The sequence below is a fragment of the Aquarana catesbeiana genome, linkage group LG12, assembly GCF_042186555.1.
Source record: "Aquarana catesbeiana isolate 2022-GZ linkage group LG12, ASM4218655v1, whole genome shotgun sequence".
NCBI lineage: Eukaryota > Metazoa > Chordata > Amphibia > Anura > Ranidae > Aquarana > Aquarana catesbeiana.
The window spans coordinates 206,738,129-206,882,307 of record NC_133335.1 but is presented as its reverse complement, the minus strand read 5'-3'; the positions used below and the strand labels follow the sequence as shown (position 1 = coordinate 206,882,307).

At 43.4% G+C, this 144,179-nt stretch overlaps 1 protein-coding gene across 1 annotated transcript; it reads right to left on the bottom strand.

Moving 5' to 3' along the window:
* Nucleotides 1–30,841: 30,841 nt before the first annotated feature.
* On the bottom strand, nucleotides 30,842–139,677 carry LOC141113456 (protein-glutamine gamma-glutamyltransferase 5-like). The gene is made up of 13 exons (XM_073606556.1): nucleotides 139,408–139,677; nucleotides 133,630–133,812; nucleotides 120,015–120,257; nucleotides 97,532–97,650; nucleotides 90,663–90,791; nucleotides 90,392–90,569; nucleotides 84,533–84,671; nucleotides 70,784–70,887; nucleotides 68,007–68,246; nucleotides 65,891–66,181; nucleotides 52,554–52,714; nucleotides 35,170–35,306; nucleotides 30,842–31,218 (listed from the first exon to the last, which is right to left on the bottom strand). The coding sequence occupies exons 1-13, from the start codon at nucleotides 139,415–139,417 to the stop codon at nucleotides 31,068–31,070; spliced, it is 2,085 nt and encodes a 694-aa protein (XP_073462657.1). The 5' UTR covers nucleotides 139,418–139,677; the 3' UTR covers nucleotides 30,842–31,067.
* Nucleotides 139,678–144,179: the final 4,502 nt, after the last annotated feature.

Genomic DNA, 144,179 nt, shown 5'->3' with positions numbered 1-144,179 from the left:
TGTGGGTGCATGTGTCGCCATCAGGCATATTGTTGCTAACATTATTATGCTCTACTACCTTTCTTATTTATACTAGATCATGTGCTGCTATGTGTATATAATTTTTACTATGCCTATGTTATTTGTACCTTTCCTATACATTTATACAATGAATGGTTTACTGCATATGAAATGAATACTCCTTTTATTGTCTGTTACTCTGTACAATCAATAAACATTTTATATTGCATTTTAAATACGGTTTATTTTACCTCCACTACCCAAATGCTTCATTTTAAAGTCCCAACTTCCCTTTTGTATTGTACCAAATACCGGGATGGAGGCACTTAATTGTGCCTCATATAAAGTCCCAATTCCCCCCTATATATTTTTACAGTTACCGGGATGGAAGCATTCGGTTATATTGGGATCGGCAGTGTTCCCCTGCCCTCCCTGTGCGAGGTTTTGCCCTCACTTATAGGGTAGTACCATGTATAGGTTAGTGTCCTCCCTATGTACATACATCTTGTAGCTATGGACATACCAATATACTATTTATTCCATTTAATTTATTATTTTTTCAAGTTTTTGATCGGCAGCATCTTGGTTACTGACTTCATGCCCCATTTGGCTTTTTTCTTTAACCAATGCCCCAGACACACTCTCCACCTGGCAAGCAATCATGCTTAGTGTGCGTTGATTGGACGCTTGGGCGGCTATGGGTTTTTGTCTCTGCGGGAGCCGCGATGCGCCAGTGGGTCCTCCCCTTCTCCCCATCTATCACGTGATCGGGGGATCGGGCGGACGCCCCTCTGCGCATCGGCGCCACGTACCCGACGCCATGCGCGTGACGTCACTTCCCGGCGTCGCTGCGCTGACGTCTAGTGTTTTCCATACTTGGTGTCTCCAGGGAGGAACCTTCTCGCGCTGACAGCTGAGTGTCAACTCAGTTCAGATGCAGCGGTTTCTCCTTTACGTCACCCACGTGGCGTTGGCGGTATACTTATATTCCCCACTCAGAGCTGGCTGTTCACATGACCAGTCTCTCTTTGGGGTCTCTGCACACCAGCCCTACCCTCGTTCGGCTGCTAGTGCCTTTTGATGCTTCATACGGGTAGGTTCTCTTCTTCCCCCCTTTTCGTTCCTTTTCTTCACCTATTGTCTTTCTCCTTGGTTTAGGCATACTTTTTTGGTGAACTTCTCTTCCTCATACTCTCCTACTATCTTACACTTGCAATTTTCCATGCACTGGTTACTATCACACTCCCACCCATTTGGTCTATTCCTATATTCACCCATTTGGTTTATCCTTATATTTACCCCTATGTCGCCTTTCTTTAGGCATAGATTCTCTTACACATCTATTTACTCAGACCATCACCTACTTCGGAACTCACTGGGCTCACTATTTAATGAATAAAACACTTACTGTATACTCTATATATATCTAACATAATACTACCATTTTGTTCCCAGATTCGTTTGTTCCCATGCTAATACACTCTTTTTCGTGAACACACTCTGCCTCATTCCATCCCTTTCATCCTGTCCGATGTCGCATCATTATATATGCTGCCTCGGCTCCCGTGGAGAGTTTACATCCGTGGCCTACCGTGCGCCCATCTCTGCGCATTTGCACTTGCTGCCTGAGTTGGTGAGTGTGTTCGGCAAAAACAACTATATATACTTTATGTTCATCTACTATTATTTTTTATTTTTTATTTCTCTATATGGACTATGTGGTTCATTATACTTTTTATATATACATCCCATAGGAAACACATTTGCATCAGCTCCTGATGAGTGGGGAATACCCACGAAACGCGTCGAGCTCTGTTTTTTGATGCTTCAGCTATCTTACATGGAACCACAGTGATCTGCACCATCTGTTCCCCCTTTATACATCGTAAATTAATACATTGTTTCCTACTTACTAAATACATACTTACTATGTGGGTGCATGTGTCGACATCAGGCATATTGTTGCTAACATTATTATGCTTTACTACCTTTCTTATTTATACTAGATCATGTGCTGCTATGTGTATATAATTTTTACTATGCCTATGTTATTTGTACCTTTCCTATACATTTATACAATGAATGGTTTACTGCATATGAAATGAATACTCCTTTTATTGTCTGTTACTCTGTACAATCAATAAACATTTTATATTGCATTTTAAATATGGTTTATTTTACCTCCACTACCCAAATGCTTCATTTTAAAGTCCCAACTTCCCTTTTGTATTGTATTAATATCAATATTGAACACTTTTTTACATATTACTTAATTTACGCAAGCAACGCTCATTACTAAAAGTATATTGGTTCATGCATCTAGGATTAGCGCAGCACCACCCATTTACAGATTACTCATACATATTCATGAAGTATTATGGGATTACAGTAGCTTTTTGTGCAAGTATCTAGGCAAACAAGGAAGGAATGTTAAAGCTGTTTATGCCTAATTTAACAAGCTACCGTGTATAGTTGAAAAGTCAACTTTAAAATGAGGAAATGTATTTATCTTACTGTGGGAAGTTTTAATTAGCATTTGAATTAGTTTGTCTTTATAAAAACTAGCATGCTTGCTGGGAAGATACTGTTTAATAGACAGGCGGCCAGAAAGCGTAATCAGGGACTCTTCAAGGCAGACAACTTGATCAGGAGTAAACAAGGCTGCAAACTGTTGGTTGAAGTGGTTTACGAGGGGCCGAATTTTGTGGAACCGATCACATCCAAGGTCACCCCAAGGACGACAGAGGTCATTGAAATGCTTGAACCGCAAGATCTGCTCGTATCGCATCCTGGTCATGCAAGCAGAGAACACGGGCATATGGTGAATTGGGTCAGTGGACCAATATGACCGTCCGCAGCTCACTTTTTTAAACTATGCCCATGAGGAGGGATAAGCCCAGAAAGGTCTTAAATTCCAAAACCGTAATTGGTTTCCAATCTCTAGCAAGGGTCAACTAGGGATTAGCAGCGATGAATTGACCAGCATACAAATTGCTTTAGTCCACAATAGATCTATAGAGATCTTCCGTGAAAAACAGTGAATAAAAATCAAGTGGCTTAAAATCAAATGTTTCCACCTGAATTCCGGGTTGGCCAGTGAATGGGGGAAGTACGGGTGCTGCAGAAGTGGTGGGCTCCCAATTCGGATTGGCAAATGCAGCAGGAAGGGCACTATGCGCTCGACGGGCCTGTGTTTGTCTTCTTCTTGGTGGCAGCGGGACACTACTCGTGCTAGCCACCTCACCAGCTTGAACTGCACTTAAAGGACTCGCCACATCACCAAGCGTTACTGCAGTTCTGGATGTATGACCAGGATGTACTAGGCCTCTGGTGCTTGCCAGTTCACCAGAAGGATGAGCGGCACTAGTGCTGGCTCTCTGCTCTATTCGAGAGCCCTTCGGTTCTTGCACATCAACAACAGCAGAACGGGGTCGTGTACGCCTGACCTTGGCAGGGACCACTACTTGGTCATCAGAGCTATCTGACAGGGTGCCGCTGCTGTCTACTGGTTCGTATTCTGATTCAGAATCGGACAGATGGGTGTCTTCCTCTTCACTCTCACCTGTCAGGCTCAGAAACGTGTAGGCCTCTTCACTAGTGTACTTCGATTGGACATTTTGGCCTCTAAATTTACTGGTACACTAGTGAGACTCAAAAGGAAAAATGAGCACCTGACTGTCAGTGACTGTCAAAACTGTTAGCGTTCACAGGGATCAGGCCTGCCTCTGTGATTGCTGCAGTTGTGTTTTGTAAGTGACGGTGATCGATTGATACTGCACTTGGGAGGGCTGGCCGGAGGGGCTAAACGCAGTTGGTAGCAGGTATCTGGGCTGATCCCACTAACGCTGTGTTTTTGGGATTCCTAAACTACTGGGGACGCTAGTATAGATCTGATCAGATATTGTTCCATTCAGACACTATACTACTAAGGGAGGTGTATGGTGCATGCGTGGGTGTTAGTGCTACTGGTACTAATCTGACGCTTCCTGGGGCGACGCAGACCCAGACTGATGCTAAAACCTAAGTGATATCACCAGCCGGGTGATCAGGGGGTAAAACTTTATTTAGGTAATATACGGCAGGTGCCCTGATGCTATAAAAAAATTACTAGCTAACCAGCATCACCCGTGACACTAATACGGTGATCACTGGTGACAGGGGATGATCAAGGGGTTAAACCGTTATTAGGGGGGTCCCTAGAACTATCTAGGCATACTGCTAAGTACCTTAACACAGATTATTGTCACAAATGACACCAGTACAGTGATCAAAAAAAAATATGAACACTGCACTGGGTGACACAGTGACAGGGAGCGAAGGGGTTAACAGGGGGGCGATTGGGTGGTGACAAATGTGCCTACGTGTACTGTGTCAGTGTAGTGTTGGTGCAACTTACTCTGAGATGTCTTCTCTCCTCTCTCTGAAATGGAAAAGAGTTCCACGAGGGGAGATGACATCACTTCATTCGCCAGAACCGATCACCAGGTAAGATGACATCTTTGGGTTGATTGTAGTTCATCTCAACCTTACTAGCACACCAACACTGCTATAAGTCCAGTTAAAGTGGAAGTAAACCCTCCTATCTTTTTCAGCCAAGGAAGCTGCCATCTTGGCCTCTGTTTGATCTACAACTGCCATGATGCTGCACATGTGATCCGTTATGACACCAGCCATTGGATGGTTTGGCAGTTTGGTTGAGAGCACAACCAGTGGGAGTGTTACATTCCTGGCATGTGCCGGAAATATAACTTTTTTTGAAATGGTTAAATGGATGGGTTTACTTCCGCTTTAAGCAAACTTATTGAAACGTAGGCAGGAGCTAAAATGAGGAGTGATATAGGGTTAGAGATGAGACATTGATAAGCAATCCTTAAAGCATATTTCCACTCTGGCAGCCAAAATGGGATACCACATACATTATATATTGGTTATATGCTCCCATTTACATAGCATAAAACTTAAAAATTAGAAAATTGCCGGTTAACTGCTTTGTGTGATTGGGGGGGGGGGCTGTGGAGCCCCAGCTTTGAGAACATGGTTTAAGGAAGCGGTGGTTAACTTTTTTGATACCGGCGGCCTTAAGTGCAGCCCCCCCACAGCAAAGAAATGCACATACAAGCCTAAGTTCAGCTTAGAGGGATACAAAAAACAAATAACTTAAAATGCACATATTTTTGCAGGAAAAAGTGTTCCCTTCACTTACATCCCATGATCCTCCTAAGTTTCCTGGAAATCTCAAATCAAATGTTAAATATTCTAGTAACTAAATAGGATGCTTACCAATTTACCAAACAAACAGCAATGTCTAGCCAGAGCCCAATCACCCTGCTCATTCTGATGATCTGCAATGAGATATAGGTAACATTAAGAAACACAAGAAGGATGATATGGGGCTTTAAGCCCCCCAAGTATCAACTTAAAACAAATCATCAACTCAAATATCAACTAATAAGGCATTGTAAAACAAAATGCTTTCATGGCTTACAAAAAAACTAATTTAAAGCATTCAGCAGTAAACATTTACATCATTTTAATATGAAATAACATACTTGAAAAAAATAAATTGTTTTATATGAAATGCAAGTGGTATGTTGCGCAAAAACACAGCTCCAGTAAAGCCGCTAATCACCATATGCATTGCCTATGAACTCTGCTCTGTTGGGACCACAAAGAGCATATGCATAAGGGAAAATCATTTGCAACCACATTCTACACTGCTCCAAGGTGGGCATTAATGAGCAGCAAATGGGGAATTACACGCTTTGTATACAAACAAAGCTACAGTGGGCTTAGGGAGGGGGTCCTATCTAAATTAAGCTCTAGCAATAAAAGACCAGTTAGGAATTTCTATGAATAAGGAATAGTTTTCATTGAAAACGTATTCCAATAAAAATAATTCAGTCCCCTACCACCAGAATCTGTCTCCTTTCCCTTCGCTCCCCCCCACTCTCACTGGAGGAGTTCTTCCCCTGGCAGCGTACCAATGTCACTCAATGGAGCATACTTATTGGGATGCTCTAGCTCTGGATCGAACTCCCTGGCACTTCCCCCTCTATCCTTCCTGTCACCCATCTACTCTTTTCTAGTGCCTGCACCTCTTTGTCACCACCCGCCGGGTACGTTCGCGGCTCTCCTTTAGTATGGAGGGTCTTCCCAGTGCTGACAGTTGCTTCCCTAGATTCAGAACCTGGGCTTCCAGGGAAACAATGTGCTTACATTTTGCACAGCAGTATTTGCCCTCAAGGAATGCATACATGCCGAAAGATGTACACCGAGTCACATCTCCACACCCGCCGGGCATCGTACCTACCAATTTAATGAGGATTGGGGATTATACCCTGTCCAAATTACCCAACTAGCTTCCTGACACTAATACTCAATAGACCAGCATGAACTCGCAGACCAGTGTGCCCTCGCAGACCAGCATGCCCTCGCAGACCAGCGTGCCCTCACAGACCTATTCCAATAAGTAAATTCGGGAAGATTAAACCTATTGTGTGGCAATGACATGTGTCATACCTTTTCCCCTTAGGGGATAAGGCATCCTGACTCCATACCTAAAGACTGACCCAAGAATAGAGAGCGTTGATTTTGACCTGGCCGAAGAGTTTGTGGACTAATATGGTGCCCTCATACTCCAACCAAGAAAAACTAAGAACCATTCCAAGATCAACACTCCGTATTCCTAGGAAGAAAGGATGAACAGTTATAAGAGAATCCGCCATTCCCATTGTAAGCCATAATTAAGCTTCTAGACCAACTGCCAGGATGCACCGGGGCAGCGGACAAGGAGACTGAATCCAAACTAGCCCCGGCCTTCTTGGAGGAGTGGACACTCCTCCCCCAAACCAGCAAGGACTGAAATTGACCCAGTCCCCAAGCCTGCTACTACAGAACAGCCGGGCAAGCAGTCCAGATGTCCAAATACAGCTCACAATAAGAATTTAAGACTGTCTTGCAACAGTTGACCCTTTACTTTCAGAGAGCGGGGGCTCCCTGTAGACTTTCCCAAGAAGGATCAGAGTGACATCCCTGCTCAGCCCTGCAGAAACAAACTCCTTGAAACCGGTGAGCTTCAGGGTAAGCACAAGATGCGAGTTAATGAGGCAGAGACTCAGATGAAGCAGTGTTGCATTGCCCTACCCTGCTCAATCAAAGCTCCTGAATGCCACAATAACCCACAATCAAGGAGCAAGAGACTTTAGACTGAACAAAACATCTCTTACCGTATATACTCAAGTATAAGCTGGGTTTTTCAGCACATTTTATGTGCTAAAAAAGCCCCCTTGGCTTATACTCGAGTCTCCCTGCTTCACTGTGCATATCTGCAGCCTCATGCACCTGATCTCCTGGCGCTGTGACATGCAGTCTAGTCGGCAGCCGTCCAGTGTAACAAAGCCCCACCTCCTCCTCGTCCATGACGGAACACTGAATCACTGGGAACCTGAATCAGTGTTCCGTCATGGACAAGGAGGAGGTGGGGCCTTTGTTACACTGGACGGCCGCTGACTAGACTTCATGTCACAGCGCCGGTGTTCTGGAGATCAGGTACATGAGGCTGCAGATGGCACAGCGAGGCATGCAGATGGCACAGTGAGGCATGCAGATGAGCACAGTGAGGCATGCAGATGAGCACAGTGAGGCCGCAAATGGGCACAGTGAGGCTGCAAATGGGCACAGTGAGGCTGCAGATGGGCATTGTTGACCATCTTTTCCACTTACAGTAGCTGCTGCATTTCTCACCCTAAGCTTATACTCGAATCAATAAGTTTTCACAGTTTTTTGTGGTAAAATCAGGTGCCTCGGCTTATGTTCGGGTCGGCTTATATTCGAGTAAATACGGTAAGAGCTACGATAAAATTCATAACTCAGCTATAGATTATAGTGGTGAACTATGTAATAAAGCTTTGGGTCCACAAAACTGAGTGGCTAAACTCAAGCAGCAAGTTATGATGAAAGCTCATAACTCCACTATCGACCATCTCCTTCCTAACTCAGCATAACAAAAAACTAAGTACGTTCATTTTTGGGTCCACAAAATTGAGTGACTAAACACAAGCAATGAGTTATGATGAAAACTCAGACAGATGATTGAGCTATAGATTCTCTCTCTCCTTCCTAACCCTGCATAACCAAGTACATTCATTTTTGGGTCCACAAAATTGTGTGGCTAATCCAAGCCATGGTACCCACCATATGCTAATACTGCAGGAGCAGAAAAGGGATTCCGTCTTGCTTTGAGTGTTCATGCATTCCCATCTTGCTTTGAGAGTTCATGCCTTCCCATCTTGCTTTTGATACTTCAATGGAATAATCTGCATAGATCTGGACCCTCATTCCATCAATTTGGAGAGACCTGGATTGTCTGAATTTCTGTAGTATAAAGACTTTGTCTAAGTAATTCAGTTATTTGGCGATGATCGGTCAGGGAGATTTACGGTCGTGTTAAAGGCTCCCATGCGGTGGGCCCATTTCACTGTGCGGGGGCCTGGGAGGCCTAAAGCTTCTGGGATGCGCTTAGCGCAGAATTCTGTGAGGGCTGATGCTTGTACGGATTCCGGGATGCCCACGAATCGCAGATTCCTCCTTCTGGATTTATTCTCTAAATCGTCCAATTTTTGTATGATGTATTGGTTTGTTTTGTCTTGGGCCTGTTCAGTGGCTTGTGCCTGATATAACTCCTCTTCCTTGTTAGATAGGCGGTGTTCCATGTAATTTAGTCTGGTGGCATGTTCCCCCATTTGGGCCTTGATCTGTTTCATCCCCGCTTTAACTGCCTTTTCCAAAGAGGCAGCTATCATAGGGATTAGGAGAGCTGCTACAGCCTACGCTATGCACTCTGTATTGTGGTCCACACTGTGGGGTGATGGGGAGGCATGCTGAGAGGAGGGGAGGCCAAGCAGCCGCATGCCTCCATGTCAGGCATCAGTGTGTCTGCTGAGGGATCTGGGTAGGCCGAGACCAAGGCCTTGATTTGCGGTTGGGCCGGCTGCGCCGACGGGGTTGTTTGAGATCAGGTGCCGTTTTTTCCAGAAACCGGTCCATGGGTGTGCGGGGGTCACCCGGGGAGGCTGCTGGTGTTTGGGGTATGTTGGGCAGGTTTTTTAGGCAGGTTTTTAGGTTGCGCTGAGGGAGCTGAGGAGAGGGGCAGCTACTGCATGCGGCACCAGAACTGGAAGTTGCCCATCTTGCTTTGAGGGTTTATGCCTTCCCATCTTGCTTTGAGTCTTCATGCCTTCCCATCTTGCTTTGAGTGTTCATGCCTTCCAACAAGTCATGGAAAAGAAAATTTACAATGGAGTCATGCCTACGTATTCAGAGAATGAAATCTGAGGTCTAATCTAAACCATGTCTTGCAATACAGACTTTCACTGTGAACCTAAAATGCTTGCTGCATGGTTGTTATGATTAAGCCTGGCTTCAATGTGTTCCAGGGTCACTTACCCCTGAATCTCTAAAGCTGTGCATGAGTCATTTTTACGTTCAACCAGCGGGTTAAATGCAAAAAAAAAAATAAAGGATCAGAAGCAGGTCCCCTTCCCCTATTCCTCCTATATTGGAGTAAGACTGGGTTGATGAGGTAGAAGAGGTAATGGCCGGTCAGGCAATTGATATCCAGACGGAGGAATCTCCCTCAAATGACTCAGAGCCTGAAGAGGCTCAGATTATATCAGCCTCTCAATCAAAAAAGCTACTCGTCCGTTCTCTTGTACAGATGGTTCATACAGCTTTTAAGTTACCTCCAGTGGAGGTCCCTGAAACACCTTGTTCCTCCCTGGGTTCTTTGAAACCACACCAGGTTACACAGGTGTTCAGTGTGCCCCTGTACCTTTAAGAAGGGGTGGCTCCCCTTCAGTCTACCTGCTCTAACCTATCCATCAGAATGCATGTACCTCCACTGTGGGGACACTTATAAATTAGTGTTAGGTACCACAGATACCAGGGTGCCTTGACGAGGCTCTGTGGCTTACACATGCATTTGCAAATGTGTGCAGACTAAACCCCTGTTTTTAACGCATACTGTTAGACAGGTTATTTGGTTGTCGGCGGACTGGTGGTAAGTTAAGCTTGGTTTTTCCTTTGGATTTATTCTTGGCCTTGTCTGTACCTTGTGCACATGTGTTTCCCTTTCACCCACTTTTGAAGCAGATGGTATATTCTGACTGGGAGCACCCAGACAGGATATTTGTGCCTACTAGGAGGTTTTCTCTGTTATAGCCTATAGAGGAAAGCTTTACCAAGAAGTGGAGCGTACTGGCTGTGGATGCAGCGGTTTCCTCCCTGAGCAAGACCTTAACTTGTCCAGTGGATCATGCACAGGTCTTTAAGCATCCTGCGAATAAGACGCTGGAAGCCTTGTTAAAGGCATCCTTCGCCCTGGCAGGTTCCGCTATTCAACCCACAGTAGCAGCAATTGGGGTCTGTCAAGCCTTGAAGGATCAGGCTAGACGGCCCAATAGACAGGAGGATTCTGTTCAGGATAAAGCAGATCTGCCTCAGGCTCTTTGCTATGCTGTAGATGCCCTTAAAGACTCCATGCAGCAGATCTCCCGCATGGCTCTTTGTCTGTGCACATGAGCAGAATTTTATGGCAGAGCAGAGCTTCCTTGTAAGAGGATGCTAGCTGGTTTTCCTTTTCATGGAGAACGCTTATTTGGGGATGATCTTGATAAGTACATCCAAAAGATATCTAGAGAAAAGAGTTCCCTCCTTCCTGAAAAAAAAGGTACACGGCCCTCTTTTAAGGTGCCATGCACTAATTCCTCAGGTTTTTCAGGGCCTAGGCAGTTCTGACAGCACCAGGGATCTGCTGCCAAAGGTAAACAGCAGGGCCAGGGCCAAAAGAGATTGTGGGTCCAAAAATCCGCTAATGCTGGCACCAAACCTTCCTTGTGAAGGGACGCCCCCACTCCTGCGGGTGAGGGGAAGGTTGCTGCAGTTTACAGGATTGTGGGAAACGCTAATTCAGGACAGATGGGTCATCGCCACAGTGTCTCAGGGGTACAGGCCGGAATTACACTGTTATCCTCCTCAAAGATTTGTGAAGTCCAGCGTTCCCATGGACCTTTCAAGAAAGGGCTTATTACTCTAAGCACTAGGCCAGTGATGGCGAACCTTGGCACCCCAGATGTTTTGGAACTACATTTCCCATGATGCTCATGCACTCTGCAGTGTGGTGGAGCATCATGGAAAATGTAGTTCCAAAACATCTGGGTTGCCAAGGTTAGCCATCACTGCACTAGGCTGTTTAAGGTGGCAGGGGGTGATCATGGAGGTCCCAGTTCCCGAAAGGGGAACAGGGTTTTATTCGAATCTGTTGATGGTTCCAAAGCCAAATGGCGACATAAAACCAATTCTGGATCTAAGAGCACCGAACTGTTATCTCTCAGCGCGGCCCTTTGGAAAGGAATCAGTCCGCTCTGTCGTGACCTCTTTGTCATAGAGGAACAACATTTTCAGTTTGTGGCTCCGCCCTTTGGGCTCGCATCCCCACCCCGGGTCTTCACAATGATCCTGGCACCCATACTGGGTCTGCTAAGATCTCAAGGGATCTTGATTGCAGGCTACTTATACGATCTCCTACTCAGGGATCAATCACTGCAAGTTTTGATAAGAAATGTGACCTTTACGTTCCAATTCCTGGAACATCTAGGATGGATCATAAATTCAGAGAAATTGGCCCTAAAACTGGTTCAAAGTCTGGAATACTGATGCCCCATACACACGGTAGGATTTTCCGACGGAAAATGTTCGATGGGGGCTTGTTGTCGAAAATTCCGACCGTGTGTAGGCTCCATTGGACATTTTCTGACACACAAAATTTGAGATCTAGATCTCAAATTTTCCGACAACAAAATCCGTTGTCGGAAATTCCAATCGTGTGTACACAATTTCGACGCACAAAATTCCACGCATGCTCGGATCTCAAGAGCCGCACTGGCTATTGAACTTAATTTTTCTCGGCTCGTCCTCTGTGTTGTACGTCAGGTATATAATGCGCATGCGCGGACGTGTGGGCGTGCCCCTGATGATGTCATTTCTGATGAAATGGCCGTAGGGTAAACACGTATGTTCATACTGCGCATGCGCGGACTTTCGATATCTGTTGGAGCCGGTTTTTAAATTCCTTGCAAGGAACATGTTTTATGGTTGCCTGTTTGGCAAATTTTAATAAAGGAGAGTTAAACCTCATTACACTATTGGAGTGTTTTCTCTCTTTTTAACATTTACCACCGCTGTGAGCGACCTCTCCCTATCGGAGGCATTGGATGACTGTCTGCTGCCGCCTGTTTATCGTTTCCGGACGGGACCCACACACCGACAGGATAAAACCCAGTTGAGGTCTTCATGCCTTTTATTAAGGGCTGTCTGGTAAGCCTTTAATCTTTCTATGGTGACGGGTGTCTATTGCGGTGAAAGTCACGGATTCATCTACACAGCGTATTCACCAAATTACATTTATGGACACTATATGATTTGTATTTATGGACACTATATGATTTTTTGAAGCACATCAATATCTAGTGTGATATGAGTTTGCGGAGGTGACAGTTGTGTATATATCCTCACAGGAATTTTTTATCACCCAGCTTGTTACCACATTACACTATGTAAGAACAATATGTATGATTCTGATTTATTTTACCACTAGTGGACCACTATGCACTGTGGTCTCTTTTACTAATGTTTGTTGTACATCCAGCGCTGCACTTTTCTTTATATATGCTCAGTGGTGCCCCCTATCAGGGTTATAGTGTCTAGCTGCAGGATACTTTTTCACAAGTTTCTCATTTATATATTATTCAATATATCATTTAATTTTGCACACCAAGCGCAAATTTTTTCTTTAGAATTAAGCCGAAAGAGACGCCTGTCTGTCCGACTGTGTATGAGTCTCCTGGGAAGGATGGTTTCCTCATTTGAGGCAATTCCGTATGCCCAGTTCCATTCCAGGGCATTGCAGCAGAACATTCTGTCTCATGGAGCAGGAAGATGCAGGCTTTGGATTCCTGCATGATCATAACCCCCAAGGCTCGAGGAAGTCTTGTCTGGTGGTTAGTAGACCAGAATCTGATACAGGGAAGGTAGTGACCACAGATGCCAGTCTTTCCGGCTGGGGCGCAGTCAAGGAAAGTTCCACAGTCATGGGGAAATGGACTCTGAAGGAACAGGAATTTCCCATCAATGTACTACAGCTGTGGGCAATACGCCTCGCGCTGAATTATTGGACGTCAAAGTTACAGGGTTACGCAGTAAGGGTGCAAACCGACAATGCCATGGCTGTGGCCTATGTCAACCATCAGGGTGGCACCAAGAGTCGTCTGGCCCACATGGAGGTCAGTCTTGTGTTATCATAGGCAGAAAGGCATGTCCCAGTGCTGTCTGCTGTCCACATTCCGGGGGTAGAGAACTGGAAAGCTGACTATCTCAGCTGCCAACAGATACATCAAGGAGAATGGTCTCTGCACCCACAGGTGTTTGCCAGCCGTGGGGTACACCGGATGTAGACCTGCTGGCATCCAGGTTCAACTGCAAGATTCAGCAGTTTGTATCCAGAGTAAGGGATCCAATTGCAATCAGGATAGATGCTCTGGTAGCTCCCTGGACTCAGTTCTCTTTGATTTATGCATTCCTCCCGATTCCTCTTCTGTCACATCTTTTGTGCAGGATCTGAGAAGAGATGACACCAGTCATTCTGGTAGCTCCAGCCTGGACCAGGAGTATTGGTATCCGGAGGTAGTGAGATTAGCAGTAGGCAAACCTTGGACGCTTCCGCTTCGGCTCGATCTAACGTCACAGGGGCCTATATTCCACCCGAATTTACTCTCACTGAATTTGACGGAGTGGCTATTGAAGCCAGGGTGCTAGGAGATTGTGGTGTCTCAGGACCAATGGTAACTACATTGGTGAATGCCAGAAAGGTGGTCACCAGGAAGGTTTATCTCAGGGTTTGGAAGGATTACATTGCGTGGTGTGAGGCCAGAAGTTGGCATCCTCGCAAATATTTGGTAGAGAGAATTCTCTCTTTTCTTCAGTCGTGTCACTGGAAGGTTTGGGACTTTAAATGAGGCGCGGGGCAGCGCCTCCATCCCGGATTCAGAGAAAACAAGAAAGGGCGGTGGGACTTTAAATGAGACAGCTGACAGGTTGGGGTTGGGAATGAAATGCAATTTATTGCGTATAATTCGTACTGATATGTCTTACATATGGAAGGGTACCTGTGCATGTGCACCAAGTCTATCCTATATACATACATGCATAAAAACAAAAACAATACAGAATTCCAGCAATGAGTGACTGACACATAAATCATGTGGAAATTATACATGTTGAAACTGGGAACCACACAGTATCATAATATAAAAGTGAGTCTAAAAATTGATGCATAAATAATTCATAAAAGTAGAATCCTAAAGAGCGCACAGTGGCTGCATCCAAACTGCCCGACGCGTTTCTGTGAAATACACTTCTTCAGGGGCGGATGCTCTAGGATTTCTGAAATAACAAAGTATAGTGAACATCAGAAAGTAGACTAGCTGGTAACCAGAAAGGACAGCACGTCAATTTCTGGATATTAACATACGTGGCCAAGCTATGGTGAAGTACAGGTACTGGGTCAGAGGCATTGTCCCCCTCCGGAGCTGAGGCGACAAAGGATCCAACACACGACAGACGCAAAACAGGCAACCTCCACTCAGTGCTAATCAACTCCTCCATAAGGTGACCAATGATCCTCAATAGATGGGGAGTATATCTGAAATGGATAAATAAATCCACTAAGATGAACCAAAATAGTTATGCACAAAAGGTGGAAAAAATGGGAACTTCAAAAAAATGGTCATGGTGTAATACCTTAAGGTGCTGGAGACATGACTTGTCCAGAAAGTGCGGCGTCTGCATATGAATGGAGAGGAGGACTGCACGGAAGGAGATGCCTGATATGCAGCCCATCTGCGTCGGCGATTGCCGCCAACGTCACGCCAAGCCGACGAGGCATGGGGCGTGGCCCCTGCCTGGGCAGTGAAAGTCCGCCCATGACAGGCGCCCTCACGTCCAGCCATGCCGGCATGATGGAAAAATCTGCTCCCGCACAACGGCGCCGACCAGTGACGTCACGTGCGGGAGTGATGCGTGGCGCCGATGCGATGTGCGGCACCCACCCAACCCCCTACACCAAACCAACCCCCCCCTGGGGTGGACGTGGAGGGGGTGGGGGAGGCCCGCAGAGCGCATCGCAGCTCCGGATGTGGAAACAAGAACATGGCCAAGAACTGGCCACCATGCTGGAAGATGTGTGTAGTAACCCAGGATGGAAAGCAACATGTTGTTGCAAAAAATGTGTGTAGACCAAAAGGTTCACTAACACACATAGAAACCCCACACTGAAGCTAGACAGGGGATAACTGCCTACTACTGTCAACTGTCTCCATCCCAAGTATCAAGTGTCACTGGAAGGTTTGGGACTTTAAATGAGGCGCGGGGCAGCGCCTCCATCCCGGATTCAGAGAAAACAAGAAAGGGCGGTGGGACTTTAAATGAGACAGCTGACAGGTTGGGGTTGGGAATGAAATGCAATTTATTGCGTATAATTCGTACTGATATGTCTTACATATGGAAGGGTACCTGTGCATGTGCACCAAGTCTATCCTATATACATACATGCATAAAAACAAAAACAATACAGAATTCCAGCAATGAGTGACTGACACATAAATCATGTGGAAATTATACATGTTGAAACTGGGAACCACACAGTATCATAATATAAAAGTGAGTCTAAAAATTGATGCATAAATAATTCATAAAAGTAGAATCCTAAAGAGCGCACAGTGGCTGCATCCAAACTGCCCGACGCGTTTCTGTGAAATACACTTCTTCAGGGGCGGATGCTCTAGGATTTCTGAAATAACAAAGTATAGTGAACATCAGAAAGTAGACTAGCTGGTAACCAGAAAGGACAGCACGTCAATTTCTGGATATTAACATACGTGGCCAAGCTATGGTGAAGTACAGGTACTGGGTCAGAGGCATTGTCCCCCTCCGGAGCTGAGGCGACAAAGGATCCAACACACGACAGACGCAAAACAGGCAACCTCCACTCAGTGCTAATCAACTCCTCCATAAGGTGACCAATGATCCTCAATAGATGGGGAGTATATCTGAAATGGATAAATAAATCCACTAAGATGAACCAAAATAGTTATGCACAAAAGGTGGAAAAAATGGGAACTTCAAAAAAATGGTCATGGTGTAATACCTTAAGGTGCTGGAGACATGACTTGTCCAGAAAGTGCGGCGTCTGCATATGAATGGAGAGGAGGACTGCACGGAAGGAGATGCCTGATATGCAGCCCATCTGCGTCGGCGATTGCCGCCAACGTCACGCCAAGCCGACGAGGCATGGGGCGTGGCCCCTGCCTGGGCAGTGAAAGGCCGCCCATGACAGGCGCCCTAACGTCCAGCCATGCCGGCATGATGGAAAAATCTGCTCCCGCACAACGGCGCCGACCAGTGACGTCACGTGCGGGAGTGATGCGTGGCGCCGATGCGATGTGCGGCACCCACCCAACCCCCCACACCAAACTAACCCCCCCCTGGGGTGGACGTGGAGGGGGTGGGGGAGGCCCGCAGAGCGCATCGCAGCTCCGGATGTGGAAACAAGAACATGGCCAAGAACTGGCCACCATGCTGGAAGATGTGTGTAGTAACCCAGGATGGAAAGCAACATGTTGTTGCAAAAAATGTGTGTAGACCAAAAGGTTCACTAACACACATAGAAACCCCACACTGAAGCTAGACAGGGGATAACTGCCTACTACTGTCAACTGTCTCCATCCCAAGTATCAAGTGTCACTGGAAGGTTTGGGACTTTAAATGAGGCGCGGGGCAGCGCCTCCATCCCGGATTCAGAGAAAACAAGAAAGGGCGGTGGGACTTTAAATGAGACAGCTGACAGGTTGGGGTTGGGAATGAAATGCAATTTATTGCGTATAATTCGTACTGATATGTCTTACATATGGAAGGGTACCTGTGCATGTGCACCAAGTCTATCCTATATACATACATGCATAAAAACAAAAACAATACAGAATTCCAGCAATGAGTGACTGACACATAAATCATGTGGAAATTATACATGTTGAAACTGGGAACCACACAGTATCATAATATAAAAGTGAGTCTAAAAATTGATGCATAAATAATTCATAAAAGTAGAATCCTAAAGAGCGCACAGTGGCTGCATCCAAACTGTCCGACGCGTTTCTGTGAAATACACTTCTTCAGGGGCGGATGCTCTAGGATTTCTGAAATAACAAAGTATAGTGAACATCAGAAAGTAGACTAGCTGGTAACCAGAAAGGACAGCACGTCAATTTCTGGATATTAACATACGTGGCCAAGCTATGGTGAAGTACAGGTACTGGGTCAGAGGCATTGTCCCCCTCCGGAGCTGAGGCGACAAAGGATCCAACACACGACAGACGCAAAACAGGCAACCTCCACTCAGTGCTAATCAACTCCTCCATAAGGTGACCAATGATCCTCAATAGATGGGGAGTATATCTGAAATGGATAAATAAATCCACTAAGATGAACCAAAATAGTTATGCACAAAAGGTGGAAAAAATGGGAACTTCAAAAAAATGGTCATGGTGTAATACCTTAAGGTGCTGGAGACATGACTTGTCCAGAAAGTGCGGCGTCTGCATATGAATGGAGAGGAGGACTGCACGGAAGGAGATGCCTGATATGCAGCCCATCTGCGTCGGCGATTGCCGCCAACGTCACGCCAAGCCGACGAGGCATGGGGCGTGGCCCCTGCCTGGGCAGTGAAAGTCCGCCCATGACAGGCGCCCTCACGTCCAGCCATGCCGGCATGATGGAAAAATCTGCTCCCGCACAACGGCGCCGACCAGTGACGTCACGTGCGGGAGTGATGCGTGGCGCCGATGCGATGTGCGGCACCCACCCAACCCCCCACACCAAACCAACCCCCCCCTGGGGTGGACGTGGAGGGGGTGGGGGAGGCCCGCAGAGCGCATCGCAGCTCCGGATGTGGAAACAAGAACATGGCCAAGAACTGGCCACCATGCTGGAAGATGTGTGTAGTAACCCAGGATGGAAAGCAACATGTTGTTGCAAAAAATGTGTGTAGACCAAAAGGTTCACTAACACACATAGAAACCCCACACTGAAGCTAGACAGGGGATAACTGCCTACTACTGTCAACTGTCTCCATCCCAAGTATCAAGTGTCACTGGAAGGTTTGGGACTTTAAATGAGGCGCGGGGCAGCGCCTGTCAGCTGTCTCATTTAAAGTCCCACCGCCCTTTCTTGTTTTCTCTGAATCCGGGATGGAGGCGCTGCCCCGCGCCTCATTTAAAGTCCCAAACCTTCCAGTGACACTTGATACTTGGGATGGAGACAGTTGACAGTAGTAGGCAGTTATCCCCTGTCTAGCTTCAGTGTGGGGTTTCTATGTGTGTTAGTCAATCGCCGACGCAGATGGGCTGCATATCAGGCATCTCCTTCCGTGCAGTCCTCCTCTCCATTCATATGCAGACGCCGCACTTTCTGGACAAGTCATGTCTCCAGCACCTTAAGGTATTACACCATGACCATTTTTTTGAAGTTCCCATTTTTTCCACCTTTTGTGCATAACTATTTTGGTTCATCTTAGTGGATTTATTTATCCATTTCAGATATACTCCCCATCTATTGAGGATCATTGGTCACCTTATGGAGGAGTTGATTAGCACTGAGTGGAGGTTGCCTGTTTTGCGTCTGTCGTGTGTTGGATCCTTTGTCGCCTCAGCTCCGGAGGGGGACAATGCCTCTGACCCAGTACCTGTACTTCACCATAGCTTGGCCACGTATGTTAATATCCAGAAATTGACGTGCTGTCCTTTCTGGTTACCAGCTAGTCTACTTTCTGATGTTCACTATACTTTGTTATTTCAGAAATCCTAGAGCATCCGCCCCTGAAGAAGTGTATTTCACAGAAACGCGTCGGACAGTTTGGATGCAGCCACTGTGCGCTCTTTAGGATTCTACTTTTATGAATTATTTATGCATCAATTTTTTGACTCACTTTTATATTATGATACTGTGTGGTTCCCAGTTTCAACATGTATAATTTCCACATGATTTATGTGTCAGTCACTCATTGCTGGAATTCTGTATTGTTTTTGTTTTTATGCATGTATGTATATAGGATAGACTTGGTGCACATGCACAGGTACCCTTCCATATGTAAGACATATCAGTACGAATTATACGCAATAAATTGCATTTCATTCCCAACCCCAACCTGTCAGCTGTCTCATTTAAAGTCCCACCGCCCTTTCTTGTTTTCTCTGAATCCGGGATGGAGGCGCTGCCCCGCGCCTCATTTAAAGTCCCAAACCTTCCAGTGACACTTGATACTTGGGATGGAGACAGTTGACAGTAGTAGGCAGTTATCCCCTGTCTAGCTTCAGTGTGGGGTTTCTATGTGTGTTAGTGAACCTTTTGGTCTACACACATTTTTTGCAACAACATGTTGCTTTCCATCCTGGGTTACTACACACATCTTCCAGCATGGTGGCCAGTTCTTGGCCATGTTCTTGTTTCCACATCCGGAGCTGCGATGCGCTCTGCGGGCCTCCCCCACCCCCTCCACGTCCACCCCAGGGGGGGGTTGGTTTGGTGTGGGGGGTTGGGTGGGTGCCGCACATCGCATCGGCGCCACGCATCACTCCCGCACGTGACGTCACTGGTCGGCGCCGTTGTGCGGGAGCAGATTTTTCCATCATGCCGGCATGGCTGGACGTGAGGGCGCCTGTCATGGGCGGACTTTCACTGCCCAGGCAGGGGCCACGCCCCATGCCTCGTCGGCTTGGCGTGACGTTGGCGGCAATCGCCGACGCAGATGGGCTGCATATCAGGCATCTCCTTCCGTGCAGTCCTCCTCTCCATTCATATGCAGACGCCGCACTTTCTGGACAAGTCATGTCTCCAGCACCTTAAGGTATTACACCATGACCATTTTTTTGAAGTTCCCATTTTTTCCACCTTTTGTGCATAACTATTTTGGTTCATCTTAGTGGATTTATTTATCCATTTCAGATATACTCCCCATCTATTGAGGATCATTGGTCACCTTATGGAGGAGTTGATTAGCACTGAGTGGAGGTTGCCTGTTTTGCGTCTGTCGTGTGTTGGATCCTTTGTCGCCTCAGCTCCGGAGGGGGACAATGCCTCTGACCCAGTACCTGTACTTCACCATAGCTTGGCCACGTATGTTAATATCCAGAAATTGACGTGCTGTCCTTTCTGGTTACCAGCTAGTCTACTTTCTGATGTTCACTATACTTTGTTATTTCAGAAATCCTAGAGCATCCGCCCCTGAAGAAGTGTATTTCACAGAAACGCGTCGGGCAGTTTGGATGCAGCCACTGTGCGCTCTTTAGGATTCTACTTTTATGAATTATTTATGCATCAATTTTTAGACTCACTTTTATATTATGATACTGTGTGGTTCCCAGTTTCAACATGTATAATTTCCACATGATTTATGTGTCAGTCACTCATTGCTGGAATTCTGTATTGTTTTTGTTTTTATGCATGTATGTATATAGGATAGACTTGGTGCACATGCACAGGTACCCTTCCATATGTAAGACATATCAGTACGAATTATACGCAATAAATTGCATTTCATTCCCAACCCCAACCTGTCAGCTGTCTCATTTAAAGTCCCACCGCCCTTTCTTGTTTTCTCTTTTCTTCAGTCAGGCATAGATAAAAGATTAGTCTTGACAACAATTAAAGGAAAGGTTTCAGCCTTATCAGTGTACTTCCAGAAGCCTTTGGCTTAACATTCCCTGGTCCGGACTTTTCTTCAGGGAGTGACTCACTTATTGCCTCCCATTAAATCACCTCTTTGCCCTTGGGATTTAAATTTGGTTTTGTCGGTGCTTTTGATCCAATCAACGAAATTCCGATATTTCTTTTGACACAGAAGTTGGCTTTTCTTTTTGCAATTACTTCGGCTAGATGGGTCTCCGAATTGGCGGCCCTTTCCTGTAAGGAGCTGTATTTTTTTTTGTAATTCCTGTTATTAGTCACAGAAAGTTACTTGTAACAGTCAAAAGAAACAGTATGCACAGTATCTCAAGTAAATAACCGGTAGGAAGGTAATCGGAGGTCGGGACTGAAGACAATCTGCTCAAAGTTGTACAGAGTATGTGGCCATATCAGCATATACTTTTGTGCGTAAAGTGCTCAAAGCACCACATAAGGGTGTCTAACAAACATTTATATCAATGGACAAGGCATATATGCTTCGATAAGTGAAAAATTGAGACAAACTACAATAAAATGTGTAATATACGGTAGAATAAGGTAACTTGATTTGGAATTTTCCAGGTAACGTAACGAGGGATAGTACTCCCCTGAGGCCAAAATCAGCCCAGAGATGGGGCAACATGGGAGCAAAATATAAACCAGGATATACAGCATATCTGAAAAGCATATCCCATCACTGGGTTTCCAAATGGTACCTAAAAAGAGGGGGGTATAGGGCGGGGGAACAGCCGCAGTGGGGGGTAGAGGTTGAGAGTAGAAGTCCCAGAGCGGAGAAGACTGGGTATGAGAGGATGTAGGGAGAGAAAGAAAAAGCTTAGGAGGCCTCTCGCCCAGGAAGTAGGACAGGTTCGGAGTGGCTAACTCGTATGTGCCATCTCCTGTAAAAGGAGCCGTATTTGATTTTGCACCATGATAAGGTGGTGCTACGACCTGTTCCATCCTTTTTGCCTAAGGTAGTTTCTGAATTTAATTTAAATCAGGACATTGTTCTACCTTCTTTTTTCTCTCAGTCTGGCTCACCAGAAGAGAAGCAGTTGCACCTTTTGGATGTGGTGTGGGCGGTCAGAGTCTACCTGGAAAGGTCGATGAGCATCAGAAGTTCTGATGCGTTTTTTGTTTTGCAGGAAGGCCCCAAGAGGGGTCAGGCAGCTTCTAAGGCATCCATTTCACTTTGGATTTGCCAATTAATCACTCAGGCCTATGGCCTAAAAGGTAAAGCTCCTCCCTTTGGGGTTAGAGCTCATTCTATTAGGGGTGTTGGAACCTCCTGTGCTTTTTGCCATCAGGCGCCAGTGGCACAGATTTGCAAGGCCGCTACTTGGTCTTCGGTACATACGTTCACAAGATTTTATCAGGTGGATGTTAAGATAACAGAGGACTCGGCTTTTAGCCGTAGTGTCTTGCGGGCTGCTGTATAAATCTGATGCTGTTTTCATACAGTGTGTCTCCCTCCCCTAAAGGCTATTGCTCTGGGACATCCTAGGTAGTAATGTATATGGCTGCTCCGTGTCCCGTGATGTACGAGAAAGAAAATTTGATTTTTTCTTCATACTTACCTGTAAAATCCATTTCTTTGAGTACAGCACGGGACACAGAGGCCCCTCCTCTCTTTTTGGGAGTTCATTGCTTGCTACAAAACTGGAATACTTCCTGTATGTGAGGGGTTATATAGGGGATCACTTCCTGTTTTTGGTTATTCTACCAGTGTGCATTCATCTATAGGTGGTGCATAACCCAGGTAGTAATGTATATGGGTGCTCTGTGTCCCGTGATGTACTCGAAGAAATGGATTTTACAGGTAAGTATGAAGAAAAAATCCAATTATTAGACATGTATCCGCTCCCCCCTGAAAGGTGCCAAATGTGACACCGGAGGGGGGGGGGGGACCGGAAAAGCAGAAGTTCCATATTTGAGTGGAACTCCACTTTAACCCTGCTTTAAACTTCTCCACAACTTTATCCCTGACCTGTCTAGTGTGTTCTTTGGCCTTCATGATGCTGTTTGTTCATTAAGGTTCTCTAGGGCTTCACAGAACAGCTGTATTTATACTGAGATTAAATTACACACAGGTGGACTCTGTTTACTAATTAGGTGACTTCTGAAGGCAATTTTTTCAACTAGATTTTAGTTAGGGGTATCAGAGTAAAGGGAGCTGAATATAAATGCACACCACACTTTTCACATATTTATTTGTAAAAAATTTGGAAAAACATTTGTCATTTTCCTTCCACTTCACAATTATGTGCCACTTTCTGTTGGTCTATCACATACAATCCCAATAAAATACATTTACGGTTTTGGTTATAACATGACAAAACGTGGAAAATTTTAGGGGTGTGAATACTTTTTCACTGATTGCCAGAAATTTTTGGAGGGGGTCATGTCCAAGATGTCCAACTGAGCAGACGTGCTTCCCGGAGATCTGCTGGAGATTGCATGAATCCTTCCTCTCTACAGGCCCCTGGCTATCCTACCACAGCCCTACTCTAGCCCTGTATGTCTTATAAAAGCTCCGGCAAACAAAACCTGGGAAAGAAACTCCACTTTCTGGCATGCGCTGACACAGAGGTGAGTCCTGAACCTCTCCTGACAGAAACTCCTACGCACCTTTTCAATATGGCGTCGCAAACAGACCCCGGGGAGGAGCCTGATTCCTCGCCGCCAGGTAATCCTGGAGGTCATGGCAGTTATTACATCCTGCCAAGCAGTGCTGACTAACAAGATAGAGGCTGTCCAGTTGGATGTTGGGCTGATACGCCAAGACCTAGACAAGATCATTCCTCCTTACCCACTCTCTGCGAACCAAGATGACAGCCTTGAAATATCGAGGAGAAGATGTAGAGAATAGGAGCCGTAAGAATAATCTTCGGATTGTGGGGTTGCCGGAAGGTGTTAAAGGCAAGAATCCTACAGTATTCGTGGAGGAGCTGCTACGCTCACTTTTACCTGCGGCCCAGTTCATTACATTACACTGTGGAGCGGGCCCATCGGATCACTCCGAAGCCTGGCCCGGAGGGATCCACTCCTCGTACCCTGATCCTACGACTGATGAATTTCTGGAACCAGGATGAGGCATTGCGGGGGCAGCCCGAGCCACTGGCAACCTAGGCTACCGAAACACCAAGCTGCTACTGTTCCCTGATTACACCCTGGAGACACAGAAAATGCAATGCCCCTGTGAAGCCGAAAGCATCCCTGAGGGCCAAGGGGATAAAGTATAGCGTTTTTTTCCTGCCAAGCTCCATGTCATGGATGGGGAAACAGTTCATTTCTTCACTTCTCCCAAAGATGCATCTACCTGGCTGGAAACCTACCCCCTTATCGCTGAAGCTGGCTAAGTAGGGGAGTTCCTTCTGTGTGTTATAAGCTGAGTTAAATCTTAGTAGGAGATTTATTGTGGCTATTTGAAGATTTTGTTCTATTATTGACTTTTATTACCTGCTTTTTTTTTTTTTAAACACCTGGTTTTATTACTACTCTGGGCCCAAGTATTGTTCAGCTGCATACCATTATCCTCTGACACGTAGCCCATACACACCATTTGCCTTTTTAAGAAATGTGCCCCTGACTAGCTCAGGAGAACTTGCAAATCAATCTTAGAACTATTGCGCCAACATCTCCCTTTGGGATGACAAACTTAAGGACTTCAGTTTTTTCATAAGTTTATGATTGGTTTTTGGATGACTATGATGCCTTTAGCATTTTGAAAAGTTTTCTTTTTGGCTTTACGGTCTCCACTTGTGTTGCGGCTCCTATTGGGCCTGGTTTGGGGATTAAGCGATGGCTAGGGCTCTGGGCACTGCAAGGTGGCAGGATGAGGAGGTCGACTCTGTCACAGTTCCTTATATAGTTTTTAGTTAGTTTTTCATTAATAGCTTCTTTCTTATTAACATTTGCTGCTTATGTTGTATGCGATGCCCTAATATTATACTGTGGAGATTTGGACGGGGTTATACTCTACTCCCCACCAAGCATTTACTAATTCTTCTATTGCATATTCCCCCCTTCCCACATGGCTAACCTCTCCATCCTATCATGGAATGTCCAAGATCTTAACTTGGCTGTAAAAAGGTAACTGGTGATCAACTATCTTAGCCACACCTGTGCATTCTCAAAGAAACACACTTGCTGGAATCCTGCATTCTGAGTCTCAAGAGGGCCTGGGTGGGCACGCATTACCATGCTACCTACTCTGCCAATGTTAGGGGGTGAGTGTCCTCGTCCACAGATCTCTACAGTTCCACCTATTGTAAGTTAAAACTGACTCGGGGGCAGATTTGTAAAATTTCATGCTTCAATAACTGATGTTGAATTTGTCATCGTGGATCTTTACCTTCCACCACCTGTGGATACTACCTTGTTATATTCCATAATGCATACATAATGCATAAGTCATACAATATGGGGTTTCTAATGTGTTAGTCATTGGTGACTTTAATTTAACTCCCACTCGGGATATGTACGGACTCCACCCCTCTGCTGCCTAGACGCCATCTCTTTCCCAATGGGCATCCTCTTTTGCGCTTACTGACATGTGGCTTCCATTCCACCCATCTGACAGAGAGTTTACATGCCACTCTGCAACATATTGCTCATTCTCCTGTATTGATCTATGTTATGCATCCCCAACAGCACTACAACAGGTAGTTTCAACTGACATTCTGTCCAGGGGGATATCTGATTATGCCCAGCTTTTGGTAAGATTACAGCTGGCTACTGTGGGTGGTCAGGGCGTGTGAAGGCTGTCCAGATTCTTGCTTTCAGACCCAACTATACAAGAGGCTATTCTTGAAGTATTGTGCAATTTCTGGTAAGCCATTGTAGACACTACCAACTCCCTCATTGTGTGGGACACCTTTAAATCTTGTTTGCAAAATCTACACTTCAGTTACCAGTTAGATGTGGAGGCCTGGCTTTACCCAATTTTCAGATATATTATGGACTGTCGGCCTAGTGACCGACAGATGGTGGCTTGCTAGATCGAGAGCGAATGCGGCAATCTGTCTAGAGGCCGCAATACTGGGTTCCCTCATGGCCCTGGCAAACCTAGTTTATCACGGGTCTAGAGCCTACGACTTTCACCCACATCCTACTAGAACAACACTTAGAACTTGGGTGGTAGCCAGGAAGCGCTTTATACGTCCTAATCAATGGTCTCCCTATACTCCTCTTTGGGGAAATCCCTCTCTAAGGCACCTTAGATCTATTCCGGACCCACAAGTTTGGGTCCGATATATGGTATCAACACACTTATGCCCCGTACACACGGTCGGATTTTCCGATGGAAAATGTCCGATCGGAGCGTGTTGTCGGAAATTCCGACCGTGTGTGGGCTCCATCGGACATTTTCCATCGGATTTTCCGACACGTTTGAGAGCAGGATATAAAATTTTCCGACAACAAAATCCGTTCTCGGAAATTCCGATCGTGTGTACACAAATCCGACGGACAAAGTGCCACGCATGCTCAGAATAAATAAAGAGATGAAAGCTATTGGCCACTGCCCCATTTATAGTCCCGACATACGTGTTTTACGTCACCACGTTCAGAACGATCGGATTTTCCGACAACTTTGTGTGACCGTGTGTATGCAAGACAAGTTTGAGCCAACATCCGTCGGAAAAAATCCTAGGATTTTGTTGTCGGAATGTCCGAACAAAGTCCGACCGTATGTACGGGGCATTAGAGATGTTATGCCAGGAGGTACCCTGCTGTCCTTTGCAGATCTTTCCCGTCAACATAATATGCCTCGATGGATGCTCTTCTACTAATGGCAATTACGTCATTCAGCTTGATCACAGTTCTTAGACCCACCTTCTTTTGTAACAGACCCGACTGAAGACCTACTTGCACAAGAGAAGCTTACCAAACCCCTCTCTGCACTATACTCAGTTCTGCTGTGTGTGGACTCCCCCAAGATAGGTAAACTCTGGGAACAATGGAGGGTGGAAATTCCTACTCTGAACAGGGAGACTTGGGAGGAATGTTTTGAAGACAACTCTAAATTGGTTAACTCCTCCAGAGATAAGTTACTCCAAACTAAATTTCTGCATAGAGTATATTACACGCCTCAAAGGTTATACCAAATATACCCGTCTAGATCTCCAGATTCTACCCAATGTCATTCATCTGTCAGCTCCTTCTTTTATATGTTTTTTGGACAGGTCCTAGGGTGACATGGTTTTGGACGGATGTATTTGATCTCATCAATACACGTCTTCAGCTGTCCCACCTAGTGAATCCTGAATTAGCTCTATTGGGTATACATGAGGATGAGCAGTGGCCTAGAAATACAAAACTTTTGATTTTGTATCTCTTATATTATGCTAAGAAAGAGATCCTGTGTAAATGGCTCTCTTCCTCCCCCCGCTCACTTGCCTCTTGGGAATCAGCAACCTTCAGTAATAATCTTAAAGCGGACCTTCAGCCTGAGGATGAGCCCGCCTCTTCACCCCTCCTTCAGCCAGAATAGGGCTTTGCTTTTTTTCTGCTTTTGATTGCCTCTTTTTTTTTAATTTAAATGCTTATGCACGTCATTCGACTTAGGCGAATGACACACGTACTTCCCGCTGTGCCTCCCAGGATACGTACGTCACATATCCCTGGAGGCATAGGCTTTCATTGAAGAAAGGAGGAGGGGGTGGGTCTGTCCGTGAGTCATCGAGATTCGTGCTGGTGTGCCGGCGGCACGGAACCGAGCACTGCCAGAAGAGAAGAGTCTCTTAACTGGACAGTGCTAGATCTGCTGGGTGGGTGAGTATCAAGTTAACTCACCACCAGGACGGGTAAAGCCGCGTACACATGAGCGGACTTTTCGACCGGACTGGTCCGACGGATAATTCGACCGTGTGTGGGCTTCATCAGACCTGCAGCGGACTTTTTCGGTCGAAAATCTGACGGACTTTAGATTTGGAACATGCTTCAAATCTTTCCAATGTACTCGAGTCCGGTCAAAAAATCCGCTCGTCTGTATGCTAGTTCGACGGACAAAAACCGACGCTAGGGCAGCTATTGGCTACTGGCTATCAACTTCCTTATTTTAGTCCGGTCGTACGTCATCACGTACAAATTCGTCACACTTTGGTGTGATCGTGTGTAGGCAAGTCCAGTCGTTAGAAAGTCCGTCTAACTCCGTCGAAAGTCCGTTGTTTCTATAGGATGCTGTATTTTTCCCCTAACCCTTATTTGTACTTTACTGAATTAGCTTCTGTATATGATTCCATTACAACAATTGACTAAGCATCCTATTTGACGCATGCTTTCAATTTCTAGCAGGCTTTAGTTCTCTACAGGTGGAGAACAGTAGCCATCTTTTATCCATCTCATTCACATTTATGGAACAGGGAGTCAGTGTCTGTGTGCGGCCACCATTTTGTAGAAGTCTACTGGAGCCTGACAAGCCAATTCTCTCTGTCTTGCACCAATCTTTTCACGTGCGGATCCGACTGACACAGGTTATTAAAATTGTGGCTGCTATGCACAACACATTTTTCATTTGCAGCTTTAAAAAAAAAAAAAAAAATTCAAGGATTGGCCCATCCAAAAGTGTCATTTTAGTTACAGTGTCTTTAATACTGAAACAATGACTTTTGCCTACCAATTCCCAACTCTGCTCATGTCTACCTGGGAGTTTGGGGTGTTCCTGCCCTCTGTGCATGTTATAGAAAACTATAGCATGTTATCGCATGTTCGGTTCCTAATAATATTAACCACTTCAGCCCCGGAAGAATTAGCTGCTCAATGACCCAGCCATTTTTTGCGATACGGCACTGCGTTGCTTTAACTGACAATTGCGCGGTCGTGTGATGCTGTACCCACACAATTTTTTTTCCCCACAAATAGAGCTTTCTTTTGGTGGTATTTGATCACCTCTGCGGTTTTTATTTTTTGCGCTATAAACAAAAAAAGAGCGACAATTTTGAAAAAATCAAAACATAATATTTTGTACTTTTTGCTGTAATAAATAACCCCAATTTTTTTCTAAAAAAGCAAATTTTTTCGTCAGTTTAGGCCGATATGTATTCTTCTACATATTTTTGGTAATAAAAATTGCAAAAAGCGTATATTGATTGGTTTGTGCAAAAGTTATAACGTCTACAAAATAGGGGATAGATTTATGGCATTTTTATCATTATTATTATTTTTATTACTAGTAATGGCGGCGATCTGCGATTTTTATCAAGACTGCAACATTATGGAGGACACTTAGGACACATTTTTGGGTCGATTGACAATTATACAGCGATCAGTCCTATAAAAATGCACGGATTACTGTATAAATGTCACTGGCAGGGAAGGGGTTAACACTAGGGGGCGATCAAGGGGTTAACTGTGTTCCCTAGTTGGTGTTCTAACTGTAGGGGATGGGACTGACTATAGCCACTTACTGCACACCGATGTACATCCCTTTTTTGAGGACGGATATTGTTGTTATGGCAACAGCTAGCTGCAATAACTCCAGTATCTCCGTTTTTGGCCGGCGGTCGGCTACAGGATAAAAGTGGTCTCTGCTGCGGATTCGCCGCAAGATCACTTTTATCGGTGGCGGGAGGGGCCCCCCCCCTCCCGCCACGATCCGGTGCCCTCCGCCGCTTACCGGAGCCGTAGGTAGCGGCGGAAGCGATCGTGTCCATTCCCTAGCTGTGCATGGAGACGAGTGAGGGGAAGATGGCCCCCACCCGTCTCCATGACACTGCAGGGCGGAAGCGACGTCTAAACGTCACTTCTGCCCATATGTCTTAAAGCCACATTTTTTCAATGTCATTTTTTCAAATGACATTTTTTTTTTTTTTTATTGCATTTAAGTCCAAATATGAGATGTGAGGACTTTTTGACCCCAGATCTCATATTTAAGAGGTCCTGTCATGCTTTTTTCTATTACAAGGGATGTTTACATTCCTTGTAATAGGAATAAAAGTGACCCAAATTTTTTTTTTTAAAAAAACAGTGTAAAAATCAATAAAATCAAATAAAATAAATAAGAAAAATTTTTTTTTAAAACGCCCCGTCCCAACGAACGCATACGTGAGTAGCGCCTGCATATGAAAACGGAGGTCAAACCACACATGTGAGGTATCGCCCCGATCATTAGAGTAATAGAGAGCAATAATTCTAGCCCTAGACCTCCTCTGTAACGCAGATTATGCAACCTGTAGAATTTTTTAAACATTGCCTATGGAGATTTTTGAGGGTAAAAGTTTGACGCCATTCCACGAGCAGGCGCAATTTTGAAGCGTGACATGCTGGGTATCAATTTGCTTGGCGTAACATTATCGTTCACAATATAAAAAAGAATTGGGCTAACTTTAGTGTTGTCTTATTTTTTTTATTCAAAAAAGTGCGCTTGTAAGACAGCTGCGCAAATACGGTGTGAAAAAAAGTATTGCAATGACCGCCATTTTATTCTCTAGGGTGTTAGAAGAAAAAAAAACAATATACAATGCTTGGGGGTTCTAAGTAATTTTCTAGCAAAAAGAAACTGTTTTAAACATGTAAACACCTAAATTCCAAAACGAGGCTGGTCCTTAAGTGGATAGGAGATGAGAGATCGTGGTTCCCAGCTCGTAGGAACTCACGATCTCTCTCTCCTCTCCTCACAGAACTGGGATGTGTGTGTTTGCACACACGTCTCTGTTCTGCCTCTCGTGCCCGCAATCTCTCGTGGACGGCGGTCATCGAGACTGCCAGTCACAAGCATCGGCACCCCCGCTGTGCAGCGGGCGCGTGCGCGCCTGCTATTCCGCTTAAAGGGACTGATGTACAGCTACGACGGTTCGCGGGATCATGCCGACCTGCCGCAGTATAATAATAATATGACGGCGGCTGGTCGGCAAGTGGTTAACTAAATGTATGTATAAATATTCAGCAGGGAATGTAGAGCCCCACAACACATCCAAAGCTCAACTATGGCTATCTCACCAATAAAGCCTCCAATAAATATGGGAAAATTCCAATCCCAATAGACAAAAGTCCCTCTATAGCACATGATCTCTTAGTAAAGCTTTAAGGTTTTTTATTAACAATCACATGATATAGGAAGGAAAGTTTACATTAAGTTATAATTACATACAGTATACAAAAATTGACTGCAAATACATAAGAGAAAAATATAGTAAAGTTTGGCATCTTGGTAAAATAAATAGTGAAATTAATTTTTCCAGTCTTCCCAGATAGATAATGAAGTGTCATTTCATATCAGGTCATTTCAAATAAACCAGTTATATCCAGGGAACATTAATCATTACACTTCCTTTCACAAATTTGATCTTATTGCAAGAGAAGCTGGCTTCAAGCTGTAGATTTCCTCTTTTAAATGGAACGCAGTAGATCCTTACAAAGCCATTCCGCCTCGGAAAAATCTGGTCCATGCTGAAGAAAAAGGACAGAAATAATAATAATTTTTAAAAAAATAATACGTTTTCCAATGTTGGAAAGCAACAGATGCATATACATACTTCCAAGTGTTGTGTTAACAAATGATATATTTTGTAGAATGCAGGTTATTCTGTAATTCTTGTTCTGTTATTGTGGAAGGGGTGACACACAATAATATGTGCTGTTTATATGATAGGGTCATTGCATTCAAATCTGATATTTCATGCTTGGGTAGATGCAGATAGACTGAATCACAAGCCAGTTGCTGATATCCAGACTATTAGGAGACCCCCTGCACATGAGTTCTCTGTTCTGGTGAAGTGGTGAGTTATGCCACGTACACACGACCGGTTTTGCCGTCGGAATAAACTCCGAAGGTTTCTCCGATGGAACTCCAACGGAATTCCATTCAAGTGGTCTTGCCTACACACGGTCAACCCAAAGTCCGACCAAAGTCCGACCGTCAAGAACGCGGTGACGTACAACACGTACGACGGGACTAGAAAAAGGAAGTTCAATAGCCAGTAGTCGATAGTTCCCGTCTCGTACTTACTTCAGAGCATGCGTCGTTTTTGGTCCGTCGGAACAGCATACAGACAAGTGGTTTTCCCGATAGGAATTGGTTCCGTCGGAAATATTTAGAACATGTTCCATTTCTAGGTCCGTCAGAATTTTCAAAAAAAAGAAGTTCGATGAGACCTACACACGATCGGAATAGACAATGAAAAGCTTCCGTCTGACTTTTTCTGACGGACATTCCGCTCGTGTGTACGCGGCTTAAGAGGAAGTGCCATTCTTACTGCTGACTTTTGCATTTTTTAAATTTATATCAAATGATAGAAAAGGCAGTAGATATTAAGATATTTCCTGATTTTACAATAGCACTGAGGGCTGGCAGAAGTGCTTCATGGCCAAAGCACCAATCTCCCCCAAGTTTCTAAAATAGTGTCAGGCAGTTTAGAGCATGAATTCAGGTCTAATAACTGACACACTTTAGAAAATTCTTTCATTTGTTTACACCAGAGAACCTTTGATATTTTTTGGGGCCTTGGGAAACCCCTGGTAAAACCAATTCATTGGGGGTCAGTGGTAAAAGCGCCCCTCACATTGGTGGCTGATGGAAGGAACCCCCCCCACCCAGGATGGAGAGGGATTAGAACACCTGTCAGGTTTTTGTTGCTGTCTGTGGTCCTATTAGTAATATCCCACCTCTTTATTTGTCCTGTTTACTGTTATCATTAATAGTGAAATTAAATGAAAAATTCCAAACTTTGTGCTGTCACCAGATCAAGAATAGAGGGGAAATGTGATGGGGACGACCAGGGATTTCCTCTCAATTCCTGTTTTGGCGATGGGACAGAAGGTGAAAGGAAATCTCCCCACTAGGACAACAAAAAAAACTGAGAGGTGTTATAACCCTCTCTTACTCTATTCAAAACGAAAAGAACACGTTTTGCCTTAAAAGTGGTATTAATATTATAGTGACTATGACAAATGACAGCTGGGCGGGACATTCGCCGATCCGGTTAGACATCATATGACGTCCTCCCGGATCATAGTTTGCATGCGTCCGCGCTGCGGCGCAATCTGTCACAGCCGATGACTGATCAGTGTACTCGCCCGCTGCCGGTACCATGTGACTGCTGTAGCCCATTACAGCAGGTCACATGGCAGTTGTAAACAATGGATGGCTTCCTTTCATGCCATCCATTCTGTACAATTGTGTTGCTAGCTGTGATTGGTCACACTGATCACATGGTACAGACAGGGCCAATCACAGCCCATCTGTACCATGTGATTAGCTGTGACCAATCACAGCTAATCACAAAAAAACTAGCTAAATGAATCAGTTTCTTTCAGTAAAAGTGGTTGCTTACACCAGTGAAATTCACTGGTATAAACAATCATAATATGTAAAAAAAAAAAAAAGAAGAAAAATCCTGATCACTTGATTAGAGTAGTACAGTGTTACTATTGTAACACTGTATTGCTCTGGTCACAGTATGCACACAAATATGTAAGAAAAAATATATATTATTAGTTTTTTAGCAAAAAAACCTAAAAAAACCCCCCCAAAAAACAGTGTTGATTAAAAAAGAAGTTCTATTTGTGTGAAAAAAAGACACCAATTTCATATGGTTACATGATTACATTATAGTTATCACTTTTTCCATGGCTCTGAGATGTTTATCATCCTACTTATCACTCCCCGCACTTCCTCACTTTTCCACATACACACACACCCACTTCTCCATCCCCCCCCACTCCCACCTTTTTTCCCCTCCTCTCTTTCCTTTTCCCTTTTCTATTCTTTCCCCCCCCCTTCCCCCTCATTTCTTCCCTTCCCCTGTTCCAATCAAACCCCCCCTTCCCCCCCTCCCTCCCCCTTCTTCTTTCCTTTTTTTCCCCCCTCTTTTTCCTTCCCCCCTGTTTTTCTCCCTATCCCATCCCACCCTACCTTCACCTCCCAACAACCCCCTACCACCCCCAACCCCCCCCCTCTATCCCCCCTCTTCCCCCCTTTCCCTTTCCTCCACTTCCCTTTCACATCCTTCCTGTCTCGGTCACCCCTTTATTTCACTTATATTATTTTTACCATTTTTACTAAATTTTACACAACCCCGTTGGTTAGATTCCAGCCCTAAAGCTTCTTTGGAGCTCCCTTGGCGTCCCTCCATGTGCACTACCCTTTGACGGTTTTTCGTGACCTGACCTTGAGGCGCAGATGAAAGATCCTCATTTGGGTGAGCGATTATTGATGGGTATGGTAGCTGACAGCCTATTCTTCTGTATTACTACTTTTTTAATATGAATTTTCTGTATTGTATTTCCAGTCCATGCAATGGTTTTAATTTTAATTTTGTTTTTGGTTGTATGCAGTGCTACATCTAATTGCTTTTCAAATATCCCCTGATGAGCCCTTAGTTGGCGAAACATGTCGGGACAAATATTCCATCATTTGTTTTGAATTTTAGATGTATTCATGTACATGTGCACATCATTTTTATCAATCTTTTATTATGTCTTGTATGTAACAATAAAAATCTTATTTTTTGTACCGATCATGGATTGAATTTATGTATATTTTTCTCTTGCTGGCACCCTAAAAGTCCCGCCAAATAAATCCCCCTTTCCTACAATTACGTACAGGGATGTTGGTGCCTTTTTCTCTTTCTTGTCACTGTCACCTACCCATATTGCTACTTTCCATATGGGTACAGTGTTGCATGACCGTGCAATTGTTATTCAAAGTGTGACAGCGCTGGGTAAAAGTGCCGGGATTGAAGTAGTTAAACCCAAATGCAAACTTTAATTGTATTTAATAGTATTGCAACTTACTATTTTTTAGATGTGGTGGCTGCATTAGTCTTCTTTTTTTTAGGCTTTCTTTCTTTTATTTTTCACCTGTTGATCTGCCCAGTAAGTCTGTTGTATTTCAACAGAGCAAGCTTTCCTGCAGATGTAGCAGCTTAGAGTGTTAAGACAAACCATTTACCACTGACAGGGGTGCTTACAATGATCAGCTTTTATTTATTTATGTGAAACCCTCATCCCAAAAGAAAAAAACTGTTGCTGTAACTGTTTGTGCAACTGCAGTTTTAGTTGAAGTTTGGCTTTAATTTGTTAGTGTATCTAAATCTGCTAGTACATCTAACACCCAGATTAACAATGCTGCTGTCCAAAGGTGCCCCTGTGCTCCTTCATCCAGAGTGGGGGGCACTCTAATACAGGAGGTGCGTTACTGGCCAGATCACCAGGTGAAAACAGAGGTAAAAATGCCTAAAAAAAAGGAAAAAAATGCAGCCACCACATTTCATGACTGGTAAGCTGCAATATATTACATTACATATTATGGTTTGGGGTTTATTCCAGCTTTAATTCTGCATGAATTACTCTCTCTTTTGCTCTGCTTGATAATAATGATATTTTCAGGATCATACTTACTGTGTTGTGATTGGGCCATCTGGAAATAGCCCTGCCCCTTCTGCAGTCATAGTGCAGTTACTTAGAACTTCATTAAAAGGGTTGGAGAAGGACAGGATTACACTCAGAGGCTGGTTGAGTTTTGGATTACCATAAATCTAAAGATTTAAAAAAAACAAAATGTTAAAGTTGACTTTCAAGCCTGCATGAATACATTGTGTTTTGTCACAATATACTGCAACAGTATAATGCTTCCTAAAAGATCTACCTTTTATTATTGAAAAGCAGTGCTTGAGCTCCAGTCAAGCAAACTTGTCTAGGCTAATGTATTCCGACTACTGCAGGAAGCATATCCCCAGTCTTCCCTTCTCCAGGGATCACTCAGACTGTGCATTGTAACTTTGCTCTAAAGTAAGACACTTCAGCACGGGCTGATCTCTGTTGACTATGAACACAGCCGAAACATGTCCAGCCACCAGGATTTACATAATTGTGTCATTTTCAATCACCATCTCAGTCTACGAAGTAGATGGCTGATCAAAGATGCTCTGTCCTTTTGGAGAAAAAAAGCAGATGTAGGTGTTGTGAGGGGGAATACTGTGTTCTTTGTTGGAGGTAATAGTGTGAGTGCAAGGGGTTGAATAATAGAAAATTTGCATGGCCAATCACCCAGTGATAGTGCATGCATATTTGTTTTGTGCGAATGGGACAAAAAAAATATTTTGTTAATCCTTATCCTGTGCTTTTCAATTCTGAATCATTGCTTTTCAACAGAAAATACTGCACTTGGCCACTAGATGGAGGTATGTATCACTGGAGTTTCTTATAATATTAAGCACCATCTAGTGGCCAAATGCAGTATTTTCTATTTGATATTAATGCTTTACTGTACAATTGAAAAGCACAGGATATACATACCTCCCAACTTTTTGAGATGGGGATGAGGGACACCTATCAGCAAAAGTATGCAGGTTTAGGACACACCCCTTGCCACGCCCCCTTTAAAGGAGAATTGTACAAAAAAACAAGATTGGTTAAACCCACAAGTGCTTTTTTTTACCACTACTATTTCTTTATATTGGCTTTCTAAATTTACAAATGCAGCAATTTAGAAATCAGATGAAATGTTTAGCACTGGGAAACACTTTTTGATAGATAAAAAGTGCATTTTATATACATCTATATAGATCAGACCAAAGTGAGGGACAAATGAGGTGGAATGAGGGACACAGGGACATTGCTCCAAATCAGGGACAGTCCCTCGAAATCAGGGACAGTTGGGAGCTATGGGATATAGCATAATAACACAATCCATTTGTTTGAAACAAACAGTGTACGTTAGTTGTTATCATGCATACTACAGATCCCATAGTCCATCTCACAAGTGACGAAGACAGGGTGTCTATGATTCTTCATTGTTATAAAATTAAAAGTGATCCGCTGATCCATACACCTGTATATAAATACACAGACACTTATATATATGTAAAATGCAAATCCATCAAGTGTGTAAAAAATCAAACATACAATCCCCCTATGTCGGTGGAATAAGATTAACAGTCCAGAAATGAAGTGAAAAAAACGGGAAAACAATAGAATGACAAAAGTCCACATGAATGTGCTGTTCAATTAACAATTGTAATCTTTTAAACAATGCCTATCCTTAAGAGTTCTTCACACCATGTGTAACCACCACCATTGGCCGCTCACCTCTTATATTGACCTATGGTAAGTAGGTCTAAAGTGCTTGTCCCTTTACGGGCAATATCTGGATATTATCATACAGGATTTATATACCAAATGACAGCTACAGCACGGCCGTCCAGTTCTGGGATCGCGCTCCATTCTCGGCGGGGGGCATGCTCTGTGTTCCCAGTGTCCTCCGGGCACTGCCGAACACAGATTGAGGTAAATAGCCAATCAGCGGCTCTTTACCACGTGATCAGCTGTGTCCAATCACAGCTGATCACGATGTCAACAGAAGCCAGTTACCAGCTCTCTTCACCGCTCCTTCTCCCGCTTTCAGCGCGTGGAGGAGAGGAGAAAAGAGCAGAGAATTGGCTTCTGCAAAAGTGCTGCCAATTAGTGCCCACCACTGCTGCCAATCAGTGCCCACCACTGCTGCCAATCACTGCCCACAAGTGTCTCCTCATCAATGTCACCTATCAGTGCCCCCTACCAGTGCCCATCAGTGCCACCCACCAGTGCCCATCAGTGTTGCCTATCAGTGCCCATCAGTGCCACATATTAGTGCCCATAAGTGCCACCTATCAGAGCCTATCAGTGCCACCTATCGGTGCCCATAGTGCTGCCTATCAGTGCAGCCTCATCAGTTCCCATCAGTGCAGCCTATCAGTGCCCATTAATGCCGCCCCATCAGTACCCATCAGTGCAGCCTATCAGTGCCCATCAATGCCACCTCATCAATGCTGCCTATCAGTGCCCATCATTGCTGCCTCATCAGCGCACATCAGTGAAGGAGAAAAAATACCTGTTTACAAAATGTTATAACAAACTATGAAATCATTTTTTTTGGGGTTTTTTTTCAAAATTTTCAGTCTTTATTAGTTTATTTAGCAAAAAATAAAAAACCCAGTGGTGATTAAATACCACCAAAAGAAAGCTCTATTTGTGTGAAAAAAATGATAAAAAGTTTGTTTGGGTACAGTGTTGTATGACCGTGCAATTGTTATTCAAAATGCGACAGCATTGAAAGCTGAAAATTGGCCTGGTCAGGAAAGGGGTTAAAGCGCCCAATGGGCAAGTGCATAATAAACTCACATTTTGGAGTGCACTAGATGCTAGTGCACAACAGACAAGTAAGTAACATGTGTAGAAAACTGCCCAGCGGTACACTACTGCTGAAGGCTGCAGCTTGTGGATGGATAGTCTTGACACATCCCCTTAAGGCTGTAGTCTACCTCTCTGTGTGATGTCAAGTTAGTTCCTCGTTCTATTGCTGTGACACGTAGTGGAATAACCTACCTCAGCAGCTCTGCCCTTTATGCGTTACGCCACTAGCGTGGCTTCACTCTTAAGAACCCACGCTCGTGACGTAACGCGCAGGGGACAGAGCGGGCAAGGTAGGTTGCTCCACTATGTGTCACAGCAATAGAACAAGGAAAGCACTTGACATCAAACGGAGAGGTAAACTACAGCCTTAAGGGGATGGGTCCCGACTATCCATCCACAAGCTACATCCTTCAGCAGTAGTACCACTAGGCAGTTTTCCACATATGTTACTTGTCTGTTGTGCACCAGCATCTAGTGAACTCCACTGCTTGAGTTTATTATATGACGTTTTTAAATGCAGTTGTTTTTATGGTAAACACTATGATGGTCCATATATTTTACTTCTGAGCTTTCAATTGTGATATCTGCTGAGCGTCATTGGGAGAAAATAGACCAGGAGGAGATACGAGGCCGATCAGATCCTATCCAGATATTGCCTATAAAGGGACAAGCGCTTTAGACCTATTGCCATAGGTCAATATAAGAGGTGAGCGGTCAATGGTGGTAGTAACACATGGTGTGAAGATCTCTTAAGGATAGGCATGGTTTAGAAGATTACAATTGTTAATTGAACAGCACATTCACGCGGACGTTTGTCATTTTATGGTTTTTCGGTTTTTTTAACTTAATTTCTGGACTATTAATTTTGTCTCCCCGACACTTTTAAAACCGTAGTTTAGTGTAATGTTAAGATGTGGATATTAGAATAGTACATAGAAAAAGAAAAAACTGCCCTAGACTTAAATTGGTAAATAATAGAACCAGCAAAGGCAACAGCTCAAATGTAGGATACACACAAAATTGGACAAATAAAATGGAGGAGAGCTGTGCCAATAACAATATGTATATTAGTATTGGTAAAAACAATAGTCCATATAATTCAGTCCTTCAATGACACCACAGTGATATTAGAATGCATCCTTCTGTTGTCTGTACACATTAGGTAGTAATTGTAAGTTAGCTGATAATAAAAACCTTTCTCATTATTTACTGTAGATTAGACATTGCCAACTTTTCTGTTTGTGAGCCAAACTCCAGTAATAAAAGCAGCAGTGAGACACACTAAGCATGAATACTATGTAAATGCCTATCAATAAAATAATGTGTTATAATATTACCACACTGTTATTCTTTAATAAGATGTAAGTTATGCATTAATTAGCAATCTGCTTTATTGTATTTGGCAGCATATCCACCATTGTACATCAGTTTGTGATTTCTAAGAAAATATAGTAAAATCTCTTAAAACAAAGGTTACATGCCTACGTCCTTTGAAAATACAAAATTAGCGAAAATTATGCGTACAACTATACACAGTATATTTTATTTAAAAAAAGTAAATAAAATAGCACAACACTAGCCCACTAAAAAATAGATAAATCAGCATATATTTTCTGAATTTACTCCAGTGAGGAATAATTTAAAGTACATTGTAATCCAAAAACAATAATGTAATATATTGCAGCTTACCTGTCCTTATATATATAGTTACATAGTTGGTGAGGTTGAAAAAAGACACAATTCCATCAAGTCCAACCTATGTGTGCGTTTTTTGGTGAATATTACATTGTATATACCTGTATGTTGTGGTCACTTAGGTGCAGATCTAATAGTTTTTTTTAAATGATCTATGCTCCATGCTGAAACTACCGCCTGTGGAAGGGAATTCCACATCCTTGCCGCTCTCACAGTAAAGAACCCTCTAAGCAGTTTAAGGTTAAATTGCGTTTCTTCTCATTTTTGTGAATGCCCGCATTTCTTTTTTAATTCCCTTTTGCGGAAAAGTTTTATCCTTATTGTGGGGTCACCAGTACGGTATTTGTATATTGAAATCCCCTCTCAAGCGTTTCTTCTCCAGAGAGAATAAGTTCAGTGCTTGTAAACTTTCCTCATAACTAATATCCTCTAGACCCTTTATTAGTTTTGTTGCCCTTCTCTGGACTCTCTCCAGTTCCAGTACATCCTTCCTGAGGACTGGTACCCAGAACTGGACAGCATACTCCAGATGCGGCCTACCAGAGTCTTGTAGAGCGGGAGAATTATCGTTTTTTTCTCTGGAGTTAATCCCCTTTTTAATGCATGCCAATATTCTGTTTGCTTTGTTAGCAGCAGCTTGGCATTGCATGCCATTGCTGAGCCTATCATCTACTAGGACCCCAGGTCCTTTTCCATCCTAGATTCCCCAGAGGTTCTCCCCCCAGTGTATAGATTGCATTCATATTTTTGCCACCCAAATGCATTATTTAAAATATTTCTACATTAAACCTCATTTGCCATGTAGTTGCCCACCCCATTAATCTGTGCAGATCTTCTTGCAAGGTTTCCACATCCTAAGGAGACGTTATTGCCCTGCTTAGCTTAGTATCGTCTGCAAATATTGAGATTGAGCTGTTTATCCCATCCTCCAGATCGTTTATGAAGAAATTAAATAGGATTGGTCCCAGAACAGAACCCTGGGGGACCCCACTTTCCACACCGGACCATTCCTAGTACTCCCCATTTATCACTACCCTCTGAACTTGCCCCTGTAGCCAGTGTTCAATCCATGTACTCACCCTATGGTCCATGCTGACAGACCTTAATTTGTACAGTAAACATTTATGGGGGACTGTATCGAATGCCTTTGCAAAATCCAGATACACCACGTCTACTGCCATTCCTTTATCTAGATGGCATCTCACCTCCTCATAGAAGGTTAAAAGATTGGTTTGGCCCTTTCGCCCAGTCTATGCCTGGATCATTAAAATCCCCCATTATAATGACACTTCCCATCCTTGCTGCCAATCCAAACTATGATAGGAGGTCCGCCTCCACCTCCTCCCTCTGGTTTGGGGGTCTATAGCATACTCCCAGTATTAATTTCCCCTTGGTTTCCTCCCTTTGCAGCTCTACCCATAAGGATTCCATCTCCTCCCTTACTCCATTAGTGATGTCGTCCCTCACATTCACCTGTACATCATTATATAGATATACAGATATATGAATTATCTGCATTAATTTCTGTCTCAGTTTTTTTTTCTGATTTTTTTCAGCTGGTGATCCTGTGACTAATATACTTCCTGTCCCTGGGTGACCAGAGGGCTCATTTATACCTGCTTTGACTTTAACACACACTGCACCAACATGCTTTTTTGATGTGTATTTGATGCTTTAATAAAGCTTGGCAAATGCCGCGTGTGTTTTGATTTTCTATTTGTTTAAAGGGGCCCAGTAGATCCTCGGCTCAGCAGTACCCCCACTCAGCAGATCCCCAGCCCATTAGCACCCCTGTTCAGCAAATCCCCAGCTTATTAGTACCCTCATTCTGAAGAGCGCCTGCTCAGTAGTACCCCAAGCTCTTATTGATCCCCACCCAGTAGTAGGGATGGGCTTTATGTTCGGGTCGAACATGAGTTTGACAAATTGGGGTGTTCGCGGCAAATTCGAAAGCCGCAGAACACCCTTTAAAAGTCTATGGGAGAAATCAAAAGTGCTATTTTTAAAGACTAATATGCATGGTATTGTCATAAAAAGTGTTTGGGGACCTGGGTCCTGCCCCAGGGAACATGTATCAATGCAAAAAAAGTTTTAAAAACGGGCGTTTTTTCGGGAGCAGTGATTTTAATAATGCTTAAAGTGAAACAATAAAAGTGTAATATTCCTTGAAATTTTGTACCTGGGGGGTGTCTACAGTATGCCCGTAAAGGGGCGCATGTTTCCCGTGTTTAGAACAGTCTGACAGCAAAATGACATTTCTAAAGGGAAAAAAAAGTCAGAGCTAGTGCCGGATATAATGAATTGTCGGGAAAAAAAAGTCATTTAAAAGTGCTAGAGCTAGTGCCGGGCCGGCTATAATGAATTGTCGGGCCGGCAATACACATAAAAGTTCATTGATAAAAACAGCATGGAATTTTCCCACAGGGGAACCCTGAACCAAAATTTTAAAAAAAATGTGTGGGGGTCCCCCTAAATTCCATACCAGGCCCTTCAGGTCCGGTATGGATATTAAGGGGAACCCCGCACCAAATTTTTTTTAAAAAATGGCGTGGGAGTCCCCCTCAAAATCCATACCAGACCCTTCAGGTCTATTATGGATATTAAGGGGAACCCCGAGCCAAAATTTTTTAAAAATCATCCGTCGGAAAAAATCCATGGATTTTGTTGTCATAATGTCCGATCGTGTGTACGGGGCATTAGTGTAGCGCCAGTCTTATGGGGCAGACTGGAATGGGAGGCAAATTAGTCTAGCGGCCCCATAAAGCTGCCGCCCGCATACCGGAAGCAGTGTGGCCGCTTTATGGCATTCCGCAACTGTGGATCTTCCTCGCTGTGCTATATGTTTTCTGCTGCACCATTGCATTGGTTATATCTTCTTAGTCCTCTCCATCAAATTATCAGAAATTTGTGCTTAAAGTAGAACTATAGGCAACACTTTTTTTTTCATTTTGGATAGAATAAGGGAGGGTTATAGGCCATGTCAGTATATTTTTTTTACCATCCCTGTCCCATTTTAGAGATTCCCCTTCACTTCCTGCCCCATAGCCAAACAGGAAGTGAAAGGAAATCTATGCAAATTAAGGGAATCTATTGCCCCCCCCCCCCTGGCCCTCAGAACTAGTGTCCCCACTCGAAAATTTCAGGGTGGGTCTTAAACAGCAAGGGGTGTGGCTTTGACAGGAAGGGGTGGGTCATATTTTAATTAGAGGGTGCATGAGTTTAGTCAGGCCTAGAGTAGCACAAAACCTAAATACACTACTGGATGGGTTAAATGATGCTGATGACGGAGGACATCTTGTGATGGAACAAGAATATTGTGGGGCAAGGCACCATAGAAGAGATGAGTACTGCATTCAAAGCTGCTTTTTTTATTTTAAATGCTGGCTGCAGTTCCAGTGAAAGGAAAACTGCCTAATCGGGACACAGACAACAATTAAATCCTGACAGAGGTTTACTTTATTTTCCCCTGGAGAGCCAACCAGTAACACATTTCCTGTCCTAAAGGTAACAACACTCCATGTACCATAGGACAGGAAGTGTGTTAGAACTGCAGAAATCCTCCACTCTTCTCATCTTTATAACATAGGGGGGAGATCATAAGAAATTAGGGCACTGGATTTCTGGTGAAATCAGCAAGTGTTTTTACACATATCAATCCGATATAACAGTGTCTCTCAAACTGTGTGCCACGGGAGAATTGCAGGTGTGCCGTGGGATCTTTCATGTTGTGCGCCGGCGCCACACCACGAGGCTCCGTGGCTCCGCCAGCATAGTGCTGACTGTCTGTCACTCACTGAGCAAGTGTGCAGGCCTGACACGGTCATCTGTGCTGCCTGGTCTGTGCGCGAATTGGATTGGTTGATGCTCGCCGCCAACAGACCCCGCCAATCCGAATCGCGAACACGATTAGGCTGCGGCCTGGCTGCCTGCAGTGTGCCAGGACAGGCGCCGTGCCAGATGCTTCCAGCCAATAAGGTGCTGAGCACGGCGTGCCTCAACGTGACGTCATTCTCTCCCACCCACAACAGAGCAGAGGAGCCCTCAGTCCCTGGCTGTCCCACAAGGTGTGGAGCTGAGAAGGTAAGACGAGAAAAGAAATAGGGACAGACTTACTAGTGTGTGATTATATCAGCAGTAAATATAAGCAGCAGTCTTGTGTGATCCGTATTCCCTAATATTATATCAGCAGGAAACTATAATATATACAAAAGCAGCAGTCTTGTGTGATCCCCAATATCATACATCAGTGATATATAATATTGGGGATCATACACAGTGGCACAGTGGTGTAGTGGGTAGCACTCTCACCTAGCAGTAAAAAGGGTCGCTGGTTCAAATCCCAGCCATGTCACTACCTGACTGGAGTTTGCATGTTCTCCCTGTGCCTGCGTGGGTTTCCTCCCACACTCCAAAGACTTGCTGGTAGGTTAATTAGCTTCTGTCCAAAATTGGCCCTGGTACATGAGTGTGAGTTGGGGACCTTGGATTGTGGGCTCCTTGAGGGAAGGGACCAATGTGAGCGTGTGATGTATGTTTGGAGCTCTGCGTAAATTGACGGCACTATATAGGTACCTTAAATAAATAATAATGATAGATAAGCATCCTAATGAGACACGCACCCACACTCACTCAAGATGGACTGGTGTCTATTCAACCTTACTAACTATATACAAGATGGCTGCTTTTGTATATATTATATTTATTGCTGACCACAAAAATTGTTAAATCTTTTCAGGTGTGCCGTGAACATTTTTAGATCTTTTTTGTTGCACCGCAAGACAAAAAAAGTTTGAGAAACACTACTATATAACAAAAGACAATAGTATACCAAGGGGAAGAAAATAAGCAAAGTTCATTTTCAGGGTTTACATACAATGCAATGATATGTTAGAAAGAATAACAAGTTACCTAATCGCTTTTGTTAGTGTTTGTGTAATTGTATCAGATGCATAAAGATAAAAAAGGAGTGGCATGATATGATTACTTCTTTTATGAGCAAGATAATATCTAATGAAGCTTCTTCTGCAAGGTAAATAATATGTTTCTGACACGCTACTGGTCTGTGAGTTCCAACAGCTTTAATCTAAATTTACTGTATAATTATGTATTTTTTTGCAAACTCAGTTAAGCAATGCCTCTTAGAATGTATGTACACTAGGGATGTATTGATACCGATACTAGTATCGGTATCGGTGCCAATACCAGGCATTTGCACGAGTATTGATACTCAGCGGGGGGGGGGCAGGCAGCCTCACAGGTGACCGGTCCGGTGGTGGGGGGCAGTTACAAGCACCGATCTCCCTGTATAGCTTTTCTGACAGCCACTTCTCCTCCTCTCCCTCCCGCGGCTGCATTACTAAAAGTTATACAGGGAGATCGGTGCTTGTAACGGCCCCACCGCCGCACCGATCATCCCCGACTGTCCCGTGTCCTCCTCCAATGTCCTCCTCCCTCTCTCCGGGTCCCCAGCTCCCTGGGTCCTGCTCCCTCCCTCCGGTGTTCTCCTCCCTCTCTCCGGGTCCCCGGCTCCCCGGGTCCTCCTCCCTCTCAGCAGTGTCCTCCTCCCTCTCTGCTCCCCGGGTTCTCTGTGTCCTCCTCCGGTCTCCCCCTGTCCTGGATCTGTCAGGATGGAGAGCGGAGGAAGGAGCGAGTAAATCTGTAATTTAGCAGCTCCTTCCTTTTCTGAATGAATCACTGACTCTGTCCATTTATAACTCAGCATAGTAAACTGTGTTTACAATGTCTCAGTTTATAAATGGAGAGGAGCCTCTGTCTCCTGTCCATTCATTTTCAATGCAGCTGAGGCTGCTGAGAAAGAGACTGGGGGATCTGTGTCCTTAGTAGAGATGAGCTGAACCTCCTGGTTCGGTTTGCACCAGATCATGCGAACAGACAAAAAATTTATGCAAACATACGAACACCGTTAAAGTCTATGGGACACGAACATGAAAAATTAAAAGTGTTCATTTTAAAGGCTTATATGCAAGTTATTACCATAAAAGTGTTGGGGACCCGGGTACAAGGGACATGTATCAATGCAACATAAGTTTTTAAATGGACGTTTTTTCAGGAGCAGTAATTATAATGCTTAAAGTGAAACAATAAAAATTAAATATTCCTTTAAATATCATGGCTGGGGGGTCCCCTTAGTCTGCCTGTAAAGTAGTGCCTCTTTCCCATGTTTATAACAGTACCGCAGCAAAATTACATTTCTAAAGGAAAAAATGTAATTTAAAATTGCTCGCGACTGTGATGTCGGATCCCGGCAATATACATAAAAATCATTGAAAAAAATGGCGTGGGTTCCCCCCCCCAGGCCCTTCAGGTCTGGTATGGATTTTAAGGGGAACCCAGTGCCAAATTTTAAAAAAATGGTGTGGGGGCCCCCCCAAAATCCATACCAGACCCTTAACTGAGCATGCAACCTGGCAGGCTGCAGGAAAAGGGGGAGGGCGAGAGAGCGGCCCCCCTCTCCTGAACCGTACCAGGCCACATGCCCTCAACATGGGGAGGGTGCCTTGTGGTCCCCCCCAAAGCATCTTGCCCTCATGTTGATGGGGACAAGAGCCTCTTCCCCACAACCCATGCCCAGTGGTTGTGGGGGTCTGCGGTCAGGGGGCTTATCTGAATATCTGAAAGCCTTCTTTTTCAAGGGGGGACAGGATCTGGGGAACCCCTTGTTAAAGGGGGGTTCCAGATTCCGATAAGCCCCCCACCCGCAAACCCCCACAAACCTTGCCCGGGACCCCAAAGCACCCTTCCCATGTTGAGGGTCTTTTCCTGCGGCCTGCCAGGTTGCATGCTCGGATAGGGTCTGGTATGGAATTTGGTATTCATGGTTCCTGCAATGAACTGTAGCTCCCCAGTGCCGGCAGCACTCATGCAGCCTCAGTCCATGACACCACCATCATGCTTGACTGTAGGCAAGACACACTTGTCTTTGTACTCCTCACCTGGTTGTCGCTACACACGTTTGACACCATCTGAACCAAATACGTTTATCTTGGTCTCATCAGACCACAGGACATGGTTCCAGTAATCCATGTCCTTAGTCTGCTTGTCTTCAGCAAACTGCGGGCTTTCTTGTGCATCATCTTTAGAAGAGGCTTCCCTTTGGGATGACAGCCATGCAGACCAATTTGATGCAGTGTGCGGCGTATGGTCTGAGAACTGACAGGCTGACCCCCCACCCCTTCAACCTCTGCAGCAATACTGGCAGCACTCATACGTCTATTTCCCAAAGACAATCTCTCAATATGACGTTGAGCACGTGCACTCAACTTTTTTGGAAGACCATGGCGAGGCCTGTTCCCAGTAAAACCTGTCCTGTTAAACCACTGTATGGTCTTAGCCCATGCTGCAGCTCAGTTTCAGGGTCTTGGCAATCTTCTTATAGCCTAGGCCATCTTTATGTAGAGCAACAATTCTTTTTTTCAGATCCTCAGAGAGTTCTTTGCCATCAGGGTGCCATGTAGAACTTCCAGTGACCAGTATGAGAGAGTGAGAGTGATAACACTAAATTTAATACACCTGCTCCCCATTCACACTTAAGACATTGTAACGCTAACGAGTCACATGACACCGGGGAGGGAAATGGCTAATTGGCCCGAATTTGAATATTGTCACTCATTTTTGTTGCCAGCAGTTTAGACATTAATGGCTGTGTGTTGAGTTATTTTGAGGGGACAGCAAATTTACACTGTTATAAGAGCTGTACACTCACTACTTTACATTGTAGCAAAGTGTCATTTCTTCAGTGTTGTCACATGAAAAGATATAATAAAATATTTACAAAAATGTGAGGGGTGTACTCACTTTTGTGAGATACTGTATATACTAGACTTTATATATATATATATATATATATATATATATATATATATATATATATATATATATATATATATATATTCAAATACGCTGCCACTAACTAACCTGCCTGCCTAATCTAGCTCAAACTACCTCTGTCCACACACTATGTAAGCACCCTTATACAGTGTGGGGCGTGGACTTAGTCCCCCTGAGCCATGATTGGCAAAAGGCACCCTGCCTTTGACCAATTATAGCTCTTTCAGCAGAGCGTGCTGTATTGGCCAAAGCATGCAGGTCAGGTGCATGCTTTGGCCAATCATCATACAGCAATGCACTGCAATCTCGCAGTGCATTATGAGGCATTTTGCAGCTCTCGAATTTCCTGCGACTGCCCCATAATATTCGCTGTTCAGCGAATGTTCGACTCGAACTTACATTCGATTCGAACATCGAGCTCAACCCTAGCCCTTAGTCCCTTTCTGTGTCTCAAAGGGGAGATGTCAGGGGTCTAAACTCCTGATATCGCACCAAAGCCCCACCCCCAACAGGGCTGATAAAAAAAAGAATTGTAATAAATAAATATTTAAAAGTGAAAATTGTAAAAATAATAATGTAAAATTAAAAAACAAAACAAAAAAACACTAACACCGTCCACCCCCCCACAAAAAAAATTAAAGCATTGTAAAAAAATAATGACAAAATATAAATTGTAAAAATTAAAATTGTAAAAAATTTAAAAAAAAAATACTGATAGTAGTTCAGTGCCCATCAGTGCTGCATATTAGTGCCACTGTCACACGACATTAAAAAAAGTATCGGCATCGGCAAATACTTGAAAAAAAGTATCAGTACTTGTACTCGGTCTTAAAAAAGTGGTATTGGTGCACCCTAATGTACACCCTAAAAATGAACTTCTATAATGTGTTCCCTTTTGGTCTTTTAAATATACTATTAAAAGCATTTTATTATATCTGGACAATAAGCAATAAGAAAATAAAACCTGCTGACCATTAAATTGTCAGAAATTCAGAGCTGCCCTGTGTCCTGTGTACACTCCCTGTGTTATCTCAAGCAGTCTCTGTGCCCCCTAGTTGTTATCATGACTACAGAATGATGTTAACAGTATGATTGGGGGTGGGTTTGAGGAGTTTGGATAAACAAACCGGAGCAGGTTGTCATCACTAAGTCCACAAAAATGCTGTGTGCTGTCAGCCCGCAATAGGAAATTAAAAGCTGAGTCCATTTTTGGCAGCTCAACAGGTAGTTTGGAGGGTATCTAACCACTTGCATACTGGGCATTTTCACCCCCTTCCTGCCCAGGCCAATTTTTAGCTTTCGGCGCTGTTGCACTTTGAATGACAATTGCGCGGTCATGCAACGCTGTACCCAAACAGAATATTTATCATTTTTTTTAGACAGATAGAGCTTTCATTCGGTGGTATTTAATCACCACTGGTTTTTAATTTTTTTGCTAAACAAACAAAAAAAATGTTTTTTGTTGTTTCTGTTACAAAATTTAGTAAATAAGCAATTTTTCTCCTTTGTTGATGTGCGCTGAAGGGCAACTGATATGTGGGACTGATATGCAGCACTGATAGTTGCACAGTGATGTAGTGGATAGCACTTTTGCCTAGCAGTAAGAAGGGTCGTTGGTTCGAATCCCAGCCACGACACTAACTGCATGGAGTTTGCATGTTCTCCCTGTACCTGCGTGGGTTTCCTCCGGGTACTCCGGTTTCCTCCCACACTCCAAAGACATGCTGGTACGTTAATTGGACCCTGTCTAAATTGTCCCTAGTATGTATGAATGTGAGTTAGGGACCTTTGTAAGCTCCTTGAGGGTAGGGACTGATGTGAATGTACAATGTATGTAAGGTGTAAATCGACGGCACTATATAAGTACCTGAAATAAATAAAAATAGTTGGCACTGATGAGAATTAACAGGCATCACTGGTGGGCACTGGTGGGCACTGTTGGGGCTGCACTGATCACCAGGCAGTGCAGATGTCCCTGCTAAGGAATTCCACTTACATGCTCTCCTCTCCTCACGTGCTGTCAGCATGAGGAGAGTAATGCTGATAACCGGCATTTCCTGCTTACACTGTGATCAGCTGTGATTGGACATGTCATAGGCTCTTTGCCGTGATTGTTGATGCCCTGTGTCCCAGGGACACGACCATAGGCGTGCGCACAGGGTGTGCCAGGTGTGCCTGGGCACACCCTAATCAGTGCGCATTAGAATTATTGCTCTTTTTTTTAGGCAGTGGGGATGGGAACAGTTTCCCCTCTTACTGGCTCTGCCATAAGAGAAGTGCTTACGCACTTTTCTTTTACTGTGGCTGCAGGGAGATCAGTGTGCCTGGACCATATATACTGTACAGTATGTAGACACACACATGCATGTGTGTTTGAGCTTTGGGGTGCACACCCTAATGCAATAGGCTGCGCACACCTATGGACACGACTCACCACTGATCGCCGCAATGTGTGCCGAGAATGGGAGGATGCTGTATGATGTCCTCCCAGAACGAGAGTGCTCCCGCCAGTCCGTCATTTTACTATACAGCAGGCAGGAAGCAGTTAAAAGTATAAAACATGGGGAAATATGTATGCATTGCAGAGGTTTATTGCATGTGTCATATTTAAAGTGACTGTAAATCTTAATTTTTCTAAAAAACATAGCACCCTTGTCCTAAACAGGGGCTACTATGTCAATTTCGTTTTTTAGCTGGGCTTTGGTTAGTTCAGGCTGATTGTATAGTTTTTAACCTGGTTTTCACCCTAAGCTTAAAGTGGATGTAAACCCAATATCATCCTTTCTAAACTACTGCCAGAGGGGTTATCTATAAGGATTTACATGCCTCTTGCATGTATCTTTACCTGTCAAATGTCTCCCCTCTGTCTGTTATGAGAGCTGAAAAACTGCAGATTCTGTGGGCGGGTCTGTTGTCTGGAGCTCGGTGGGTGGAGTCGTGATGTCAGTAGACTCCCCGCCCACCTCTACACTCCCCTTGTCAATATGCATTTTCACTTGTGTATTTCTTCTGCTATGATCTCTAACATCCAATGAAAAGACAGGAAAATGCCAAATCATGCTGAGGTGTTGAACAGCCAATCCTTGGAGAGCTGCTGAAGAAAGGAGTGGGGGAGGGAATTAAAAAATAATGCATCTCTCTTAGGCTAATGCACGAGATGTAAATCACTTGTCACTCACAGCAAGGGGGAGGATTTGACAAAGTTTTTCTCAGTTTGTCAAGATTTATCTCACTGAACAAAAAAAGAGGATTGCTCAGAGCTGGATTAACTCTTTGTGGCAAGACTGGGCTCAAATGATAGGAAATCTTATACTCTACATTGTGATATATATATATATATATATATAAAAAAAAAAAAAAATTTCGGGTTTACATCCACTTTAAGTTGGTTTGTGATTTCTCACTGTCGCCAGTAGTTGTCACTGGTATCGCTGATGTCATAGTATGAGATTTCACAAACAAAATTAGGTTTTGAATATTTATATTTTCTTTAGCCAATCCAGTAGGAGGTTTATGCCACTGGTGCATGCTGGCATACAGGGGCGTTGCTAGGTCTACAAAAGATCTGGGGCTAGAGCCCATAGCAGCGTAGTAAAGAAAGTCATACGCTTGGGCGGGCATACACTTGTATATACAGTAATATCCCCAGAGAGCCGCTCACTTACATCAGGGTCCCCAGAGAGCCCCCTTACATCAGGGTCCCCAGAGAGCCCCCCTTACATCAGGGTCCCCAGAGAGCCCCCCTTACATCAGGGTCCCCAGAGAGCCCCCCCTTACATCAGGGTCCCCAGGGAGCCTCCTCCTTACATCAGAGTCCTCAGAGGGCCCCCCATTTACATCAGGGTTCCCAGAGAGCCCCCCTTACATTAGGGTCCCCAGAGAGCCTCCCCCTTAAATCTGGGTCCTTAGCCTCTGCCTTAAAATCAGAGTCCCCAGAGAGCCTCTCTCTTGCATCAGGGTCCCCAGAGAGCCCCCCACTTACATAAGGGTCCCCAGAGAGCCCCCCTCCCCTTTGGGGACCCCTGCAGAGACTCAGGGCTATTGGCCCCAGATTCGGGGCTATAGCCCCAAAACCCACCCCCTAGCGACGCCCCTGCTGGCATATAATATAAATATTTGGGACAGGCCATGTGCTCTCTTTCTTTTCACTAGCCTGTTTAGGGGCCTAACGTTTGCTGAAATGGTCCTCAAGCCTGGTCCGGAGGAAGCTGTGCCAAAGACCTAGAGGAGGCCCCTTGCTGGAGAGAGTCAGGAAGAAGGCTGGTCTCTCAGAAGGACCTGGTGACTCACTTAGAGGACACACTGAAATTAGGGAATGTGCTAACAGTGTTTCTGGGTTGGCTTTAAGGTTCTATCACTGTGAAGCTGAATATTGATCTGGAAAGTATGTAAGTGATCTGCGACAGTATCTGGGACCCCTAACCCTCACCTCCTTAACCGTTCTGTAATAAAATTTTAAGCCCTGGTTCACACCAGTGCGACTTTGAAATCACGCTACTTCAGCGTGATTTTAAAGCCATAGATCGGTACGATTTGCATTGGCGATTTTATTGCGGATTGCAACTTCATTTAACAGAAGTCAATGCAAGTCGCAATGGAATCACAAAAAAGTAGCGCAGGAACATTTTTCAAAATCCCTGCGACTTAAGTCGCAACAATATGAACGGTAATATACCCGAAAATAGGCTGCAACTTGCCATACGATTTTGAACTGCCAAATCGCATGACAATTTGGATTGGTGTGAATGAGGGCTTAAAAGACAAAAGTGCCTGGAGCCCAATATTCTTTCTTGGGCCAGGGAAAGCTAGAAGCTAGATCCCTCTGGAAGCTGGAAATCAAGGTGATAGGCATCGCAATTCCAGTGATCTCCACTAGCTTCTGGGTCCTGTGCTGAGTGGCTGCCCTGTTGCTCCCAAAACCTTACACATATTTTTTGAAAGTATATGACCTGTAGAAAGGAAAGATGGTAGTTGAAAATGTTTACGTTTCATATTTGCGCACTCGTTTTTCAAATATATATTTTCAGTAAAGAAAATTATAGATAAATGAATTTAGTGTACACACATACCTTGATATCGATACTAGGAAGTTCAAATATTATGTTCTTTGAGGCCAATTTGAGTTTCTGGCTCTTCAGATCTGTAGCTAAAACAGTGACCCTGATGTTATTTCCAGACCTTATATATCTTTCATAATGAAAAGGATGAAGCTGGAAACTTGTTTCCATGTCTAAAAGAAAAAGGAAATGAAATATTATCAAGCGTTTATGCTATTCTGCAGCCTGAAAAGGTTTATAATGCCACATGACCTATTTAATATAACGTTAGCCCAAGTTTCCAAAAAAAAACAAAACACAGCAATGTGTGAACCATTCAGTTAATAGACAACTCCTTGGTGTGTAATTGGTTGACAAAAATTGTGTTCAGGTCTGTCTTCTGGGATGTACAGTAATCATTGCCATCCTGGGCACTGTCATCTTGCCTCGTTCTCAGTAGAGAAAGTCAAGGCTGGCTGTCAATCACAGGTCATACCCAAGCATACCTCCCAACTTTCTGAGATGGGAACCAGGGACACCTTTTAGCAAAATATGTATTCAAAGGACACCCCCCCCGTCACGCCCCCTTTACGAAGAATTATACAAAAAATGATTAGTTAAACCCACAAGTGTTTTTTTTCACCACGACCATTTCTTTATATTGTCTCTATCGAAATCTACAAATTCGTTAATTCAGAAATTGGATGACAGGTTTAGCACTGAGGGGCAGGAGGCGGAGCCTAGAGAAGCAGACATGCATTGTTAGAGCTCCACACCGCTGAGGAGAGAAGAGAAGGACAAAGAGGAGCCTGCAGGCTCAAAAGGTATCCATTTGAACCTTTTTGCCCCAGGGAACAAACTGTGAAAGTTTGGGCAGGAAATATGGTACTGGGAGGAAACCGTGGCAGAAATAAAAATCACCTCACAAAGAGCTCACAGGCACTCACTGCAGCTGAAGCAGCTCCAGTCACCTCACAAGATACAGCATCAGGGCGCTCTCACAGACAGAAAATGTCACAGCAAGACTCTCCATTTGAGTCAGATACAGAACAAATCCTCTCACAAACTTCTCCACAAGCCTCCTCAGTATCCCCAGTAATGTTATTACAATTTGAAAAGATGCTTCATAAGGCTTTAAAACAAACCTCAGACCAAATAACAAAAAGCCTAACCAAAGAAATAAGAGAGCTGGGAAACCGCACCGCAGCCTTAGAAATAAAAATGGATGAAATTGAAATTACAACCCAAGAAAATATAACAGAATTGGAACAATTAAAAAAAGAGAATTTAATACTTCAAACTAAGCTCGAAGATTACGAAAATAGAGCCAGACGTTCAAACTTACGCATAAGGGGAATACCTGAAACTGTGACAGACCTGCAATCTACTATTACTGCTCTATTACAAGAACTAAAGCCAGATATCCCTATTGAACGTTTAGAACTGGACAGAGTACACAGAGCCCTCACAGCCAAAAAGAAAGATGGACCCCCACGTGATATAATCACAAAATTTCATTATTACAGAACGAAAGAACAAATACTAATTGCTGCAAGAGAAAAAAAGGAACTTAATTTTCAAGGACACAATTATCAAATTTTTGCTGACCTATCCCAACTTACTATTACTAAAAGACGATCCATGAAATCCCAACTAATGGAACTGCAACGCCACAACATTATGTATCAATGGGGCTTCCCCTTTTCAGTCAGATTTAACTACCAAGGTACAATTTACAGAAGCAGATCAGCAGATGAACTACAACAAACCCTTTTAAAATTAAATCTGACAGAACCCACAAGCAGCAACACTCCCACACGCAGAAGAATGGCATCATCTTCACCTTCAGGCAGCACCCAGAAAATTTCAGAACAAAATGAGAATCATCATTCTCACAAAAGAGGCCGTTATGCCACATCATCCATGGACCAAGAAGATTCAATGGACTGACATCCTAATTCCTGATATCTCTTCATTTATTATACTAAGAGAGGGTTCTCTATAAAAAACCTATATTTATAACTGAATGTAACTGCATTCTGATAGTCACACACTGTGTGGGATCATGTTACATTCCAGTTATATTTCTTATTACTTCTGATTCATATAGCCTTAGAATATATAAGTGAAATAAGGAAATTCTTGTTCAGTTATATATTATCAGGTAATAACAATAGATTTATTACTTTTTAGGACAAATATGTTCAATAATCCAGAAGTAATGGAAGCTTTTTCTTTCTTTTCTTAAAACAAATATATTATTACCCAACTAGTTCCTAGAATTATGTTTTTGTTTATTCTAATCTGAAGCAATACAACCTCAATTTTATGAGTTAACATATCTAAACAGTTACGTATGAATAAAATATGTAATTGTTTACTCTAAAAGGGTTAAAATCCCAAAATAATTCAAACTATCTTCATCAATACCAAAGTTATTAACAGTACCTTTCTAACTGAATTATTTAGCCTAGGGCAAGACTAACCATATACAACCACCCTGGAATAAATAATTTCAACAAAAACTATATTCTGCACTCCAATTAATGAAACATCATTTTGATGTCTTTTGACATAGCACTTCTCTCCTGTAAGCGGAAGATCCGTGTACCCCCATTAGCCCTCCTCATTCTCCCAACCATATTATGTGGGAGTGTGACGAAGGCACTTATTCCCCTGAGAGAGATATTTATTCTCTTTCACGGGTAAATTGTGATTACTTGCAAAAAATAATTTATACAATGTATCATCTAATCTCGTATGTTTTTTGTTTACTCTTTACTCCAGAATTCACTGGTTTCTTTTCTATCTATTCATCTCTTCAGTCCACACAGGTTGATCTGCGCAGTCAGCTCTGCATAACAAAAAGTAAGTCAAAACTATTTGATCTATTGCCATGGCACCACTGAATATACTTTCCCTGAATGTTCAGGGAATAAATGTCCCTCAAAAAAGGACCAAAGCCTTCAGTACTTTCCATAACAAGAAGGCTCACATAGTATGCCTCCAAGAAACACACTTCACCAAAGATTCTACTCCAAAATATATTTCTCCTTTTTATCAACAAATTTACACGGCTTCTGCCTGTACCAAGCAAAGGGGAACTCTAATTGCATTTCACCGATCCTCACCATTCACCTTATCATCAGAAATTAAAGACCCAGAAGGTAGATACCTGATACTCATGGGTTATATAATGGATACAGCAATCACGGTGATTTCCTACTACGCTCCTAACAAACAACCTACACCATTCCTCTCACATATATTACAAGTGATTAATACACACAAAATAGGAACAGTGATAATGTGTGGGGATTCGAACCAGGTCCTCCTCCCATTTCTAGATAAATCACCTTTTACACCATCCAAAATAACCTCTAGATTACCTTTTTCTCAACTTCTTTCCAAATACAATCTGGTAGATTCATGGAGAGAAAGTAACCCAATGAAAAAGAAATTCACTTATTTCTCGCACCCTCATCAAACCTTCACCAGAATAGATCATATTTTTCTAACAATAGGAATGATACCAGAAATTATTGCATCAGATATAATTCCGATTCCGTGGTCTAACCATAATGCAGTATACACTACTATAGCCTCAGCCATACCAAAAGCGCATGACCCAACGTGGTACTTACCGGACATAATGCTCAGACACCCACTACATCAGATGGCCATTGAACAAGCTTTAAAGGAATACATATCAATTAATAATACAACAGACATCTCCCCAATAACACTATGGGAAGCTCATAAGCCTGTCTTGCGTGGTACAATACAAAGACAAATGGCACTATTTAAACGGAACCGCAAAAATCTAGCAAAAAAACTAGAACTAGAATTTTAATGCAGCCTACATATCATTTCAAGATAATCCATCTCAGAGTACAAAATCTCATCTGGAAAAATCTAGATTGGAATACGATCTATTTCTCACTGAGTCAGTTGATAAATCCCTCAAACGCTCCAAACACAATTTCTACATGAATACAAACAAACCAGGTATATATTTGGCTCGGGCATTAAATTCAACTAACAAATCTTTCAAACCAATACGTTTGAAATTATCAAAAAATGTTTACACTTGTAATCCAGTTAAAATAGTCCATAAATTTCACACACATCTCGCAACTTTATACAAGACAAACAATGAATTTAATCCTACAGAGGCTGAATCCTTCTTCTCAAAAATAACCTTACCTGAGTTATCTCAAAATCAAAAAAGCAGTTTGGATGAGCCTATAACTATAGATGAAGTTGCTAACGCCATAAAAGACCTAAAACTTAACAAAAGACCAGGCCCAGATGGCTACTCGGCTTTATACTATAAAACATTCTCAGAAATACTCTCTCCTATTCTCACTGAAACTTTTAACAAACTTCTAGATGGACATTCTTTTCGGCAAGAAACACTAATGGCAATTGTTTGTATGATCCCAAAACCCCTTTCTGATGATACTTCCTGTGTGAATTATCGGCCTATCTCTCTGTTAAACCTCGATATTAAATTATTAGCAAAAATAATAGCAAAACGCCTCAATAGCATTATAGGAAAATTAATACATAGAGATCAAGTAGGCTTCATGCCAAATAGACAGGCAGGCGATAATATACGCAGGGCAGTGTTATTGGCACATATTGCTAAAAAACGGAAAATCCCTTTATGTTTTCTATCTCTCGATATTAAGAGGGCATTTGACACAGTATCCTGGCAATATATGCAATATTCATTACAAAAATGGGGTTTTGGACCCCACTTTTTAACATGGATCAAAGCATTATATAATAAACCCAAAGCCTATATAAAATATGCTGGATACAAATCTGAAGCCTTTAATATCGAAAGAGGTACCCGACAGGGTTGCCCATTATCTCCCTTATTATTTGCCCTTATACTCGAACCCATGGCCCAATACATCAGAACAAACCAAACTATAACTGGCATTGAAGTAGGAGGTATTACACACAAATTATGTATATTTGCAGACAATATATTACTTTTTCTATCATCACCACAGGTCTCTGGTCCTAACTTAATACCAGCTCTTGATGGGTTTGCAGCCCTATCCGGCCTTATGATTAATCCTAAGAAATGCCTAGTGCTTAATATTTCACTCACAAACATGGAATTGATCCCGGCTAGGGCTGCACTCCCATTCACATGGGCAGAAAAATCAATCCCATATCTTGGAATTCATTTAACAGCATCTCATTCTGACTTATTCTCAACCAATTATCCTCCTGTATTAAGTCAGATCACAAATCTAATAAAACAATGGTCGCAACTTCCTTTATCCTGGATAGGGAAGATTAATGCAATCAAAATGACTATTCTACCCAAATTGCTTTATCTATTCAGAGTCCTCCCTATTCCAATTCCTTCCTATTTTTTGAGAATAGTACAAAAAAGAGCAACTTCGTTTATATGGGGCTCTAAACCACGTATACCTATACACACACTACATCTTCCCAAAAATAAAGGAGGCCTGGGATACCCTAATTTTACTAACTACTACAGAGCAGCACATTTGGCCAGTCTGTCCAAATACCATGCAAAACAGGAAATCCCATTATGGGTATTTATAGAGGCTTCAGAAAATGACCCTCTATTAATATCAAATTTATTATGGCTTGATCCTAAAGACCGCTTTAAAATTCATAATCCCATAACTAAACACTTCTTATCTCTCTGGGATAAACTAAAAACCAAATATCAGTTACAATCTCCACACAATCCTTTCCTTTCTTTTATCAGAAATCCGGCCTTTTATCCGGCATGGATCTACCCAAATTCTTTTAAAGCTTGGACAACATCAGGCATTCAGACACTAAATGACTTCATAGCATCTAAATCATTCCTTTCATTCCCATCGCTTAGAGAAAAATATGATCTACCAAACTCTGAGATATTTAGATATCTCCAAATCAAAAATTTCTATACACCATTCCTAAAGGGGGATACACCATTATCCCAATTATCCATTTTTGAATCAATCTGTACAAAAGATCCATTTGCTTAAGGTACAATTTCATCACTTTATAATCAATTATACGGAGTAGCAAATCTTAATAGACCCTCTTACGTTCAGAGGTGGGAGGAGGACCTGGGACGAACTTTAGAAGACACGGACTGGTCTAACATATGGCTCACATCTAAATCATCTTCACCCAACATCTTAGCACTGGAGACAAATTATAAAGTCCTAACTCGCTGGTACCTTGTACCCGCTAGAGTGGCAAAATATTCACCTAATACCTCAGCTCTTTGTTTTCGAGGATGCCCAGAAATAGGCACATATTTACACATATGGTGGACGTGCCCAGTAATCCAAACCTTCTGGAAGGAAGTCTTCGTGATTGCATCTAAAATATTTAAAAAAATAATACAACCAGATCCATATTTAACTTTACTTAATCTAAAACCGGAATGGTTAACACTCTCTCAATTCAAACTTATGATCCAACTAATAACGGCTGCAAAACAAACAGTGGCCAAGGCATGGAAATCTCCTACATTGGTACTAGCAGAAACAATTCACAGAATGAATAATACAATGTCCCATGCTAAGATGGTAGCCATCGATCAAAATCAAATTCCAAAATTTGAAAAACTTTGGCATCCTTGGCTAAAACAACAGTTCCTGTCAAACTTCAATGACTCTGTCCTGTTGCCATGGTAACAGATTAAATGACTTACAGAGACACCCATTCTAAGGCTTCAAAGAGAACTAAAAAGAATAATAAACTGACGAGCGGGACAACCTTGTGGACCATACCTCTACCTTTCAACCCTTTTTCTTCTTTCTCTTTCCTTTTCTCCACCTTACGATTAAAGCTCATTATCAGAATTTATTTGACCTATATACACTCTACTTGCAAACAATATGTATAGTAGGTATAAATCATTTAAATACCTACAAAAGTAATTAAGGAAATGATATATATCTTTAATTTAGGTTTACGTGAACCCAATGTTTAATATTTGAAATTTCATGATATTTACCTATATAAACCCTACTGTAAAACAATGAGCTTACTTTATAGATCCTTGTAAACTTACTTTATGTATCTTTATAACATTGTATACTCAATAAACTTCTTTTGACAAGGAAAGGTTTAGCACTGGGACACAACTTTTGAAAGATAAAAAGTGCATTTTATATACAACTATATAGATCAGACCAAAATGAGGGACAAATGATGAGGAAATAAGGACTTTGTTTTAAATCAGGGACAGTCCCTCGAAATCAGGAACAGTTGGGAGCTACTGTATGACCAAGACTATTCCTATGGCAGACACGTATCACGGCTCTTTGCAGTAGCCATACATCAGTGGTCAGGGCAACGATTGGCGGTAAACATAGAGCTGTTGAATTTGAATATGCAGTATAGATGAAACTTGCATATCTGTAACAACACTTTTTTTAGGAAATTAAGTCCTTCAGGCTGGCTCCTTTTGCAGGTATAAACAATGCAGTGGCAGCCCGTGCATTGTGGGCGCACGAGCGCCCCCCCATCCCTGCTGCTGCCTCCCTATCCATGCGCCCGGCCCCTTTCAGGACGCCGGATGCATGGACTCCTATGGTGGGGGTAGGAGGGGGTGTATTTTTTTGAAGCACCTGATTAGAGCCAGAGGCTTTAATAAGCTTCAAAAAAGGGTGTGCTCGGGGCATAGATAGTGCGCCCTGATCCCACCCAATTGTGTGACAATAGCGAATGAATATTCGCTATTTTCACACCGCATTGCCTCCCCGCCAATCTGGAGGCAGGTCAGTGAGACCTGTTTCTTGATTGGCCAATGCGCCAGGCGTCCCTATTGGATGCTCATCGCTTTGGCGGTAGTGAGACAGAGCGGAGGAAGCTGACTGGAGAGGAGACGCCAGAGAAGAGAACACCCGGTAAGTGCTGGTCCTCCTTCATGAGGTGTCCCGCGATCTATCCGCGCGGGGGGGTGTGAGTGGGGTGTCCCGCGATCTATCCGTGCGGGGGGGTGTGAGCGGAGTGTCCCGGGAGGGACATTGGCAGCATTTTATGGGCACACTGGCAGCATATGATAGGCAGACTGGCAGCATTTGATGGGCACACTGGCAGCATTTGGTGGGGACACTGGCAGCATTTGATGGCACAGTGGCAGCGTGTAATGGGCACATTGGCAGCGTTTAATGGCACAGTGGCAGCGTTTGGGCACAGTGGCAGCATTTGAGGGCACAGTGGCAGCGTTTGATGGGCACAGTGACAGCGTTTGATGGGCACAGTGGCAGCATCTGAGGGCACAGTGGCAGCATCTGAGGGCACAGTGGCAGCGTTTGATGGGCACAGTGGCAGTGTTTGATGGCACAGTGGCAGCATTTGATGGGCACAGTGGCAGCGTTTGATGTCTCCAGTGGCAGCGTTTGATGGGCACAGTGGCAGCATTTGATGGCACAGTGGCAGCGTTTGATGGGCACAGTGGCAGCGTTTGATGGGCACAGTGGCAGCGTTTGATGGCACAGTGGCAGCGTTTGATGGGCACAGTGGCAGCGTTTGATGGGCACAGTGGCAGTGTTTGATGGCACAGTGGCAGCATTTGATGTCTCCAGTGGCATCGTTTGATGGGCACAGTGGCATCGTTTGATGGGCACAGTGGCAGCATTTGAGGGCACAGTGGCAGCGTTTGATGGCACAGTGGCTGCAATTGATGATTTTTTTTCAAAATTTTTTTGCGCCCCCCCCCAAAAAAATTTTGAGCACCAGCCGCCACTGAAACAATGTAAAACTTTGCAAATAAGTGCCTATATTGTCTAAAATGCAGTAATACGGGGGTCTCACCCTCCTCTGCACATGCTCAGTTGTTCTCTATTTTTTGGTACTGCCAAAAATCAGAGAGACTAGAGACCAATCAGTATCAGGTTAATAGTGTTATTATTTATGGATTAGTGGGAAGATGTGATGTCAAAAGTCTCACTATGTTTAAATGCTTGGGGAGGGGTAAGGATCACTTTAAACCTGACACATGTAATCTATACAGCTTCTGTTAGGTACAATCAGCACATTAGATTTAATCAGTGATATAAACAGTGACTATAATAAGGTCAGATATGTTTTGATTGTATTGTATTTGTCATCTGGTATCACTGTGTATTATACTGTATGAAGATTCTTTATTTGATTCAAGTGCTCCACCTGCTGTTCAGTAAAACAGTTTCCGTTCTTTTATTTGCATGGCATCGGCAAGTTCAAAATACAAAGCAAGCATGCAAACCACATACCTGGCTAACAACAGGGGAAGGAGAATGTTTGATCCTAATAACGCACATTATTCTTAACACTGGTATATAATCCACCTTTTGATATTATACTTTAGACCAGCAGTGTTCAGTTTGAGATTTTATGTGTTGAGGGACATTGGGTTAAGCAGTTCAATCTGGAATATAATTCTTTTTAAGACATGAACATTTAGTGATCAGATGAATTGCAATTAATTGCAAAGTCCCTTTTTGCCATGAAAATGAACTTAATCCCCAAAAAACATTTCCACTGCATTTCAGCCCTGCCAAAAAAACACCAGCTGACATCATGTCACAGGTGTCAGTGTTGACAAGGACAAGGCTGGAAATCACTCTGTAATGCTGATTGAGTTATGCCGCATACACACGACTGGTTTAGCCGTCGGAATAAACTCCGAAGGTTTCCCAGACGGAACTCCGACGGAATTCCATTCAAGCGGTCTTGCCTACACGCGATCAATCTAAAGTCCGACCGACCAGAACGCGGTGACGTACAGCACGTACGACGGGACTGGAAAAAGGAAGTTCAATAGCCAATAGCTTCCGTCTCGTACTTGCTTCAGAGCATGCCTCGTTTTTGGTCTGTCGGAACAGCATACAGACGAGCGGTTTTACCGATAGGAATTGGTTCCGTCGGAAATATTTAGAGCATGTTCTATTTCTAGGTCCATCAGAATTTTCGAAAGAAGAAGTCCGATGAGGCCTACACACGATCGGAATAGACGATGAAAAGCTTCCGTCTGACTTTTTCTGTCGGACATTCCGCTTGTGTGTACAGGGCATTAGAATAGCAGATTAGAAGCTTTAAAAAGAGGATGGTGCTTGAAATCATTGTTCCTCCTCTGTTAACCATGGTTACCTGCAAGGAAACACGTGCAGTCATCATTGCTTTGCACAAAAAGGGATTCACAGGCAAGGATATCGCTGCAGATTGCACCTAAATCAACCATTTATCTGATCATCAAGAACTTCAAGGAGAGAGGTTCAATTGTTGCGAAGAAGGCTTCAGGGCATCCAAGAAAGTCCAGCAAGTGCCAGGACCGTCTCCTACAGCTGATTCAGCTGGGGGATCGGGGCACCAACAGTGCACAGCTTGTTCAGTAATGGCAGCAGGCAGGAGTACATTTGCACATACAGTGAGGCGAAGACTTTTGGAGGAAGATCTGGTGTCAAGAAGGGCAGCAAAGAAGCCACTTATCTCCAGAAAAAACATCAGGGACAGATTGATATTTTGCAAAAGGTACAGGGATTGGACTGATGAGTGCTTCTCAGCCAAGGGAGTGGGCTCACTTCCAATACTTGCTATGTAAAAATCAATATACAAGTGATCTGTGAAAGTGTTATCTATGACTTGTAAATAGCTAAAATATAGAAATGTATATATGTTAGGTTCATGTTATCAGGAAATACAAATAGCGCCTTACTGGCACTTAACAAATGACGAGCACCTCTCAAAGGTGACCATCATGCCACTTCTTTGGCCCAACTAGATGCGGTTGGTACCCACACGCTTATGCATGCTCCTGAGCGTCTTAACTATTCCCTTCCTGTATGGCTCTCTACCTCTCCTCTTTTCACCTACTTCACCTCCAAAATGCTCCAGCATGGTTAATTACCATTAGAAATTTAATATAAAAACTTGCACAAACATGTTTATGAGACAAATCTTTCATTCAATTCTCGATTGACAATGACTTACTTCAATCCAATGAACGGCAATTGATGATTGGCCAAAAGCGGACAGGTAACCATTTACCAATAGGACATATCCCTTCTAGCTATTACAATTTCATTGGCGGCAACCACCAGCAAGTTCACGATAAGAAGGGCGCGTGGGAGCCCATCCAATGAACGTCCAAGATGAAGCTACGACATTAGTCACGGCGAAAAGCGTTGACGTCACAACGCAGCCCAGTCCGTGGATGCCACAAGCACGGAGAGGTGTGTGTACTGCGAGAGGCGAGGGCGGTGAGCCCTTGAATGAAGTGCGCGACGTGACTAACCTTCCTTGGGGATAAGACTCAACCCAAGCACGCGATTGTTGCTACAGCAAGGAGACGTTCACAAGATTTTCTGCCTTACCTAACAAGCTGCCGTACATCACAGGAGTGACAAGAAAGTGACTGCACAAAGACCCTGTGGATCGTCAAACTGGAAGCAACTTGCATATGGATTGGTAATGTACAGATAAACAGGCTATACACCTGTTCAATACGTCCAACTCCTGCTAGCAACACCTTACACTATGACACGTGCTGTGTTCTTAAGCTACAAAGCTCAGTCACCAATGAACATCTAAATATTGCTATCAAGTGCTTATGGTCACCAGGGATTCTGCATGAACTGACTAAAGGACTGACTCTGCAGTCAGAAATACAATACACTACAGCAGTCTATATACAGTAATCCTCTGATATGGTGTTTTTCTAACCTATACACAGAACGATTTACTGGACTGATCGATCGCAATGATACAGTATTTTTAGGCTATATCCATTAACATCAGCCGCAATTTACGTGCCCACCCTCTCTTTCCTCTCCTCACCCCTCCATTGCCTCAGCCCCCAGTGGACTTTTGTATTAATTTTATACAAGACTCAATGAGTCACAATAAAATGTTTCTGTATGGCCAGACATGAGCCTTGAGGCCACCGAGGGCAGCGGCAATAAGCACGGACTCGGTTAGCTACACCTAATTGTTTTATGTTTGTCCTGTATGTTTGTCAGTATCCGTGGAAATTTGGCCAAGTATTTAACGTAATTTATCATTGCACCCTACAATACAGTAATGAAATTACTGTTAATTTTATTGTCAATATATGAATAGAGTTGTTTTATATTATATCAATCTGAGATTATTCTGCTGCTGGAAGTAACCGCTTTCTACGGGGCCCGCTCTCTATGGGCCCACCCTCCCCCACCCCCTTTTCCCTTGTCATATCACTTCCAATTTTGCCTAAGAACACAGCCATGAATAAAGAATGGTACAAAAACAACTTCCGAGAGCAACTTCTCCCAATCATCCAAGAACAGTTTGGTGAGGAACAATGCCTTTTCCAGCATGACGGAGCACTTTGCCATAAGGCAAAATTGATAACCAAGTGGCTTGGAGAACAAAGCATTGAAATTTTAGCTCCATGGCCAGGAAACTCCCCAGACCTTAATTCCATTGAGAACTTGTGGTTAATCCTCAAAAGGACAAAAAAACCTCACAAATTCTGATAAACTCCAAGCAATGATTATGCAAGAATGGGCTGTCATCAGTCACGCAGTGGTGCACAACTTGATTGGGCGAATTGCAGATGTCTTGAAAAGGAAGGGTCAACTCTGCAAATATTGACTCTTTGCATACACTTAATGTACTTGTCAATAAAAGTCTTTGACACTTATGAAATGCTTGTAATTATACTTCAGTATACCATAGTAACATCTGACAAAAAGATCTAAAAACACTGAAGAAGCAAGGCTATGTAAAAATTAATATTGTTTCATTCTCAAAACTTTTGGCCAGGGCTGTAGGTTTCCTTTGTTGACCTCCCCTTCTAAGAAAGCTAACTACCTTTCTGCTATGCTTATACTTTGCCTTAATACTTTCTGATCTGGAACAGAAAGGAATTCCGAGCTTTCTCCAATCTTTCATTTTTTTCAAATGCGTCCCAGCAAGTTAGAAATACTTAAACCAAGTGTAGACACACAACTAGAATTTACAAAGACAGGCCATATACAGCCATGTGAATGAGCTCTTAATGCAGGATGGGATAGGACACTAGTTTCATAGTGACATAGCACAACAGAAGCTCTTTCCTTACAGAAAGACCCTCTATAACTGAAGCTCTCTACAGATCCAAGTTTACTCCTAAAACTCATTCAAGCTGTTGTATGTGTGTGGGTATAATCTGTGCTTCAGCTATTGATCTCTGTAAACAAGCTAATTTGTTTAAGTTAATCAGCTAAAATTAGCCTGATAAACACATGAAACTAAACTTAATGATAAATATGGAATATTCATATACAATATTTCATATTGATAATAAATGTCAATAGAACAACAAATATACAGATTGTATTTGCCACCCAGGTATGAACAAAATATCTTACCTCTGTTAGCATTGACTTCCAGTTTAAATTTTTCATCCCAGAACTGACCCAGGGGCTTTCCATTGTACATCATCTCTTGTGCGCTGACGCTTATCGAGAATGTCTTGGCCTCATAGCTTCTGTTATGGATGCGGTAGATAAGTAAGACCGTCTGTCCAATCAGGGGGGACTCAACTAGCTTCAGGGACGCATCAAAGTCTAATGCTACAATAGGATCTCTCTCCCTGAATGGCTTTTTAGACTTTATTTTAGCTACAGCCTTTTCAAATATGGTCCTCTCCTGGGGTGAGCCTACAAAACAAAATTATAGGACAGTTTGATTTAAAAGCCAGAAATTAAGTATTTCATATATTTAATCTAATCAAAGATTGCATAATACATTACATTGCCCACTTAGCATGCATTGGATGGCTTTATGGCTAAAACTACCCATCATGATGAGATGTGATCACCTAATCCAGCTGTAGAGGACCCAGCCTAAGACAAAACATTGAATTTGTTTTGGATAGAGTTGGAAGGATTGGAAAATCTCCTATTTCCTGTCTATTTGACAGGTGTCAGAATAGAAAGTGAAAGGGAATCCCCCTGCTGTGATCACAGGTATCAATAGAATGTGTTTTTTTATTGAAGCGAGAAGGATTTGAAATTTTTTTTTTTTTTTTTATTACAAACAATTAAAATAAATTAGCATAGCACTGATAAAAACATAAGATCAATGCTCATTTGAAATGGTGCAGGCCATACATATATACTCCAACAATAATTCTAATATTTGCTATTGTGTCAAGATGTTGATGCGTTTCACAAACATTGCTTCCTCAGGACCTCAATAGTTTGACCACAAGGAAAAAGGCATGTGCCAATCGGACTAGGCAAAAGCCGACTAGGCAAAAGTCAGTGGATGGTGTTGGAGTATATATGTATGTCCTGCACCATTTCAAATGAGCATTGATCTTATGTTTTTATCAGTACCATGCTATCATATTTTAATTGTTTGTAATAAAAACATTTTAAACAAAATTTGTGCTACGGTCCTTCTCCGGTACCAGTAAAGTCTGCTAGTTTTGATTTCTCTCTTAAGTGTTAATTATGAATGAGGTACCAATATAGACCCCAATCTAATTGTATAAGGGTGCATCAAGTGTCTGATTACTCTGCCTTTGGGACCTCCATAACCAGCCACCATTGCTCCCTCTCCCACTGAGCACTCCTCCTTCCCATCTCTTAGCACACTTCACCACCCAAAGGATTGACTTGAAGGTTTAAACTTTGTTCCTCAGATCATGTTCCTTATTTACTCAGACTCTACTCCATAAGAATCAGATCAGATGTTTTCCCACAACCAGTAGCTCATTTATCATCCATTCCAGTACTTTATCATCCATCTTAGCAGTACAAGTGTTAACTCGATCTAACATCCAACATACAGTCCATTAATCATCTCCCCTTCTTTCAATGTTGTGGTGCTAATACCTTCCTTAGGCACAGTTGTGTGTCCACAAGGTAAAATATGGGTCCTCTAACCCAAACCAGGGTGGGGAAAATCCACCAAAAATACAACTGATCATACTCACATTTTGGGACTGATCACTTTCCACTGACTGACCACAAGGTCCAGCCTTCTCCTGCATTTATCATCTCCCAGAAAGGTAAGAAATGACACATGCAGTGGGAGGCACACCACAGCACACACTGTTAACCCCTCAGACATAAAACATGAATCCTTCAAGTGCAAAAAACAGTTAACATTTAAGCACCTGCCTGCACCATATTAAACGGCAAGAAGAGGCTGGTTTAGAACATTATGCTTGTAGGTGGGTAGGGAGGAAGATCAACTGCCTGTTTTTAATGACCCCTGATGATCCATGTGGGAGGAGCCTTAATCAGCTGATTAAAATAAATTGTATTATATGTGGTATGAGAATAGTGTAATCATTGCTTGAAACCTACAGTAGTTAATTTACTGCCCATCTGTCCCAAACAAAGCTCAGCTTAATTGTTGAATATTAGACTATGCCCAGTATGAACAGCCTATGTTACCTACTGTATATATATATATATATATATATATATATATATATATATAAACACAGTATGGTAATATGGTAATACTTACCCTCTGGGTATTTGTATTGGTCTGTGATGTCTTCTCTGGTATTGCTGCCAATGCTCTTTGTGCTGATGAACTTGCCAATGGAATATGTGTCTGTCTGCCCCTTCTCTGCTCCTCCTTCTTGGAGAACCCAATGGACAATGTCTCCATTCACTTCCGCAAACACAAAGGGAATATCATAATCCACATCCATATCTCCTTCTTTAATTGCTTTCACAGGTGCTGGACCACAGCAATATGTGCCTATAACAAGACAGGGCAAGGTAATTACAGAGTAACTCCAGGTGAAAATTAACAATGAGATGCCAGCATTATTTATGGATTTCAGCAATGTAAAGACTGAAAAGTTTATTTAGTGTATCCTATTAATAATGTCAGATCCTCTGGACCTTGACTTTTCTCACTGCAGCCGCAAAAAGGGGATGCATGGTTCAAAAAGGAAAAAATGAAGGGTGTTGTTAAGATTCCCCCATATTATGTGAGTGAGGAGATTCTCTATCAGAGGAGGAGTCCTGTCATTTAACTGGAAAATGCTATGTGGTTGACATAATGCTAAGGTTATTTTTGAAAGGCCAGCTGGTCAGTGATCAAGAGAATATAGAGAAGCAGCAAAGTGAAATTTTGCAGAGATCTGGATGGAGTTGTGTGTTTTAGCCTGTGGACTATGAGAGCACATGAGTGTTCAACTGTCAATATGCAGTGTTTGAGGGCACTAATGATCTTTTTATCAATCTGTAAGGGAGGCATTCTGACCACTAATGTAAGAAGCTTTCTTCCCACTGTCCACTAAGCTAAGGTACCGTGACCTGTAGATATTGTAATTATTGGCACAGGTTCCCTGAGACATAAAAGTTGTTTCAAGTAATTAAAAGATTGAGACAGACTGCTAAAAGTAATATGTAGGATTTGTCAGTTCAGAACTTCAGAGTATTATGCAGGGCTGCCTGAGTTCATAATTTCTTGCATAAAAGAAGGATCTATGCTTGTACCAATACTGGGCCTGTGTCAAAAAGCTTTTGTTCATATCAAGGGGGGGAATGCAAAGCCTGCTTAAAGTAGGTCAGAAGGAGGTCAGCTGCAGGTCAAGTGTACCTGAAGGATCTCAGAGGCATCTTGAATAGATGGCAAACTAATGCTATTGACAAAAGCTCAAAGCCCATTGACACAGGGCCTAAGTCTAATAAATAAGTGCATAAATACTGTATTAGTCAACCTGCATTCAAATGTTACCAAAGCACATTTTTTAAACAAAATAATATATGTGATATACTCACCTACTCTGTTCAACGGTATTGCACAGAGTGGCTCCGAACCTCCTCTTCTGGAGACTCCGCTGGTGATCTTGGCTCCTCCACTTCTCTGTGTATCCCCATAGCAAGCCGCTTGCTATGGGGGCACAACGGGTGCTTGCTGTCTCTATGGAGCTGGGCTTGGCATTTGATTGACAGCAGCAGGAGCCAATGGCTCCTCCTGTTGTCCAAGTCCCTGTGTGAAGAGGAAGAGAGGAGAGAAGAGATCCAGCCATGCATAGCTACATAAAGTATTTAGGGAGGTGGGTGAGCACAGCAAGATGTAAAATGTTTTTTAATTCAAAGCAGAAATTGCATTAAAGTAAAATAACTTTTTGGCTTTAGAACCTCTTTAAAGAGATCTACTGATAGGGCAAGGCCTGTGGTTTTTTTCTAGGAATTAAAGTAGTATCATTAGTTCAGTTGGCCGGGGCTGAGGTCTAGTTTACGACTGCCTATTACAAATTGCCCTCTATATTCACTGTTCACTCAACTGGGAGGGAATACTGGAGCCACAATATAGGAAGGCAGCAATGATTGTGTTCCTAGCTCTCTAGCATACTGATTACTAAGTGACTGTAATAAAAAAAGTCCAATACATATCAGAGAATGAAGACTTTTGCATGCTCATGTGTGAACTGATGCCGTTTTGTGTCCTGACTCTGCCTGATGGTCCTGTACCTCGCTGCCCAGCTGTTGATGACCATTTGGCTTGTGGCCCGGCTTCGGTCCAATCTGCTGATCAAGTGTAACCACGTTCTTACCTCTGGTACCTGTTTTGTGATTCACCTTCATCTGTATCCTGCAACCAGTAGCTGTCGTTGCCTGCTACATTGGCCTTCATGCTACTCTGTGTCCTCACACCTCCTGTCACCACTACCACGAGTGTTGGACAAGGGGTGCAAGAGAAGCCCCCTCTACAACTCGATCTCCACCAGGCACGTGACAGTGATTCTAAATGGCACAACTAAACAGTGAATGAAAAATGAAACCCCATGCTTGAAACCCCATGATTGCAATTTCTCCCCACCCAAATGATTTTGGTTGGAGGAAACCTTTAAAGAATAATTCCAGGTATTGCTATGTTAGCTTGGATCAATGTATATACCATACCTGACCGATGCCACTGGAAGCTGGAGATCATAGAACTAAAGTCAACACACCACCTCTCCACCTTGTCTGATCAGAGAATGCTTTGCATTCATTCAAAAGATGCAAAGCATTATCTAAATGGCACCCATGCTGAGAAGCTGACCTCTTTTGTTCACAATGCAGGAGAGCAGCCGCTTGGCATGGGACCCTGAGGCAAGTTTAGATCACTGGAGTAGTAGTGTCTAATTCAGTGATTTCCAGCTGCTAGGGGCATTGGTCAGGTATAGTATATACATAGTGACATTGGTCCAAGCTGGACCAATGTAATTATGGAATGCCTGGAAATATTCTTTAAGTGCAGTTGTTAGATCACAACATATATATGACATAGGCACATACCTCCACTGATCTCCTGAGGGGTGGCATCAAGAACCTGCCAGCCATCATATCCTGAGCGAAGATCCTTCCTAGCCATCCAGCATTCATTCCATACATGAAAATTCCTGCAAAATTAAAAGATCAGTCTACCAGAAAGAATAATTGGGTGTTAGGTATGTGTTAGTAAAGAGTTGGTGAAGATAGAAATTTGGAGTAAAAATACTTTTAAAGACAGCTCTCTGTTAAACGAGGTAGCCTCAAGGGTCCCTGGAGCAGTCTATCGCAGGGGTAGGCAACCTCGGCCATCCAGCTGTGGTGAAACTACAAATCCCATCATGCCTCTGCCTCTAGGAGTCATGACTGTAAATGTCAGGGTCTTTCAATATCTCATGGGACTTGTAGTTTCACCACAGCTGGAGGGCCGAGGTTGCCTACCCCTGGTCTATGGACATTGGAAAGATTGTGGCACCACAAAGCTTGATTCAGTCCATCACATTTTTGTTTGTGTGTTGCAATCAAAAAGCCATTATGGACACTGGTGAGGCTGCATTTATGGGCATTGGTGAGGCTGCATTAATGGGCACTGGTGAGACTGCATTTATGGGCACTGGTGAGATTACATTTACGGGCACTGGTGAGGCTGCATTTATGGGCACTGGTGAAGCTGCATTTATGGACAATGATGAGGCTGCATTGAAAATCTTTTCAGGTGTGCCACAAAACTTTTTCATCTTTTTGGTGGGCTGCAAGACAAAAAAGCTTGAGAAACACTGCTATAAAGGATGGACACTGGGCAGCAATAGTAGCAGTGAATTGGAAGCTGTTGCAGGGAAAGGGTAGAGACAGCTGACTGCGGCTTCCACATATATTTGCAAATGTGTGCAACAAAACCTTCTGTTTTTAACATGAACTGTAAGACAGGGTCAATTAGGTATGTTTGCAGGCTAACTGGTAAGTGTGCTAGGAAATTTTTGTTTGTTTTGTGATATGCATTGCCATTTCATGTACACCTTACTGAAAAGGCTAGTTATAAATTGGGGTGGTTGCCATTTTTTTGTATAGCTTGCTCATTGATTTGGTGTGGGGACACATTGGATGCCTCCAGCTGCCATTGTGCTCTTGATGGGCATGCATTGTGGCCCTGTGCCTTTAAGGATAAGTGGGCTCCCTCCAAGCAAACCCTTAATTTATCCACTGCTATATATGCTCCAACTTGGAGACTCAAAAATATAGAGTTAGGACTGCAGTATACAGAGGAGCCTTGAACTAGGGACCGCGGCTTCCACATATATTTGTAAACCCTCCGTTTTTAACGTGAACTGTTAAACAGGGTCAATTTGGTTTGTTTGCTGGGTACTTGGTAAGTGTGCTGAAAAATTTGTGTTTGTTTGTGATAGGGAGAGCTGATAAACTGTATACTAAAAGATCAGAGTTAGTCAGGAAACTATACTTTAATTCCAATTGCTAGCTCTTTGGACAATCAAACCCTCTGGCAAGGTCAGCAGCAGTCACTTTCTTTTAGCTTCAATTTTGTCCATAGCAACATTTTTTTGCTGCAGGCCTTGGGACAGCAGGCCACACCTTGCCCCTAACCTTAGTTCCCCAGGTACCACCATAAAAATTTATTAATAGGAAAAAAAACACACATACATCATATATGGCAAAAAATGGCCGTAGTAATTTTATTGGTTACAAAAAATTCATATAAATAAACATAATAATTCCAATTTTCCAAATGAAATTAAATATTTAACAGCAAAACCTTTGCCCAGTTTTCAGAACACGGGCTACTCAACCTTTATTTACAAAGAAATACGTCCCCCCCGGAATCCGGGGTGACCCAACCACATAAAATACACCGCGACGGGGAGGGAGGGAGGGAGTTTCTTCTCTTCCAGGTCCAGCTGCTGCAAGAGGAAGTACAGACCCTCTGCAGCCCCTTTTATCACTTCTCCCAGGAATACCAGAACCTTCCCTGGGATCTGATTGGGCCACCTGCAACTCAGGTATGCATTTAAAGGCACAGCACACTAAATACCTGCTAACCTAAACTACCACCAGGGCTGGGTGACCGCCCTCCCAAAAAAGGGGGCTCTAATGGTGCGCCCCCTTTTAAGTATGGGACAGCAGGCCACACCTTGCCCCTAACCTTAGTTCCCCAGGTACCACCATAAAAACTTATTAATAGGAAAAAAAACACACATACATCATATATGGCAAAAAATGGCCGCGGTAATTTTATTGGTTACAAAAAATTCATATAAATAAACATAATAATTCCAATTTTCCAAATGAAATTAAATATTTAACAGCAAAACCTTTGCCCAGTTTTCAGAACACGGGCTACTCAACCTTTATTTACAAAGAAATACGTCCCCACTAGCCGGACTTGTGCAACCAGGCCGGCCTACCCCAAATACGCGGCCCTCTCAATGCTGCTTTGCAAGCCAAGATTAAAGATATCTGCACCTACATCTGAAAGGTGGACCCCATCCTGCCTATAAAGACCTGGGATGCCCCCTTCCAGATCCACGTGCCTATAAGAAAATCCCCCCAAAAGTGGCATAAATTTTGCCAACGCCCGATTGACCCTCTTCCTCATCTTCTCCATTACTTTGGAAAACGGGGAAGACAGCCAAGCGAAACGAGGAACAATTTCTGAAAATACAATGATCGTACCCGGGGAAGTCAAATGGAACCTATACAGATCCTGTTTAATCACAAATAAAAGGTCTAAAGTACGAACTGAACCCAAATCATTGCCTCCCAGATGGACTATCAAAATTGAAGGCGGTGGCCAAACCTGATGTAACTGAGACAAATGAAAAAATAAATGTTGCCACCGCAAACCTCTTATTCCTTTCCAATACAGATTGAAGAATTCCGGCAGTAACGATAGGTTGACAGAATACCTGCGTTGGGCCGCACGTTTCCGAGCCCAATATATGTATGAGTGGCCCAGAATCCAAACACAATGCTGAAAACCTGGAAAATTAAAGTGACAAGTTAGGTCTAATATATCTCTTAAAACAGTTTGACCTCCACCTTCCCAAACCCATTATGGTTTTGGCTGGCAACCCCTTTTCAGCAGCATCAGACGCTGCTCCTATTCTGAATGAATGTGAGGAAAACTTGAAATCTTGTAGACCCAATTTCCCAAGACAGCGTTTCAGAACATAAGCAAATTGGTACCTAGTTAAAGGAGACTGGTCCCAATGACTGAGAAAATGAGTCGCCCCCTCCGGACGTGCGGCGAGGAAACCGGTAACTAGCGCCACTGGAAAAACTGAGGCGTCACTCCATGCCGACACTGTCACCCATTCCCCCCGCCCCAGCTGGTCCGTTTTCAACCGTCTCAGAAAAACCTGCACGCGACCGTGGTCAACTAGCACATGCTCCGACCACAAACCCAAGGAGCTCAGCTTGGATCCAGGAAGCAGGTCAGAAACCCGAAAGGCACCAAAATAAAACAACACAAAAGTTACTTTAAACAGCAAAGCCTCATAGCCGCTAAAACATACCCCCAACATGGCATCGCACAAGCGCCTAAGCAGAGATAAACCAATAGGACGCCTGTCATCGGGGACAAAAGTTGATCTTCGATAGCCTTTCAAGGCCTGCTTTACCAGGAAAAAACTAGAGCAGGACGGGAGACCCCTCATCCTGAAGAAAAATGATACTCCTGCCAGGGTCTTAGCCAGAGAACCATAAGAGGGCTGGCCTTCCATCAGAAAAGCCAAAAAGGCCAAAACAGCCTGCTCCTCGGGAGACTCCCAATCAAAACCCGCATTTCCAGCGAATAGCATTCACTTCCTCCAAGCCACGGAGTAGTCTGCCCACGTACGGGAAGAAACTGAGCATTTAACGGCATCCATCACTCCCGCTAAATTAGCTCCCACAAGTACGCCGGGCATTGCGTTCCTTCCGCGTCCGCCCCTGGGAGCAGCTCCCGAAAACGCTGCATCTGGAAACGGGAAAGAGAGTCAGCCAGATTATTCAAAACCCCCGGCGTGTACTTCGCCTTGATCCAAATGTTGAATTTTAAACATAAAAAGACCAAATGCCGCAAAATCTTAACCACCCAGAGAGAGCTGGAAGAAAGACAGTTGACAGCGAGAATCTACCAGAATCCGCCGGTTGGCAAAAAACTCTCCCCAAAGCGCCACGGCCACTAAAACTGAAAAAAGCTCTAAAAGCACGACGTTCCTAGTAGCCTTCATTCGAATCCATGCCTCCGGCCAAGCCCCACAGCTCCAATGCGATCCCCAAATTGCCGCAAAACCCTTGGAGCCTGCCGTGAACAGATGAAAATCAGGAGCAAAGATAAAATCTGATTGAAAAAAGGAACGCCCGTTAAAAGTCGCCAAAAAATCAGCCCACACTACCAAATCATCTTTGAGGGAAGCCGTTAAACGGATGTGAGCAAAAGGAGATTTCAAACCTGCAGTTGCCATGTACAATCTCCTAGAAAAATCCTCCCAACTGGCATGATTTTTCCAGCAAAAGCCAGGAGACCTAATAATGACTGCATCTCCTTCAATAACACCTTACGTCTCCGCAAAAATACTGCAATAAGGTTCCTCATCTTGTCTACCTTAGCCTGCGGCAAACTAAATTCTTCCGCCTCGGTATCGATCAATATACCTAAAAACTCCATGGAAGTTGCAGGATAACAAGTTTTCTCGGCAGCCAGAGGAACCCCAAAATGTTCTGTAACAATCACAAATAACTGCAGAAGACGAGAACAGATGTCAGAATTTGCCAAGCCAATAAACAAAAAATCATCCAGGTAGTGTGCAATCGAATCCTGACCAGACTCAAAACACATAACCCAATGAACGAAAGTAGAAAAAGTTTCAAAATATGTACAAGACAAAGAACATCCCATAGGAAGACATTTGTCAAAAAAATAAAACCCGTCAAAATAAAAACCCAAAGAACTGAAAGCTGCCGGGGCAATGGGTAAGAGCCTGAAAGCCGACTTCACATCGGCTTTTGCCAACAATGCCCCCCGGCCGCATGCTTTAATTTTGCCCACTGCTTCATCAAAAGTCGCATAAGCGACTGAACACAGCGAATCGTCAATCTCGTCATTCAACGAGCCCCCTTTCGGGAAAGAAAGATGCTGTATTAAACGAAATGAATTCGGTTCCCTCTTGGGGACCACACCTAGCGGTGAGATGCTAAAATCGCTAAAAGGGGGGAATTTAAACGGGCCAGCCATGCGACCTTCTGCAATTTCTTTGGAAACTTTTTCCCTCACTACTTCAGGAAACTGCCTAACTGACTTCAGATTATCCACAATAGTACAACCAGAGCCAGTAAAAGCAGGAAGAGGAAAACCAAAAGAAAACCCTTCAATTAGTAAAAGCGCTTTCACCCTGTTTGGGTATAGATCCAGCCAAGGGCGCATGTTTTCCAGCCTCACTGGCGTGCAGGCTCTTGGGAAAAATATCGCGCTGAGACGGGACCCCCACCGCTGTTTTCCTAAAACATTTCACCACAGGATGGGGCCCTGCGCAAAAAAAGCACTCATGTCTATACTTACAAGTAGTATTAAAACGACACTGACTCTCATTGAACGAAAAACACCAACCCCTGCGATACCCTGGCGAAACCTGAGTACCCGGATTAGCAGGGAACTGCCGCATACTAGGCGCTCTCTGAGGCAAGATTAAATTAAGCCATAGGCCCACGTCTTTCATTCCCCATCTTAAAGATGGGTGGACCGCTAGCTTCTGGCGAAAAGACTCGTCATAAGCGTACCACCCCAGACCTCCAAAATTCTTGTAAGCCTCCAAGACGTGGTCCAAGTGCTGGAACAAACCCCGCGCAAATCCGGGTGCTTCTCGACCAGAACGCTTGCAAAAACAAAAAATGCCTGTAACCAATTATTAAACGATCGTGGTACCGTTCTGCGCCTATCTTCCTCCTGCTCCCCTTTTTTATCTGATTTCAAATTAAATTCTTTTGCAGTGGGAAGAAGAGATAAAACTTCCACAAAATCTCCCCGCCAGATTTTTTCTTTAACCGCCGAAGGGAGATGGTACCCCAAAGGAGAAATTTCACAAGGCATAACCCCTTTTAAACATGCCTCAGGGACTGACAAGATATCCCTAACAAGAGTGTGCATGTGTGCATCCCCCATGTGTGTACTGCCTGACTGACTAAATGACACAGGAGTCAGACCCAGAGGGGGAGACAGCCAGAGAAGGAGGAAGAATAGGAGAAGCAATACCAGCAGCAGGGAGAGCATGAGAGATAGCTGACAGGTAACCCAAAATATCATTCACAGTGGATTTTTGTAACTCACCCTGCCCAGCTGATGACACCTCCCCCGCTGGGACACTCATGCTTGTCTGTAGGCTGTGAAACAGTGCACCCGGGACCAGGTCACTCTGAGGAGCCGACCGCTGAAGAGTAGCTGTTGCTTGAGAGCCTGCAGCAGACACAGGCAGCTCAGTCCTCTCCTGTCGCTCTTCTTGTGGCGCCGAGTGTCCTCTTCCCCTGCTCCTGGCTGGCGACTGAGTGCAGGTCCGCCTCTTCTGTCCCAACCGTCTCCCGGGCACCGCCGCCATGCTTCTCATCTCTTCTGCACGCGCCCGCCCGGCGGCTTGTTCTTCTCCTCCTCTGGCCACCAGACGCTCCGGAGGGACGCTCCACCTTGCTCTTCTCTGAGGTGAGGGCTGGACTGGCTGAGCCTCTCTCACCTCTGCGTTCTGCTGACTGTCCTCTGTGACAGACAGCGCCAGGCAGCGTCACATCCATTCCTCTCCACCCTGGCTCTCTGCTCTCTCCACAAAAGCCCTCACAAGGTCTTCCATCCGCACCGCTCGCAATAACAGGAAAGAGAACCGTTTTAAAGGCAAGTCAGTCACTCTTTGCTCTCCAGGTCAGGCTGCAGTTTCTTCTCTTCCAGGTCCAGCTGCTGCAAGAGGAAGTACAGACCCTCTGCAGCCCCTTTTATCACTTCTCCCAGGAATACCAGAACCTTCCCTGGGATCTAATTGGGCCACCTGCAACTCAAGTATGCATTTAAAGGCACAGCACACTAAATACCTGCTAACCTAAACTATCACCAGGGCCGGGTGACCGCCGTCCCAAAAAAGGGGGCTCTAATGGTGCGCCCCCTTTTAAGTATTACTTTTAAAAATTTGCTTTTTTTTTCAAGGGTGCAGTATTTTAGGGTTATATTTTGTATTTTATGTTAAAGGGCCTTATTTTTTAGAAAGGCTTCTCTTAAAAAAAAAGAAAAAAAAAAAAAAGACTGTTGATGGACGCCATGATTGACCTGGATTTACTTCTGGGGACATTAATACAATGTATTTCAAAAGTAATGCCCCGTACACACGGTCGGACATTGAATGGACATTCCGACAACAAAATCCATGGATTTTTTCCGACGGATGTTGGCTCAAACTTGTCTTTCATACACACGGTCACACAAAGCTGTCGGAAAATCCGATCGTTCTGAATGCGGTGACGTAAAACACGTACGCCGGGACTATAAACGGGGCAGTAGCCAATAGCTTTCGTCTCCTTAATTTAATCTGAGCATGCGTGGCACTTTGTGCGTCGGATTTGTGTACACACGATCGGAATTTCCAACAACGGATTTTGTTGTCGGAAAACTTTATAGCCTGCTCTCAAACTTTGTGTGTCGGAAATTCCTATGGAAAATGTGTGATGGAGCCTACACACGGTTGGAATTTCCGACAACAAGGTCCTATCACACATTTTCCATCGGAAAATCCTATCCTGTGTACAGGGCATAAGTGTGTGCTTGTGTTTGAATTTAAATAATAGATTTTTTTTATGTTCTGCATTTACTCTGTTTATTTATTACCTCTAATGTACCCCTATACTCATTCCTTTGTAAGTGGCTGAATATTCCCATATTATAAAGGGGGGCTTCTAGATTCTACAATAAGTAGCCCCCATATAACCCCCACGTCCTTCTTCAGGCACCAGAGGTAAAAAGGAGGCTCTTGTCCCTCAACATTGAGACAGACAAGAGTACATTGCAGGGGGGGGGGGGGGTGTTGCTTCATCACCTCCCTTCCCATTGCAAGTGACCCCTAAAATTGAAAGACATGGGGCCTGGTCTGGTACAGGAAGAAGGGACTGCACACTCACTGCCCTCTCTTTCCTGGTCTTCTGGGCTACATGCCTGAATAAGGGTCTGGTTGTAATATTAGTGGGTACTAAACATTCTTTTTTTATTTTTATTTTAATTACTAAATTCAAACTGAAATGAATAAGATTGGGGTGCTGATGCTGTATGTTAGCCAAGCTAATAGTAAAAGAACAAAATGAATTCTTTAGACAAGTATGCGCTGCCAGTATACACTATTGCTGAACACCTGTTCCGTAACACCATGCACAGCTTTATGGCATCCCTCAAACATATTATTCAGGGGATTCATGTATTTTTAAAGTTGCTCTCTAAGCTGCATGAAAAATACCCTCTCCCCACCATATGGTATTAAAAAAAAAAAAAAATTGTTGGCATTAGTACATGTTCCTAATGGCAGTGCCCAGCTCCTCATGCCTTATTTTTTAATACGATTATTAAACTTTAGGGCATAAAATCACAGTCGGAATAAGTCATACAGTATATTGAAAAACATTAAAAAGAAACGTGTTACCAAAGGAAAAGGATGTACATATGGTAGACAATCTGTGTGTAAGTTAATCTCAGTATAATTACAGCTGTTCTGTGAAGCCCTCAGAGGTTTGTTAGAGAACCTTAGTGAACAAACAGCATCATGAAGGCCAAGGAACACACCAGACCGGTCAGGGATAAAGTTGTGGAGAAGTTTAAAGCAGGGTTAAGTTATAAAACAAATGGCAATAGAATGGCACAACTGCAAACCAACCAAGACATGGCAGTCCACCTAAACTGACAGGCCGAGCAAGGAGAACATTGATCACAGAAGCAGCCAAGAGGCCCATGGTAACTCTGGAGGAGCTGCAGACAATCCGCAGCTCAGGAGGGAGAATCTGTCCACAGGACAATTATTAGTCACACACTCCACAAATCTGGCCTTTATGGAGGAGTGGCAAGAAGAATGTCATTGTTGAAAGAAAGCCATAAGAAGTCCCATTTGCAGTTTGCGAGAAGCCATGTGGGGGACACAGCAAACGTGTAAGAAGGTGCTCTGATCAGATGAGACCAAAATTGAACTTTTTGGCCTAAAAGTAAAACTCTATGTGTGGTGGAAAACTAACACTGCACATCACGCTGAACACACCATCCCCACTGTGAAACATGGTGGTGGCAGCATCATGTTTTGGGGATGTTTTTCTTCAGCAGGGACAGGGAAGCTGGTCAGAGTCGGCAAAAGACTTGAGACTGGGGAGGAGGTTCACCTTCCAGCAGCACAACGACCCTAAACATACAGCCAGAGCTACAATGGAATGGTTTAGATCAAAGCATATTCATGTGTTAGAATGACCCAGTCAAAGTCCAGACCTAAATCCAATCGGGAGTCTGACGCAAGACTTGAAAATTGCTGTTCACAGCTCTCCATCCAATCTGACAGAGCTTGAGATATTTTGCAAAGAAGAATGGCCAAAAATGTCACTCTCTAGATGTGCAAAGCTGGTAGAAACATCCCCAAATAGACTTGTAGCTGTAATTGCAGTGAAAGGGGGTTCTACAAAGTATTGACTAAGGGGGGCTGAATACAAATGTACCCCACACTTTTTACATATTTATTTGTAAAAAAAAATTAAAAACCATTTATGATTTTCCTTCCACTTCACAATTATGTTCCACTTTGTGTTGGTCTATCACATAAAATCCCAATAAAATACATTTACATTTTTGGTTGTAACATGACAAAATGTGGAAAATTTCAAGGGGTATGAATACCTTTTCAAGGCACTGTACACTGAATACCTGTAATCATAAACTAATACACATGAGATGATATCACAATACTAACATTCTGAACCTTTTCCTAAACTAAGAGCATTAAACAAAATAAAGTAGACTGACTGAAATACAATAAAGTGGGGGGGGGGGGGGGGGTGAATAGGCAGTAGTTAGTCCGCCATAGGTTCACAGGTCAAGTCTAGAGAGAGGCGACCATAACTTTTTTAAATAAAAGTTTGTCCATTAGCTTTGAAAATTGCCAGAAATAATAATAAGATTTGCCTACCATAGACTTCAATCGATGCTAAGTTCAGATTTCATGAAATTTAAAGCAGTTGTAATCGCTGCTTGGTCATTTTTACCTACAGGTAAGCCTATAACAGCTGTTATAGGGGCATACTGATGGGCACATTTTATGTTAAGCGGCACACTGATGGGCACAGCAAAATGTGCCCATCAGCATGCCCCTTAATGTAAAATGTACCCATCAGAGTGCCCCTTAAAGAGGGAGTCCACCTAAAAAAAAAATATTAAAAGCCAGCAGCTACAAATACTGCAGCTGCTGACTTTTAATAAATGGACACTTACCTGTCCTGGAGTCCAGCGATGTCGGCAGCCGAAGCCGATGAATCGCTCGACTCTTGGCTGCTGCCGCCGCCATTCTCTGTGAGGGAATCAGGAAGTGAAGCGTTGCGGCTTCACTTCCCAGTTCCCTACTGTGCATGACCGAGTCGCTCTGCGCATCCTAAGTGGTCCCCGCTATCTCCTGGGACCTGTGTGTTTCCCAGGAGACAGCAGGGGGGGGGGTGCGGGAAGGGGCGTGACTCCCACGGGAGTCTATTCCAAGAAGTGGGTGCAAATACCTGTATTAGACAGGTATCTGCACCCCCCTCCCCCCTGAAAGGTGCCAATTGTGGCACTGGAGGGGGGGAGGAATCAGATGAGCGGAAGTTCCACTTTTTGGGTGGAACTCCGCTTTAGGAAAAAATAAGGGGCATGCTGATGTGCACATTTTATGTTAAGGCGGCACATTGATGTGCGCATATTATGTTAGTGGGGGCACGCTGATGGGCACATATTATGTTAAGGGGGCACTCATGGGGACACCTGATTTGAAGGAGCACTCTTAAGGGCACACCGAATGTGATGGTGGCACTGTGATGGGGACACCTAATGTAAAGAAGCACTGTGATGAGGACACCTGATGTAAAGGGGCACTCTGATGGGGACACCTAATATAAGGGAGCACTCTGACTGTAATATCTGATGTATGGGGGCACCTGGTGTAAAGGAGCACTGTGATGGGGACACCTGATGTAAAGGGGCACTATGATGGGGACACCTGATGTAAGGGTGCACTCTGACTGAAATATCTGATGTATGGGGGCACTGTGAAGGGGACACCTGATGTAAGGGGGGCACTCTGACAGGAATACCTGATGTAAGGTGGCACTGTGATGGGGACACCTGATGTAAAGCGGCATTCTGATGGGGACACCTAATATAAGGGAGCACTCTGACTGTAATATCTGATGTATGGGGGCACCTGGTGTAAAGGAGCACTGTGATGGGGACACCTGATGTAAAGGGGCACTATGATGGGGACACCTGATGTAAGGGTGCACTCTGACTGAAATATCTGATGTATGGGGGCACTGTGATGGGGACACCTGATGTAAGGGGGGCACTCTGACAGGAATACCTGATGTAAGGTGGCACTGTGATGGGGACACCTGATGTAAAGCGGCACTCTGAGGGGGACACCTGATGTGATGGGGACACCTGATGTAAGGGGGCACTTTGACAGGAATACTTGATGTATGGTGGCGCTGTGATGGGGACACCTGGTGTAAAGGAGCACTGTGATGGGGACACCTTTTGTAAGGGGGCATTCTGACAGGAATACCTGATGTAAGGTGGCACTGTGATTGGGACACCTGATGTAAAGGAGCACTGTGATGGGGACACCTGATGTAAAGGTGCACTCTGATGGGAACACCTAATGTGATGGGGACACCTGATGAAAGGGGGCACTTTGACAAGAATACTCGATGTAAGGTGGCACTGTGATGTGGCACCTGATGTAAGGTTGGCACTGTTATGAGGACACCTGGTGTAAGGGGGCATTGGGATGGGGGCACTTGATGTAAAGGAGCACTCTGATGGGGACACCTGATGTGATGGGGACACCTGATGTAAGGGGGCACTGTGATGAGGACACCTGATGTAAGGTGGCATTGTGATGGGGCATCTGATGTAAGTTGGCACTGTGATGGGGCACCTGATGTAAGGGGGCACTCTGACTGGAATACCTGATGTAAGGTGGCACTGTGATGGGACACCTGATGTGAGGTGGCACTGTGAAGGAGACACCTGAAGTAAGGTGGCACTGTGATGGGGACACCTGATGTAAGGTGGTACTGTGATGGGGTCACCTGATGTAAGGTGGTACTGTGATGGGGACACCTGATGTGAGGTGGCACTGTGATGAGGACACCTGATGTATGGTGGTACTGTGATGGGGACACCTGATGTAACGTGGCACTGTGATGGGACACCTGATGTGAGGTGGCACTGTGAAGGAGACACCTGATGAAGGTGGCACTGTGATGGGGACACCTGATGTGAGGTGGCACTGTGATGGGGACACCTGATGTGAGGTGGCATTGTGATGGGGCACCTGATGTAAGGGAGAACTCTGATGGGGGCACCTGATGTAAGGGAGAACTCTGATGGGGACACCTGATGTAAAGTAGCACTTGGATGGGCACGCCTAATGTAAAGGAGCATAAAGATGGGCATACCTGATGTAAGAGGGCACTCTGATGGGGACAAATGATGTAAGGGAGCACACTGATGGGAGACACGAGGTGTAAGGGGCCTTCTGATGGAGAAACCTGATGTAATTGAGCACGCTGATGGGAATACCTGATGTAAGGGGGTACTCTGATGGGGACTGATATAAGAGGGTACACTGATGGTGGCAACTGATTTATGGGGCAGTCTGATGGGGACACCCAATTTAATAAATTACTCTGGTAGGGGCACCTGATGTAAGGGGGAACACTATTGGGGACATTTACATTTACAGAGTATTACCAGAAGAATACTGGAAACAGTAAGAAAAGCACCAGAGAGTGTAGCTTGCGCCAAAAAAGGAAAAAAGACGCATACAATCTTTCATGGCACTTGGAATTCAGACCTCAGCCGGAAATTTTTTTTAGTGACTTCCTTGAATTTTAATTCACTACCCCTGGCCTATAATAAGGCTAAGCTGTAGGTAAAATGAATATTATTGTCACTGGTTGCATGCAGGGTGAATATCTCCTAAACCGTGCAAGTTTAGGAGATATTCACCCTGCATGCAACCAGTGACATCACTGGCGCATGCACTCTGAAGGTCCGATATATCTTGCTGGAACTTCAGAGTTTCCTGCCGGAACCAAGGGCTCCCGGGCGCATGCGCCCTGCTTTGGCCAATCACATAGCCGGAGCTCGCGAACCCGGGAGACAGACAGAGGGAACGTGTCAGCCCTCTCAGCGGTGACTTTACAGCTCTGGAGGGCTTTATTCCAAGGTGAGTATTTCATAATGTGCTAGTATGCAAAGCATACTAGCACATTATGCAATTGCCTTTCAGGTTTTTTTTTTTTTTTAACATCCGCGGTTTACAACTGCTTTAAGCAAGATTCAACAAATCCTCCTTGAATTGAACCCAGACAGATTCAGTTACATCTGCTATGGAGAACTCGAGTGTGTGCTGGTACTCCAGTAAGAAGTGCAGTTACACTGTAAATTCAAATTCAATATTCATTTTTAAAAGGTACCGGTAGTGTAATAAAATGTCATTAATGTCTGAATATGTATTACATTTTACATTCTTCTCTTACCAGACACTGTCTCCCTGAGTAGTCTCCAGCTTCTTCCCATTTTCATCATAAAACTCATCCACAGTCAGTGTGAGGTTGGTATCATGGGCAGATTCAAAGTTTGTTACTACACGGGTAGGTATTCCCAGGAACCGCATTACTGACCAGACAAAAAACGGAGAAGTTATTTCATGTGCCAATACTGTATAATCTAATATTGAGAAAGTAAAATTCACACTGACACCTTATGTAAATCATGACCAACATTTGACTATTTGGCAGATAACAACATAGCTTATTTTAGTTGTGTATTTATTAAATGTATTTTTTAAATAGAGCTATTTTAACCACTTCAGCCCCGAAAGGTTTTACCCCCTTAATGATTAGGCCATTTTTTGAGATACTGCACTGCGTTGTTTTAACTGACAATTGCGCGGTCGTGCAATGCTGTGCCCAAGTAAAATTGACGTCTTTTTTTTCCCCTCAAATAGAGCTTTCTTTTGGTGGTATTTGATCACCTCTGCGGTTTTTATTTTTTGCGCTTTAAACAAAAAAAGAGCGACAATTTAAAAAAAAAAAAAAAAACAATATTTTTTACTTTCTGCTATAAAACATATCCCAATTTTTTTTTTTTTTAAAAAACACATTTATTCTTCAGTTTAGGCCAATATGTATTCTGATACATATTTTTTGGTAAAAAAAAAATCCCAATAAGCGTATATTGATTGTTTTGTGCAAAAGTTATATAGTTTACAAAATAGGGGATATATTTATGGCATTTTAATAAATGTATTTATTTTTACTAATAATGGCAGAGATCAGCGATTTTTATCATGCCTGCGACATTGCGGCGGACAAATCGGACACCTAACTGACACTTTTGACATGTTTTGGGGAACCAGTGACATTGTTACAGTGATCGGTGCTAAAAATATGCGCTGACACTGTATAAATGACACTGGCAGGGAAGGGGTTGACATCAGGGGCGATCAAAGGGTTTTGTGTTTCCTGTTTGTGCTTTCTTACTGTGGGGGAATGGGCTCACTGCATTGACACAGTGATCCATGTTCCTGATTAGCAGGAACTCAAGATCACAGTGTCCATGCCTGACAGAACGGTGGTCTGCCTTGTTTACATCAGCAGACTGCAGTTCTATCTCTGTGGAGAGCCAACCAGCGCGCGATTGCGCCTCCGGGGCGCGCGTGCGCCCCCCAGTGGCTATTGCACAAAATCACGTACAGGTACGTGATTTTGCGCAATAGATTCGACCTGCCACAGTACTTATGCGGTAGGAGGTCGGCAAGTGTATTCAAACCCTGTCAGTTTTTTACTGCTGCCTGTGTGGCCACTAAGGAGATTTAGCCTCTCTATTTGTCCTGGTAGTCATTGTCAATGGGGTGGGCAGTGAAGGAAACTTACAATTTGTAACAGGAATAGGAATAGGGAGGAATTCTTTCAAAGGTGAAACTGCCTAAGAGGGGGTTTCACCCAGTTTGAAAAGACTTCCTCTCATTTACTGTTGTGTTTTCAAATGGGACATAGATGGCAATTAAAAACCTATCAGGGGTTTCAACCACTCCCTATAGTATCTGAAATTAAAACAAAAAAAAAACTGTTTCAGGAATTTAAAAATAACTAAACAGTAAAGTTAGCCCAATTTTTTGTATAATGTGAAAGATGATATTACGCAGAGTAAATAGATACCTAACATGTCACGCTTTAAAATTGCGCACACTTGTGGAATGGCGCCAAACTTTGATACTTAAAAATCTCCATAGGTGATGCTTAAATTTTTTTGCAGGTTATCAGTTTAGAGTTACAGAGGAGGTTTAGTGCTAGAATTGTTGCTCTCACTCTAACGCACGTGGCGATATCTCACATGTGTGATTTGGACGCCGTTTACATATGTGGGCGTGACTTACGTATGCGTTCGCTTCTGTGTGTGAGCACACGGGGACGGGGGCGCTTTTTTTTTTTATTGTTTATTTTACTTACATTTTTTTTTATTTTTACACTTTCTCTTTACATTTTTTTTTTGGTCACTTTTATTCCTATTACAAGGAATGTAAATAACCCTTGTAATAGGAATGGTGCGTGACAGGTAGGGATGCACCAATAACATTTTTTTTTTACGAGTACGAGTACCGATACTGTTTTGTTTTCACTTCAGCTGTCAGCAAAGGTACAAAGCATTGAAAAGTTATTTAAAAATGAGTATGAGAATGAGAATGTGTAAATATATGTTAATATATATATGTGTAAAAATATTCATTAACAATGCAAACAAAAAAAAGACCTCTTCATAGAATTAACATTTGATAGAAATAGAAACCAACTAACTCTCACCTCAATTACCATCTTTATGGGCCCTAGTGTGATATCAATGGCGTCCCTAGGGGGGGGACCAGAGGGGGCCCTGACCCCCCAACATTATGCTGTGCCCCCCCCCCCCCAATAAAAAATAAAAAAATTTTTTTTTTACAAAAAATCAATGTCTAAGAGGGAGAGAGTCCCCAGTCAGCTCCTTCGGGTGATTCCTCCCCCCTCCCTCTGCTCACTGACACTGCATAATGCGAGCGCTCACACAACCACGGCCTGCTCCTTCCCCTGCATCCGCATTGGCATGGAGAAGAGCGAGTTGCAGGAAGGACTCCACCAGGACTCTCAGTTACTGAAAAAACAGACTGATTTCTCAGACCAGCGCTGTCAATAGCAGGGGCAGGACAGCAAGAGGAGGCTGGGGGACCCCACAGTGGCAGAACACCAGGGCCCGGTGGCAAGACAATCTTTGCAACCCTGATAGTTCTCCCACTGCTTTGGATCCTTATATTTTCTTGGTATGCTGGTGACATATATCTCTTGTTTTCTGCCACCCTGGGGGGCCCCAATAATAATTGCATTTTATAGTTGCCCCCCTACTTTTGTCCCTGTCCCCCCATGTGCCCCCCTAAATATGAAAGCTGGAGACGCCACTGTGTGATATCAGTGTATATAAGAACCATCCATTTCACCTCAAAACAATCGTTTAATCCAATAAACCAATATTTTTTCCTGATATGACTTGCGCGGAGAGAGAGGAGTTCCCGGTATCCCCTTCCTTATTCCTCCCCTTCCCCCCCCCCCCCCAATTATGACCATTCCTATAATCCTATTAATCCGTTACATCTCATGCTATTCTTTATAAAACATAATTGAGTTAAGACACTCCTATAGCTAGCATTATCTTCCCTTACTTCACTCAAGCAAAGTCTCTTTACAGACATCAATATGTTAATTATTTTCTATGGTACCCTTGTAATATAGATTAACCTGACACAAATAATAATGCTCTTCTGTATACAATCCAATTGACTACTTGTTATTTCAGGTCATATTAATGTTAAAAAGTATGATATGTTATGTGTATGCTTCTTGAACTTCAATAAAAAATGTATGAAACAAAAAAAAAAGTTTTAATTGTTTATCGTTTATAAAATGGACGTGAAAAAAAAAAAAAAAGCAGGGCAGTAATAATTAAATGGAGGAGATAAGGGAGTTATTTAAGGCTGATTAGAGTAAATTAAGGGTTAATAAGGGGTTAAACAGAGGAACATTTGTTCATCCCTTTGATCTGCAGATGAAGAAACAGAAAGATACAAAAAGAAACAATGTTTCTTTTTATTTTAGTGTTTCAGTGGCTGTGCAATGTTGTTAATAAACATTGCCGGCTGCTTTTTTTTTTTTTTTTACAGCTCCAATTAGCAGACTTCTTTAACACTTCAACTGTCAACAGAGGAGACCCACTGACAGCTCAAAGAACCGAACCTGAAAGTATCGGTGCATTTGCACGAGTATCGATACTTGTGCAAATACACGGTATCGGCACCTATATGGATACTAGTATCATTTGAACCCTAGTGACAGGGTTGAAATGATACTATAAGATCCCGCATATCTCCTCCAGGCTGGAAAGATTGAGTTAAAAACAAAAGATTGAACGATTTCTTTCTTTCCAGTCGAGTTCTCAGTTTGTTTACTTTGTTTACGGACATGACATGATAACGTCGCGCCCAGGCCTCCGAAGGTCACAGAGATGACTGGGGACCCTTTGGTCACTGGAAATCTTTATGATCAATGTCCGGTGGCGGATTCTTTTTCCAGGTCACCGATCGCACCGGCGAGCCCGGAGAAGCACCGGAGGTCTGGACATGTTTCAAATAAAATAAAAGAGCTCCAATAGTGTAAAACCTTCTTGAGGGAGTTTAATGGGCTAAAAACTGCACTTGCACATTTCCAACGAAGTAAGGCAAAACAGCAACAAAACGGCAGCAGATACAAGAGCGCGATGACAGGTAAGTATTCTTAAGCCCGACCGGTTTCGTCATGAGTGGACTTCTACCGTTCTGGCGGAAGAATACTTACCATCATCATGCTCTTGTATCTGCTGCCGTTTTGTTGCTGTTTTGCCTTACTTTGTTGGAAATATGCCAGTACAGTTTTTAGCCCATTAAACTCCCTTAAGAAGGTTTTACACTATTGGAGCTTTTTTCATTTTATTTGAGTCATGGCTGGAATGTCCATATAACCAGAGTCCAAGTCTGTTGGAACCTTGTATGGAGTATACACCATCATCAATGTTTTCCCTTGGACCTTGCCAAAGGTGGATGTACTAAGGCTGACATGACCTTTCATAATTAGAGGGTCCTGGTGTTTCGGTAAGAGTACATCTTAACCTGTATGTCGGTGGCACTATTAAGGTGGAGGATTTACCTTTCCAGTGTCCTTTTCTTGCACTACCTGAGGAGTTTTTATTTTCCATAGCCATTGGTCTATGTGATCTTAGCCTTTGTGCGTTTGGACTTTATTGACCCCTCTCTTCTGTCACACTTTATGTACTTTTATTATTTATTTGTTTTTTCAGTGCAACTTACTTTTTATATTTACTGATTATTGTGTTATATCTCACATTATATGTTGCTACTTTACACCTACTCAACACAAGCGCAATATTACTTTACAGTTTTTTGGACTATCCTAATTATTGTTATACCTGCACAATTTGTTGATTTTTCTGGTGGAGTAATATACTATTGTATGTACTTATAGTAACCAGTAATGTATTTAATTCTCCAGAAATGCATAGCCTGCAACAGTGTCCATAAGTGCTCCTTTTACTGTCCTTGATGCTGAATGCTGCTCTGTTTCAGAGGAATGGTCCTCCAAAGTCTACTTGGAAACCAATACTTCAGGGAATGTCTATCTCCTGGGCTCCCACAGCTCTCACCGGTTCCTTCATCCAATCTCCTCATTATTACAGGATACAATAGTGCTATGGAGATCAGCAAGAGGGAAACTGATTGCTGTGGGGGATCAGACCAGGAGATCAGTGTTTTCAAAAGTGCCAGCTTTCCTGTAGACCTCAGGCGACCATGAATTACTCTAATTTATCAGTTTTATAGCAACAGCTCCGATAATATTCAGCCTGCTAATTGTCACACTTGTCTTGGAAATATTTTGTTCAAGGTTTTTTAATAAAAACATATTGAAAGAAAAGGATTTTCCCTCACTTTCTCTTCTGTTTGGCATTCATCACATAGACAGTGAAAAAATTAGAAGAAATCACCCAAATGGGTGCACAGACCCATATTGAGTCAACAAAGGCTCTATCCCTTTTCCACTCCACCCAAAACTAAAAAAAAAATCTGGAGATGGCCTGAGTACGGTTAAGCACTGGTAACCAATAAGTCGAATCTGGGTCAGATCTCTAACTTGGATGGTCAGTTTGACTTTCAGTATTGGAAAGACTTTTTCGTTTGCATACGTTTCCTAGAAAGCAAAGCTTGAGGTCTCCTAATTTCTACTTAGTACTTAAGTGATATAAAGAAAAAATATATAATTTACCTGTGCACATGACTCCAGCCAGAACCCAACACTGCCCATATCGAACTGGTCTGCAACCACTACGGTCCCAGAGCCGTAAGATATTAACACTTCCATTCCATGAACTTGGATTGACACCATTTGTGAATACCTCACTCCAGGAGGATTCTACTACTCCACAGTCATCATTAGAGTTGATCTACAGGTTGGATTGGGAACATAACATGATGTTAAAGCATACTACACTTCACAAGCATATCTGTCTTCCAATATAGAGAAAAAATGTGCTTACCATAGCAGAGATTATTCTACTTATGTAGACAGGGTCTCCTCTTTTAGAACAATCATAGGCTGGGTCTTTTAGAAATTTTGGGTTCATGTCCATAATTCTTAAGCAGATCTCACCTACTCCATCTTCAAACTAAAATTAGTAGAAAGATAAATGGAAGTCTCTTTATTCTTGTATTATCTATAGAAGTGCAAATAATGGGCAAAGAAACAGGTTCACTGTAACCTAGACCTCCACAGAAACATATAGCTGCTTTCTTATGCCCTGTACACACGATCGGACATTCCGACAACAAAATCCATCAGATTTTTTCAGACGGATGTTGGCTCAAACTTGTCTTGCATACACACGGTCGCACAAAGTTGGTCGGAAATTCCGAATGTCAAGAACGACAACACGTACGACGAGCCGAGAAAATATGAATTTCAATAGCCAGTGCTGCTCTTCTGCTTGATTCTGAGCATGCGTGGCACTTTGTGTGTCGGAATTGTCTACACACGATCGGAAATTTACGCGATCGGATTTTGTTGTCGGAAAATAGAATTAAGCCCCCTGTTGCATTCACCAGGCACTCCTGCATTCTGATTGTGACCCATTCAAGTGAAAGGGGGCTGTGCACAACAATGCACAGTGGTGTGGCATTTATGGGCTAAAACAGGTGCTGAGGAGCCAACATATTGCCTCCTCACTGCCTGTCAAATGACAGCTGCCTGTCAGTGACAACCACATGTGAAATTAAATCTAAATTTGCTTCTAATCCTTTACATCAGGGACCACTAAATGTCAGACTGCAGTCTGGACACTTACCAAGTTAGTCCTTCCTGGTCCACAACCATGCCACTTAGCAGCTGAATGTCCTCTCCCACCCTGCTACTGCTGTCATCCTCATGGTCGGGCAGGGGGCAGGAGGTGCTGCAGATTTGGGCAGAGATTGGAAGTCTATTCAAATAAGCAAACAGGTAGCACAGAGCCGAGCGAGGGAAGGGGCCTGAGGCCCCTTTCCCTATTTTGCTCTGCTAGGGCTGTATCAATGAACGGTGCTGATCTTCCCTCGCTCGGCTCTGTGCTTCTTGCAGCTGCATCACTTGCATGTGGATAACAAATGGTGCTGATCTGATCCCGGAATCCACCGACCTCTGCAGAGACAGCTCGGGACATCCAGGGGATGAGTGTGCTCTGATGGCAGATAATCTGCTTGATTGAAATTGACAGATGAAGAGTACGAAGTAACCCGGAGCCTCAGTACCAGCATTACGCTATGGTGTTTCCCTTTCTTTTCCCGGGGAACCTCTGAATGGGAAACATCCCTTACATTTGGAGTTACATATACATCTCTACATGGTGTGACTGATCCCCTGTGGCTTGGTGGAGCAGTGTTATTCATCATCCCCTCTGGCTATAGGAAGTGGAGATTGTTCCCTACCAGTCCATCCAGATAAAGGCCCCGACCGGGTTAAGGTCGCAAGCTCCTTTGGGCTTGCCTTGTGGTAAGCGCACATTTCATATTGAGCTATCACAGTGGTGCGGTGGAGAAATGTTTTACCCAATCACTTATTATATACCGTGAAGACCGGAATTTGAGCCCAGGCCTTCTCACAACACTTTTTATGGACTATTATTTTGCTCTGCTAGGGCTGTATCAATGAATGTTGTTTAATACATTTAGTTTTGTTGGTGCTTATAATTTTGTATTAATATTTTTCTTGGTAAAATATTAAGGTTAATTTCACTATTTAATTATTCACTTAGGGATATTAGCGCTGCTACCCTTGTTACTTTATATATATTTTTTAGTAGAGACCCTTGAGAATAAAATGGTGGTTGTTGCAATATTTTATGTCATACTGTATTTGCGCAGCAGTCATTCAAATGCAATTTTTTGGGAAAAAATTACACTTTAACAAATTAAAAAAAAAAAAAAACATTAAAGTTAGCCCAATTTTTTTTGTATAATGTGAAAGATTTTACGCCGCGAGAATCGTGATGTTTTTATTCTAAGCAAAAAAAATTGTGATTCTCATTTTGGCCTAAATCGTGCAGCTCTAGTCCAGGGGGGGCTGCCATTGAAAGGGGGACTATAATGTAAGAGAGGAAAGGGGGTGATAAGGGGGCTGTGATGTGAAGGGGAACTGAGGACACCGTGGGATTGCTGTAAAGAGGGGACTGTGATGTAAAGGGAGGTGGGACTGTGATGTGAAAGGTGTCGGTTATGTAAGAGCTTGCTAACACCAGAAAGTGGTGCAGGAAACCCGCTTTCTGTGTGCGTTTCCCACACTGTGTTCAGAATGTACTGGGTCTGTGATCTGCTGCGGGTATCGATATTTTCCCATTTTGACATCCCAAATGCAGATCACAATTGAAGTGTGTTTGCCTGCACCAGATTACATGGTACAGTAGTAGTACCGTGCAATTTGCTGCAAGTGCATTTTTTAAAAGTAGTGCATGCACCGCACTGAATCGCACAGGAATTGCATATGTGATCTGACCTGCAGGAAGGAATGTTCACACCACACACCCCCCCCCCTTCCACCCCTTAACATTACGTTCAACTCCCTTTACATTAGTATGAAGTGGGGGGCTGAGGACACTGATGGAAAGAATGGGCTATGATATGAAGGAGGGGCACTGAGGACACTGATGGAAATCGGGAGCTATGATGTGGAAGGGGGGCTAAGAACAATGATTTAAAGGGATTGGGGGGCTGTGATGTAATAGGGGGTTGTGATGTGAAGGGGGGGACTGAGGAAACTGTTGGAAAGAAGGGGCTATGATATGAAGGAGGGGCACTGAGGACACTGATGAAAATCGGGGGCTATGATGTGGAAGGGGGGCTAAGAACAATGATTTAAAGGGATTGGGGGGCTGTGATGTAATAGGGGGTTGTGATGTGATAGGGGGACTGAGGACACTGATGTAGAGAGGGGACTGTGGTGTAAAGGTAGGTTGAAGACACTGATGTACAGGGGAAACTGTGATGTAAAGGGGGGCTGTGATTTATTATAGCACACACGTAAATTTGGACCTCTGCCAGAAGAAAGTTTTACTGACTCTACCTCCGTGAGTTTTAATTCAAGACCCCAGCTTTACACTGTGTCACATAATGAAAGCACCTGTGCCAAATGCAATAAAAAAAAACCACAAAAATTCAATCACGTCCTGTCTGCTTTCCAAAGCTGAAAAATAAAGCTAACACATTATTGTTCGCTGAACTTGTTCAGGTGATTCTTACTGTCAACTTAATAACCTGCCTGAGGGGTGATGATGAAATAATGTTGTTTTAACTTAATCCCCATTGTTAAGGTGTGGTTTACCACATAATAGAGTGACAACTTGTACCATCACCACTACCAGGTCACTGTTTTTCCCTCTCTGCTTTAATTTCCCCAGCAAGTGTTCTCTGAAACTTCAATATTTCAATATACAGGGCTTTTTTTACAGTGGAAACACAGGGAAATGCAGTTCCGGCACCTCCAGCACTGAAAGTATGTAATGGCGAGGGGTGGTGGGGTGTACTTCAGGGTCTATTGATACTGGCTGCTGGGGGACCTATTGTCGCTGGAGGGGATCTATTTTTGCAGGGGGGGTCTATTGTTGCTGGGGAGGTCTATTGCTGCTGGTGAGGGATCTTATGTCGCCCCTATTGTTGCTGGCTGTGGGGAGGGTTTACTGATGCTGGCTGTGGGGAGATTTATTGTTGCTGCGGGGGTCTATTGTTGGAAGTGGTCCGTTGTTGCGTGAGGGATCTGTTGTTGATGGGGGGGGGGGGGGGGTGCTCGAAGGTGGGTAGGGGGCGGATACAAGGGGTGACTCTGAAAGAGGAATTTCCTGCACCTATTCTCTGAGAAAAAAAAAGTCCTGTATATATAGAAACGTCAAACAACTTTGTAACAGAACTTCTCTACAACGTACAGGTCACAGTAGCATTTACTATGTATTAAATAAGTTCACATGATAGATTGAAGTAATCTCAAATCTGACACAAAGCTGAACATTTTATTAAATATCAGGCTGCATTCACACTTGTAGGACTCTGGAGTGCAACTTTGGTGCAACTTTGACGCAACTATCATTGGGTGTAATTTAGATATGACTTTGGCTTTGACCAGTGATAATGGACAACTGTTGTACACAAGTTGCGTTGTATAATATTCAGGTACGACTTTTATGCAACTTCTGAAGGTTAACATTGAAGTCTATGGCCCTCAGGTTGCATGAAATTCAGGCCAAAGTAGTGCATTAACTACAGCACTTTGAAATCGCTGCCACTTTAGGTCTTGCAAATATGAATGGTTATCATTGGAAAACATGGGGAACAACTTGTCATGCAACTTTGATGTCCAAAGTTGTATGACAAGTCGCACAAGTGTGAATTGGGCCCTGAAACCCAACAGAAATTTCAGTTTAAATCAGGTAAATATATTCCAGGTGCATCAAAACAAATAGTATAGTTCATTGACTATCACATCATAGCTTGAAAAGAAAAGCCTGTACCTTCTGTAGAGAAGGAAAAGTCTTTGCAGAGGTGTGACGCGCCCCCTGATTATTCAGAGCTAGGGCTCTCTATTCAGTAAATCTCATGCTTCTTGCTGATTGGAGAGCACTAGCTCTGACTTAACAGGGTCACTGCAGAGAGAGACCACTGCTTCCACAAATAGACCATAGATCCTTCTCCCCAGCATACTGATAGGGGACAGGTTTTTCAACTGAATGTGGCATTTGAAATTGAACTGCAACTTTGCACATTTTATGTTTTTTGAGTCACCTAGAATGTCTGTAGCTGGGTCAAACTGAAAGAGACTAACTCGTTTAAGGGATTATACATATGAAGTACAACTGAGATGTAATTATTTTTCATTGACAATACTAAGAAGTGCCAGAGTTTGCCCTTTACAACAGGTCAGAATTCAGGTTAAAACATTTTTTGGGGGGTGGCAAACAGTATGCCAACCCCCCCTGGTCGGTCAGTAACACTGGTGCCTGCACTTTATACCTGAGTATTTTTTTTTCTTAACTGTAGTAAGAGTTAAGGAGGAGTTGAGCCCCGGAAGCTGTGCACCAAAAAAGAGAAAGAGGGCAAAGAACTAATCACCAATATGGCCTGTAGTCCCCCTGCAGCTGATAATTCCTCATTACCTACTTGCCATGCCTTGTATTGCACTGTGTCTGTTTTTGGAGGTGGCCATCCTTATAGACTCTACAACCTGCAGTCTCAGGCCTGCATAGGGCCCTCTGGTCACTTTATGTGCAGCCCTTGGGAGCTCTACAGGCACTAATCAGTGTTTCCCTATTGTCCTGTTATGGCAGTGATTTATAGCAGCCTCATGTAATATTTCTTTAGTTTAGGATTGTCTCCTGAAACATGAATCCAGTCTCCAACAACCACTCTTTTAGCACCTTCACAGTCTCTGACCATTTCCTGCACCATGTCTACAGTCTCCAACCATGTCCTCTATCATTTCTGCAGTCTCTCACCATCACTTGTATCATGTCTGCAGTCTCTGACATCACTTTTATCATGTCCGCAGTCTCTGACATCACTTGTATCATGTCCGCAGTCTCTGACATCACTTGTATCATGTCCGCAGTCTCTGACATCACTTGTATCGTGTCTGCAGTCTCTGACATCACTTGTATCGTGTCTGCAGTCTCTGACATCACTTGTATCATGTCCGCAGTCTCTGACATCACTTGTATCATGTCCGCAGTCTCTGACATCACTTGTATCGTGTCTGCAGTTTCTGACCATCACTTGTATGTTTTATTATGTCTGCACTCTCTGATCATCTCTTGCATTATATCCAGAGTTTCTGACTCTTTCTTGTATCATGTCTGCACTCTCTCTCACCGTCATGCGTGTCATGTTTGCAGTTGCTGACTACCCCTTGTATCATGTCTGCAGTCTCCAACCATCTCCTGTATTATGTTGGCAGTCTCCAACCATCTCTTGTATCATGTTTGCAGTTTCTGACCATCTTTTATGTTGTATCATGTCTGCACTCTCTGATCATCTCTTGCATTATATTCACAGTCTCTGACTAATTCTTGTATCATGTCTGCAGTCATTGACTATCGCTTGTATCATGTTTGAAGTTGCTGACTACCCCTTGTATCATGTCTGCAGTCTCCAACCATCTCCTGTATCATGTTGGCAGTCTCCAACCATCTCTTGTTTGCAGTTGCCGACCAGTTGCCAACTATCTCTTTTATTATATCTGCTGTGATACAACTGCAGACAACTCCTGTGTTATGTCCACAGTCTCTGACCATTTCTTGTATCAAAAGCATAGTCTTTGACTATATGTTGATTGTGTCTGCTGTCTCTGATACTGAATATTCACTAAATTATATGTGTGGCCCTTTGGTGATGTTGAAGGCTGCACTTAAGGCCCCCCATATCAAGAGAGTTGAACACCACCAGAGGCAGGGCTTTGGTCCTCATGGCAGAGCCTCCAACACGGAGAACAGTCAGCAACACAATAGTGACATCACCAAATCTCTCTCCAAATCTTATGAAACTAGAAGTCAGAGGAAGCAGTGCCTTAGATCTCACACTGCTTATACTGTATACAGTTATGAGGCTACAGAACACAAGTGCCTGGGCACCCTCACATACCAAGAAGTACCCTGCTATTTCTCAGGAGATATTCCAGACAAAAGGTACATTCTTCAGGGTTCTGCTTAGGAACTATTAACATTTCTAAATTTTATGGCATATAAATTCCTCAATTGTTGCGTTTCGTTGAACTTTAGTATATGCATCTCCCCTCCTATTTTGTTCACCTAGCCCACGCACAGTTGAGTAAGTAGAAATCAAAATAAATGATTACATATATAAATACATACATAAATAAACTGATAAAAATAAATCTTACCTGTCCAAAGTTCCATGGGGCAGTAACAATAAAATTTTTATTTCCCTGATACAACAAGCCGTGTTCATTAATGACATATTCTTGTCTTAAGGCTTCATTGTCCAGAAACACATCATCCTCTGCAAATAGATACCAATTACCACACTATTTCTTATTAGTTGCTGCCAATAACACATTTCTGATGGAGTAACATCACAGAAAACCGATTTTACCAACAGCAGCCATTAAAGTACTGCACATGTATCCCTAACTGAATGACTGGATTTAATTTACTAAAGAACTGTGTGTCATAAACAGCCATTTTTAACACTTCAGCTGCAGAAGGTTTACCCCCCTTTATGACCAGGCCATTTTTTGCTATAACTTTGACAATTGCGCGGTCGTGCAATGCTGTACCCAAATAAAATGTATGTCCCTTTTTTCCCCACAAATAGAGCTTTCTTTTTTGGTGGTATTTGATCACCTCTGTGGTTTTTATTTTTTGCACTATAAACAAAAAACACCGACAATTAAAAAAAACAAACAAACAAAAAAAAACAATATTTTTTACTTTTTGCTATATAACACACCCAATGAAAAAAATTTAAAAAAATCAAATTTCTTCATCAATGTAGGCCAATATGTATTCTGCTACATATTTTTGTTTAAAAAAATCCCAATAAGTGTATATTGATTGGTTTGTGCAAAAGTTATAGCTTCTACAAACAATCAGATAGATTTATGGAATTTATTTATTTATTTTTTTACTAGTAATGGGGACGATCAGCGATTTTTAGCAGGACTGCAACGTTGTGGCGGACAAATCTGACAATTTTTGGGGACCAGTGACCCCAATACAGTGATCAGTGCTAAAAAAATGCACTGTCACTGTACTAATGACACTGGCAGGGAAGGGGTTAACATCTGGGGTGATCAAAGGGTTAAATGTGTTCCTAGGGAGTGCTTTCAAACTGTGGGGGGAGTTTTGGCTGTGAGAAGACAGAGATCCGTGTTCCTGCTTAGTAGAAACACAGGATCTCTGGCTCCCCAACTAGCAGAACAGTGATCTGCCTTGTTTACATAGGCAGACCGCCGTTCTGCCTCTCTCGTGAACAATCAGTGGGTCCGGGTGGACATGGGGTTCGCCGGACCCGCTGATTGGCTCCCACAGCGGGAGCTAGACGCCGGTGGCGTGCGTGCGGCAAACCCGGAAGAGGCGATCACGTACGGGTACGTGATTTTGCCTGTAGGAGCCGCCGCCCCACAGTACATATACGTGGGGTGGTCAGTAAGCGGTTAATGTTATTTTATCTTTTTTTTATGCTTTGATGCATCTCAGTACTTCTAATCTTCTGCAGTCTACTTTCTGTCTACATGCATGTTTTCCCGCAACTGCGGCATAGCATTTCTCAGAGTGGGATTCCTGATAGTGACAACACGCTTTCATTATGTACGTTGGCTCATCTAGTTAAAAGTTTCCATCAGAAGCATGTGTGATGAGATGACATAGCAGGACAAATATTGAAGAGACAAAGACAGAGCATTGTCACAAAGTGCCTGCACAAATATCTTTATGGCAGGATCGCCAGTTATTATTTTAGATAAAGCCGCAGATAAAATAACACTTAAAAAATGTTTTGAAATGATATTAACATGGTAAGTCATATATGAAATTTTAACTATTGTGCAACCGGAGCAACTTTACATTACTTCTTTTGTTTGGCAATAATTTTGTCAAAAAAACAAAGTAATTGACTATTTTTTTTTTTTTTTTTTTAGGACAAAAAGGCTTACTTTTGGTTTATATAGTTTCTTGCAAAATATAAAATTTTTTATGCAATTCATAGCCAAAAAATGTAATAAAACGCAAAACATTTTTTTTTTTTTTCTTATTTGGGCAGCGCAGCAAAACATAATGTAACTGTAGATAAAAGATTAAAACCTCGTACGCATGATCGGATTTTCCGAAGGGAAATGTTGGATGTCAGGCTGTTGGCAGAAAATCCGACCGTGTGTACGTTCCATCGGACAATTGTTGTCGGACTTTCCACCAACAAATGTTGGATAGCAGGTTCTCAAATTTTCCACCAACAAATGTGTGTTGTCGGACGTTCCGATCGTGTGTACACAAGTCCATCAGACAAAAGTCCAAAGTACAAACATGCATGCTCGGAATCAAGGACGAGCCGGAAGAGCTCGGTCTTGTAAAACTAGCGTTCGTAATGGAGATATCACATCGGTTCGCCGTAAGTCTTGTACGTCACTACGTTCATAATTGTTGGCCAACATTTGTGTGACAGTGTGTATGCAAGATAAGTTGGAGCCAACACCCTTCGAACAAAATTCCATGGTTTTGTTGTCGGAAAGTCCGATCGTGTGTAAGAGGCTTAATTGTTTTTCTATAATTTGTCCTGTTTAAAATAACACTAAAATTACAGTTCTGGTAAAAAGCATTGCAAAGTTATTTTGAAATGTGAGAAAAAAAAAAATGAAAGGGTTAGTTCACCTTCGGAGCATGTTACATGTTCCACCCGTGTTTAGGGTGGAACATGTAAGATGTTCCAGCTCCTGTTGCCTCTCTCCCAGATCACCCATCCACTGTGACAGCGGGCTGGGATTCTTCTCCCTGCACCCGCTATCACTGTTTGAAATGAGCGTGGCTGTGCAGGGCTCCGCCCACACAGGCACATAATTCATTCACAGTTTCCTGTGAACTAACAAACTACAGGTACCATCTACCACTGCATCAAACGGACTTGTAGTTTTAATGGGATGTGAGGGCACTGATGAGCACTCTCGTAGTCTATTGACATGTCCTCCAGCTTACAAACAAAAAGCCCAGAGGTACGAGCTGAATACCAGAGGACATGTCTGAAGGAGCCCACATCTATTGATCGCAGGTGCAATGCTTTCCAGGCTTCTGCTGGAAATAATTATAAATTCACAATTTTTTTTTTTAAGGAACAACACAAATAAAAGGAAAAAGGAAAGTTTTAAAAGGATTAGTTAGAAAAATAGAAATATATAAAAATATATATTTAGGGGAAAAAAGTAAGAATGAGTTAGGGCAGATTTTTTTTAGAATTTGTCCTGTTTAACCACTTCTTGCCCAGCCTATACCAGAATGACAGCCGGGAAGTGGTTCAGTTATGGGTGTCATATGATGTCCAGCAGGATAAGCCGCGGGCATGCAGTTCGGGCGATTGGTGGTGTGGTGTGTCAGTGTGACACACGGCATCTATGATCTAGGTCAGGGATCTGCAATTAGCGGACCTCCAGCTGTTGCAAAACTACAAGTCCCATCATGCCTCTGCCTCTGGGTGTCATGCTTGTGGCTGTCAAAGTCTTGCTATGCCTCATGGGACTTGTAGTTCTGCAACAGCTGGAGGTCCACATAATTGCATATCCCTGATCTAGGTAAAGAGCCTCTGACAGAGGCTCTTTACCATGTGATCAGCTGTGTCCAATCTCAGCTGATCACAGTGTGAACAGGAAAAGCTGTGTATCCGGTTTTCCTCCACTAGTGCTGACAATCACGAGTAGAGGAGAGCCGATCGGCTGCTCTCCTGACAGAGGGGGTCTGCACTGATTGATTATCAGTGCAGCCCCCCAAGGATGCCAGCCCAGGACCACCAGGGATGCCCACCCATGGCCAGCAAGTATGCCCACACATGGCCACCAGGGATGCCTACACATGACCACCAGGTAAGCCCACTAGAGCCCACCAGGGATGGCAATCATTGCCTATTAGGGATGGCACTCTGTGCCCATTAGTGATGCCTGCCGGCGCCTCTGATCGGTGCTGCCTATCAGTGCCATCTATCAGTGTCGCCCATCAGTGCCTATCTGTGCTGCCTATATGTGCCCTCCAGTGCCACCTATCAGTGCCACCTATGAGTGCCCATCAATGCCACCTATAAGTACCCATCAGTGCCACCTATGAGTGCCCATCAGTGCTGTATATCAGTGCCACCTATCAGTGCCCATCAGTGCTGCTTATCAGTGCCGCCTATCAGTGCTGCATATTAGTGCCACCTCATCAGTGCCAATCAGTTCTGCCTCATCAGAGCCCGTCAGTGAAGGAGAAAACGTACTTATTTACAAAGTTTAGTAACGGAAACAAAGAAATACTATTTGTAGCGCAAAAACCCCCCAAAAAACCCAGAGGTGATCAAATACCAACAAAAGAAAGCTCTATTTGTGGGGAAAAAATAATAAAAATTTTGTTTGGGTACAACGTCGCATGACAGCGTCATTCAAAGTGTGAGAGCAATGAAAGCTGAAAATTGTTCTGGGCAAGAAGGTGTATAAGTGCTTTGTATTAAAGTGGTTAAAGAAGAACTCCAGGTTCCTGTGTAAAGATTAAATGTCAGCAGCTCCAAAAACTGTAGTTGCTTAATTTTAATGAACAGCCACTCACCTGTCCCACGATCCAGCGCCTTCCTCACCCAGACCGCACTGCGCATTGTGAATGGTCCTGCAGTCTTCTGGGACCTGTGACAGGTCCCAGAAGTGGAAGTGGAGTGGAAGTGGCAGCAGGTACCTGTCAAAATCAGGTACCCGCTTAAAATTGCAAATGTGGAAAATAATTATTTATAAATGAAATAAAGGTTTGTTTTTTTTCAACTTGACACAAAAAAGTAAGGAACAAAATATATAATTAAAGAAAAAATAATTAATTAAGGAAAAAAACAAACAAAAAAGTGTAAACATAAATGGTTAAAAAAAATAAACAAACAAAAAAATCTGCAGGAAAATTGTAGGTAAAGGAAGGAGTTAACTGGAGTTGATTAGGGTAAACTAAGGGTTAATAAGGGATTAAATAAAAGCATATCTTATTATTATTATTATTTTTTACATGCCTGGTTACTATAACTGACAACTTATGCAGATCAAAGCTCATCTATTTGATTTACAGGTGAATGAAACAAAGTAAATACAAACGTAAGAATGTTATATCTCTTCATCTTGCTTCTGAACGGTGTTTATAAACACTGTGTCAGAAGCTCCATTTATTCACAGCAGCTGCTGTAATAACTATTGTATTTACACAGCAACTCCCAACGGTCATTTTGACCAGGTGTAGAGGTTTAGTTGGGAATTTTCCCTGGTAGTGGCCATCATGTGTGCCCCAATAATAAGAGCTGTTGTTAAAAGCAGCAAAACAACATATGAAACCAACAAGCAAATGCAAAGCCATTGAAGAAAGTAATAGATAGGAGTTGTATTCAGGAGTATAATGGACAGAAATTAAAGTGGTTTTAAAGCCTTAAAGCGGAGTTCCGCCTTTTTTTTTAAAGTCAGCAGCTACAAATACTGCAGCAGGTGACTTTTAAAATATGGACACTTACCTGTCCAGGGCGCCCGCGATGTCGGCACCTGAAGCCGATCTGTCCCTCTTTCTTTTTACAGTACATTAAGATAAAAACCAAGCCACACTGTTTGTGACTAAATGCGCAGGCAGCACCGGTCAGAATCAAGCCTGCATGAGGGCCCCCATAAAATCCTCAAAACATGTCCCTTTAAATATAACTTACATATAATCAATGCATAAGTGGGAACAAAAACAATGTGCAAATGAACAATGTGCAAAAATGAACAGCAATGTGGACCTTGAATGTCTCCTTTCCAAATAAAGTGCAAACAAGGACAATGTGCAAATAAACAGTAATATAGACCTTGAATGTCCCATATACAAAATTATGAGCAATGATTTGCAAGTAATATATCAAAACATCAAATAATAGTCCATATATGTGAAAGGTGCTCGATGTGCAGTATAATCTCAAAGTGCTGAAGGGGCTCAAAGGTGCTCCTTAAAAAAAGATGGCCGTTTACCAAACGGTGTGGATCCCGAATTACAGGGATCAAAAAGGCCTGTTATCCATCTAATAATCGGTGACAACCATATCAGAACTGCATCTTGGAAAGTTACTCTGTATAGGATCGAATCGCATAGAATCATCTCTTATACCATCCTTAGACCGCTCACCAACAAGTCACATATAGAAAGCAAGCAGGGAGAGACTCATAGCATAATACAGCAGGAAAAATCCACTTACATTTGGGCAGTGAATAACAGGGGCTACATTAAAAGCTGCCAGTCGCGATATCTCACCCCCCACCGGCATGCAGTGACATCACACACACTCTCCCATCGACGCGTTTCCCCAAAACTGGCATCATCTGGGATCGGAGGGTTTGTTTGCAACATCAGCAGTCACAATTTAAAATGGCTGTGACACCGGAAGTGCCAGACTGAGAAAGAGCAGGAGTACACATTTCCCAGTGTATACCTCTGCTACGAGTTCATTATACACTATGATTCTTAAAGGAAAAAGAAAGTTAAGAAAAATGGAGAGAAAAGAAAAACGCAAAAATCCCCATTGAAAATAAATAAACGTGTAATGCAATCTAACACGGAAGAGCTCCCAACTTTCTATGGTGGACACTTTCTGAAAAGAATGAGCCAGGAGCACTGGTGGGGGACCCCAGAAGAAGAGGATCTAGGCTGCTGTGTGCAAAACCATTGCACAGAGCAGGTAAGTACGACATGTTTATTATTTTTATTAACAAAAAACAAAAATCTTTTCAATCACTTTAAGACAGGAGATCAAAGAAGAAAAAGTCAAACTGTAAATAGACATGTGCAAAATGGAACAACTAATTTAGTTTAGTTTCAGATAGATTCGTTATGTTACTAATTTCAGTTTGTTGATTCGTTTCGGAATTTGTTTAGTTTTGTTTAGTTTCATTTCATTTATTAATTTTCCATTCCACATTCCATTTCCAATTCCAAATTTTTGGAATGATTCGGATCGGTCGAAAAATGATCGGCCGATCCAAATTCTGTGTAAAGAATAGCTAAGAAGCTGGCCGGAAAGCCGGCCAACGAGTCTTTAACAGCCGATGTTTCATCAGCTGTCAGTGGGTTTCCGCTGACAGCTGAAAGTAAAGAAAAGAATTGGCGGCAATGAAAACTTCAGAAAAAGAAACAGTATGGGTGATCCCACCCCCTATCCACCTATCCATACCGGGCCCTTTGGGTCTGGTGTGGCTTTTAAGGAGAACCCTGCACTAAAATGTTTTTAAAAAATGGCGTGAGGTCCCCCCAAAATCCATACCAGACCCTTATCCTGCATGCCGCCTGGCAGGCTAGGAAAGGGGGGGACAAGTGAGTGCCCCCCCTTCCTAAACCATACCAGGCCACATACCCTCAACATGGGGAGGTGCTTAGAGGCAGGGGAGCCCCCCCAAAGCACCTTGTCCCCATGTTGATGGGGATAAGGGCCTCTTCCCCAGAACTCTGGCCCGGTGGTTCTGGGGGATGACTGATTAGAATCTGGAAGCCCCCTTTAACAAGGAATCCCTGGGACCCCACTCCTCCATGTGAGTGAGTAGGGGTACATAGTACCCCTACTCATTCACTAGAAAAAAGTTAAAGTAAATAAAAACACAACAATTTTCGACAAGTCCTTTATTTAAAAACAAACCCATAAAAACCCAACTGTCAGGAAAGTCCCCGTGGAAGACGCAGTGCTGGCCGCTCTGGTGCGCGCCTGTGTGCGGTGGTGCACGTGCGATTATGCGCGCTACGGTGCGCGTTGGTGTGCACGCGCCTGTGCCCTAGTGCACGGGTGTGTGCTGGTGCGCAAGCGCCACTTTGCGCCAATCGGTCTATTTAAACTGGAAGTGCACTCCAGTCCCGTGCTGTCTGATCTGCAGCTCCCTGTGTTCCGTGCTCCTGTTTACCTGCCTTATACATTTGATCTCCTGACGACCCGGCTTTCCCTTTGGATCCTTCTTGTCTTCTGCCTGCACCTGACCTCAGCCTGCCTTTGAACCCGTCTGCTCCTCTGGTACCTCGTTGCCCGCCTGTTGTCGACCCGGCCTGTGACCTGACCTGTTGCTCTGCTCCTGCTCCAGCATCACCAGCCTGTGTTTCTGCTTGCCTGTCTGCTGTTCTGTTGGTGTCATCTCCCCTGTACCTGGGATCCAAGAGCCGCCCTTCCTGCAACTAACCTGCTAGGCTCTCATACCACTCTGTACTCCCGTGCCTCCTGTTTGCTCTACCAGGGGACGCGAGTCAAATAAGGTAAGGGAGACCTTCCACTGCTCCATTGAGCTCATCAGCCAGGTACGTGAAGGTCTGACACCAACCCTAAGAAAAAAAAAAGCCGTGTGCCAAACATGACTGTTCCCATCCAGGGACACAGCCAAATGACAGGTAAACATAGGGGTGGGGATTACCCAGTGACGTAAACAGTTTCCAGTCTGGGTTGTGATTGCTGAGGATCCCAAAGCTATCGAGAAGGTACTAGCTTTGTGCAGGTGGCATTCTTGCAGGATCCTTACATTGGCAAGGAAGAAAAGCTGAGTGCCTTAGCAGGACCATCGGAAGTTTGGGTGCAATGTTACATAGTTACATAGTAGGTGAGGTTGAAAACAGACACAAGTCCATCAAGTCCAACCTATGTGTGCGATTATATGTAAGTATTACATTGTATATCCCTGTATGTTGCGGTTGTTCAGGTGCTTATCTAATAGTTTTTTGAAACTATTGATGCTCCCCGCTGAGACCACCGACTGTGGATGGGAATTCCACATCCTTGCCGCTCTTGCAGTAAAGAACCCTCTACGTAGTTTAAGGTTAAACCTCTTTTCTTTAAATGGTATTGAATGTAATGATATGTCTTTGGTTGTATATACATATAAGTGGAATGTTGATTATGAAGAGACTGTTCATTTTCCTTGTTAAAATAAAGAAATTATTAACAAAAAAAAAAAAAAAAAAAAAACCTCTTTTCTTCTAATTTTAATGAGTGGCCATGTGTCTTGTTAAACTCCGTTCCGCGAAAAAGTTTTATCTCTATTGTGGGTTCACCAATATGGTATTTATAAATTTAAATCATTACCCCTCTCAAGCGTCTCTTCTCCAGAGAGAATAAGTTCAGTGCTCACAAACTTTCCTCATAGCCAGTGGCGTCGCTAGGGGGTGGCTTTTGGGGCTATAGCCCCGAATCTATGACCTATAGCCCTTAGTCTCTGCAGGGGTCCCCAACGGGAGGGGAGGCTCTCTGGGGACCCTGATGTAAGTGGGGGCTCTCTGGGGACCCTTCTGCAAGGGGGAAGCTCTCTGGGTACCCTGATGCAAGGGGGAGGCTCTCTGGGGATCCTAATGTAAGGGGGGCTCTCTGGAGACCCTGATATAAGGGGGGGCTCTCTGGGGATATACACACACACATGTATATTATATAAATGTGCATGCCTGCCCAAGCGTACGACTTACGTGGCTATGGGCTCTAGCCCCAGATCTTTTGTAGACCTAGCAACTCCCCTGCTCATAACTAATATCCTCCAGACCTTTTATTAGCTTTGTTGCCCTTCTTTGTACTCGCTCCATTTCCAGTACATCCTTCCTGAGGACTGGTGCCCAGAACTGGACAGCATACTCCAGGTGCGGCCTGGACCAGAGTCTTGTAGAGCGGGAGAATTATCGTTTAATCTCTGGAGTTAATCCCCTTTTTATTGCATGCCAATATTCTGTTTGCTTTGTTAGCAACAGCTTGGCATTGCATGCCATTGCTGAGTCTATCATCTACTAGGAACCCCCAGGTCATTTTCCATCCTAGATTCCCCCAGAGGTTCTCCCCCCACTGTATAGATTGCATTCATATTTTTGCCACCCAAATGCATTATTTTACATTTTTCTACATTAAACCTCATTTGCCATGTAGTTGCCCACCCCATTAATTTGTTCAGATCTTTTTGCAAGGTTTCCACATCCTGCGGAAACATTATCGCCCTGCTTAGCTTAGTATCGTCTGCAAATACAGAGATTGAACGGTTTATCCCATCCTACAGATCGTTTATGAACAAAATAAACAGGATTGGTCCCAGCACAGAACCCTGGGGAACCGCACTACCCACCCCTGACCATTCTGAGTACTCCCCATTTATCATCACCCTCTGAACTCACCCTTGTAGCCAGTTTTCAATCCATGTACTCACCCTATGGTCCATGCCAACGGACCTTATTTTGTACAGAAAATGTTTATGGGGAACTGTGTCAAATGCTTTTGCGAAATCCAGATACACCACGTCTACGGGCCTTCCTTTATCTAGATGGCAACTCACCTCCTCATAGAAGGTTAATAGATTGGTTTGGCAAGAACGATTCTTCATGAATCCATGGATATTTTTTTCCTCATATTTTACTCATGCTTACTTTTTAAAATGTTTTTAATTTGCTGTTTTGTTTGGGAGGATGGAGGATATGTAAGCTCTACTGTAACAATGCATTTTTTTACACAATCTGCTGCATTTTTGATTATGTTGTGGTATCACCCATTGGGGTTGTCATTTTTTTCCTTGATGTTAGATCTGCTTTAAGATCTATATTTACAAGAAGCTCAGGGATGAACATTGCTCAAATATCCTTCTATAAAAATGGGCTTGCAGCTGAGCAATGTGGCAGTTTTACCGCCTCAGAGGTGGTTATCAATGTTATGTAAAAATGTACTGAAGCAAGGAGGGAGTGCCATTGCTAACTGAGTTCCAATACTGAGACACATCGGGTGTAGTAAACATTCCTGCTCTTCTTGTGACCTTTTCATTGCTATGTATTCACATAATAGGCAAAATCTTCAACAAATTGGCAGGGACTATCTTTATTATTTGTACTGATTTTATTCTTGTTGAGTATGTGGAGCTATAAAATATTTTAAAATGATGGGTGTAGCCTTCATGCTGCCTAAGATACTAATTACCTCCCTAAAGGTATGCGCTTACATTTGACTCACTCCTATTAAACTGATACATTATGGTATATATTAGTATTAGTATATATTTTTTTTTTCCAAACTTCTTTTTATTGAGTAAAAGGGAAGTAAGGTTACAATATCAAAAGGTAGGTGTGTTACATTTATAGAGACACAACCAGATCACAGTAGAAAAACAGTAGAAAAACGTAAACAAAAGAAGATCATAGTTGACAAATATGGCGTTGATAGCAATATTATGTTGCATCTAAAACAATTAGATTACCAGTACAGCAGTTCTGTAGGGGAGGTAAGAGTAGTTCTATCTATAGGACATATGATGATCAGAATACGTAAAATGTTACCATTTCTCCCTACCTTTCCTAATTTATGATCACCGTGTGTCTAGGTTAGTGTATGACGATTTTGAATTTAGAGTATGCACTGTAGTTTTTTGCTCATACGCGCATGTGTGTGTCCAGCACATCTTGCAGATCTGGTCTAGCATAGTGAAGTTTAACACAGGGGAGCTATAGGAGAATGGGTTTGGGGAATAAGAAAGGACATAAGAGGTGTGTTGTGGTGGTTATGTGGTTATGTACGTTATCATTTTTGTGTCTGCGTATTTGTTTTTATTGGTATATGATCGGTTAGGGGAAGTTGAGTGGGTTTGTCTTAGTGAAGTACTGATATGTCATCTGTATGACCGGTTCCTTATACTGGTAAGGTGTTTACCGACATGTAAAATTATGCATGCAGCCTAGGATCATTTGTGTGCAAAGGTTAAGATGTAGGGAGTGTTGTAATATGTTTGCCGATTTATGTGGGATATTATATTATTATATATATGTACACATACAGTACAATATTGACCTAGCAGAAACTCCCTCCCAGGGTATTGAATATCAAAGGGGACTTGTTAATGTTAATATGCAAGAATACAGATTAGGAATGTAGGTATTGCAGGACTCAAAATGGTGTTCAGGAGGTATCTGTTAATCTAATCTAATTACACATATCAAAGGGGACTTGTTGATGTTGATATGCGGGAGTGCAGATTGGGGAGGTTTATGACTGCAGCTGTTCACCGCTGGGGGTTGTTGTCTGTCTGAAAGACTAAAGCATATCAAAGGCCTGAATGGAGACGGCCAATCAAATTGCTCAGCCATTCAGTGTCTAGTGAATATAACATGGTGTTCAGTCTATAGTTTACTATAGTCTTGTCTGTGTATGACTATGAAGGCGCAAATCTAGAGGAAATGTGACTCTAAATTATATACTCTGTCGGATTTTTGTCATCTGTGGACTTTGGACCTTGTTCTGTGTTGGAAGTCATTAAAGTGCATCTCCCTGGAAGAATTGGGTTGCTGCGGAAGAGTACTTACATCATCATTACAATAACCACTAATTAATTATCATACATACAATACCACTATACATCATATTATATCACTACAGGGAGGTTCATCATTTGAAGATATTCTTTGGATGATTTAAAGTGGATCCAGCAAGCCTATAGATTAGTAAATTTATGTGTTGAGTTTTGGGAAATTGAGATGAGTTCCTCCATTTCTGCAATTCTATTTATTCTTTTGTACCAGTCAGAGATGGAGGGTACTATGGGTGTGCCCCACAGTGTGGGTATGTACATTTTCGCAGAGTTAACTAACATCATGGCTAGTGATTTAAAGTAGGATGTATCAGTTGGTTCGTGGTGATGGAGTAAGAATTGTGCAGGTGTGTAATCCAGGGAGTATGTAGTAAATTTTTCGATAAGTTCGTGTACTCGTTTCCAGTAGGCGGGGATAGTTGGGCAAGACCACCAAATGTGTAAGAGGTCGCCCGGTGCCTGTTGACACCTCCAGCATTTGTCTGGGTTAGATGCATCAAATCTGTGTAAGATGGAGGGGGTACGGTACTATCGTGAAATGATTTTATAATTTGTCTCTTGGATAGAGGCGTTTATGGAGCCTTTGTGTACATTTTGATATATTTTTTCCCAAGAGTTGTTTGTCTGGTTAATATCTAGGTCCTTAGCCCAGGCCTTACAGGCTAATCCCTCATCAGCCTGAGTATTGTCCCAGAGCATGTTGTGAATCCTAGAGATGACATGGCGTTGTGGCTTGTGGCTCAGGCATAGGTTTTCTAATGAGGTTAATGCTTCGGAGAGATCTGTTTTGAACACAGTTTACATAATGTTTAATTTGCCAGTATTCCAGAAAGCTTAGGTTTGGTGTGGCACATAGCGTGTTTATGTGATCTAGGGTTATCAGCTTACCTTCCTGGAGGATGTGGTGTATACGTATGCCTATATCTGGTTGAATGTTGGATAGTGGGTGAGGTTCCATTCCTGGAGGGAATTGAGGGTTCATTAAGATTGGTGATAGAGGACCTGGCACTCTGGAAAGTTTGAGTTTATGGGCGGCTTCAGCAAAACACTCCAATGTGGGGCCTATGGTGGGGTGCTCTGTTAGGTTTTTAGGTAGGAGATTGCGACGGATCCACGGGGTGACACTGATGGAGTGTAAGGAAAATGCGTTTTCTAGAGCTACCCATGCTTTCATCTGTTGGTGAGTGTGCCAATCTATGATACGTTGTAAATGACAGAACCAATAGTAATGTTTTATGTCAGGTAGGCCTATTCCTCCTTTGGTTTTGGGTTTTATTAACTGGGTGTATTTAATTCTTGGGTGTTTTTGGTTCCAGATATAGTTTCTACATTTTTTTTTATTTACTGCAAAAAGGTATTGGGGAGTTTGATAGGGATCATTTAGAGAAGGTATAGTATGCGTGGCAGGATATTCATTTTAATAATAGCCGTTCTGCTGAACCAGGAGAAGTGTGTTTTATTCCATTTTTTAAGGTCTTCTGTAATAATCTTGAGAAGTGGGAGATATTTTTTCAGGAAGAGGTCAGATAGTTTTGCGGGCAGTTGGATCCCTAGGTATGTAATCGCGTCTTTTTTCCATATGAATGGGAAGTTTTGCTTACATTGTATGACTTGTGGATCTGTTAGGGTTATGTTGAGGGTGTGTGATTTTGTGAAGTTTATTTTGAAGTGTGCTATGAACTGGAATAGGCGGATGTCTTTGAGGAGGTTTGGTAGGGTTACGAGGGGTTTAGACAGGAACAGAAGGATGTTGTCAGCGAATGCAGCTGTTTTGTATTTTTTCTCAGCTATGGTGACTCTGTGGATATTCATGTTTTCGCGTATCTTGCATACGAAGGGTTCGAGAGTGAGAGCAAACAAAATGGGGATGAGGGGCAACCTTGACGTGTGCCATTTTTGATCTGGAAGGCGTTTAACAGTAGCCCATTAACATGTATTTTCGCTCTGGGATTTGCATACAGAGACATTATGAAGCTTATCAGGCGTTCGCCGAAGCCTAGATTTTGTAACACAGCTTCTAGATAGTCCCAGGCTAACCCGTCAAACGCCTTCTCTGCATCTAACGATAAGAAGAAACCAGGAGTGTTTTTTTACTACCTTTTTATCACACTCTTTTTGTGTGATAAAAAGGTAATCTATTCTGGAGTATCGGTCGTGGGGTAGGGAGTAAAAGGTATAGTCTCTGTCTCTAGGATGTAAGGTGCGCCAAGAGTCATGCAGGAGTATGTTCTGTATTTGAGTTTTGATTTGTTTGAGGGCTTTGTATGGGAGGGAGGATGACCCTGAGGATGTGTCCTCAAGAGGGTTCAAGGTGACAATGAAATCTCCTCCGAGTAGGAGGATTGCAAACTGAAAGGATGTTAGGGTCATTGTTATGTCCCGGTAGAAACTAACTTGACTCGAGTTAGGGCTGTATATGTTAGCTATTGTTATTGGTTTTCCCCAGATTGAGCCTTTGACAAATGCTTAACGGCCTGCTTCATCCATTAGCGAGTCGGATATTTCTATAGGTAGGTGTTTAGGTATTAAGATGGAGACCCCTTTTGTTTTGGCTAATGGGTTGGTTGCATGAAAGGTTGTTGGGTAGTCCTTGTTTGACAGTTTAGGGACCTGGTCAGTTTTGAAGTGTGTTTCTTTGAGTAGAATTACATCTGCTTTGAGTTTCTGCATGTATAGCAAGAGTTGTGATCTTTTTTCGGGTATGTTAAGCCCTTTCATGTTGAGGGAGACTATTTTAATTTTAGCTCGCGTGGGGGTTGGGCTCGGAGTGGGCATTTTTGATTCTTGTTGTGTGTGGAACAATGTGAATGTGGAACAATGTGAGTTGCTTGTCTGATTGGTTAAGGAAGTGAGGGGGGAGGGGAGGGGGACAGGTCAAGAGATGGGGGGGGGTTCTAATGGGAAGGAGATAGTTGGTTGTAGGTGGTTGGAAGGTGGTCCAACGGTTAGGAAAGACTCGCTAACCTGTCTTTTAGAAGAGAGGTGGTCGGAATAGTTCAGCACAAATCTATAGACTGTGCTATTGCAGGGTATGGTAGGACTGGTGAAGATGATTTCAGGATAGTGTAGGGTGATGGTGAGTGTATTTATTTTTCACTAGCGCTACTCACTTGATCACTATGAACAGGAGAGTATGCGGGAGTCCAAGAGGTGGCTTGGCAAAGGCGTGTTCGGGGGTGTATGTTTGGTGGGGAGGTGAGAAAGTGTTGTGGAAATTTGTGTTGTTTGGGAGTGGTATGTGTACGGTGTGTGGTGGTATGTGTGGCACTGTATGAGCCAGGGAAAGGATTTGTTGAGATGTGTGCTGTGTGTATTTATGTATTGTATTGTTCAGCCTTCGTATATTAGTGTAGGGAGTATGGCATATTTACCTGCAGCAGAGTATCAGGGATGCGTATCAAACCAGCTGTAGTTGTGCTATAGGAAGACGTTGGCCTAGGTAGGGTTGCACAAAGACAATTATGTTAAGGATACATTGAGTGGTACATTATAAACCAGAGCGATTGCACGTCAACTTCGTGATCTGTGAAGGATGTATGAATTTACGAGGCGTAAAATTATCTTGTGATGTGCTTAGTTCAATAAAACAATAAAGATTTGTTGCATTGTTTAGTGTACTTAAAGTGAAGTGACCCTCTAAGAGGGAAGAATGTGAAGATACGACATGTCAGTTTATGCTAGGAATACTCAATATAACATCCAGTGAGTTGCTCAAATATGGTTAACTTACTAACTCCTATAGATAGAAACATTTGTTAAATTTTTGGCTTAAACTTGTTTAACAAAAAGAGAAAAAGAGACGCTAGTTTTCAAGGTATATCCACCTCTGTACATTCATTAAGGGAATCAGATTACTCCGTGCTGTAGGTTTGCTTACAGGGATCTAAACTGTGTAAGCAGATATTGAGGTGGGGAGGATTTAAAATTGCAGGTTAGAGAGAGGATAGTATATGTTCCTTGTAGCAAACATAAAGTCCCAGGCTAACCTGACAAACCCCTTCTCTGCATCTAACGATAAGAAGAAACCAGGAGTGAGAGGTGGTGAGCCAGTGATGGATGTTCAGTGCTTTGAGTGTATTGTCCCTGGCTTCTCTGCCCAGAATAAACCCTACTTGATCCCTTGATATTAACTTTGTGAGTAGGGGGAGTATGCGGTTGGCTAGAATTTTTGCAAAGATTTTTAGGTCAGTGTTTAAGAGCGAGATAGGGCGATAGTTTGAGGCTAGTTCGCTGTCTTTTCCGGGTTTAGGGATAACACAAATGTGTGCTTCCAGTAAGGTATTGGATATTGTACGTGGTTGAGACAGTATGTTAAAAGCTCTTAAGAAGGGGGAAGTTAATAATTTTGAGAAAGTTTTGTAGTAGGTCATGCAGAATCCGTCAGGGCCTAGACTTTTGCCTAATTTCATTTGTTTGATGGCTGAGTAGAATTCTACGCCTGTTAAGGGACCATCTATTGTTTTTGCTTATTCCTGGGGTATTGGGTTTGGGCTATATTGTGTGAGAAACTCTGTGTTAATGGATTTACATGATCTGTTGTCTGCATGTGGCTTTTGCTCTGGGGGGAGGTTGTATAATTCTGTGTAATACTGAGCAAAATGCTTTGCAATTTCATCGCTGTTAGATAGCGTTTTCCCTGAGGATGATCTAATTGTACAGATTGTGGTACTTGCCTTTTTGGCTTGCAGGGCTCTGGCTAGCAGCTTTCCACTTTTGTTACTATGCTTGTAAAAGAGCTTTTGGGAAAGTATAAAGTTTTTCCTGGTCTTCTTTTCTAACTCTTCCCTTAAACTGTCTCTAGCTTGTTCTAATTCCTTTTGGGGGGTTCGTGCTATGGTCAGTTTGTGGGTCCCTTATAGGTTCTGTATCTGTTTTAGAAGGGCGTTAATAGATCCTTGTTGGGTACGTTTGCGTGTAGCTGCCAGCTTGATAAATTTTCCCCTACCTAAGCATCTATGAGTTTCCCATTAAGTCAGGTGGGCCGTGTCGGGGGGATTGTTAATTTCAAACAAATCCTTAATGTTTTTCGTGACTGTGGCAATGTGGGGGGGTTTGTGAGTAGTGATGCATCCAGTCTCCAGGTTTTGGTCAAATGTAAGCGAGCCAGGAATGTTGAAGTGGTGGTGATAGGGTGATGATCAGATAGTAACATAGGTTGGATAGTTGCCTCAGATAGGAGAGGGAGGTCTTTTTGTGTGATAAAAAGGTACTCTATTCTAGAGTATTGGTCGTGGGGTGGGGAGTAAAAGGTATAGTCTCTGTCTCTAGGATGTAAGTGCGCCAAGAGTCACGTAGGAGTAAGCCCTGTATTTGAATTTTGATTTGTTTGAGGGCTTTGTATGGGAGGGAGGATGGCCCTGAGCATGTGTCCTCAAGAGGGTTCAAAGTGACATTGAAATCTCCTCCGAGTAGGAGGATGCCAGACTGAAAGGATGTCAGGGTCATTGTTATGTCCCGGTAGAAACTAACTTGAGTTAGGGCTGTATATGTTAGCTATCATTATTGGTTTTACCCAGATTGAGCCTTTGACAAATGAGTAACGGCCTGCTTCATCCATTAGCGAGTCGGATATTTCTATAGGTAGGTGTTTAGATATTAAGATGGAGACCCCTTTTTTTTGGCTAATGGGTTGGTTGCATGAGAGGTTGTTGGGTAGTCCTTGTTTGACAGTTTAGGGACCTGGTCAGTTTTGAAGTGTGTTGCTTTGAGTAGAATTACATCTGCTTTGAGTTTCCGCATGTATAGCAAGAGTTGTGATCTTTTTTCGGGTATGTTAAGCCCTTTCATGTTGAGGGAGACTATTTTAATTTTAGCTCGCGTGGGGGTTGGGCTTGGAGTGGGCATTTTTGATTCTTGTTGTGTGTGGAACGATGTGAATGTGGAACAATGTGAGTTTCTTGTCTGATTGGTTAAGGAAGTGAGGGGAGGGGGGAGGGGAGGGGGACAGGTCAAGAGATGGGGGGGGGGTTTCTAATGGGAAGGAGATAGTTGGTTTTAGGTGGTTGGAAGGTGGTCCGACGGCTAGGAAAGACCCGCTAACCTGCCTTTTAGGAGAGAGGTGGTCGGAATAGTTCAGCACAAATCTATAGACTGTGCTGTTGTAGGGTATGTTAGGACTGGTGAAGATGATTTTGGATAGTGTACTGTGACGGTGAGTATGTATTTTTTACTAGCGCTACTCACTTGGTCACTATGAACAGGAGAGTATGCGGGAATCCAAGAGGTGGCATGGCAAAGGCGTGTTCGGGGTTGTATATTTGGTAGAGAGGTGAGAAAGTGTTGTGGAAATTTGTGTTGTTTGGGAGTGGTATGAGTACGGTGTGTGGTGGTGTGTGTGACACTGTATGAGCCAGGGTGAGGATTTGTTGAGGTGTGCGCCATGTGTATTTATGTATTGTATTGTTCAGCCTTTGTGTATTAGTGTAGGGAGTACGGCATATTTGCCTGAAGCAGAATATCAGGGATGTGTATCAAACCAGCTGTAGTCGTGCTATAGGAAGACGTCGGCCTAGGTAGGGTTGCACAAAGAAAATCCCCTTAAGGATACATTGAGTGGTACATTATAAACCAGAGCGATTGCACGTTAACTTCATGACCTGTGAAGGAAGTATGAATTTACGAGACATAAAATTATCTCGTGATGTGCTTAGTTCAATAAAACAATAAAGATTTGTTGCATTGTTTAGTGTACTTAGAGTGAAGTGACCCTCTAAGAGGGAAGAATGTGAAGATACGACATGTCAGTTTATGCTAGGAATACTCAATATAACATCCAGTGAGTTGCTCAAATATAGTTAACTCACTAACTCCTATAGATAGAAACATTTGTTAATTTTTTGGCTTAAACTTGTTTAACAAAAAGAGAAAAAAAGAGACGCTAGTTTTCAAGGTATATCCACCTCTGTACATTCATTGAGGGAATCAGATTACTCCGTGCTGTAGGTTTGCTTACAGGGATCTAAACTGTGTAAGCAGATATTGAGGTGGGGAGGATTTAAAATTGCAGGCAGTGGTGGCCCGTCCATAGGGGGCGCACGGGCACTGCTCCCCACCCAGCAGTCACCAAAACATTTTTTTTTTTAAAAGGCCCCTAAAAAAAAAAAAAAAAAAAGAAAAAAATGTTCTTTGGGTGCACTGTGTTTGGGCGCTGGACACAGTGCACTATGGGAAGCGCCATGTCAATGCAATCACGAGATTGCAGACGAGGTGCTTCATTTGTAGGATTTTGACCTGCTTTGTGGCGCAATCCAAACGCCGAGCAGCTTCCGCCCGTAGTATTACTATAACTCCCGCCCGTATTACTACGAGGGCGGGAGCTTTGTTGTTTGAGTTAAGAGGTTACTTTCGCTTTCCCTGTTCCAGAGGGAAGAAGTAAGTGACGTCGGCAGCTCCGAGGAACGCACGGCCCGAGCGGAGCTGCCTGTAAGGTAAGTGAGGCTGCATATAATGGGGCACAGCGAGGCTGCATATGATGGAACACAGCGAGGCTGCATATGATGGGACACAGCGAGGCTGCATATGATGGGACACAGCGAGGCTGCATATGATGGGGCACAGTGAGGCTGCATATGATGGGGCACAGTTTAAAAAGAATACTGTAGCTGCTGACTTTTAATATTAGGAGACTTACCTGTCCAGGAATCCGGCGGTGTCTATAACCGAGCCAATTTTTCGATTAGGTGCTGTCGCGGCCATCTCCACTAAGGGAAGCCAGCAGTGGAAATGGAGAGCACTAGATGTTACTCTTTTCTTACATATAAAATCCAATCCGGCAAGGTGATCAGGGTTCTTGGAACCCTATCAAGGAGCCTTTCACCTAATGCCCCGTACGGTCGGACTTTCTGACAACAAGCTCACATCCAACATTTCCTGTCGGAAAATCCAACCGTGTGTACGCGGCATTTGGAGGTCTGTGTATCCATAGTATGCCAGGTGTCATCATTGTCCCCAGAGGGGACAACTGTTGATTTTACTCTTATATGAGGTGAGCAGCCTGTGAAACTGGTGGTGGAGAGAACTTATCCTTGTCTGCACTTTGGGTGAATTGATTTACAACAGGATTTTCTTAAATCAATCACTATTTACACAAACTTTTGATACAAAATGTTTTTTGTAATTTTTCACTAGTAGTGGATCTGATTATTTATAATTGATGTATCTATGTTATTTATTTAGTAGCGCAGCACTGTTTTTTGGTTATATTTTTTTGCAGGTGTAGTGAAATCACTTTGAATGACAGTAGCTACTATATTAGTAATTTATTCACAGTATTTGAGATTGCGCTGATTGTTATTTTGTACATTTAGGCATACCAAACTGTGTAAGTTTTTTCTAAAAACTAGGCTTGTAAATACCTACATAGAGCTATCTTCAGGCTGGTCACGTGACACGTGACCTCCTGGGTGACGCCAAAAGGGAGATCTCAGCCCCTCCTGCAGAAGCAATACACTGGAGCTGTAAAGCATCTGCTAGTCATGTGACCAGCCTGAAGATAGCTCTAAATAGTTATTTACTAGCCTCATTTTTAGAAAAAACTTACACAGTGTGGTAAGCCTGCCTATAATAGAGGGGCTGGCAGCGAGTTTTAATGTAGGCCTTACACTTTAATGCTTAACACTTTAGGATAGGGTTGCCACCTTTTCTTCAAGCCAAACCTGAACACTTTAGCGGCACACGGCATGGCACCTTAACCGTGGCATGATATTGCCACGATTGTCACCCGACAAACCGCGGTAAAATCACGCGAACAGAATCGTGGGATGCCTGTCACCCAAAATTTGCTTCGCGATTGAGGTGCCATTATCCTCATCCACTCCTATTACAAATCTTCTTCCCCTTTCAGAAAAAATCCTCCTCCCCCCAATACCCCCATGGCAGCCGACAGGGGGTACCACGGGATGTTCTGTAGGGGCCTCAGCACACAGGGGGGTTAGAGCGGCAGGTGGGAGCAATTACAGAGGAGTCAAAACATAAGGGAGAGAGAGAGGGATGCGCCAGGTAGCTGCTGGTGCGATAGTTTTTAATAACTTAAATGTTTAAAAACAATCCACTGACTCTCCATGTCAGTCTGTGAAGTCCACTGCCCCATTCTCCCCTCCGATTTATTAAAAACGACCCCACCAGCAGGTGCTGCTTCTCTCTCTCCCTTATGTTGTGACTCCTCTGTAATTGCCCCCCCATCCACCGATCCCCCTGCTGACTCGGTCCCCCCTGTGTGCTGGGGCCCCTACAGGAGGCCCCATGGTACCCCCTGTCAGCGGCACTGGTGTCCGGGCCTCAGGCAGAGGGAAACCCGGGCACAGCATTCTAAACCCGTACTGTCCGGATCAAAACCGAACAGGTGGCAACCCTAGCTTAGGATGATTTGTTTGTTGCCTTGGAGTCCATTGGGGGGATTTTTACTCACTTCCTGTGTCCATGTCAGCAGAATAAGAGTAATTAGTTATCCCTGGGACAGAAAAACACAGACAGTAATAGAGAGAAATGGCCTGGTGTTCTGTATGTGACCTGAGGCATATAGAGTGTCAGCTGCCAGACCACTTCCAGGATCGATTCACTACATACTATAAGCACCCTGTGAACAAGTAGACTCTGGAAGCCTGTACCACATAATGGTTCCCACTGGTTCAGGTTCCAAGCCCTAACCCCCGTGGAAGGGGATATTGTGACAGCCCTGAAAGGTGTTGACATGTTTTATCTCTTTTTCAACAAATAAAAAAACTTTGTCCCCTTTCACATGAGGCGGATTCCATTCTGATCAGCGGGGGATCAGCTCACAGATCCTTTTCTGATCGGAGCAGAGCGGGCAGATGTCACATCCATGTCTGTTCAGTTTCTGCAGAGAGGACATGGGCAGAGCCTGCTCCGCTCTACAGGTGGCCAGGAGTTAACGGACTTCGGTGTCCGTTTACACCTGAATACCCTCTGATCTGCCCTCTGATCTCCCCCCCCCCCTTTTTTTTTTTTTTTTTTGCGGATCAAAATCAGAGGTAGACAGGTGAAAACTGGCACAAGTCCGTTGAGGAGAAAATGTGATACCATGTTCTGGCCATTTTCAAGGCTAATAGACAAGCTATTGTCAAAAAAGTGCATTGGGAGCTGGGCACTGCCATATAAGACATTTAGGAACGCAAACACTTTTTAAAATATACCATACAGCAGAAAGTGGGTCAGAAGGAAGAAAAGAAGGATTATAGGAAGAATGGATACAAAACTACTATAGGGATAACAATATACCTTTAAATCACACAAGCAATACAATGCTTAGTACTTGCCACTTGAGATGTTATGTTTGTGATAAATATACCCATTTCATATAATTTGATTATTTGTGTTGATTCTAACTAATCTTTACCTGGACACCAAGGATTAAAAAGTAAAATGAAGTCCCCCAAGTAATAGGATGTGGAGGTTTCCTTATAAGTTCCTTCCAAGTTCAAACGGTAGCGACCAATGCAGGCTGTTGCTGAAGAACATATGTTGATGGACAGACAGTTCACACTTTCACTTTCCAGCTCCGCGCTCCAAGTCTTATTGCTATTTATTTTTGTCACTGGGAACTGAATAAGGGTCCCCGATTGTTTAGATGGCTGTGGACCTGGATAAGAAAGCCATAAAAAATTAATTATTTTATTTCCATGCTTATTTGTCTTTGCCAATGCAGACCAAAGAAAAAAGGCTTAGTTAGATACCCCAACCCCAGAAGCATTTACTCTACTTTCCTCATTTCCCAGGATCAAGTTGATGTTAATTGATAGTTCCATAAGTTGAAAAAAGACACATCTAGTTCAACCAATAGAAAAATTGATGATTGTCCCTTCATCTTTTCTGGTTGTCTTTCCGATGTAAAGTGTAGTGACTCATGCACCGGCCCATGACAGTATGCAGTCATATTGTATTCCTTAGACCAGTGTTGTATCCTGGCCTAGGCTGACAAGCCCCAGGCTTAGGGCAGCACTTTGCAGGGGGGCAGCAAGCAATTAGTCCCCGCCGGCTTGGGCTGCACTGTTAGTGTAGTGCCAGTCTTATGGGGCGCACTGGGCTGAGAGGCGAATTAGTCTAGCGCCCCCATAAAGCAGCCGCACTGCTTCTGGTATGCGGGAGGCCAGCATTCCGCAACTGTGTGTGTGTGTGGTGGGGGGGGGCACCGCTTCTAATTTTGACTGCCCCATCATCCTGGACCACAAACCTTCCTCTCTATAAAATTATCAGAAATTCGTGCTTAAAGTAGAACTATAGTCAACACTTTTTTTTTCACTTTGGATAGAGTAAGGGAGGGTTATAGCCCCTGTCAGTTTATTTTTTTACCATCCCTGTCCCATTGCAGAGATTTCCCTTCACTTCCTGCCCCATAGCCAAACAGGAAGTGAGAGGAAATCTATGCAAATTAAGGGAATCCATTGCTGCCCCCCCGGCCCTCAGAACTAGTGTCCCCACCCGAAAAGTTCAGGGCAGGTCCTAAACAGCAAGGGGTGTGGCCTTGACAGGAAGGGGTGCAACATATTTAAATTAGGGGGTACACAAGTTTAGTCAGACCTAGGGCAGAACAAAACCTAAATACATTACTGCCTTGGTTATTGATCTTCCAGAACTGTGAGAGTTTTTTTTAGACCAGATAAAATCTCAGCCATTTTGCTGCATTTTAGTATCAATTACAGACATTAAAGAAATCCAGAAAGGCTTATTCATGTGAATGAGATGTATTGGAAAACATTCTGCCTGCTGCCTTTTTGGTGCACTGATTTGCACTTCCTTACTCTAGCAAACAGAGTGGGGTCCTTAAAAATGTAACAATTCTGAAAACACATGGCAATGCCCATTAACACATGCATGTTAAAGGGCGCTCATGTGTACCAGCAATGAAAGTAACATAAGCTAAAATATCATTGTCAGAAGATAAGAAATATAGAGTACCGAGGAAATTCAGTAAACTTTTGATGGTCATTAAACTCTTATTGCCATTATAAATTACAGTTGACAGATGTATGACCAGGACAGTTTGACACGTGGACAAAAAAAAAAAAAAAATTCCTGAGCCCATAAATAGTGTAGATATATCACAAGACCTGCAAGTAATGGAGTTTGTCCTGGTAAAGCATTTGGGCACTTGTGCTCCAGTAAACCTAGAAAACTCTCATGTAAAAATGGGAGCACAGTCTGCAGTTTTATGAGAATTTGACCCTTAAAGTGGTTGTAAACCCTTACAACACACTTTTTGCTACAGGTAAGCCTATAATAAGGCTTACCTGTAGCTACCCTGGATATCTCCTAAACCTGAACGGTTTAGGAGATATCCCCTGTATTTGCATGTGCCGATGTCATCGGCACATGCGCACCGATGCAAACTGAAGCAACGGCACGTACGTGCCGTTGCTTCAGTGAGTATGCCGTTGCCGGAGGCTCCCGTGTGCGGGAGTGATGTCATCGCGGCTCCGGCCAATCACAGTGCCGGAGCCGGCGATACCCGGAAGTAACCGATGTCGAGCGGTGTACAAGGATGGCTGCAGGGGCTTTGATCTCAGGTAAGTAATTTATAATGAGCTAGTATGCTATGCCTTTGTCTTGCAGTTTGTTTGTTTTTTTGTCCTAGGGTTTACAACCACTTTAAAGCAGAACTAAACCCATTGATTTAAAGTGGAAGTAAACCCTCCTATCATTTTCAGCCGAGGAAGCTGCCATCTTGGCCTCTGTTTAATCTTCAACTGCCATGATGCTGCCCATGTGATCAGTTATGACAGCAGCCATTGGATGGTTCGTTTGACAGTTTGGTTGAGAGTACAACCAATGTGACAGTCACATTCCCAGCACGTGCCAGAAATGTAACTGTCTTTTGAAACTGTTAAATCGATGGGTTTACTTCCGCTTTAACTACATTTAATACATTTAACTACATTTAATATAGTTACATTTAATAGTAGTTGTGAATGATAACTGCCACAGTTGCTTGTATCTTTTAGGGCATTAAATGGCTGGTGTCATAGCTGAACACATGTGTAGCACCATGGTAACTGCATATAAAACACACTCTAATGCCGTGTACACATGGGCGGACTTTCCGACCGGACTGGTCCGACGGACTGAATCTGGCGGGTAATCCGACCGTGTGTGGGTTGTATCGGACTTCCAATGAACCATTTCAGTCGGAAATCCGACGGACTTTAGATTTGAAACCTGCTTCAAATCTTTACGTCGTAACTCCGCCGGACTCAGTTCCTAACGGAAAGGCCGTTTGTCTGTATGCTGGTCCAACAGACCAGATACGACGCAAGGGCAGGGTACTACATCTTGCGCTCGCTACAATAGGAAAATTTTCCTATTGCAGCGAGCACGAGGCGGGGGTGACAATGTCCCCTAGGTCTGGTATGGATTTTAAGGGGAACCCCCTACACCGAAAAACAGCGTGGGGTCCCCCCAAAATCCATACCAGACCCTTATCCAAGCACGCAGCCCGGCCGGTCAGGAAAGGGGGTGGGGATGAGCGAGCGCCCCCCCCTTCCTGAACTGTACCAGGCCGCATGCCCTCAACATGGGGGGTGGGTGCTGTGGGGGAAGGGGGCGCCCTGCGGCCCTCCCACCCCAAAGCACCTTGTCCCCATGTTGATGAGGACAAGGGCCTCTTCCCGACAACCCTGGCCTTTGGTTGTCGGGGTCTGCGGGCGGGGGGCTTATTGGAATTCGGGAGCCCCCTTTAATAAAGGGGCCCCCAAATCCTCGCCCCCCACCCTATGCGAATGAGTATGGGGTACATCGTACCCGTACCCATTCACCTAGGAAAAAAGTGTCAATAAAAAAACACACTACACAGGTTTTAAAAGTAATTTATTGGACAGCTCCGGGGGTCTTCTTCCGACTTCGCCGCTCTCTCCGGCCTCTTCTCCCGGTGTCCTGTTCTTCTCCTGCTCTCCGGCCTCTTCTCCCGGTGTTCGACCTCTTCTCCCAGTGTCCGGTTCTTCTGCTGGCTCCTCCGCTATCTTCTGCCGCTCTTTTGCTAGCGGTGGCTGGACTTCTGTGTCGTCTTCTTCCCTCTTCTCTTCTTCCGAAGTTGACACAACGCTCTCTCCCGCTGTAACGCTGTGTGAGCGCTCCGCAGTGACTTATATAGGGGGTGACCCGCCCCCTTATGACGTCACAGTCCCGGGCATGCTGGGACTGTGAGGTCATAAGGGGGCGTGGTCATCGGTCTAAGTCACTGCGGAGCGCTCACACAGCATTACAGCGGGAGAGAGCGTCGTGTCAACTTCGGAAGAAGAGAAGAGGGAAGAAGACGACGCAGAAGTCCAGGCCACCGCTAGCAAAAGAGCGGCAGAAGGTAGCGGAGGAGCCGGCAGTAGAACTGGACACCGGGAGAAGAGGTCAAACACCGGGAGAGGAGGCCGGAGAGCGAGAGAAGAACAGGACACCGGGAGAAGAGGCCGGAGAGAGCGGCGAAGTCAGAAGAAGACCCCAAAGTCGGAAGAAGACCCCTGGAGCTGTCCAATAAATTACTTTTAAAACCTGTGTAGTGTGTTTTTTTATTGACACTTTTTTCTTAGGTGAATGGGTACGGGTACGATGTACCCCATACTCATTCACATAGGGTGGGGGGCGAGGATTTGGGGGCCCCCTTATTAAAGGGGGCTCCCGAATTCCGATAAGCCCCCCGCCCGCAGACCCCGACAACCAAAGGCCAGGGTTGTCGGGAAGAGGCCCTTGTCCTCATTAACATGGGGACAAGGCGCTTTGGGGTGGGGGGGCCGCAGGGCGCCCCCCTCCCCCAAAACACCCACCCCCCATGTTGAGGGCATGCGGCCTGGTACGGTTCAGGAGGGGGGGCGCTCGCTCGTCCCCACCCCCTTTCCTGACCGGCCAGGCTGTTCGGATAAGGGCCTGGTATGGATTTTGGGGGGACCCCACGCTGTTTTTTCGGCATAGGGGGTTCCCCTTAAAATCCATACCAGACCTAAGGGCCTCTGGTATGCCCCGCAACGGGGTTCGCAAGGTATCAATCTCGCTGATAAAAGCGGCGAGATTGACCTCCTTTTCTAGTCCCGTCATACCCGAGTCACGTTCAAAATGAACGGACTTGTTCGTGTGTGGGTAAGTCCGTTCATTCGGAAAGTCCGTCGTAACTCCGTCGGGAAGACCGGCGGACATAGTCTGCCGGAAAGTCCGGTCATGTGTAGGCAAGTCCGTCCGTAGTCCAGTCGTGTGTAGGCAAGTCCGTTCCTAAAAAAAAGTCCGGCGGAAGTCTGTCAAAAGTCCGTCGGACCAGTCCGGTCAGAAAGTCCGCCCGTGTGCACGTTGCATAAGAGATGACAGTTTCCTTGACTGTAAAGGATAGGAGGGTTCCAATCTGCTTTAATATCTCTAATGGTACAAAAAAAAATATATATAGAGATAGATAGATAGATAGATAGATAGATAGATAGATAGATAGATAGATAGATAGATAGATAGATAGATAGATAGATAGATAGATAGATAGATCTACAGTATACTGTATATATACAGAGAGAGAGAGATGTGTTTTTATTTTTTTTTTTTACTTTTTTATTTAGAAAAAAAAATGGGCTACCCCCATGTACACTTTGCTCCCTTTGCCTCCAGTGATATGCATGCCACATATCCCAAGAGGCATTGGCTCTCTATTCAGTGAAGGAGGAGGGGGACAGGCCTAGTGGCATGTCATCAGTAGGCCTGCCAGTTGAATGTGACTTCACAGGAGGTGCGGGAACAAGCGGAGGCAAAACATAATCCCAGTGGGACAATGCTGGTTCCACTGGATGGGTATCAGAACCCTCAGTAAGCAGGGGTTAAAATAAAACGAGGTGGGGGAGCCTGAAGATCTGCTTTAATGCAGCTTTGTATTCATTAAAGCCTCATTAAATGTATTTTTTATGTGAATATGCTGACAAGAGACACTCTGATGGAAGGAGAGAGCCAAGGGATGACCCCATTGGTCTCCTGCCCTGATGTAACCTTACTGTCCAGTTCTGGGTTAAGGGTGGAGAAAAGACACTGCTGTATACCTCCTAGCGTCACTGGCAGCACACAGCTCGGATTTTTGGATTTTTCAGGTGTCTGCTCATCAAGCCTGTATTCCATTTCAGCACCCCCCCCCCCCCCCCCGCCCTGAATACAAAGATGCCTCTCGACTCGACTGCTAGGTCAATATTTGCATCAAGAGGGGTGCTTAACCATCTCAATACCGGGCACTTACACCTCCTTCCTGTCCAGGCCATTTTTCAGCTTTCAGCGCTGTCATACTTTGAATGACAATTGCGCGGTCATGCTACACTGTAACCATGTGAATTTTTTATAATTTTCTTCACACAAATAGAACTTTCATTTGGTGGTATTTAATCACTCCTGGGTTTTTTTTTTCCTAAAAAAAACAACAACAAAAAAAAAGGACCAAAAATTTTTTTCTTGGTTTCTGTCAGTAAATTTTGTAAATAAGTAATTTTTCTCCTTCACTGATGGGCGCTGATGAGGCAGCACTGATGGGCACTGATAGGCTGCACTGATGAGCACTAATGAGGTGGCACTTATGGGCACTGATTAGGTGGCACTGATGAGGAGGCACGAATATGCTGCACTTATGGGCACTGATAGGTGGCACTGATATGTAGCACTAATGAGCACTGATAGGCGGCACTGATGAGTGGCACTGGTGGGCACTGGACCTAGATAGGCGGCACTGGTGGGCACAGATAGGTGGCACGAATAGGCGGAACTGATGGGCATTGATGGGTGGCATTGATGAGCAGCAGTGATGAGCATTGATGGGCAGCAGTGATGGTCAGCACTGAAAGCCATCACTGACTGGCATCACTAATGACCACTGATTGCTGGCACTTGTGAGTACTGATTGGTGGCAATTGAGGGCACTGGTTGGCACTGATTGCTGGCAGTGGTGGGCACACAGTTCTGGCATTGGTGGCACTTAATTGTAATCAGAGCACTGATGATCAGTGCCCTGATTAAATCCCTAGATGTCCTCTGTGAGGAGATGCCGCGGATCGGCTCTCCTCTCCTCACACTCTGTCAGTGTGAGGCGAGGAGCGCTGATTACCGGCATCTCCGTGTTTACAAGTGACCTTGGACACAGCCGATCACATGGTTAAAGAGCCACGGCCGCAGCTCTTTACACAGATCGGGGTTGCGCCGTGTCCTAGCAACAGGGGGTGCAACAGAGTGGTCGTTTTGGGGCTGCCGTCATATAACGTCCACCCAGAGCGAGAGCCGTTCCACCCAGCCGTCATTTGAAGAGTTTGAAGTGATTGTAAAGTCTTGCTTAAAAAAAAAAAAAAAAACAACAAACATGTTATACTTACCTGTTCTGTTGCAGTGGTTTTGCACAGAGCAGCCCAGTTCCTCTTCTTCTCAGGTCCCTCTTCACTGCTCCTGGCCCCTCCCTCCAGTGGAGTTCCCCCACAGCAAGCAGCTTGCTATGGGGGCACCCAAGCCGAATCACAGCTCCGTGTGTCCATTCAGACACGGAGCCCGACCGACCCCGCTCCCTCTCTCCCCTGATTGGCTAACTGACTGATTCACAGCTGTGGGAGCCAATGGCGCCGCTGCTGTGTCTCAGCCAATCAGGAGGAGAGTCCTGGATGGCTAAGACAGTAGCGGAGAGAGATGGGGTGAGGGTAAATAATTAGGGGGTGCTAGGAAGGCTGCTACACAGGGAAGGTTTTTTTATCTTCATAGATTAGAATGCATTAAGCATGCATTAAAATAAAAAAAATCTTCTGCCTTTACAACACCTTTAAACTAAAGACAAACCTGATGAGCAGGCCCTGTAGCTTCCAGCAGGGCGCTGCCAGTGGATATTTAGTTTTTTTCCCCAAGTTTGCCTTAAAATTGTTGTAAACCTAGAAAATGAAAAATGAACAAAGAATATCCCTCTATAGCAGGGGTCTCAAACTGGTGGCCCTCCAGCTGTTGCGAAACTACAAGTCCCATGAGGCATTGCAAGGCTGACAGTTACAAGCATGACTCCCACAGCCAGAGGCATGATGGGACTTGTAGTTTCACAATGGCTGGAGGGCCGCCAATTTGAGGCACCTGCTCTATAGTGTGTATTAACCTCCGCCCAAAGCACCTAGTTTGGTTCCTATCTTCTCTCTTTCCCTCTGCTATTTGCATGAGTCACTTGTGACAGGTTACCTCGAAACACCACAGAATCCTGAGAGATAGCCCCACCCACCCTCTCAGCACAAAGCCTGTAATTGACAGCCTCAACTGTGCATGTTTCCCTTTAAGACTTTGTAAAAAGGGGGGAGGGTCCTCTTACTCGATTTAGGTCTCAGATTACACTCAGCTACCTGCAGTGTGTAAAATCAGATCCCCTATCCCTGCCTTCTGGACCTATTGTACAATGCTGTGTAAAAGATGTGCTTTAGGAGACTGTACAGAAGAGAAGGCTGCGGATAAACAGGTACAACTGATTTAGAAGAATTAAAGTAGTGAGTGTACAGCTTGTATAACAGTGTAAATTTGCTGTCCCCTCAAAATAACTCAACACACAGCCATTAATGTCTAAACCGCTGGAAACAAAAGTGAGTACACTCCTAAGTGAAATGTCCAATGTCCAGTGTCCCATGTGTCAATATTTTGTGTGGCCACCATTATTTTCCAGCACTGCCTTAACCCTCTTGGGCATGGAGTTCACCAGAGCTTCACAGGTTGCCACTGGAGTCCTCTTCCACTCTGCCATGATGATATCATGGAGCTGGTGGATGTTGGAGCCCTTGCGCTCCTCCACCTTTTGTTTGAGGATGCCCCTCAGATGCTCAATAGGGTTTAGGTCTGGAGACATGCTTGGCCAGTCCATCACCTTTACCCTCAGCTTCTTCAGCAAGGCAGTGGTCATCTTGGAGGTGTGTTTGGGGTTGTTATGATGTTAGAATACTGCCCTGCGGCCCAGTCTCTGAAGGGAGGGGATCATGCTCTGCTTCAGTATGTCACAGTACATGTTGGCATTCATGGTTCCCTCAATGAACTGTAGCTCCCCAGTTCCGGCAGCACTCATGCAGCCCCAGACCATGACACTCCCACCACCATGCTCGACTGTAGGCAAGACACAGTTGTCTTTGTACTCCTCATCTGGTTGCCGCCACACATGCTAGACACCATCTGAACCAAATAAGTTTATCTTGGTCTCATCAGACCACAGGACATGGTTCCAGTAATCCATGTCCTTAGTCTGCTTGTCTTCAGCAAACTGCAGACTTTCTTGTGCATCATCTTTAGAAGAGGCTTCCTTCTGGGACGACAGCAATGCAGACCAATGAGATGCAGTGTGCAACGTATGGTCTGAGCACTGACAGGCTGACCCACCACCCCTGCAACCTCTGCAGCAATGCTGGCAGCACTCATACGTCTGTTTTCCAAAGACAACCTCTGGATATGACGCTGAACACGTGCACTCAACTTCTTTGGCCGACCATGGCAAGGCCTGTTACATATAGTTATATAGTTGGTGAGGTTGAAAGACCTGTATGTGCACTTTTATGTCAATATTACATTGTATATCCCTGTATGTTGTGGTTGTTTAGGTGCCTATCTAACAGTTTTTTTAAATTATCTATGCTCCCTGCAGAGACCACTGCTTGTGGAAGAGAATTCCACATCTTTACCGCTGTCACAGTAAAGAACCCTCTTAAGGGCTTAACTGCTTCTCTTCTAATTTTAGTGAATGGCTACGTGTCTTTTTAAATTCCCCTTCGCGGAAAAATTTTTATCCCTATTGTGGGGTCACCAGTACGGTATTTGTACATTGAAATCATATCCCCTCTCAAGCGTCTCTTCTCCAGAGAGAATAAATTCAATGCTTGTAATCTTTCCTCGTAATTAGGATCCTCCAGGCCTTTTATTAGCTTTGTTGCCCTTCTCTGGACTCTCTCCAGTTTCAGCACATCCTTCCTGAGGACTGGAACCCAGAACTGGATGGCATACTCCAGGTGCTGCGGGACCAGAGTCTTGTAGAGTGGGAGAATTATTGTTTTATCTCTGGAGTTAATCCCCTTTTTAATGCATGCCAACGTTCTGTTAGCTTTGCTTGCAGCAGCTTGGCGTTGCATGCCATTGCTGAGCCTGTAATCTACTAGAACCCCCAGGTCCTTTTCCATCTTAGATTCCCCCAGTGGTTCTCCCCCCAGTGTATAGATTGCAATCGGATTTTTGCCACCCAAATGCATAATTTTACATTTTTCTACATTAAACCTCATTTTCCCTGTAGTTGCTCACCCCATTAATTTGCTCAGATCTTCTTGCAGGGTCTCCATATCCTGTGGAGAAGTTATTGCCCTGCTTAGCTTAGTATCATCCGCAAATACTGAGATTGAGCTGTTTATCCCATACTCCAGGTCGTTTATGGAAAATTAATTAGGATTGGTCCCAGGACAGAACCCTGGGGGACCCCACTTTCCACACCAGACCTTTCAGAGTACTCCCCATTTATCACTACCCTCTGAACTCGCCCCTGTAGCCAGTGTTCAATCTATGTACTCACCCTATTGTCCATGCTGATGCTGACAGACCTTAGTTTGTACAATAAACGTTTATGGGGAACTGTATCTAATGCCTTTGCAAAATCCAGATACACCTCCTTTCACATTCCTTTATCTAGATGGCAGCTCGCCTCCTCGTAGAAGGTTAATAGATTGGTTTGGCAAGAACGATTCTTCATGAATCCGTGCTGATTACTGCGAATTATACCATTTTCATTACTAAAATCTTGTATATAATCCCTTATCATCCCCCCCAAGAGCTTGCATACTATTGACGTTAGGCTTACTGGTCTGTAGTTCCCAGGGATATATCTTGGTCCTTTTTTAAATATTGGTGCTACATTGGCCTTTCTCCAATCAGCTGGTACCATACCAGTCAGTAGACTGTTCCTAAAAATTAGGAACAGGGATCTGGCAATTACTTGACTAAGTTCCTTAAGGACCCTCGGGTGCAGGCCATCTGGTCCCGGTGACTTATTAATGTTACGTTTTTCAAGACTATTCCTAATTTTATCCTCTGTTAGCCATGAGGATGCTTCCTGTGATGTGTCATGAGGATAAACCTTGCAGTTTTGGTTACTGAAGTCCCCCTTCTCCCTAATGAAGACTGAGGAGAAGAATAAATTTAAAACATTCGCCATCTCTCCATTCTTTGTAACCAAATTCCCTTCCTCATTCTTTATGGGGCCATGATGTGATATGATATGATCTGACCTCCTTTTTTACTATTTATATACTTAAAAAATTTCTTGGGATTTTTTTTTACCCTCCTCCGCTATGTGCCTTTCGTGTTCTATCGTAGCCGCTCTGATTGCACCCTTACATTTCCTATTCCATTCTTTGTAAGGTTGAAATGCTAATGATGACCCCTCAGCCTTGTATTTTTTGAAGGCCTTCTCCTTTGCTTTTATATACATTTTTACGTTGGAGTTCAGCCACCCAGGACTTTTATTAGCTCTTTTAAATTTAATTTCTATAGGGATGCACTGGCTAATACCCTTATTTAATATGCTCTTAAAGCACACCCATTTTCCTCGGTGTTCATTGTTCCTAGGATTTTAATTCTTCTAACAAGGAGCGTAGTTTATGGAAATTTGCTCTTTTAAAATTTAGTGTCTTTGTATTCCTCTTATGTTTCCTATTTGTGCAATTTATACTGAAACTAATTGACCTGTGATCGCTGTTTCCTAAATTGCCCCGCATTTCCACATTTGTGATCAGGTCTGTATTGTTAGTATTCAGTAGGTCTAGTAACGCTTTGTTTCTTGTTGGTGCATTTACTATCTGACCCATGAAATTGTCCTGCAAGAAATAAGGAAATGGCAAGCCTTAGACGAATGCGCGATTCCCTCCGCCCAGTCTATGTCTGGATAATTAATATCCCCCATTATAATGACACTTCCCATCCTTACCGCCATTCCAAACTGTAATAGGAGTTCCGCCTCCCCCTTCTCCCTCTGGTTAGAGGGCCTATAGCTTACTCCCAGTATTACTTTCCCCTTGGTTCCCTCCTTTGTAGCTCTACCCATAAGGATTCCACCTCCTCCCTTGCTCCATTAGTGATGTCGTCCCTCACATTCACCTGTACATCATTTTTGATGTACAGGCATACCCCTCCCCCTGTTCTGAGTGGCACCTGTCCTGTTAAACCTCTGTATGGTCTTGGCCACCATGCTGCAGCTCAGTTTCAAAATCTTGGCAATCTTCTTATAGCCTAGGCCATCTTTATGTAGAGAAACAATTCTTTTTTTCAGGTCCTCAGAGAGTTCTTTGCCATGAGGTGCCATGTTGAACTTCCAGTGACCAGTATGAGAGAGTGAGAGCGATAACACCAAATTTAACACACCTGCTCCCCATTCACACCTGAGACCTTGTAACACTAATGAGTCACATGACACCGGGGAGGGAAAATGGATAATTGAGCCCAATTTTGACATATTCACTTAGAGGTGTACTCACTTTTGTTGCCAGCGGTTTAGACATTTATGGCTGTGTGTTGAGTTATTTTGAGGGAACAGCAAATTTACACTGTTATACAAGCTGTACACTCACTACTTTACATTGCAGCAAAGGGGGTTATTTACGAAAGGCAAATCCACTTTGCAATACAAGTGCACTTGGAAGTGCAGTCACTGTAAATCCGAGGGGGGCATGCAAGGAAAATAAAAAACAGCATTTTAGATTGCACATGATTGGATGATAAAATCAGCAGAGCTTCCCCTCATTTCAGATCTACCCCTTAGATTTACAGTGAATGCACTTCCAAGTGCAGTTGCAGTGCACTTGTAGTGCAAAGTGGATTTGCCTTTCATAAATAACCAGCACAGTGTCATTTCTTCAGTGTTGTCACATGAAAACGATATGATAAAATATTTACAAAAATGTGAGCGGCGTACTTTTGTGAGATACTGTATGTAAGGTTTTACAACTACTTTAACTGCTGGTGGTATGATTATTTTAGATTTTTGATGCTGAAAGCGGTACAATTATTTTACATGGAAATTTGGCGCTTTATATTGTAGGCCTGTAATTCTTAGGAATAACACACTTAAATCTGTCCAAACAAGAGTCTTGTAGATATCCCGGGTATGATAAAGTTTGAAAAACAAAATCATAAATTAAAATATAATAAATAACTATAAATAATTATAACAAATAATAATATAATAATAATAAAAATTATTCAATAATGTAATCAAATCAAAAACACTGAAATTTGCTCAGTTGCAGAATTGTCGCTGTCATTACCTTCAGTGTTTGATGACGGATTTCCCCACAAATCACTATCGCTCAATTCTGCAAGTGATTCTAATTTATTATCACTGTTTTCTAGCTGGTCTAAAACCACTTTTGAAGTAAAGGGACGGTGTTGGTTGCTATGGACAATTTCCAGTTTCCAGGCAGAAAGAACGGTATTTATAATATAAAACTGCATGCAGGTCACCGGACAGACCACTAGGGACAAAAGGGATGTGAAATAAATTGATACAGTAATGTAATCTGTAAGATTACAGTGTTCTGTATATGTATTGTGTGTTTTACTTTTTGAATTTGGCGCCGTTCTCCGTCCCCGTGCGTCGAAACGCTCACAGGGAACGGAGCTCGGCTCCGTGATAGATCAAGCGGAGGACGGCTCGCACACAGTGTGGGGAGGAAATCGCTGGATCCTGGGGACAAGGTAAGTAAGCTGTACCTGGATCCTGCGATGCAATCCAGAGTGTGGCTCGGGGTTACCGCTTTTGGTGCTGAAAATCCACCCCGAGCCAGACTCGGGAATACCCTCAGGGAGGTTAAGCTTTTAAGACGCCCTGAAAATAAATGGAATGAAATTGAATAGACCTGGAAACAAAATTACAAAAATCAAGATATACTGGTTTCAAAACCAACGCAGATATAACAGATATTTACAAAGCAAAGTACAAATAGTGTAGCGTGAAGGCAATGGCACTGACAGTAAGGCCTCTTTTAGCATACCTGTTTCAGCTCTGAGTCTTAAGTTGTCTAACTTATCCTCTTTCCCTCTGTAGTAGAACAACACCTTGATATTAAACACTAGACCTCTGCGGAGAATGAGTTCCCTGCTCCTGATGCCCTGAGTCTGATGTTCTTGGCCATTCTTCAGTTTGTTGACATCAACCTTTGACAGTTGTGGCGTTGCTGCAGGTGATAAAAAAAAAATAACGAAGTTAAAACTGGTTTTAAGGTGGATGAGGAAGTTACAGTGCACAAGGAAGAAATTTTGAAAGGAATATTTTCCTGCGAGGAAATAATCCTAATCACATGGGATTTACATGTTGCTTCAAGCGGAACTAAAGTTCTAGATTTAAAGACTTTTAGGAGGCAGGATCTTATTGCAAAAGAGACATGCAGTGTCTCTTCTGCAATAAAAAAAAAAAAAAAAAAAACTAACTGCCTGCTTGCAATCTTCTTTGGCATGTAATGTACACTATCCTTACATTCTGGCACAGCGGGAAGTTTTATCACCTATCACCCAGTGGCATAGCATGGGTTGTCAGCGTCCATGGCAAGGCAAGTACATTGTGCCCTGTAACCCGTGGACTAGATACCCCCACCCTGATCACAACCCCCCCCCCAGCTACCCACCCCCACTCTAATCACACCCCCAGCTACCCCCTACTCTGATCACACCCCCCAGATACCCCCCCCCCACTCTGATCACAGCTGCAGCAACCAGCCACCCTGACCTCCTCCTTGACTGGCACCACCCGGCCTGGCCCCCCCTACACAGCATGGCGCTCACTGCCTACAGACACTCCGGTTTGGGATCTGTCCCCTCCACCCTCCTGTGCATGCTTGGATCTTCTGATTTCCTGACTTTTAATCTCAGAATTTTGTTCAATACATTTTAGGATGTCCCAGGGCTCTTCAGCACTTAGTATACACAGAGCTGTCATAATTTGTGACTTCATTTGTGTGCAATCAATCAAATGCAGTCTGGATCAAGCTTATTTGTTGAATGGCGAATTGGTCAGATCTACTATTGTGCTTTTCTACTCCATACACATATCACTACTGATATGCTGAATCTGGTTCACTGATACATTTTTTTCCATTAACAGCTTCTACCCCCCAGTTACATGGTCAACTTTAAAATGTTTGCTACTGACCTATTTTCATGCCTGCAATGTTGTTATTACTTAAGAGGGGTAACAACAAACAAGGCCACAAATACGATTGCATATTTGGTCTCATTTATTATGAAAAAACTTGGAAATGGAACAGGGGACTTTAAAGGTGCCTGAAAAGATGAAAACCTATTTCATGTGTAATATAAAATGATACATTTTATTAAATATATTTGTTAAAAAGTTTGAACAATCTTCTTGATAAAATAATGTGATCAGACCAAAACAATAGTATATCTACTGTACAAAAACGTATTTCTCAACATGTTTCGGTAAAGTATATAGCTACTTCAGGAAATACGTAATTGTCTGTGTACAGCGTGTTCACTACAATACATAAAGAAATACATAAGACAGAATACAATAATGAAAAATGATAAGTACAAAAAACATCCTAATTCAATAATTTTCAAACAAGAACAAAATTGTGCAGAATCAACTGGAACTGCTCTTTCCCCAAAATTAATTTCTGGTCAGTATGAACAGTATGAACACACCAGGGCCTCCGGACGGCCTATGACACACTGATATCCTCAATATTTGGCAGTCCGGAGGCCCTGGTGTGTTCGCATACTGACCTGAAATAAATTTTGGGGTAAGAGCAGTTCCAGTTGATCCTGCACAATTTTATTCTTGTTTTAAAATTATTGAATTAGGACGTTTTTTGTCCTTATCATTTTCCATTATTGTATTCTGTCTTATGTATTTCTTTATGTATTGCAGTGAACATGCTGTACACAGAGAATTACGAATATCCTGAAGAAGCTTTATACTTTAGCGAAACATGTCGAGAAATACGTTTTTGTACAGTAGATATAGTATTGTTTTGGTCTGGTCACATTTTTTTATCAAGAAGATTGTTATATCTTTTTTAACAAATGTATTTAATAAAATGTATAATTTTATATTACACGTGAAATCGTTTTCTAATTATTTGGAATGTGGAGCCTTGCTTCACTTATCCTTGGCTTACTCATCCAATTTCCTAATTTATTATGATGATACTACTAACAAGTCAATTCTGGTTTAAAGCATTACAAATGTATTTAATTGTAATTTTTAATGTGATACTAAAAGCATTTAACAAAAAAGAATAAAACCGAAAAAGCTTAAAGGAGTTATAAAGTCTCAAGGTTTTTCACCTTAATACATTCTATGCTTTAAAGTGGTGTTGCACCGAAAAAAAAAAAAAAAGCATGAATGTTCCTAAAAAAAAAAAAAATTTGGAAAATTTTTTTTTTACTCACCTCTAAATGGCTGTTGCTAGGGAGTCCCTCGTAGTCTGCCTCCTTCAGTGCCTGGGCTGGTGACATCACTTCCATCACTTTGCTCAGCTCTGCCCCCTCCCTCTTGTCAGTCATCTGGGACACATTACAGGTCCCAGATGACAAAGCGGCCAATCACGGCACGCGGCGCCGCTCGCGCATGCGCAGTGGGTGCCCACAGTTGCAATGCCGGCGCCGCCGAGAGGAGGGGGAGACAAGCGGAGCTTCTATCCCCTGCATCGCTGGACCCTGGGACAGGTAAGTGTCCGATTATTAAAAGTCAGCAGCTGCAGTATTTGTAGCTGCTGACTTTTAATTTTTTTGGTAAAATGGTAACTCCTCTTTAAGGTGAAAAACCTTCTGTGCTGCAGCACCCCCCCCAGACCCCCCTTTTACTTGCTTTTTACCTGAACCGGATCCTTCCAGCGAGGGGAGAACGAGCCCAGCAGCTCCATCTGTTGTCTCGGGTGCTCATTAGATAGACTGATAGCAGCAAAAGCCTTTGGCTCCTGCTGCTTTCAATCAAATCCAGTGACATGAGAGCCGAGGGGCAGGGCCAGGTCCTGCTGTCTGTGTCAATGGACATTGGCTGCCAGGCTTCAGAATATTTACGGACTCTCCCTCAATCTTCTTCCCATAAATATTGGGGCTGCCTATCCTGCTCTCCCTTCCACTATACTTCTACACATCTCTAGAAGACGAGGTGGGAGCAGCAGAATAGCAGCTTGTGAAACACTGTAAACCCCTAAGTAGGGTTGCACCGAAACTGAGCATTTGCCCGAGTACTTGTACTCGAGCAAATGCTCTGATGCTTGATCCGATACCTGTGCAGTCAGGGGTAATCCGTGGGGGAGTTACAAGCACCAATCTCCCTGTATAGATTTCAATAAAGCAGCTGACAGCCACTTCTCCTCCTCTCCCTCCCACGGCTTTCAGCTGCTTTATTGAAATCTATACAGGGGGATCGGTGCTTGTACTTGCCCCCACTACCGCACTGATCACCCCTGACTGTCCCTGTATACTCTCCAGTCTCCCTCTGTGTCCTCCTCCGTGCTCCTCCAGGATCCTCCTGTCCCCCTCCGTGCTCCGCTGCGGTCCCCCCTCCGTGCTCCACTGCGGCCCCCTTTCCGGGCTCCGCTGCGGTCCCCCTCCGTTCTCCGCTGAGGTCCTCCTCCGTGCTCCGCTCCTGTCCTCCTCCTTGCTCCACTCCGGTCCCCCTCTGTGCTCATCCGCCCCCTTTGTCCTCGCTCTGTCAGGATGGAGAGCGGAGGAAGGAGTCGGTAAATCTGTCATTTACCGGCTCCTTCCTTTTCTGAATGAACAAACTGTGTTTACGATGCTTCAGTTTATGAATGGAGAGGAGCCTCTGTCTACTGTCCATTCATCTCCAGTGCAACTGAGGCTGCAGAGAAAGGGACTGGGGAATCTTTATCCTCAGTCCCTTTCCCTGTCTCAAAAGGGAGATGTCAGGGGTAATAAATAAATATTTAAAAGGTTAAGTTGCAAAAATAAAAAATAAAATAAAAAACACACTGACACTGTCCCCCCCCCCCCCCCCACACACCCCAAAAAAAGAAAGCATTGTAATACAAAAAAAAAATATTAATAAAAAATTAAATTGTAAAAAAAAAACAAAAAAAAACAACTACTGACACAGTCCACGCGTCATCAGTGCTGCATATTGGTGCCACTGTCACATGATATTTACCACTTTCCACAAAGCTTGCTGCCATAACCCCGGTATTTTCAGAAACGGCGGGTGGTCCTCTTTAAGATAAAAGTGGTCTCTGTGGCGGATTCGCACACTCACAGCACCCCCCACCCGGGTGCCTTGCGGCACTTAGCGGGTGTGTTCTCCTCCTCTCCTGTGTCTCCTCTATGCAGCTTCCTCAGCTCTGTCCTACTTCCGCCAAAGCGCTGGGAATCCAATAGTGACGCCTGGCGCTTTGGCCAAACGGTAAACAGGTCTCAATGACCTGCCTCCTAATTGGCAGGGAGGCACTGTGGTGTGAAGATAGTGAATATTCATTCGCTATGGTCACACAATTGGGTGGGATCAGGGCGCACTCTCTGCGCCCGAGCCCACCCTATTTTGAAGCCTATTAGTGCCTCTGGCTCGAAATCAGGTGCTTCAAAAAAATACACCCCCTCCCGCCCCCTCCATAGGAGTCCATGCATCCGGCGTGCTGAAAGGGGCTGGGCGCATGGATAGGCAGGCGGCAGCAGGGATAGGGGGGATGGAGCCCATGCGTCCACAATGCACGGGCCGCCACTGCCGTGGCCCGGCTAATGTCGATGGATCCGAAGCAAAAACTTTTACCGCTTCAACTATAATGTATACAGGTACTCCTCACTTAGCGACCAGGTTCCATTCCAACGACCAGGTCGTTAAACAAATTGGTCCTTAAACGAGGAGCCACAAGTAATCAATATTTTAGGCATTCTTAACTACTGTACTGTACTGTATTGTGAAAAAAAGGTCTAAGCACAAAACTCCAGCTCTATAACGTTGCATAAGTACAGAACACGAAGGAAAATTCTGTACCATACTGTACAATACAATGATGTATAGCGTGTCATTCGGGTGGGGAGAGCTGGTCGTAAGTCCGAGTGGTCATTAAACAGGTAAGTCGTTAAACGAGGAGTATCTGTACACGTATGTTGTAATTGAAACTAAAAGAATATTCTGTCCTGTGTAATTCATATATATTTTTATTGTTGTCCAAAGATCACTATAATCATTGAAAATCTTATGTTATCAAGTTCATTCTGTCAGTTAGTGGCCAATTCGCTTTCGACCGACGAATAATCGTTCAGTTTGCAAACGGCCGAAATTCTGTGCGTGTATGGCCAACATAACCGTTTTAGATACACTAACAAATTGAAGCCAAACTCCAGCTCAAGCAGTTATGGCAACATTTTTTTTTTTGGGATAAAGGTTTTACATGTCAGTGGGAAGTGATCTGTCTCATCCCTATAACTGCAAGAGTCCATGTTATTTTTTTGAAAAACAACAGACTTACTGGTTGGATCACCAGATGAAAATAAAAGAAAGAAAGCCTAAAAAAGAAAACAAAATCACATCTAAGAATTGGCGAGCTGCAATATCATAAATGTTTGCTCTAGGGCTTCATACCCAATAATTGGGTTTAACAGTTTCCATCTGATCCACCTGCCTATGCACCTGCAAAGGCTTTAAATGGGCAAACAATATTAAATAAGTAAAAAAATTCTACACTAATGACATCTAGCATTTTATATTTTCTTGCTTCCCATATTAAGCCTAGCTGTTTGTCTCAATAAAATAGCAGTGATAAATAAAGCAAATATTCAGTACTTACAGTAAGCCATGGTGTCAGCTTCTGCTGCTGTGTAGGTTCCTTCTCTGTGTATAATGGACGTGGCGGAACATCTTTATGTGATGAATCAAATTGCATTGTTGAATTCCTTACCCTCCTTCCCTCCTCCTCCCGTACAGGACACTGCCCATAAACTGCTGAAGTTTAAATGACATTTACTAAGTTATTGGAAGTTTACAAATGAGTCTGGCTGGAATGAAATATCGTGTGTCTGACAAATATTTGCTGTATTGCATAGTGAAGGAATCTGCATTCCTTAAAATGAAGATTTCACAAAGATTTCACAACAGAGTTAAAAAAATATTGTGAATGTTTAACGCTATGCTGAGGCTAATTTAGTAAGTAAGTTGAAAATTATATGAAAAGCAGATTCCTAGTTAGTTATTTCATGTACAAATTAACTGATATTTGCCCTGAATATTCACACATTTAAAGTAGAACTATAGGCAAAACTTAATTTTTTTTTTAACTTTTGGATAGAGCAAAAATGTGTCAGTTTTTGTTTCATTCGTTTTTTTTTTTTTTTCCACTTTTTGGGTAATTCATTATGATCAAAATTTGTAAATTTGAAAGAATAACTAACTAATAATAACTATACAAATAAATGATAGGTATTGGAATTTCCTTTCAAATTTGGCTGTTAGTGAACGTAGCGAATTTATCCGAAGTTACGAATTATCCGAAATAACTAATGCTGCACCTAAACAAATGGAATGGAACAAATTAATAATAATAAATAATAATAATAATATTAAAAAGTTTTATTATTATTATTATTCTTACTAATTAGTTATATTCCATTCGTTTGGATATGGATATTTCGGATAATTCATAACTTTAGATAAATTCGTATTTGTTACGTTAACTAACAGCCAAATTTGAAAGAAAATTCCACTACCTATAATTTAATAGTTAGTAATAGTTAAGTTATTATTAGTTGTTATTTCAGATTTTCGAACTTTCAGGTTTCCGAATTTTCGGAAAAATTTGTTAACCACTTGCCGGCCGCCATGTTGCAAAATGACGGCGGCAAAGTGGTTTCAATATCCTGACCAGACGTCATATGACGTCAGGATATCAAGCCGCTGCGCGCCCCCGGGGGCGCGCATCGCAGTGATCGTTGTGGTGGTGTGTCAGTCTGACACACCGTAACACCGATCTAGGTAAAGTGTCTCTGACCGAGACTCTTTACCACGTGATCAGCTGTGTCCAATCACGGCTGACCACAGTGTAAACAGGAAGAGCCGTCGATCGGCTGCTCCTCTGACAGGGGGGGTCTGTGCTGATTGGTTACCAGCGCAGCCCCCCCAAGAATGCCCACACTGGACCACCAGGGACGCCACTAGGACCACGAGGGATGTCACCACCAGGTATGCCACCCTAGACCACCAGAGATGCCCACATCAGTGCCCACAATGGGCATCACTGGTTGGCAGGCATTATTGTTTGGCACTGATTGGCATCCATCCATACCATCAATTAGTGTACATCAGTGCCACCTATCAGTGCCCATCCATGCCCATCCGTGCCACCTATCAGTGTCCATCCGTGCCACCTTTCAGTGCCCATCAGTGCCACCTATGTGTACCCATCAGTGCTGCCCATCAGTGCCACCTATCAGTGCCCCATCAATGCCGCATATTAGTGCCCATCATCGGTGCCAATCAGTGCCACCTCATTGGTGCCCATCAGTGCTGCCTTATCAGTGCCCGTCAGTGCATCCCCATCAGTGCCCATCAGTGAAGGAGAAAACTTACTTATTTACAAAGTTTTGTAACAGAAACAAAAAATAAAAATTTTTTTTTTCAAAATTTTTGGTCTTTTTTTTATTTGTTTAGCAGAAAATAAAAATCCCAGAGGTGATCAAATACCACCAAAAGAAAGCTCTATTTGTGGGAACAAAATGATATAAATGTAGTTTGGGTACAGTGTAGCTTGACCGCGTAATTGTCATTCAAAGTGCGACAGCGCTAAAAATTGGCCTGGGCAGGAAGGTGTATAAGTGCCCGGTATTGAAGTGGTTAAACAGGTTTTCGTTAATTCGGATATTTCCAAATGAACACATTTGTCGAAATTCCTTAAACGAATTTGGAATAAAAACGAATTGCACATGTCTAATAACTCGTTTTTTTTCACCATCTGTGTCAGAGATTTCTCTTTACTTCCTGTTCCATAGCCATGAAAATGGTCAACAATAAAAACTGACAGGTGTTCCAGTCCATCTCTACTCTGTTCAAAACTAAAAAAGAAAAAAATAGTTTTGCCTTTACATAGTCACATAGTTACATAGCCTGGGTGAAAAAAGAAACAAGTCCATCTAGTTCAACCAATAAGAAGGGGAGGAAAAAAAAGCGTACAAAATTGCACTCCCGGCCCTTTTAGCCCGAAAATGGTCCTAAATTACCAAAATCGCACCCCCGGCCCTTTTTTTTACAATCCTCTATGTATCCTTTAGTTATACTTTAAGTTGCATGAAAAATAATAAATCAGCCTAATGCCCCGTACACACGGTCGGATTTTCCGATGGAAAATGTCCGATTGGAGTGTGTTGTCGGAAATTCCGACCGTGTGTGGGCTCCATCGGACATTTTCCATCGGATTTTCCGACACGCAAAGTTGGAGAGCAGGAGATAAAATTTTCCGACAACAAAATCCGATCGCGTCAATTCCGACCGTGTGTGGCCTGTTCCGACGCACAAAGTGCCACGCATGCTCAGAAGAAATTCCAAGACAGAACAGCTCGTTCTGGTAAACTTAGCGTTCGCAATGGATACAGCACTTTCGTCACTCTGCAATGTTAAAAATGGTTTAATACAGCGCACTCTCTTCTTCTTTATAATGTGACAAGAATTAAGTCGTTTTGCTGCTCATATTCACACACACTTCTCACAAAGTTTTATTTTTGTTTTTTTATTGGGATTCCTTGAATATATTGTTATTAGTTGTCACATCTGACAGAATTTTTTTTTTTTTATTTAATTTTTTTTGGGATTTTAAGCCTTTTTTTATTTAATGTATGGATTTTTTCAAAGGCTGATCTTTGTTCAATGTTATTTTTATTTTTCCTCCAGAATATTTTTGTGTGTATTTTGTGTGTCAAGTTACCCCAACACCATTGATATCTTTTATTATTTAATCTCAAGGAGATTGTTTGTTGTCCCTTGTTCATTTCACATTGTATATTTGAAATGTACCTGAATCCTCACAAACAAACTGTCATTTTTGAAGTAAAACACATAGGAGAGTATAATTCAAAACAAAAATCCTTTATTAAGGGATCAGAACCAAACAAAGAGGAAGGCAACACTGGATCAACAAGAGAAATTAGCGATGCCTGGGACCCCCACGGCAGACATCAATTCTTGAACATCAAAATTGGTGGCCTGAGGAGTCCATATGTAAGGGAGGGCAGTCTGGTCCAGAATTTGCCGAGATCCGGATAGCAGCAGATGACATGTGTGTCCCCAGGCTGTGGTACTACAAGAGGCTGCATCTTTTGGCCGACCAGACTGGATCCAGGGTCCTCACTTTCTGGTCTTCCTTTCACGCTTCCTTCCCGGCTGTGGCTGTGCAGTTGGAGATGTGGCAGGAGGAGGAGTAGGACCTGGAGGAGGACCTGGAGGAGAGGGAGGACGAGGAGGAGGACCTGCAGGAGGAGGAGGAGGACCATCGCAAAGGTGTGTCTGAGCTGTCATTTGGCCCCTCATACCTTTGTTAAGAGCCTCCAATATGAGCGCCTCACACATGACTTGTTGGCCCTCTTCCATCCTCTGCATTTTATAGGCAATGACGGCAGCAATGTCCTCCTCCACGGTCTGTCGTGCTCCCAGGACCTCTGTAGCCCTCCAAAAGAGTCCTCTGGTAGCCTCCTCTAGGGCACTCCTCCTACTGCCACTTTCTCTTTTCAGGGGTGGTGGAGGGAACTGCAGATCAGCCAGCCGGCTCGGCCCGGCCACCTCCTGGCTGAGACTTCCCTGTGTATGAAAAAGGGACATGGTTGTAATGTTTTGCATTATCAATCACAATCATAAATTAGTACTCCCAACTAACATCTAGTTAACATCATTGATTGTACAAGCAGAAATATTTAGAGGAATGCTATACCTGGCTCAATCTGGGCTCCTCCACATGTGGCCTGGAAGGCCCAGGTTGGGCGTCAGAAGCCTCAGCCGGGGGGGAAGGAAGCGTGGAAGGAAGACTGGAGAGGGATGGCCTGGGTTCAGTCTGGCCTGCCAGAAAATGCAGCCTGTCGTAGTACAACATCCTGGGGACATAGATGTCATCTGCTGCTCCGGATCTCTGTGAATCCAGGACTTTCTTGCGCTCCCTCAGATATGTACTCCTCAGGCCACCAATTAATTTCTTTAAATAGGTGATGTCTGCCGTGGGGATCACCTGCTTCACAATTTCACACAATTGCTCCAGTGCTGCCTTCCTCTTTGCTTGGTTCTTGAAATGGGGGTGTTTAATCTCCCACAGACAGGGCAGCTCCCTTAACATATCTAGGAATACTGACATGAAGTCATTATCTTTCATTAGCATATCCATGTTCACTGCAAGACACAACACAAGACAAAGCCTAATGTCAGACAAAACTCTCCTAATCTTGTTACAATATAGGCTTCAATGTAGAAGCAGTATAGGCACAAGTTTGTCTCTTACCTTCGTTCTTACGATCGGCGCGTCCAATGCTCCTTCCTCCGCTCACAGATCGTACGTAATACGCACGTGTGTTACGCTTTATACACACTGCG

Bases quoted from the DNA above. Each gene is read 5' to 3' on its own strand.
- LOC141113456 (XM_073606556.1), bottom strand. The intron at 120,258-133,629 runs GTATGCTAAAAG...TTTCTTATCCAG, and splicing joins AAGACTCAGAGCTGAAACAG to GTCCACAGCCATCTAAACAA. The intron at 97,651-120,014 runs GTAAAGATTAGT...ATCTATTTGCAG, and splicing joins TTTTAATCCTTGGTGTCCAG to AGGATGATGTGTTTCTGGAC.